This window comes from Hemiscyllium ocellatum, chromosome 6, assembly GCF_020745735.1.
Source record: "Hemiscyllium ocellatum isolate sHemOce1 chromosome 6, sHemOce1.pat.X.cur, whole genome shotgun sequence".
Classification (NCBI taxonomy): domain Eukaryota; kingdom Metazoa; phylum Chordata; class Chondrichthyes; order Orectolobiformes; family Hemiscylliidae; genus Hemiscyllium; species Hemiscyllium ocellatum.
Genome location: NC_083406.1, coordinates 1,511,482 through 1,655,660, shown reverse-complemented (window position 1 = coordinate 1,655,660; position 144,179 = coordinate 1,511,482). Strand labels below are relative to the sequence as shown.

At 42.1% G+C, this 144,179-nt stretch overlaps 1 protein-coding gene across 6 annotated transcripts; it reads left to right on the top strand.

Annotated features, from left to right (window-relative positions):
* The first annotated feature begins 26,521 nt into the window (after positions 1–26,521).
* On the top strand, positions 26,522–143,286 carry LOC132816625 (phospholipid scramblase 1-like). 6 transcript variants are annotated; one of them, XM_060826439.1, is made up of 11 exons: positions 26,542–26,599; positions 37,644–37,789; positions 76,925–76,978; positions 78,259–78,378; positions 106,590–106,747; positions 112,610–112,652; positions 115,626–115,846; positions 118,943–119,104; positions 123,739–123,900; positions 138,156–138,256; positions 142,064–143,286. In XM_060826439.1, exons 3-10 carry the CDS (start codon positions 76,966–76,968, stop codon positions 138,219–138,221), a joined length of 945 nt encoding a protein of 314 aa, XP_060682422.1. In that variant the 5' UTR covers positions 26,542–26,599; positions 37,644–37,789; positions 76,925–76,965; the 3' UTR covers positions 138,222–138,256; positions 142,064–143,286. The 6 variants fall into 6 exon arrangements, with proteins under 6 accessions (XP_060682421.1, XP_060682427.1, XP_060682422.1 ...); XM_060826443.1 differs by having other exon boundaries at positions 37,644–37,796; XM_060826440.1 differs by lacking the exon at positions 26,542–26,599 and adding an exon at positions 26,782–26,797.
* The last annotated feature ends 893 nt before the right edge of the window (positions 143,287–144,179 follow it).

The window sequence follows — 144,179 nt, the reverse complement described above, 5'->3', positions numbered from 1 at the left end:
TGCAGCAGAGGTGTGTTTGGGTTCCTGGCAGAATCTGCTTCCAGTACAGATTCATGGCAGTGGAGGCGGGTTTGGGCTCAGTATGAGACCTGACAGCATCACAGTGGCTGCATCGGTGAGGTGGGCCCAACGTAGACGCATAGCAGTAGCAGAGTCATGTTTGGGCCAGTTCAGTACCCAGCAGCAAGAATGGCATCTGCATTGGTGAGGTCCAGCAGGGACTCATAGTGCTAAGGTCATCGATGGAGACGAGATGGCGCTGAAGTGTGGCAACTTTTGTTCCAGTGGTGGCAGTGTGGCAAAGGGCACTCATGCCTGGTCACCAGGCCCATGACAGTGCATTTAATAAGAAGGACTGTAAAATTGAACATTTTCTTTATTTCTTTGATTTTCTGCTTTCATGTTCTATGGTTTTGTTTATTTTTCTGTATTTTAAGATGGCGCTGGACAGTGGTGACACTATACAACACCTTTCACTGTATTTTGTAGTAAGATACATGTGACAATTAATAAATCAAATAAACAAATGTAGAAAATAAATCATGGCTGAGCCAATGATGGCCTCATTCCATGAATGGTTAAAAAAATGATTTATCTGATTATTGCTATTTGTTATATGTTGCTGTTCATAAACTGATTGTTTCTTCTAAAACTGGCTGCAGAGCATTTTCGTAGATCCAAACAGCTGTCACAAGCTTGATCTTGGAAAACTGCAGTGATCTTCTGGAATATTATCCAGAATCACTGATTGCAGTGACAGACATCTGCCCAGCCAGTAAATCATAATCTGTGATTGAATGATGAAAGGTGTGACACCAATGTATGGACCAGTATATGTAATATCTGATGTTGGTTTGGGCATTTGACAATGTATCTTCATGATTTCTGTGGCACATCTCTTAATGAATGTGAATGAACAATGGGTTCACAAAATACGTTGTGCTTCCACTTTCTGAGAATTTAATTTAAAAATTAAAACAATGCCTGTTGTGCCAAAACTACAAAAGTTATGGGTTCTTGGACACTATTGTATTCCTTTGAAAATAAAGTAGTCTTGTACTTAAATTGAAACAGGCATACAATAACTTGGCAACAATGAATGAGAAAGCATGTTTGCATCGTGGCTTTTTACCAAGAAAATGTTTCTTTCTGCCCAAGGCAAAATTGTGAGCAATTTGTAACTTGAAATAGAAAAAAAATAATGCTTTGTTTAACATGCCATGTCAATAATTTATTAAATAATAAACAGACCTTAAACTGTAAAGATTGTTCACATTTGCTGCAGCCTTTTTAAATGTGTACTGCCCATTCATAACAAACAGGTGGAAAATCCAATGCTTATTAATGTATCCACAACCCTCTATAGAGAATGTAAGAGAGAATATGACAATTGCATAAAACGGAAAGGCAGTCAGTCATGTTAATGCCATGAATTTTACTATGATTCAATAATAATTATTTTGCCACCTTGAAGAAAAATCCAAATGAATTAAGAAGGAATTACAGGCATTTGTAGTCATACAAAAACTGTTTTAATTTTAACTAAATGCTTTTATTTAGGCATTAAACAGAAGTGTGCAACAAAGAGAAAGACTTGCACCTTTCACAACCTGATGCTGCACCAATATGCTTTACAAATAACAAATTTTTGCAGTGTTGTCAGGGATTGCGATGTAGAATAGAAGTTGTGCTCCATGCACAACTCCATGTGAATTAACAAATTCACACTAAATAGTTTCCAAGACATTTTAAATTGCCTTTAACTAATTTATTTTAACAAGAATAAGACCTACGTTTACGTAGGGCGAAGAAGACTGGTGTAAGCCATGATAAGTGTTGACAAGTCTGCAGTATTAACTGAAATTTCTATTCTTATGTTCCAAGCATTATCTTTTGAACATTAATGTGCATTCCTAAATTTACACTGAAACCTGTAGTATGCTCTTCAAAATGGTTTTATCCAGGCAACACAAAATATTGCCTTGTATCTAAATAAAAATGCTAACTAATTATTTTTGATCTCAATTTCCTTTTATCTTCAAAGTAAGTGGATAATTTATATTGCAACTGTTTCTCACATGATATCTAGAAACATCTTTCTGGGACTTTGGATTCATTCATACTGGAAGTGCTGCTGTTGTCTGCAAGATTAAATATCAGGTTGTCTTCTTCTTAATCCAAATCTTCTTTTGATCTATAACAACCAAATCATCAAGGTTTACTATTTGGCAAGACTGCAGAACTCATGGTATGACCCCCTTAATTTATCATAGTTTAAAATTATAGTCAGAAGCAACATAATAAATCAAATAAAGCAGGCTTTTCTGGTTGAAGCATGGACACAGAATGGAAGATGTTTGCATCCCCAAGAAAATGTTAAATGGGAAGGTAGCCCATGCCAAGAAATCAGCAGCATTCTCAAAGTTTCAATTCAAAGATACTGTCAAAAAAGACACCGCAGTCCTTGACTTCAAGCAGTCCAACTGTGCTTGATGCAAACTCTGCTGGGAATTTGTCATCAAGTTAACAAGTGGCTCCAAAGCTGACTCTAGCAACCAAGGTGTCAGGAAAGATCATCCCCCAGAATTGGCAAAGGATAATTTCTTGCACTGTTTAAAAGAAGTGTAGCAAATGATTTCATCTGACCTACAAAGTTGCATTCTGGCTACATTCCTATCATCTGTTGCAAATTGAAGACTTCCAATCATTCAGACATAAACAGTAACAACCTCGGTTATCTATTCACATGTAATGCTTATGTGCAGCTAATACCTTTACTTCATTCTTTTTCTGTGTTTCTGCATGGTATTCCCTTTTCACTGTAAAGTGGTGGGTGCCTGCTGCCTCCCATGGCCCAAGCAGATTGGTTGAATGTATTAGTTGGTTGAATGTCCTGACATGCTGAAGGGCTGTTACCCAAGTGCAGGAATCTCTTTTGTTGTTAAAGTAATTTCAGTATTAGTGTCACTGGTGTAGGGGTTGAGGAGCAGTTGCTGATAGTTGGAATATCCTGAGCAAAGTCTCTAGCTGCAGAAGACAGCTGCTCTTCCTCCTTCTTCTGACATTCTTGGACCGCCCTGCGAAGCTAGGACAGACAATGAGCAGAGGAAACTCCCGGTTCTTCATGACCTTTTACTGTGCTGTTGCCGGATAGAGTTGATGGTCAAGGTGATAGACATAGGCGTATATGTATCACTTGTATCCTCTGATGAACCTGTTGGATCCATCTTCATGAGGGTAATCAATCTCTTGATGAGGAAACTACATGTACAGGTGATAGGGAAATTTTAGCCTTTATGACCTGGATCTATTCCTCCACTGGTCATGTTCTGGCATCTCTGGAATCTTCTCATGGCTGGTCAGATGCATTGGTGCTCTCTCTGGGTTTTGAGCTTGAAAACACACTTATCAATGTGGAAGTTTATGTGATGGTGAGCAGTATGGGGGAATGAAGTAGTGCTGCTGAGATCTCTTCCTCTTCCTCCTCAGAGGTGGGTAAACATTCCCCAGCAAAGACAACTGTTTGTGTGGTTGACCTGTCAGAGAGAATAGAAAGATCATACAGTTTGGCCTTTTCAAACATGAATCTTCTGAATTCATTAGTGTTCATAATGGATGACACAGGAACACTATCTTAATGCTTGGCTAATGATCTCTGGTGTGTTGTCTTGAGGCTACTAATTCTCATTGTCTTATTGCTTCATGCCTCACTGTCCATGATGGAGCTGCTTCCATGCTGCCTGCCAGCTTAACAATCTCCTTATTCATCATATTTCGTTAAAAGTAGGATCGCTTTTCATTGCACTGTGGACTATCTTTTCCTGGGAAGAAAAGTGTTAGTCATAAGACACAATCCCTAAGCACTGGTACCCTAGCTGCTGACTTTATGGCCACTGTAAGGGTCAGCCTGAATTCTTTGGCAGATCCATTTGTTCTTCTCAATCCACTGCCAGTGACATGGTGAAGTCTCTCTACTCCCTCACATGCACTTAAATTTTGAGCCAGTGAGTTGAACTCACCATTGTAGAATGGAGAAGGTTGTTGCCGAGTTTTAGGCTTCTTGATGATTCTCTGACTGTTGACCAGCTGCTGTCCTGATTCATTTGGCTAGGTTGGGTGGTTTCTTATTTCTGACACTGAGGAAAATGGCATTCTGCCTTGTCCATGTAACCTGGAGGAGAATTTGCAGAAAGCTATCACTGAACAATGGGCCACATAAGAGGGTGGCCAGTGCCTCTATCCTCAGGCCTTACCAATGCACAGCTAACTCACCTTTTGGCTTTCACTCGATGCAGTTCTGCACTGCTGATTAGAGATCTTGGAGCAGAAGGTCTTTTGCTACTGAGGAGTTGGTCAGAAGTTGATGGGCAACAAAGCTTACAGCAGGCTTTGACCTTGGCTTGCTGAGGTAGATTTTAATGAGGAAAGGGATCAAAGTGGGAGTGCCAATGCCAGAGCCTGTGCCTGCACAGAATGCTTCTGGCCCTGCCTTTCCCAATTTCAACTTTTCATTGTAGAAAATTCCGACTGAAGAATTTCTACTTTTCTATCTCCAGTACATGGATCAGACTTTTACTTGAGTGCTTTACTTATTGTTGATTCTTGATCTTATAAAGAAAGCCTGAAATTATTGATTCACAATTGTCGGTGCAGCTTCCCTTCAATTTATTTTACCCCAGGGAAAGATCTCATAGCTGGTCAACTGTTTTACAACAACTCACAAAACAGAATCAGTTAAAAATAAATTAACAAATTATGAGACAGAAGAATGTAACAATGCATTCTCTTTGGGAAAGGAATTAACATTGAGTTGTGAAGACTGTACGTCTCCTCGCAGAGCGCTTTAGGGAACACCTCTGGGACAGCTGCACCAATCAACCCCACCGCATCGTGGCCGTACGTTTCAACTCTCTCTCCCACGCTGCCGAGGACATGCAGGTCCTGGGCCTCCTCCACCACCACTCCCTCACTGCCTGACACCTGGAGGAAGAATGCCTCATCTTCCGCCTCTGAACACTTCAACCCCAGGGCATCAATGTGGACTTCAGCAGTTTCCTCATTTCCCCTCCCCCCACCTTACCCAGTTCCAACCTCCAGCTCATCACCATCCTCATGACCTGCCCTACCTGTCAAACTTCCTTTCCACCTATCCGCTTCACCCTCCTCTCCGACCTATCGCCTCCATCCACCTATTGCACTCTTAGCTACCTTTTCCACAGCCTCACCCCCTTTCCATTTATCTCTCCACCCCGGAGGCTCCCAGCCTCATTCCTGATGAAGGGCTCCTGCCCGAAACATTAATATTTCTGCTCCTCGGATGCTGCCCGACCTGCTGTGCTTTTCCAGTACCATTCTAATCTTGTCTCTGAAATCCAGCATTAGCAGTCCCCACTTTTGCCTAATAACTAATAGCTGTACAATTGTAATTAATCTTCCAAAAGATAAATCAAGAATTCTCAAAAGGTTTTCACTTTCAAGATATTTTTAATTGACTTTGATAATTGGCCGTATTGTTCATTGTGCATGACAGAGTGCTATTGTGTCAGAACAAGGAATCATTTAATATGGTTATTTTAACAGTGGAAATGACTTATAACATGAGTAGGAGAGAGTGAAGACTGCAGATGCTGGAGATCCGAGTTGAGAGTGGCGTGCTGGAAAAGTACAGAGGTCAGGCAGCATCGAAGGAGCAGGAGAGTCGACGTTTCGGGGAATAGCCCTTCATTATGACTTCCGGATTCTCCTCAGATACTGCCTGACCTACTGTGCTTTTCCAGCACCCCACTCTTGACGTAGACCATAAGACCATAAGACATAGGAGTGGAAGTAAGGCCATTCGGCCCATCGAGTCCACTCCGCCATTCAATCATGGCTGATGAGCATTTCAACTCCACTTACCAGCATTCTCCCCATAGCCCTTAATTCCTTGTGACATCAAGAATTTATCAATCTCTGCCTTGAAGACATTTAGCGTCCTGGCCTCCACTGCGGCAATGAATTCCACAGGCCCACCACTCTCTGGCTGAAGAAATGTCTCCGCATTTCTGTTCTGAATTGACCCCCTCTAATTCTAAAGCTGTGTCCACAGGTCCTAATCTCCTCGCCTAACGGAAACAATTTCCTAGCGTCCACCCTTTCCAAACCATGTATTATCTTGTAAGTTTCTATTAGATCTCCCCTTAATCTTCTAAACTCCAATGAATACAATCCCAGGATCCTCAGCCGTTCCTCGTATGTTAGACCTACCATTCCAGGGATCATTCGTGTGAACCCCTGCTGGACACGCTGCAGTGCCAGTATGTCCTTCCTGAGGTGTGGGGACCAAAACTAGACACAGTACTCCAAATGGGCCCTAACCAGAGCTTCATAAAGTCTCAGTAGCACAACGGTGCTTTTATATTCCAACCCTCTTGAGATAAATGACAACATTACATTCGCTTTCTTAATCACGGACTCAACCTGCATGTTTACCTTGAGAGAATCCTCGACTAGCACTCCCAGATCCCTTTGTACTTTGGCTTTATGAATTTTCTCACCATTTAGAAAGTAGTCTATGCTTTTATTCTTTTTTCTAAAGTGCAAGACCTCGCATTTGCTCACGTTGAATTCCATCAGCCATTTCCTGGACCACTCTCTCAAACTGTCTCGATCCTTCTGCAGCCTCCCCACTTCCTCAGTACTACCTGCCTGTCCACCTAACTTCGTATCATCGGCAAACTTCTCTAGAATGCCCCCAGTCCCTTCATCCAGATCATTAATATATAATGTGAACAGCTGCAGCCCAACACTGAACCCTGCGGGACACCGCTTGTCACCGGTTGCCATTCCGAAAAAGAACATTTTATCGCAACTCTCTGCCTTCTGTCAGACAGCCAATCCTCAATCCATACCAGTAGCTCACCTCGAACACCATGGGCCCTCACCTTGCTCAGCAGCCTCCCGTGTGGCACTTTATCAAAGGCCTTTTGGAAGTCTAGATAGACCACATCCACTGGGTTTCCCAGGTCTAACCTACTTGTAACGTCTTCAAAGAATTCCAACAGGTTTGTCAGACATGACCTCCCCTTACTAGATCCATGTTGACTTGTTCTAATCAGACTCTGCTCTTCCAAGAATTTAGAAATCTCATCCTTAATGATGGATTCTAGAATTTTACCAACAATCGAGGTTAGGCTAATTGGCCTATACTTTTCCATCTTTTGTTTTGATCCTTTCTTGAACAAGGGGGTTACAACAGCGATCTTCCAATCATCCTGGACTTTCCCTGACTCCAGTGACTTTTGAAAGATCTCAACCAATGCCTCCGCTATTTCCTCAGCCACCTCTCTCAGAACTCTAGGATGTATCCCATCAGGGCCAGGAGATTTATCGATTTTAAGACCTTTTAGCTTTTCTAGCACTTTCTCTTTTGTAATGGCAACCATACTCAACTCAGCCCCCTGACTCCCTTTAATTGTTGGGATATTACTCCTGTCTTCCACTGTGAAGACTGACACAAAGTACTTGTTAAGTTCTCCTGCTATTTCCTTATCTCCCATTACTAGGCTTCCTGCATCAGTTTGAAGTGACCCAATGTCTACTTTTGCCTGTCGTTTGTTTCTTATGTATTGAAAGAAACTTTATAATACTATACTTCACTATACTTCTGTTGTTTCCAATGTTAAGACTATATTAAAATGAGGATTTTATAAAAACAAATACAAATTTGTCTAAGTGTATGTTATTTTTCTGCTTATATTACCACTATTACACTTCAAGCTTAGAGATTAAGATTTGTGTGTGCTCTGAAAGTAAATAATAATAAGACATTTTCTGTAATCAAGCTAAAAGGATATAGGAATGTAAGAGATAGGAACAGGAATAGAATATTCACCTCTTCAAGTTTATTCCACTAATCACTGCTTTCTTTACTGAGCTCTATACCTCAACTAATTTTCAACACATTTTTCTGCACAATTTCAATATATCTTTTTGTTTTGAGAACCCATTGCTCTCTGGGGCATACAATTCCAAAGATTCATAAACCTTGATGCAAGAAACTTCATCTCAGTTCAGTTCAGTCCTATATTATAGGTCCCTTAATTTGAGATTATACTTCGTAATACTAAATTCCACGGCCAGAACGACATCTTTCTGGGTTTAATATGTAAAACCCTGAAGGATTTTATAATTACAATGGTATTACCGCTCATTCCTTTATTTCTAGGGGATATAGTCTTACTCTATTCAAACTTATAGGACATTCACTTCATCCAAGGAACCAGTCCAGCATACCAGCCAGGGCAACTATATTCTTCAATCAGGTGTAGGATTCAGAAACATAGCTGGCTTTCCCCATGAACTGTACACATAGTACTGACAGGACCATATTGCAATGCTGCATAATTCAAAAACTTGAAAAGGTTCCATTTAATTAATGTTCAGGTGATCTATAATTACTGTTGTCACTTTCTGTTACCCTGGCAGCTACTATGACTCCTACATCTTGTAACTGGAGCACTCTCATGTACCTGGTGCATTTGAGGATTCAGGTATCTTACAAGGCCAGTGTGGGACAAGGGCTACCCACTGTGAGTGTGGCTCATGACACATTGCAGAGCCCCCTGTCAGGTGCAGAAAGTAGATACAATACTTCTCAAGCTTGGACCAGGGCTATGGTGAAGCAGAAAATAGGGCTGCTGAAACTGCGATTCTGCTGCTTGCACTGGTCAGGGGAGGCCCTCCATCATAGACTGAACAGAATGTGCCACATCATCCAGACATGCTAAGCTCTGCAGTTGGAACAGGCATGAGCCCTTCTTCCTGAAGAAGGGCTCATGCCCGAAACGTTGACTCTCCTGCTCCTTGGATGCTGCCTGACCTGCTGCGCTTTTCCAGCAACACATTTTCAGCTCTGATCTCCAGCATCTGCAGTCCTCACTTTCTCCTAGTTGGAACAGGCAACCATGCAATATGACAGAGGCGGACGAACTGGGGCATCAGGCAAAGGAGGAAAAGGATGAGAATATTGGGGAGGAAAAGCTCTCCTTGTCCATGATAGAGCTCAGCTGCATTGGATCCTACAGGCCAGACACGACCTAATTGACACTTAGTTCTAATAGATGAGAGATGGGAGCAGCAGACCATTATGAAATATAAAATAGTCATTTGTCATCATGTCAGCCTTTGGTCTGCATAGTGGCACTGATGTGGGCATTACTAACTGGCTCAGGAATTATCATCCATCTCTAATTGCCCATCTCTTATTGCCCTTGAGAAGGTAGTGGTGAGCTGCCTTCTTAAACCATCGCATTCCACGTACTGTAGATTGACCCACAATGCTGTTAGGGAGGGAGTTTCAGGACTGCAACCTCTTCTTGTTTGTTTAATGTGTTTTTTTTGTTGACTGTAAATGAAAGCTCATCTTTGGAGTTGTCCAATAGCTTGTTTGTAAGTGATGTTTCCTGACTGGACAATAACAAAATGCAGGTTTACAGTGAGCATTGTGGACAGACTAGTGGTAACCTAGAAACAGTGCAGAGATTGAATGTAGCGAGGACAGGGAAACTGTGGTCTGGTGGTTAAACAATACATTTGATGGGAAATGGGCAAGTATGTGCAAGGGAATGTCAGCAGTGTTGATTACCTTCATTTATTACTACCTCACCATCCTGCCCCTATCTTCAAAACTCTCCCCCCTCTTTATCGGCAGCTTGCTCTACTTCCACCTCCATTCCTGAAGAAGGGTTATACCAGAAACATTGACTTCTCCACTTCCTGATGCTGTCGGGCTTGCTGGGTTCTTCAAACCTCCTGCTTGTCTATTTTGGATTCCAGCATCTGAATTTTTTTTTGTTTCTGACCATGGGTTGTGAATAGTATATCTTTGTGATTGCTGTAGCATTACATTGCCAGTGAGGGGCAATGCTAGCTTGCTAATGCTTGTTTGTGCACACAGTAGCTTTTTAATGATAAAGTTAAAAATCACACAACACCAGATTATAGTCCAACAGGTTTAATTGGAAGCACACTAGCTTTCGGAGCGTCGCTCCTTCATCAGGTGATAGGGAAGGGCTCAATCCAAACACACAGAATGTATAGCAAAAATTTACAGTGTGCTGTAACTGAAATTATACATTGAAAAATTGATTATCTGTTAAGCCTTTCATCTGTTAGAATACTATGATAGTTTCACTTCTTTCATGTGTAAATCACAAAACCTTTTTTTAAAAAGTTGCATTCTCAGGTTAGCTGTTAACAATGGTGATAGCTAGATCCACTAATATCATTTATTGTATCCGTTGCTCCCGATGCGGTCTCCTCTACATTGGGGAGACTGGGCACCTCCTAGCAGAGTGCTTTACGGAACATCTCCAGGACACCCGCACCAATCAACCACACTGCCCCGTGGCCCAACGTTTCAACTCCCCCTCCCACTCTGCCGAGGACATGGAGGTCCTGGGCCTCCTTCACCGCCGCTCCCTCACCACCAGACGCCTGGAGGAAGACCGCCTCATCTTCCGCCTTGGAACACTTCAATCCCAGGGCATCAATGTGAACTTCAACAGTTTCCTCTTTCCTCTTCCCCCACCTCACCCTAGTTCCAAACTTCCAGCTCAGCACTGTCCCCATGACTTGTCCTACCTGCCTATCTCCTTTTCCACCTGTCCACTCCACCCTCTCCTGCCTGACCTATCACCTTCATCCCCTCCCTCACTCACCAATTGTACTCTATGCTACTTTCTCCCCACCCCATCCTCCTCGAGCTTATCTCTCCACACTTCAGGCTCACTGCCTTTATTCCTGATGAAGGGCTTTTGCCCGAAACGTCGATTTTGCCGCTCCTTGGATGCTGCCTGAACTGCTGTGCTCTTCCAGCGCCACTGATCCAGAATCTGGTTTCCAGCATCTGCAGTCATTGTTTTTACCAATATGTTGAAGGTGTTGACCCCCTTGTGTTCGCTGTCTATGCCATAATGTTTAGATTGATTCTAATCTAAAATGTCAGATAACGGAGTTTTACATGAATGCATGCAGTTTTTGAGCAAAATACAATGTAACCCTGCAATTCACTCCACAAAATATAGGGACGGCCTCAACCGGGACCTTGGGTTCATGTCACATTACAGGTGATCACCATTGCACTACACGGACACACAGATATTCATACACAGACACACTCCCACATATACACGGACACAGGTACACACAGACACGCACACAGACACCCACACACACCCTTATAAACACATACACTCTCACACTCACACATGCACCCCCTCACAGACTTAAGACACTCTGCATCCACTACACACGCGTGCACACACACACACACACTTTCTCACACACACAACCCCCACCCCAGACAGACACACTATATTTTGTGGGGTGAATTTGTACTTGAAGGGTTACATTGTACTTTGCTCAAAAACTGCATGCATTCATGTAAAACTCTGTTATCTCACTTTTTAGATTAGAATCAATCTAAACATCAGGTAATAGACAGAGAACACAGGGGTCTAACACCTTCAACATATTGTTTTTATTCCTGATGAAGGGCTTTTGCCCGAAACGTCGATCTCACTGCTCCTCAGATGCTGCCTGAACTGCTGTGCTCTTCCAGCACCACTAATCCAGAATCTGGTTTCCAGCATCTGCAGTCATTGTTTTTAACTAGCTATCGCCATTGTTAACAGCTAACCCGAGAATGCAACTTTAAAAAAAAGGATTTTGTGATTTATACATGAAAGAAGTGAAGCTATCACTGTATTCTAACAGATGAAAGGCTTAACAGACAATTAATTTTTCAATTTCAGTTACATCACACTGCAAATTTTTGCTATAAATTCTGTGTTACGATCGAGCCCTCCACAATCACCTGATGAAGGAGCGTCGCTCCGAAAGCTAGTGTGCTTCCAATTAAACCTGTTGGACTATAACCTGGTGTTGTGTGATTTTTAACTTTGTATGCCCCAGTCAAACACCGGCATCTCCAAATCACAAAATATATGTGTGTGTGTGTGTGTGTGTGTGTGTGTGTGTGTGTGTGTGTCTGTCTGTCTGGGTTGCGGGTTGTGCATGTGAGAAAGTGTATGTTTGTGTGTGTAGTGAGCGTAGAGTGTCTTAAGTCTGTGAGGGGGGTGCATGTGTGAGTATGGGAGTGTGTATGTCTGTGAGGGTGTGTGAGGGTGTCTGTGTGTGTGTCTGTCTATATGTATGTCCGTGTGTATGTGTGTATAGGAGTGCCTGTGTGTGTGTGTAGGAGTATCTGTGTGTGTGTGTGTATAGTGCAATGGTGGTCACCTGTAGTGTGACATGAATCCAAGGTCCAGGTTGAGGCCCTCCCTGTGAGTGCCGAACTTAGCTATTCACCCAATTTATTCAAAGAGCTGTTAAGACACAGACTATGAAGACAATGGGAACAGGTAGCTTTTGTGGTCAATGTAAACACCTCACACAATGGCCAAGCTGTGTTTACACAACTTCAAACAGCACTAAATCCTTATTACTGCAGGTCTTAGATTTTTCTCAGTTCACCAGCACAACCTTCACTCACCACCGAAAATGTTTGTGAACCACAATACATACACTTATTACTTTGCTTTACCCAGTATGAGGTGTGATAATTAGTACCTAGCAGTCAATTGATCTTTGACGTGAACATACACAATGACTAAGCTTCCACAGCCCATAGTGGTCGAGAATTCCAAAGATTCATAAGGCTGTAGATGAAGAAATTTCTCACTTTTTATGAATACTAACTTCTTTCAGTTCCTCATTTTCACTTGTTGTTTTCAGACATATTGCAATGCTAGCAGGTCCTCAGCAGAGGTGGATCTATAAGCCTCAAGCAGCCCTGGACACACATCCTTCCCATCTTCAGCACCATCAAGCACTCTTAGGCTGCTTGATTGGTGTGCCTCTGGGAATTTGAATACCCAGAGACCCATCATGAGAGTCTGACATTACACACTATGCCAAAGCATAGAAGTAATGTAAAGGTGCCAGTGTTGGACTGGGGTGGGCAAAGTTAGAAATCAAACAACACCAGGTTATAGTCCAACAGGTTTATTTGAAAGTACAAGCATTTGGAGCTATGTGACCATGGAGCAATGCCCTAAAAGCTTGTACTTCCAAATAAACCCATTGGACTAAAACCTGGTGTTGTGTGATTTTTAGCTTAAAGTGTAGAAGATCATTGGATTTTTTTCCCACCTTCACCTAGTTCCTCACGACTGCACTCCAGCTTCTGATTTTTTCAACCATCTCTACCAGATTTGCTTCATTAGGAATGGTGGCATTCTCTTGCTGTTTTTATTTCCACATTGCCCCATGAATGTTCCCAAGTCTGCAACTGTGAACCAAGGGGCATCTCACAGGAGGTTACAGACCTTTGCCTTAGCTATTCTGTGAATAGTTTAGAAATTAGATCAGTAAAATAACAATGTAATGTCTGTTTGAATTGGACCTGCACACTTTCAATTCCTATTCCATTTCTTTCTCCAGTTGCATTGGGTACTAATAGTCTTTTGGTGCCATATTTAAAGGCCAATTGGAGAATAATTAACTCACTGCAATCCAGGAGCATCAGTGAGACCTGTGTTGATCACCCCCACTAATCACTTGGAGAAGTGTCAAAGTAAGTTCAAGCTTCCCCCACAATTCAATGATGCTTCCTTCAAGGTTCTTTAGATGCTTCCTGGAAAGAATGGAGGTTCCCTTTCCAAAGGGTAGACTAGGAAGCCCTCTCTTCAAAAACATCCAACCTGGGCTATGGTCATTGCACAAGTCAATGGCATTGGATCTCATGAGCAAACCCGGACCCAGTGTAGGAAAAGAATAGAATGATCTCCTGTCCTTTGCAAGTGTAAGTGATGTATCCAATCTCTGATACCCCTTTGAGTATAAGCTAACAATCAGTCTAAGTGTACCACTGCACAGGCATCTTACACAGTGCAAGCTTCAGCATCATGTTTGTAATGTGCACTGAAAGGCTCACAGCGCCTTCAAAATCTCAATGTACTGACTTTTCCAGGCACTGTGACTTCCTACTCAAAAGGGGTGGGCTCACAATCTGGCAAAGCTATCCATGCTGATAAAATGTTCTTACCCACTGACATCACACTCACTCCTTCTCACGCTCACTAGTGACTGGTAATGGGCTGTGAAACTCTTCACTATCATTGTACAGCAGACAGTGGAGCTGACGAGGACGGACCTGAATTGTTTGTATGGTGACAGGGAAACAGGAATATCTCCAGAACCCAGTTAGTGACTTTGTAGAATAAAAATTAGTGGCGACACTCAGAGGTCTGGCAGCATCTGTGAAGGGAGAAATAGGGTGAATGTTTTACGTCCAATATAATTCTTATTCAAGGGTGGAATGGAGTGGAGGTGAGATAGGGGAGCTTGATTATCTGGCTGAGCCTGTGACTCACCATGTCATCTGTATTACCTTCTATACTCATGCAAACTAGAAATGCACACTAGAAATGGAAAAGAAATGTGACCACACTGGGAGTGGATGGAATAAATGTTTTAAATTTGTTTGATCATGTGAGCTCTAGTTATGAGTGATGTGAGACTTTTCAATGGGCAATTGTATTCATCAGGAAGTTTCACAGTACAGGTTGGAATAATCTGTGAGCATCGTCACTTGCGTATAAAATACAGTGTCCACCAAGGATGAATACAATTGAACCAAAATTAGCCAATACCATATTGATTTTCTTTCTCTGCAAAAGAGTAAACAATTCTAAAACAGTCTTTAGAAGCTTTGAGGTTATTTGGGTCAGCCTTCCAATTTGACTTGCTGGAAAAGCACAGCAGGTCAGGGAGCATCCAAAAAGCAGGAAAATTGACATTTTGAACAAAAGCCCTTCGTCAGCCAGTCCTTTTCCAGCACCACACTTTCGACTCTAATCTCCAGCATCCACAGTACTCACTTTCACCTATTCCAAGTTGGTGTTGTATATCCTGTTAAATATGTAACTATTAGGAAGAGCCTCAAAAATTCCTGGGATAATGTAAATTGACTCTAATCTGAGGGTTATCAAGGAAAGAGATTATTATTTTGTCATGTTGGCTACCTATCCTGTCCTAGGATTCAAATGAGCGATTGACAAGATAAACTGGTGAAAAGTGAGGACAAGGAGAACCCAATCATGATATGTGCAATTGGAAGGGGCAAGGGCAGAGGTGTGGCTGATAGGTCAGATGTGGTTGAGGGCCCTGTCAACCACGGTAGGCAGGAAATCACAGTTATGGAAGAAGCCAGCCATGCCAGCCGTGCTGTTTTGGAAGGAGGCATCATCCACATAGATAAGAAGTAGGCATAGGAACTGGGAGAATGGGTGGGGTCCTTGCAGGATATGGGGTATGATGAGGAGAATGAAGATAGCTATGGGAGTCAGTGGCTTGGTAGTGGACAGCAGTGACAGCCTATTCCCTGAAATGGAGACAGAGAGGTTAAGGAAAAGAAGGGAAGTATTGGAAATGGATGATGTGAGAGTTACAGAGGGTGGAAATTGGAGGTAAAATGAATGACGTTTTCAAAGGCATTTGATAAGGTTCCCCATGGTAGGCTCATTCAGAAGGTCAGGAGGAATGGGATACAGGGGAACTTAGCTGTCTGGATACAGAATTGGCTGGCCAACAGAAGACAGCGAGTGGTAGGAGAAGGAAAATGTTCTGCCTGGAAGTCTGTGGTGAGTGGTGTTCCACAGGGCTCTGTCCTTGGGCCTCTACTGTTTGCAATTTTTATTAATGACTTGGATGAGGGAATTGAAGGATGGGTCAGCAAGTTTGCAGACGACACAAAGGTTGGAGGTGTCGTTGACAGTATAGAGGGCTGTTGTAGGCTGCAGCGGGACATTGACAGGATGCAGAGATGGGCTGAGAGGTGGCAGATGGAGTTCAACCTGGATAAATGCGAGGTGATACATTTTGGAAGTTCGAATTTGAAAGCTGAGTACAGGATTAAGGATAGGATTCTTGGCAGTGTGGAGGAACAGAGGGATCTTGGTGTGCAGTACATAGATCCCTTAAAATGGCCACCCAAGTGGACAGGGTTATTAAGAAAGCATATGGTGTTTTGGCTTTCATTCACAGGGGGATTGAGTTTAAGAGTCATGAGATCTTGTTGCAGCTCTATAAAACTTTGGTTAGACCGTACTTGGAATACTGTGTCCAGTTCTGGTCGCCCTATTATAGGAAAGATGTGGATGCTTTGGAGAGGGTTCAGAGGAGGTTTATCAGGATGCTGCCTGGACTGTAGGGCTTATCTTATGAAGAGAGATTGACTGAGCTTGGACTTTTTTCATTGGAGAAAAGAAGGAGGAGAGGGGACCTAATTGAGGTATACAAGATAATGAGAGGCATAGATAGAGTCGATATCCAGAGACTATTTCCCAGGGCAGAAATGGCTAACACGAGGGGTCATAGTTTTAAGCTGGTTGGAGGAAAGTATAGAGGGGATGTCAGAGGCGGGTTCTTTACACAGAGAGTTGTGGGAGCATGAAATGCATTGCCAGCAGCAGTTGTGGAAGCAAGGTCATTGGGGACATTTAAGAGACTGCTGGACATGCATATGGTCACAGAAATTTGAGGGTGCATACATGAGGATCAATGGTCGGCACAACATCGTGGGCTGAATGGCCTGTTCTGTGCTGTGCTGTTCTATGTTCTGACAGGAGCATGAAGCGTTATCAAAGAAGTTGTTGATGTACCGAGAAAGGAGTTGTGGGAGGGGGCCAGTGTAAGACCGGAACAAGGATTGTTCCACATATCCCATAAAGAGGCAGGCATAACCATTCCTTTGACTTGGCAGAAGTGAGAGGAATTAAAGGAGAAATTGTTCAGTGAGAGAACAAGTTCAGCCGCGTGCAGGAGAGCGATGGTGGATGGGGCTTGTTCAAGCCTCCGGTCAAAGAAGACCACCCTGAGAAGTATGGAGGTATTATACATCCACAGTGAAAAGAAGGCAGTTAGCACCAGGGAACTGGAACTGGTCAACACGGTGGAGGGCATCAGACAAATTGCAGATGTAGATGGACAGATCTGGACAGAGGGAGAAAGAATGGAGTAAAAACAATGACTGCAGATGCTGGAAACCAGATTCTGGATTAATGGTGCTGGAATAGCACAGCAGTTCAGGCAGCTTCCAAAGTGCAGCGAAATCGACATTTCGGGCAAAAGCCCTTCATCAGGAATAAAGGCAGAGAGCCTGAAGTGTGCAGAGATAAGCTAGAGGAGGGTGGGGCTGGGGAGAAAGTAGCATAGAGTACAATGGGTGAGTGGGGGAGGGGATGAAAGGTGATAGGTCAGGGAGGAGAGGGTGGAGTGGATAGGTGGAAAAGGAGATAGGCAGGTAGGACAAGTCCGGACAAGTCATGGGGACAGCGCTGAGCTGGAAGTTTGGAACTAGGGTGAGGTGGGGCAAGGGGAAATGAGGAAACTGTTGAAGTCCACATTGATGCCCTGGGGCTGAAGTGTCCCGAGGCGGAAGATAAGGCGGTCTTCCTCCAGGCGTCTGGTGGTGAGGGAGCGGCGGTGAAGGAGGCCCAGGACCTCCATGTCCTCGGCAGAGTGGGAGGGGGAGTTGAAATGTTAGGCCACGGGGCAGTGTGGTTGATTGGTGCGGGTGTCCCGGAGATGTTCCCTAAAGCGCTCTGCTAGGAGGTGCCCAGTCTCCCCAGTGTAGAGGAGACCACATCGGGAGCAACGGATACAATAAATGATATTAGTGGATGTGCAGGTAAAACTTTGATGGATGTGGAAGGGTCCTATAGGGTCTTGGATAGAGGTGAGGGAGGAGGTGTGGGCACAGGTTTTACAGTTCCTGCGGTGGCAGGGGAAAATGCCAGGATGGGAGGGTGAGTTGTAGGGGGGCGTGGACCTGACCAGGTAGTCACGGAGGGAACGATCTTTCCGGAAGGCGGAAAGGGGTGGGGAGGGAAATATATCCCTGGTGGTGGGGTCTTTTTGGAGGTGGCAGAAATGTCGGCGGATGATTTGGTTTATGCGAAGGTTTGTAGGGTGGAAGGTGAGCACCAGGGGCGTTCTGTCCTTGTTACGGTTGGAGGGGGTGGGGTCTGAGGGTAGAGGTGCGGGATGTGGACGAGATGCGTTGGAGGGCATCTTTAACCATGTGGGAAGGGAAATTGCAGTCTCTAAAGAAGGAGGCCATCTGGTGTGTTCTATGGTGGAACTGGTCCTCCTGGGAGCAGATACAGCAGAGGCGGAGGAATTGGGAATACGGGATGGCATTTTTGCAAGAGGTAGGATGGCAAGAGGTGTAATCCAGGTAGCTGTGGGAGTCGGTAGGTTTGTAAAAAATGTCAGTGTCAAGTCGGTCGCCATTAATGGAGATGGAGAGGTCCAGGAAGGGGAGGGAGGTATCAGAGATGGTCCAGGTAAATTTAAGGTCAGGGTGGAATGTGGAATGGGAAGTTGATGAATTGCTCAACCTCTTTGCGGGAGCACGAGGTGACACCAATGCCGTCATCAATGTAGCGGAGGAAGAGGTGGGGAGTGGTGCCGGTGTAATTACGGAAGATCAACTGTTCTACGTAACCAACAAAGAGACAGGCATAGCTGCGGCCCATACGTGTGCCCATGGCTACCCCTTTGGTCTGGAGGAAGTGGGAGGATTCAAAGGAGAAATTGTTAAGGGTGAGGACCATTCGGCCAAACGAATGAGAGTGTCGGTGGAAGGGTACTGTTGGGGACGTCGGGAGAGGAAAAAAACAGAGGGCTTGGAGGCCCTGGTCATGGCGGATGGAGGTGTAGAGGGATTGGATATCCATGGTGAAGATGAGGCGTTGGAGGCTGGGGAAACAGACGTCTTGGAGGAGATGGAGGGCGTGGGTGGTGTCTCGAACGTATGTGGGGAGTTCCTGGACTAGGGGGGGATAGGACAGTGTCGAGGTAGGTAGAGGTGAGTTCAGTGGGGCAGGAGCATGCTGAGACAATGGGTCGGCCAGGGTGGTCAGGCTTGTGGATCTTTGGAAGGAGGTAGAACCAGGCAGTGCGGGGCTCCCGGACTACGAGGTTGGAAGCTGTGGGTGGGAGATCTCCTGAGGTGATGAGGTTCTGTATGGTCTGGGAGATGATGGTTTGGTGATGAGTAGGTTTTGTCCTACCTGCCTATCTCCTTTTCCACCTACCCACTCCATCCTCTCCTCCCTGACCGATCACTTTCATCCCATCCCCCACCCATTGCACTCTATGCTACTTTCTCCCGACCCCCACCCTCCTCTAGCTTATCTCTCCACGCTTCAGGCTCACTGCCTTTATTCCTGATGAAGGGCTTTTGTCCTTCGCTGCACTTTGGATGCTGCCTGAACTGCTGTGCTCTTCCAGCACCACTAATCCAGAGAGAGAGTGGAATCAAGGTTGGAGGGAATGACCTTGGGGTGGGGCAGGAACAATCTAATATGATGGATCTACTGGGCAGTCTGGACTTTGTGGATTTTGGGCTGTATTCAAAAGATCATCCTCCACTAATTCAGACAACTCCAGCAGAACGTCACCACCAAACACATCTTCCCCTCACTCCCACTGTCTGCATATGCAGCGATTGCAGCTAGTCCATTCCACAACTACCAACACTACCCCCTACCCACCCACCAAGGCATCTTCCCATACAACTGCAGAAGATGCAAAGCCTGACCCTTCGTTTCCTCCCTGGTCACCATCCAAGGCCCTAAACAGTCTTTTCAGGTGAAGCAGCATTTCACCTGTACCTCCTCCAATCTTGTGTGTTGTATTCACTGCACCCAATGTGGCCTACTCTACATTGGAAACATCAAACTCAGACTGTGTGATTGCTTTGCAGAACACCTCTGGTCTGTGTGCAAGCAGGACCTGACCTTCCTGTAGCCGGTCATTTTATCACAGTGTCCTGCTTGCACACCTGCATGTCTGTCCTGCAGTGTTCCAGTGAATCACGCAAACTGGAAGATCAATATCTCATTTTCAGTCTGGGCACTTTACAACCTTCTGGACTTAGTATTGTCTTCAACACTTTTAACTTGTGAACCATTTATTCACTTTATTTTAGATTGTCATCATGTCCTCCCCCCATCTGAGTTATTGTCCTTTCAAGTTTGGTAGAAGACACACCATTGGTTCTGCCATTCTCACATTCCAATCACTTTATCCCAAATATCAACATCCACCAGCACAGCCTACACCCTCTACCACCACATCTCCCCCACCACCAACTATAGCAAAATGCTGTCCCCTCCACACTTCACTTCAGCTCTGATGAAGAGTCAATCTTGACACAGATCGCTAGCTTGCTCTCTCTCTCCACGGATGTTGTCTGGCCCTCTGTGATCTCTGTGTTTTCAGTAAGCTACCAGAACTGCTAAAGAAATACCAAATTATCAGAAAACTACTGAAAATTTAGCGTATTAACAAATGCTCAGATTTGTTTTTGTCAGATGGCAGTGACTTCTTCAGATGGAATGGACCAGGATAGATGGAGGAGGCCCCAGGGAATAGTTCCCGAACACTTCAGCTAAGAGCAGAATGTGATCAATATACTTGTACTGAACCATCAGTTTGCCCACTGGTATCAGTGAACTCCTCTCAGCTGTCCTTGTCCTTTTCTTGCATTCCGTTTCTATCTAACTATTGTTTGCTTTCTAAACTGTTGCTTCTTAATAATCTTAAACAATTTGAAAACTACTTACACATAATCAACAGTCTTTCTTAGGTAACTGCGACCCTGAATCAAAAATCCTACAAGTGGAATAAAGGAGACTTTTGCTTTTTTAGTGCTGCAGGTGAGGCATTTTCTGCTGTCCAAGTGAAGAAAGCTGACAAATTGCTGAATCTGGATGATTCTCCGAATTGAAATCCTTCCCAAAGATTAGCTGCTTTTTGGCAGTCTGCCTTGCCTTTTCTATGTTCTTGGCATTAAAGCATGAAGGGCCACTGGATCCTGTGATCTGGACAAACTGCAAATCATGTTTTACATAAGTAGTAAATCCCATTTCATACTCACGTCTTTTTTAACCATTATTCAACGAGGCCTAGACTTTTCTCAGCATAAAGTCTTTTTTGCCTAAATTAAAACTGAGAAACTTGTTTGCACTTATGGAATGCTTATGAATTTCATTTTAAAAAATATATAGGTCTGAAAATGTCTTCTCTTTGTCTTCTCAGATGTAGTTCCAGTCAGTTCCACAGGAGAAGATCAGGTGACTCCCACACTCCATATTGATAACATCTTTAAACTCAGTCCAAGATTTAAAAAAATGTTTTTTTATTGAACAGTTTACTAAACATCTCTAATATTATGAATTCAGCGACATTATATTGGACTATTGAGAAGTATAAAGGAAGATCAGGATATAAAGGATGTACACACCGACAGAGCTATGAATGCAGTGGACTGTTAGATAAGATGGTCAAGATGGCAGAGAGGATGCATGTCTTTATTAGCCAAGGTATAGAATGCAGCAGTTGGAAGATATGCTCAAGCTATTTAGAAAGCAATACTAATTCGGCCACAATTGGAATACTGCAATTTAGGGCAGCATGATGGCTCAGTAGTTAGCGCTACTACCTCACAATGCCAGGAAGCTGGGTTTGATTCCAACTTCAGGCGACTGTCATGTGCAGTTTGCAATACTCCCATGTGGGTTTTCTCTGGGTGCTCCGGTTTCCTTCCACAGACCAAAAATGTGCAGGTTAGGTGAAATGGTCATGCTGATTTGCCCATCGTGTTCAGGGATATGTAGTTTAAGTGCATTAGTCAGGAGAAATACAGAGTGATAGGGGAATGGGTTTGGGTTGGTTTCTCTTTGGAGAGTTAGTGTGGACTTGTTGGGCTGAATGGTTTGTTTCCATAGTATAGGGATTCTAAAAATATATATAATTCTATGAGGAAAATGCAATTGCACAAGCATGTACAGAGATTTACGAAAGGGTTGCATGGACACGAGAATTTAGACATGAGATAAAACTGGATCCACTAGAGCTGTTTTGCTTGAGAAAGAGAAGCTTAGGGAGACCTACTAAATGCATAAATTTATTTGGGGTCATTGGATAAGAAGACCTTATTCTCCTTGGCTAAGGGGTCCATAATTAGTGAGCATAGAATTAGGGTAAGAGGTAGAGATTTAGGGGTGATTTGAGACAAACTAAAGGCTACAGGGGATCTGAAACTCATTGCCTGAAAGTATGATAGAGCCATGAACCCTTATAACATTAAAAAAGTTTTGGATATGTACTTGAAGTACTAAAAACTACAAAGCTGTGGACTAAAAGCTGTAAAGTGGGATTAGGCTGGAGGGAAACTCAATCAACCAACAAGAAAACAATGGATCACGTGACCTCCTTCTGCATCATAAATTTTCATAAGTTCAATGATTTTATAGAAGCCAAAAAGCAAAATGAGAAATTGCTGGTTGCAGGGAAGAGCAGGGAGGTTAAGTAAAGAACTCTTTCAGAGAACTGGCACAGGCACAATAGACTGAATGAGCTTCTTTGATTCCACTCTTCTCTTTGAAACATTACTATTAGTGCCTGATACACTACACCATAGTTTTGAAGCATGTTGGTTTATATTTGGACCATCATAAGCCTCTTGGAAATTGGGACAAAATGGGTGGGTTTTTTTTTAGTGAACTTTAACTGTGATCTTATGGCTGAATTTTATCCAAATTCTCCTTAGTGCTAATTTTGGCAAGTTTCATGGAAGGTTTGTGAGACCAGTGAGATTTTCACCTTTCCCAATCTTACTTCATTACCCATACAACATGTTTCAATGGCACCCTGCTTGTCATGTCATCCCTCTCACCTTTGCAGACTGGGACCTCTCAGGATTCCTGGTGCTGGCCCCATATTTATTTTAAAAACATATTTGTGCACCAAGTCAAGTGCTGGCAGTCTGGAATCCTGCACAGTTCATGCTGATTGGTTCAAACATGATGGACAAAGGGAAATTGGATCTGGTCGTTCATGTGAACATGGTGGTGCAGAGGAAAGTTAACAATGCTGCAAGATCAATGATCTTCTCCAAACATGCATTTAAGTGCCAAAGTCTTCTTTCTGCATCCTCATACTCACTGTGTGTGTATCAGTAAGGCGTTCGACAAAGTTCCCCATGGGAGACTAGTTCGCAAGGTTAGATCTCATGAAATACAGGGAGAACTAGCCATTTGGATACAGAACTGGCTCAAAGATAGAAGACAGAGAGTGATGGTGGAGGTTTGTTTTTCAGACTGGAGGCCTGTGACCAGTGGAGTGCCATAAGGATCAGTGCTGGGTTCACTACTTTTCGTCATTTATATTAATGATTTGGATGTGAGCATTAGAAGTATAGTCAGTAAGTTTGTAGATGACACCAAAATTGGAGTGTAATGGTCAGCAAAGAAGGTTACGTCAGATTACAACAGGATCTTGATCAGATGGGCCAATGGGCTGAGAAGTGGCAGATGGAGTTTAATTCAGATAAATGTGAGGTGCTGCATTTTGGGAAAGCAAATCTTAGTAAGACTTACACACTTAATGATATGGCCCTACGGAATGTTGCTGAACAGAGACCTTGGGAGTACAGGTTCATAGCTCCTCGAAAGAAGAGTCGCAGGTAGATAGTATAGCGAAGAAGGTATGCTTTCCTTTATTGGTCAGAGTAGAGGAGTTCTGAAGTCATGTTGCGGTTGTACAGGACATTGGTTAGGCCACTATTGGGATATTGCATGTAATTCTGGTCTCCTTCCTATCAGAAAGATGTTGCAAAATTTGAAAAGATTTCCAAGGATGTTACCAGGGTTGGAGGATTTGAGCTGTTGGGAGAGGCTGAACAGGCTGGGGCTGTTTTCCCTGGAGCGTCGGAGGCTGAGGGGTGACCTTGTAGAGGTTTACCAAAATCATGAGGGGCATGGATAGCATAAATAGACAAAGTCTTTTCCCTGGTGTGGGGATGGTTTAGGTTTAGGGTGAGAGGGGAAAGATATAAAAGAGACCTAAGGGGCAACTTTTTCACGCAAAGGGTGGTACATGTATGGAATGAGCTGCTAGAGGAAGTGGTGGAGGCTGGTACAATTGCAACATTTAAAAGTAATTTGAATAGGAAGGGTTTGGAGGGATATGGGCCGGGTGCTGGCAGCTGGAACTAGATTGGGTTGGGATATCTGGTCGGCATGGTTGGACCGAAGGGTCTGTGTCCGTGCTGTACATCTCTATGACTCTATCTCCCACTAATGCTCATGATCAATCACTCTCACTGATATGTGTTGTGCCTCACTGGAGTAGCATGCTGGAAATCAAGCCCTGCTATTCCTGAAGTTGTCACAGAAGTTACAAATTACATTATATTACTTATAGTGTGGAAACAGGCGCTTCGGCCCAACAAGTCCACACTAACCCACCACCCATCCAGACCCATTCCCCTACATTTATCCCTTCACCTAACACTACGGGCAATTTAACATGGCCAATTCACATAACCTGCACATTTTTGGACTGTGGGTGGAAACTGGAGCACCCGGAGGAAACCCATGCAGACACGAGTTATCAAAGTATACAAATTCTCCAAACAGACCCAGGCTAACAGAAAACAGGGACCAGGTTTTTGTACTGAACAAGAAATAAAAAAGAACCACTACTCATGAATAGATTCTAAGCATAGGTAAACAACTATGACTTAGCAATGTACCAGTGAACACTCTAAACCCTTCTAACCTTCAATCCCATCCTTCACTGAACACATAGACAGACAGAAAAAGTTGATGTTATGGATGGAGAGGAAAAAAAGGAAGCAGTTCAATGGCCCCAGTCCACAGGGTTCACTGCAATGAACCCTTTGCTTGCCAAGAATTTTGTGTTCTTCAAGGTTTGTGTAAAGATTTGTAGCTTACTTGCTGGTTACCGTGGTTGTGGGTATGTTTACCGAGCTGGGAAGTTGATTTGCAGACGTTTCCTCCCCTGTCTGGGTGACATCTTCAGTGCTCTGGGGCCTCCTGTAAAGACCTGCTGTACTGTGCCCTCTGGAATTTAGTTGGTTCCGTTCCTGCTGCTTCCAGTTGCCAGTTCCAGTTGTTTGTTGTAGTGGCCGGTATATTTAGTCCTAGAAGCATGACAGTCATCCACAGACAAGCACATTGACCTGGACCTAATATACCGGCCACTCCAACAAACACTGGAACCGGCAGCGGGAAGCAGCAGGAACGAAACCAAATAAATTCCAGAAGACACAGTACAGCAGCTCTTTACAGGAGGCCCCAAAGCACTGAAGATATCACCCAGACAGGGGAGGAAACGTCTGCAAATCAACTTCCCAGCTCGGTAAACATACCCACAACCACGATTTTATGTTCTTCAAAATCTCTTTTCTACAGGTTCTTTTCGCATCCTCACATTAGGTGCTGTTCAGGTTTATTTCACTGGACAGAAAGATGCACTATCAGCCCTTACAGCAATCTGAAGCCTTCTGCAAGTGTTTTCAATCCCACAAGCTGTTCACCTACCCAGGAGCAGGCTGATGGCTTTGGCATTTTCAACCTGTTGCTGGCCAATTCTCCATTTGTGCACACCCCAGGTGCTAGTCTATCAACAAGCACCCTTCCCTGCTGCTTGAACAAGCAGCAATGTAAACATGACTTAGTAACTTACTTTTTAAAAATGTACCAAATCTTTCTAAAATCCCTGGGTTTTAAATCAATCCTTTTCCACATTTCAGTCCACAGTCAAAAATATAGAAATTTTAAAAATTTACAGTTTTTACATGTACAACATCTCTCCTCACTTACTCTAACCCTGCCAAATTTCCAGCCTATTAACCTTGCATGGTTTCTGCACTACCTACTTACTTGGGGTATCTTTTCCCCACCTGTACCAGCACCAACGGTTGTTCTCTTTGTCCCATTCCATTGCAGGCGAATACAGCCTACAACAGGTCGGCGAGAGTCAGGGTGAGGTATCCCACATTTGTCTCCTCACCCCTTATGAGGAAAGGATTCTGTCTCCGGTTGGCAACGTCTTTCACTGCTCATGTGGAGATATCAGACACCTGCTGAATTTCTCCGGCAATTTCTGATTTTGTTGTGCATCTTTTGCGATTGGTTACTATTTTCTGCTTTGGTGTTGGTTAATTGGATGACAGTTCTGTCAATCCTGATTTCACAAGTCGAAAGCGATCAAGATTTGTATCTCCCTCTGGCATATTCATTTTTGTTTTATATTAATATTTGAAGAGTCTTTCTTCTTAATGTCACATTTTAAGAAAAACGGCTAATTGTTGCAAAGCCAGCGCATAGAAGAGGCATTTTTTCTTCTATGGGGTGGTTTCCACTGCAGCACGCAATTAATCTGTGGACACGATTTCATTGCAGTGCTTTTTATTTCAACCTTTTATTTCATCTTCTAACAATATGGCACAAATTACAATGCATATTCTGAACATAGTAGTAAAAATATAAATTATATGTTCATGTTTTGTGATTTGATAGTAAACGATAAACAAATTAAACCTCCTCCTTGTTAGGAGAAGCCAAAGATAGGAACAGTTGACGTCAGGCTGGGAGAAGCTGTGGTGTTACTGGGTGTTTGCCAGTCTTTGTACAGTGCTGCCAGGGTGAAACATATTCTGCGTTGTCTTTTCTGCGTGAGTGCTTTTTTTATATTTTATTGCTGTCCATGTAATATTCAGTTTGAAATGTTTTGTCACGTACCTTGGTAATGTTATGAATAAAGTAGAAGGGGAGGAATACTCTCATGCGGAAGTCTGATGTTTCATGTTCCTGCTTATGGCTGCCGCTGGATCTCCTTAGCTTCTCGCTACAGCAAAATCTTCACTCTTCTTGTAGGCACTTGCATTTTCAACACGTGACTTCTGTGTATAATGATGTTTTATTCCAATAATTCTACATTAGATGCTTTTGCTGAGCTAGTGTGTTTGCGTTGCTGTTCATTTCTCAGTAAGTAACGGTTTCCCTAATCATTGACGTTTTTCCTTAAAGAGGTAAAGGATTTCGGTGAAAAAAAGTCAAGTTGAACTTTAGAGGCACATCCTCAAAGTAAGAGCAATACAATCTTAAAAAAAAACGTTAATTTATTTGTTATGCCGCATGTGTTAGGAAATACTTAGATCTACGGCAACTGTACAGGCTCACCTGGTGACTGTAATGTTTATTGGGTTTTCCATCCTGTACAGGTGCACATGTTAACTCTCATGTTAGTGTTTTTTGATGCGCGTTTTCCCTCCCCTCCTGTTCTGGTTTTTTATGGTCAATACAATGTTTCTTGGTCAGTTTGTCCTCCTGTACTGGTGCTCACGGTGATTATAGTGTTTCCTGAAAACTGTTTGCCTTCCTCTGCCATCTCATATTGTCTGAAATTCAGTTTGAGGGTTGTAAAACTCACGATGGTGATTGATAGCTCTGCACATTGTAAATAGCTCAATGGTTGAGTGTTGCACTAATGGTAATAAGCACAAGTAGAGTCTCGGAGCATATAATGACAGTGTACCTGCCTCTATGCCAGATGGTTCAGGCTGAAGCCCCAGTTGACTGAGATGAGTTATGATTCATTGGAACAAGTTCATCCAAAATAATTAGAAATTAAATAGCCTAAACAATTATCAGAAGCTAACAACTGATACAGTACTAAAACAAAGAGGATTAACTATTTCTTTCATCAGTTTTCAAATTGGTGTACTTTGAGTACTCTTTAATATCTTCTACTTTCAGCTTACTCATTAGATATTTCCCTTGGGGCCAGAGCACACTGACAAAATGTAACATGGATGTTGTTACTTGTATGTAAGTGATGCAGTAAGTTGTGGTGAAAAAGAAATCTCCCTGAGTTGTGAATTTGGATGGTGTATGCTGGTCCTGTTACCTTGCAAAAGTGAGGGCTCATCAATCTCCCCTGAGAATGCCAAATGTTGTTATTGTTATTCCAACATTGTATTTACATTGTTAATGTGCATTATATTTGCTGCAAAATTAAAAGCTGATGCAACAAATAATCTTTTAAACAAGGAGATTCATGTTCCTGCAATCCCTCCTCTCCTGAAAGGGAAAAGCTATTTTACAAATAGCCAACCTTTCCTGTTTTCTCTCTCTCTCCCATTCCAATCCTTCTTACCCTTTTATCATTTCCTTTTTTTTGTAATCAACTTGACTGTAATTTATCCTAATTCTTTCTCTGTCCTTACTTAGTTTATTACTCTAGCCTTACATTTTATTGATGTATGAAATAGGTTATTCATTTTGACTTGTATTTATAGCAATTTGCAGCACAATCATTTCAGGTGGCGAGTAAAGAGAAAACGAAAATAGAAGGATAGCTGCTGAGAGATGTCCCACTGAATCAGCCCATGGGCAATTGTGGAGTCATAGAGTAAAGCAGTATGGAAAGAGGCCCTTTGGCCCAAACTGTCCATGCTGACCATGGTGCCTACTCAGCTTGTTTCAATTTCTTGCATTTTGTCCATATTCCTCTTCAACCTTTCCCATCCCTGTACCTATCCAAATGTTTTTTAAATGTTACAATTGCACCTGCCTCAACCTTCTCTGGCAGCTCACTCTATATACTTCTCTGTGTGAAGAAGTTGCCAGTCAGGTCCTTCTTAAATCTTTCCCTTTGCCTTTATACCTATGCCCTCTAGTTTTCACTTCCTCATCCCTGGGACAAAGTCTGTGTGCATGCATCCTATCCATAGCCCTCATGATTTTATACACCTCAAATAAGGTCACCCTCATTTTCCTACATTCCAAGGAATAAAGTTCTATCCTGGCCAACCTCTCCCTCTAGATTAGGCCTACTAATCTTGGCTACATCCTTGTAAATCTTCTTTGTACTCTTTCCAGTTTAAACATGTCTTTTCTACAACAGGGTGACCAAAACTGTATACAATTCTCCAAGTGTGGCCTCACCAATGACTTTTACAACTGAAACATAATGTCCCAACTTCTATACTCAGTAGTGTCATATATGTAGGGGACATTTCAGCCACTCTTCCATAGGCACATGGATGATAGTAAACTGAAGGGTATGTAGGTTAGTTTGATCTTAGAGTAGGATAAAAGATTGGCACAACATCAAGGGCTGAAGGGCTGTACTGTTCTATGTTCTATACTCAATGCCTTGACCGATGAAGGGCAGCATGCTTAATGCCTTCACCACCCTGCCTACTTGTGACGCTGCTTTCAAAGAACCATGTACTTGTATTCCTTCATCCCCCTGTTCCACAGCACTCCTCAGGACCATACCATTTACTGTATAAGTCCTACCTTGGTTTGACTTTCAAAGTGTGACCTTTCACACTTATTTGTATTGAATTGCATTTGCCAATCTTAAGGCCACTTCCCCATCTGATCAAAATCCCTCTGTAATTTTTGATAACCTTCATTGCTAGCAATAGCACACCTCCTGATTTTGTACCATCTGCAAACTTACTAATTCTGAACATTTACTGCAATATGTTATTATAGTGCTGTTAGCAGAAATAAAAACTTGCCAAGGCATTCAAAAAAGAATAACCATATATTAAAGCTGGATATCTGTCAAAGAAAAAGCTAGGAGGAGAGGAGCTTTTATCACAGTGATGGACTTGAAAAAGATCTTAACCAAGGAAAAGGAGTATGTGGTTTTGGGTGGGAATTTTAGGCATGGGCTAAAACAGCAAACACATGGTTGTGATCACAGGCTGAAGGGTGGGGTGCACGAGAGGCAAAGTCTGGTGAACTGAGGGGAGAGGAATGTAAAACTGGAAGAGTTTACAAAGATTGTGAAGGTATATGAAAACAAATTTTACTCTGGTTCCTGGTTCGCCAATTTAAGTCGGAAAGGACAAGGATGAATGAAACTTGGTGCAGCAGAATGACCGATATTTTAGAACATAGACGTTTGTAAGATAGCTGCAAAAATAATGAACTAGTAATATGAATATAGAATTGATTAAAACATGGGTGAGAGTTTCAACAACAGATTGCCTACCTCCCTAGCCTCAACCTGTGTTGTAGAGATGAATGTTGATGGTTTCGCTGTTGGATTTTGCCCATGAAGAAGCTGAGATTGTTGCATTGAACTAGACTATACGTCATGTCTGGGGTTTGCATGGAAAAATAGGCAAGGGTTTATGGCAGGGAGATGAACAATAACTTTGGTCTTCTCACTGTTGAATTGGAGTATATTGCATGCCATCCATAAATAACATGTAGATGAGGATTTAAGGGTTTCAAAGAAATGCCAATATATCAATAAGTATCAATTTTTAAACATTTTTGGCAGCATGTAGACATTCATGGCAAAGCCAATGTTTGTTGTCCACTCTCAATTGCCTTTACCAGTGAGTTGCTTGCTAGGTCATTTCAGAGCCGAAGTAAGAATCATTGTTGAGGGTCTGGCAGAATCCTTCACTGAACTAGATGGATTTTTACAGTGACATTAGACTCCTAGAGATATATAGCAAGGAAACAGACTCTTCAGTCCAACTTGTCCATGCCAACCAAACATCCTCAATAAATCTAGTCCCATTTACCAGCATTTGGCCCATAAACCTCCAAATCCTTCTTATTCATATACCCATCCAGATGCCTTTTAAATATTATAATATGTTGTAAACCAGCCTCCACCATTTTCTCTGGCAGCTCATTCCATATACACACCACCCTCTATGAGAAATTTACCCCTTAGGTACCTTTTAGATCTTTCCCCTCTCACCTTAAGCCTATGCCTCCCAGGGTAGGGAGTTTTGCACTCCCTACCCTGGGAAAATGACCTTGGCTATTCACCTTATCCATGCCCCTCATTATTTCATAAAAGGAAAATGGATCCTAAACCAGGACACTAGATTAGGAAACCTGATGAAAGGCTTTGTTGATATGATTGGTTTTAAGAAGGGTAAAGGAAAGGAAGTGGCTGGCAAGAACTTAGGGAGTTTAAATGAAGAAAATCTGGCCAAGTAGTTTGAGATTTTGTCTCCAGTTGTAGAATGAAGAGAGCAGGAAAGATACTCTAAAGGAATGATTTAGGAATAGTATTTGAAGAAATTTGCAGAAATAAGTTCTTGTGAGAACACAAAAGGGTTTGAAGAACAGATTGAAGGATTAAAATTTGTAATTAAAAGAACTGGGTGTGAATGTTCATCAGTATTCTCTTACTGGCAGATGTACCATGCACAGGGGAGTAATATTGTCAGTGATAGTATAGCTTTCTGTAGATGCCCTGATACTTGTCTTTGTAAATTAGAATCAGAAGTTTCAAGTTTGTGCCAAGATTTGTGAAGATCATCTATGTACAAAAATGATAGCCCACTAATGCAACATCCTTCTGAACTATGGGAATCCTACTTTGCTTTCTGAGTAACTTTACCTAATTCAATTTGTTATTCCAGTGCCTTTTTCTCTGCACGCATTACTAAGAAAGTGATTCATAGTATTCAGAATCCTTTAGCACCATGACTGAAATCTTCATGTGAGAATCCAGACAGTAATTGTTGATGTACCTTTCAATCAGAATACCATCAGAACTAAAATGAATCTTGTTCTCACCTTACATCCCAACTCTAATTGAACCTGAATTGAAACATTTGCTAATTATGGTGATTTCTGGCATATTGTAGCACCCTTTGTCTCACAACCCCTCCTCTCTTTCAAGGTGAACTGATGCTTTCTTAATGAAACGTGGCATTTTACTGTTCTGGTAAGTATACAGAGGTTCGAGTTGAGCAGAAGGCACTGTTTAAACCAAGCTGCATTCATGGATAATACTACTGCTGGGTGGGACAACGAGTCCACATGTGCAGAAATGGAGTGTTGCACGACTCCGTTTACATGCAGTGTATGTGGTTGGCGCTCTGAAACTTTTCATACTGTTTTAAGGATTCGTAGGAATATTAAAAATCCACAAACAACATTGAGAACTCTAAAGTCCACAATCTAATGCTGCAACAATTTCATGTTCACACCTGTGCTGGATTTACTCTGCGTATAAGCAGAGACATACTGGCACAATTGAGATTTCTGTCAATGTCGCAGGGATTTTTGCACATGGACATAAAACTGCATGTGTGTAGTTAGTTCTTGATGGCCACCATGAATAGCTGCCTGCTGTAGGAACACATAATCCAAATAAGTAGCTAAACTATTACCAGTGCCAGCAACTCCCTTCTAAAACAGTAATAATGTATATAATTGCTTAGTAGTATAGAACTTAAACATTACTAAAATGAGACATGAAATCAAAGCTTTGACTTCATTTATAAAAGAAGTGTTGATAATTCTCCTTGCTAGTCATGTCAAACAGTATTGTGTGTCAAATCACATTATTTGATGCCTGCTGTTTTGATAACTTTGTCTTCACTGTTGGCTGAAAATTGTATGAAATGCTAAAATTTATGTGCACATGATATTTATTTATAAACTAGAATCAGTTTCAAGATATTAACAACAATGTGAATAATGTGATATTGCTAACCGACTCTCATGATTTTTGTTTATTATCTCAACTTCTGGGTTGTGTTATTGCTTTATAATATAGTTTGAGACCATATTAAATATAATTACAAAATCATGTCATTTAGATTTAATGTAGTTCCTAAATTTAGCACATCACATGATCGTTTCTTCTTTTATGGAAAAGTCTATCTCCTCTGACTGTGCCCAGCTTGTTACCATTACTGAAGACACTGGAAACTGTAATTACTGGATGTCTGTAATTAACAGTAAAAAGAAACCAATTATATGGTACATTTTTATACAAATGTAACTCAGATTGGTATGGAGCAGTAATCTGATTCATAATTCATTCTGCTCTGTAATAATCATGTTTGATTATCAAGATATAAAAGATATCCTCCATAACATTTTTAAAATATAGAATTCCAACTAGAGAAATATAAACTGTTTGAACGAGGTTGAAATTTGTACAGTCAAATTGGGTACTCAAGTATGTCTCATCAAGAAGAAGACAACTTTCATGCAGATATATGAAATGGGATGGGAAAATGTTCCTACATAAAGAACAGCCTTCATAAGCTTTGTTTTCCAACTTTACACAATGAGCAGAATCATGGTGAAAATCACAGTTTATTTATCCTCCATGTTTTTGTTCTATTAAGCTTATCAAATGTTTGGGGGAAAATGTAAGGCACAACAGTACATGAAATAACAGAAAAGAAACCAATTCTTTCCCCAGCAACCCAAACCCTATCAAGTAAATGGATAATTGGATGTCAAAACAATTTGATATTTTGAGAAATTAGATACAAATTGCCTCATTAGTAGCCACTTTGAAAGATATTGGTGAAATGATGAATTGTGGTACAGGTAATGGATGGAAGTAAGGAACAGCCCAAGTGGGTGTTGTCTATAGGCCCCAAAAGGTTGCCTCCTGATAGGACAAAGTATAAATTGGGAAATAATGGAACCGCGTAAGAAGAGCACTATAATTGTTTTAGTTCATTTTAATCTGCATATTGACTGGACAAATTAGATGGCCAAGGATAACATAGAAGATGAACTTGGAGACAGGGATTGTTTCTTATGGCAGTAATTGCTGACTCTATCCAGGAACAGGCTACTTTAGATCTAGCAATGTATAATGAGGTCGAGATTAATTAGAAATCCTATAGTTATGATTGCTACCTTAGAGAATTATAACATGGTGGAATTTCAAATATAACTTGAGGAGAGCAATTTGGATCTCAAATCAATCTCTTCAGCTTAAGTAAAGGCAATGACAGACATAAAGAAAGAGTTGCCTAAAGCATGCTTGAAAAATAGACTAAGGGGAATGTCAGTGGGTGAACATCTGCAGACATTTAATCAGATTATTTCCTAATAGCACAAATTTATTTCAGGTAAAAATACACCATTGAGAAATAACAAACACTTATGGTTAACAAGAACGGTCAATAAGAGCAGCAAATCAGAATCTAAGGCATATATATTGGTGAAAATTACTGGCAGGCTAGAGGATTAGACATTTTTAAGAAACCAGTAGCAGATTGCTAAAATGCTAATAAAAAAAGAACAAAGTGATTATGAATGTAAACTGGCAAGAAATATAAAAATAAACAGCAAGAGCCATATTTTGAATATATAAAAAGAGAGTAGCTGTAGAAAGTTTACTATAGTTCCTTGAAAATACAACAAGCAGAGTAGATGAAGAGGTTTCCTTTTAGATATTGTGTACAGTGAATTTGGATTTCTAGAAGGAAGTTGATAAATTGCCGCGTAAAAGGCTTTTACTTGAATGTTGAAGGATCAGGACCGCTTAACAGAAGTTTATAAAACTGAGAGGTGTCGATGGAATGGATAGTCGGAGTCTTTCTTCCAGGATAGAAATGTCAATTACAAGGGGACACAGCTTTAAGGTAAAGAGTGGTTAGTTTAAAGGAGACATGAGAGGCACGTTTTCTCTATAGTGGATGATGCACATCTGGAATGTGCTGCCAAAGGAGATGCTGGAGGAGACAACTATAATAGCAATGTTTAAGAGGCATCTTGACAGATATATGAATAGGCACGGAATAGAGGGAAAGAGGTTGGGTAGAGGCAAAAGGTTTTTAGTTTATTATTTCTTGCAGTCTTAAGATCTTTTTTAAAAAATTAGTAATTTGTCTCTTAGTAAAATAAAACAAAAAACTGTATATTCTGGAAAATCTGCAACAAAAACAGAAATCTCTCCATCTCCCTCGCCCTCTTTTCTCTGTGTGTTTGCGTGTGCCTCCTCCTACCCTACCTGCGGCATGAAGGAGCAGCGCTCTGAAAGCTAATGCTTCCAAATAAACGTGTTCGACTATAACCTGGTGTTGTATGATTTTTAACTTTGTACACCCTAAACCAACACTGGCACCTCCAAATTATTACTTAAATGAGGTGGCTTTCAACTATCCTTCATTACTCCTATCCTCTTTGCGTCATTGCTTTTGTTGAATAAACCTGACAGCACTTGCATCCAATTTCAGAACCTTTTCTGGTTTTGACACTTCAGGTCTCTTTTATTGTCTTGCATTCCTTGCTATTCACATCCAAACAAGAAACAAAGGACTTCCCAACAGAATGTCAAATTGGTTTCTTCAATATTTAGACAATTGATCAGTTGCTATTATTTATACTCTGTCAATACAAATTGAATTTCAATTTAGCCTGATACCCTAGATGCTCTGTTATCATTTGACTGACTCTAGTTGTGAAGTTGAAGATAAAAGTGCTTTGTGAAAATTGTAGAGCCCCACCCATTGCCTTGACTACCGTATCCAGGTTCTAGATTTACTCTGGCTACACAGTTTTGCAGAACAAGTATGTTGTTTAATCAATTGTTATTCTTGACTATCATTGGTCTCCACCATATGTATACCAGAGCAGCAACTAGTTGCCTTCTGTCAAACACCATTGTCAGTGTGATATTGTCTGAGTGGTTCCCCATATGTTCACCCTTGTAACTTGTAACATCAAAATTGATTCTTGGTGTGACTTATGTCTTGAAGTTTCTCAACAACTTTATGATCCCAGCTAGTTTTACTACTGGACAAGTCAGATTCTAAAATCTGGTGTGATTGATCACATTAAATTAAGAGAATGAAAAATGCTGGCCTTTCATGGAAATATAAGCACACAGTGCTGCAGAATTGATTTTAGAAACAAAAGTTTTATTACACCAACAAAAGAAACCAAGCCAAGCGATCTAAATATGACAGTTTGAAAATTTTCAAAACATGCAGCAAAACAAAATCCCATTTATTACATCACATTTATAGCTTATCAGAATCTGAGAAAGATTCCTTTCATGTCCACTGTGGAAGGTTAACTGCTCTTTCTCAATTGTTGGCCTGTGAGCTATGAAGTTTTTCTTTTCCCTGGAATACTCTCACAGTTGAAAGCATGGACTTTCTCAACCTGTCATTACCTGCTGAGCTCTAACCAAGCACTCCTGGTCTGGAAATTTGACAAACTGCATTGTTTCACCGAGAGAGCTTGTTTCCTTAACTGCAGTATTCCTAACGGTCTCCTTTTTTAGGAGAGACCATATTTGCAACTGACTCCAACTCAAAAGCTTTTGAAATAAATTACAAGTGAACTTTGTGCATCATATGAGCAAGTTACTGCAGTTGCTGGAATCTGTCCAAAAACAACAAATGTTGGAGATCACAGCAGGCCAGGCAGTATCCATGCAGAGACAGCAAGCTAACACGTCAAGTCTAGATTGACTCTTCATCTGAAGAGAACTATGGAGTGGCAGCATTTACGCTATAGTTGTTGGGGGCAGGGGGTTAGGATACGGAGTCCTGGGAGAGAAAAGATGTTGATAGCTTAGGTTAAGTGATTGGAATGTGACAATTGGCAGAACAAAGGTGTGTCTAACTGCCAATCTCCACTGGGGTGTATCCTTCATCACCTGATGAAGGAGCGTCGCTCTGAAAGCTAGTGTGCTTCCAATTAAACCTGTTGGATTATAACCTGGTGTTGTGTGATTTTTAACTTTGTACACCCCAGTCCAACACCGGCGTCTCCAAATCATGACTAGGTTTTATCATAGCTGATGGCTAATGTTTTCTCTCCTTTGTTGTAAACCTCCACAATAGAAACAAACCTGCATTAAGATTTCAGGAAGCACTGCAGTCACCTGAACTCTGAAAATGATAGTTTAATTCATGATTCTGGAAAGACTGGCCTAACTTATTTTAAAACTACTTCAAATAAAATGTGCCACTAATTTAAAATCTAAACTCCTAAAAATGATTTTTTAAAGTATGTATGACATGCCTCTCATCATGGTAGCCCTAGCTATTTTCCATGTTATAGTATCCCCAACTTCAGATTGTCAGGATTCCATGTGTACTGAAGTTGTGGCTACATTACATGACTGTAACACAGTACATGGTTGAGTGATTGGCAAATTGCACTAACCCTGTTGCACTGTAATTACCAAAGGTGAGACAAGAACTGGATTCTCACATGTCATGATATCAAATAACTGCCTTTCTGGAACCCATACAATAATACAACAGGTGGTATATGCATTTACCCTGTCCAGTCTCATTTGGATGTTGCCAGGCCATTTTATTCATCTTTTTTGCTTTTGAGCCTTGAGGCAGTTTTTGCAAGGTTCATAAAAGTTAGATTTTCAATCATAAAAAACACCTTCAGCACTTGTCATCTAAGGCCTTCTTTTTCAGAAAAAAAAATGACATAAGAAAATTTGCCTCATGTACGATCAGTACTTTGATTTCCATGTATCACTTACCTTTACTGTTTTTTCTTTCTAAGACTTGAAAGGTCTTAGTTCCTATCCTCTCGGGCCTAGACAGAAAATTTTGGATATTTTGAATCTTTCTCCAGCAATCACAAAACTGTCAATATTACATTTTTTTTGCATGTAGTTTACTGTTGTTCAAGCACCTTTTCATTTATCTCTGCATGAAGGATTGTCAAGAACTATCTGTAATTGAGTACATAAATACAAAACACCACCACAAAACATTAATAAAAGTTAGCACACAAATTACTCTGACTACAAATTACCAGGTCTAAAAACTGATAAAACTAAGGGAAGGGTAAATAATTTGATGGATCTCAAATGTTAACATTCACTTTAAAATTTTTGAATCACTCTAAAAATATTTTTTTTATTGCTTGCAATTTTTGCATGTTTTTTCCTGGTTGTCATTATGTATTTTGGATATTGTATTTCCACAGGGCTGAATTAAAAACTTCAGGACTGATAATGCATTTCTCTTTCGCACATTATGAACAGGAGTTGAATTCTTTTAAATGTTCATAAGCCTCAGTAAAATTTCTAATCCTGGGACAGAACATGAGCTTTAGGTACTAGAGCTGGAAAGGTAAATGGTGCGTTTTGTTGACATTTCTAACATTTAAATGATTAATCTTCATGGAATAATTGTTTCTTTTGTCAGATTTTTTTTGATACGTTTGTCATGTAATGACTTGAGTGTAGCTGAATGCAGTTTAACAATTATTTGAACATTTTAATATATGGTAGTCATTGACTCAGATTTGTTAGATTAAATTTTAAAAGCTCAAAGCTCTTTGTGGGTACATGCTAACTTAGTTGGTAGCCAGTTTTGTCTATCAGTAAATCAAATTTTGTTTTAAACTAGTTTGCATTGTCAGTGGAATATTTTCATGAATTCAATTTGCATGGTTCAATTAATAATTAATAGGTCTTTTATGCAATCACCATTTTTTCTTTGTACATGAATGGACAAAGTTATGGATACTGTGAACATGCATTGGATGCAAGATTTAAATGCATAGAAATTAAATTGTGTTGTGCTTAAGTTGATGTGAGACGAATGAACTGCCAGAGAAAGTGCATCCAGGAGACAACAGCCCACTTGACTGGCACCACACCCACAAGCATCCACTCCCTCCACCTCCAATGCTCAGTAGCAGCAGTGTGTACTGTCTACAAGATGTACTTCAGAAATTCATTAAAGACCCTTAGACAGCATCTTCCAAACCCAGACCACCTCTGTCTAGAAAGATAAGGGCAGCAGGTATATGCGAACAGCATCACTGCAAGTTCCCCTCAAAGCAACTCCCCATCTGACTTGGAAATATACCATTGTTCCTTCAGTGTTAGTCTCCCAGAGGGAGCCAGTTCACTGTCGAACTGTGGCAGGAGGAAGTAGCAGACAATATGTATAATAGGTAAGAGTTTCTGCAATATGCATGTAAATATCAACATATGAATTAGGAGCTGGACTCAGGCATTTGGCCCTAATTCTACTACTTTATATAAGTTCATGGCTAATTGTAATGTGGTCAATACTTTCCTTTCTGCCCCATACCATTTAACTCCCTCATCAATCAAGAACTTAGTTAGATCAGATTTAAAAATATGCAGTGACCACTGCTTTCATGGGAAGAGAATTAATTGGAGTAAAGACCCTCTGAGAGAAACGTTTCTCCTCATTTCAATGATAAATGGTGGAACCCTGTTTTTGAAACTGTTTTCTAATTCTAGTCTCTCCTTTTAAGTGGAAATGTTCTTTCAGTATCCACTCTGTCAAATTCTGTCAATATTGCAAATGTTTATGTGATATAACCAGTTACCCATCTGCTCCCAACAGGGAGGGGAGGGAGGTTGTTTGCTACAAAGTGGAATTAAGTGTTGATGGTGAGGGTGAAGATTTTTCCTCAGGAGGAGTAAGATAGGCGTTCTTATTTTGTTCTGAGTTCTTCTTTAAACAACAGCAGAGTGATTATGCTACTATTAATGTAGGATGATCAGATTTTTAAAAGTTCAGTCCTTGAGAAGGTGGACTGTGACGATGCACGTGGCAGGAGATCATTGATGACATCTCCCAGAATACATTCAGCTAGAGATGGCAGAGCTACAGACCAGGACAAACATTAATTGGATGGAAATTTCCCCTCTCTGTGAAGTGAACAATGACAAGGAAGAGAGGGAAAATATGGGGAAAAAACAGCTTCTCAAGGTTGAGAGAATTTTTTCTAATCAATCTTAAATGGCAATTTCAGAATCTCGCTTTTGAATGGTGGCTACCTTATTTCCTTACATTTTACATCACTTTATAGCCCCAACTCACTTTTTAATGTGGCATTTTCAACTCTCCGTTCCTCCCTTAAGAAACAGCTGCGTAGCATAGTGCAGCACAGCAGAGTGAACTAGGAAATAAACAGTGGCTGGAGCTACTGCATAAATATCTGAAGAATGGGGTCAGTCAGGGTAGGACTGAGGATGATCACGGCAGTGGGAGTGGAGCTGAATCTAGAGGCAGAGCTCTAGAGGTGATGTCATGACTGAAAAAGTGACCTAGATATACTGCTTTGGATACTGTTAGGGGATGGCCTCTCAGGGGAAAGCAGCAGTAGCCAGATCAGTGGCACCACAATTGGCATGGTTGTACACCAGGAAGGGTCAAAGTGTAGGTAAGCAGTGGTGACAGGGGACTCAATAGCCAGGGGCACAAATAGGCTTTTTTGTGGCTGTGAACAATAGGCCAGTTGGTATGTTGCCTCCCTGGTGCCAGGGTCAAGAATGTCTCTGAGTGTACAGTGGTCTTGATCCACATTAGTACTAACAACATAGGCAGAAAGACAGATGCTGCAGAGGGAGTTTGGGGAGTTAGTTAGGAAGTCCAAAAGTAGGACCTCTAGGATTGTAATCTCAGGATTACTTCCTGTCCCAGGTGCTGCTGAGGCCATAACTATGAAGATAATACATTTGAACGTGGGCTAGAGAGCTGGTGTAGGAAAGAGGGATTCAGATATCTGGATCATTAGGATCTTCTCCAGGGCAGATAGGATCTGTACAAGAAGGACAGTTGCACCTAAACTGGAGAGGCTCCAATATCCTGGAATGGAGGTTTGCTAGTGCCGCTTGGTTTAAACTAGTGTGGCATGGGGGTGTGGGATCATATCTTTTAAAAGCCAGTTGACCAGAATTCAGGACCAGCAAGTTCCTATGAGGAAGAAAGATGATGGCAAGATTCAGGAATCTTGGATGATGAGAGATATTGAAAGTTTAGTTAAAAAGAAGGAAGTGTATTTATTATTTAAGAAACAAAGTCAAACAAGGCCCTTGAGGTGTATGAAGGAAACAGAAAATAACTTTAAAAAATGGCTAAAAGGGGACATGAAATATCTTTGGCAAGTAGGATTAATGAGAGTAGCAAGATTTTTTACATGTACATTAGGAGCAAGAGGGTAACTAGAGAAAGGGTAGGTCCACTCAAGGTCAAAAGAGGCAATTTATGTGTGGAACACCAGAGGAAGTTGGATGAGGTCCTTTTTTACATCGCATCGATATTCACCAAAGAGAAAGACATGGATGATGGTATGTTTAGGGAAGGGTATATCGATATTGTAGGGCATGTTGATATTAAGAAGGTCTTTTTAGAAATATCAATGCAGATAAGTCGAGAGGGCCTGCTATTTTGGGACATGATGAGACTAAGGAGGAGATTGCTGAGGCTTTAACAGAGATCTTTGTATATTCCTCAGCTATTGCCGAGGCCATGGCAGACTAGAGAATAGCCAATGTTGATCCTTTTTCAGGTAGACCGGGAGATTAAGAAGGCATTTAGTACATTGCCTTCATTGCTCAGACTTTTTGCCTATATGAATTGAGACTTCATGTTGAGGTTGTACAGTACGTTGGTGAGGCCTTGATCAGATGGGTCAATAGGCTGAGGAGTAGCAGATAGTTCAACTTAGATAAATGAGAGGTGCTGCATTTTGGAAAGACCAATCAGGACAAGAGTTCTATGCTTAATGGTCAGGTCCTGGAGAGTGTTGCTGAACAGTGAGACTTTGGAGTGCAAGTTCATAGTTCCCTGAAAGTGGAGTCGCAGGTAGATAAGATAGTCAAGAGGTATGCTTGCCGATATTGGTCACAGCATTGAGTATAAGAGTTGGGAGGTCATGATATGGCTGTACAGCTCATTGGCTAGGCCACTATTGGAATACTGTGTGCAGTTCTGCTGATGGAAGGATGATATTAAACTTGACAGGATTCAAATAAGATTATAAGGATGCTGCCAAGGATATTGGAGGGTTTGAGCTATAGGGGCAGGCTGAATGGACTGAGGCTATTTTTCCTGCAGCATTGGAGGCTGAGGGGTGACCTTATGGAGATTTTAAAAATCAAGAGGGACATGATCAGGGTAAATAGGCAAGATGTTTTCCCCAGGGTGGGGGGAGTCCAAAACTAGAGGGTATAAGTTTTTAAGGTGAGAGGGGAAAAGACTTAAAAGGGACCAAGGGGCAACTTTTTCTTGCAGAGGATGGTGCATGTATGGAATGAGCTGCCAAAGAAATTGTGAAGGCTGGTGCAATTACAGCATTTAAAAGGTGTCTGGATGGGTATATGAATAGAAAGGGTTTGGAGGGATATGGGGCAAATGTTGGCAAATGGGCTAGATTTATTTAGGATATTTGGTCTGCGTGGATGATTTGGACCAAAGTGAAGGCTCTGTTTTCCTGCTGTATATCTCTATGACTCTGTTAAACCAGAGAGGGTTCAGAAAAGATTTATCAGCTTATAGCTGGGAATGGAGGGTTTTAGATATAAAAATAGATGGGAGAGACTGGAAACTTCTTTCACTGTAGGGTAGGGGGGTTGAGGTGTGACCTTTTATTGAGGTTTATGAAATCATGAGAGGCACAGATAAGGTGAATGACAAGGGTCTCTTCCCAAAGGTGGGGGAATATAAAACTCGGGGGCATATTTTTAAGGTGAGAGGAGAAAGATTTAAAAAGGACATGAGGGACAACTGTTTTACACAAAGTGATTCATATGTGGAATGAACTGCCAGAGAAGGTAGTTGCAACTTTTTAAAAGACATTTGATAAGTTTATGAATTGGAAGGTTTTGGAGGGATATAGACTAAGGACAGGCAGGTGGGACTAATTTGGTTCGGGAATATAGTCAGCATGGACAAGTTGGACTGAAGAGACTGTTTTCATACTGTATAACTCTATAACTCTAAAGCATCCAGGTGAATCTTATATCAGTGGTAGGGAAATTATTGGAGAAGATTCTTAGCGACAGGATTTCACTTGCATTTAGAGAAGAATGGACTGATTAGGGATAGTCAGTGAAGTTTTATGCAGGATGTCTTGTGTCACAAACTTGATTGATATTTTGAAGAAGTGACGAAGGTGATTGAAAAGGGTAAGTTGTTTACATGAACTTTACTAAAGCATTTGACAGGGTCCCTCATGGTAGGCTGGTTCAGAAGATCAAGTTGCATGAAATCCATGGTGAGTTGGCCAGTTGGATACAAAATTGGCTTGACCATAAAATGACTATCTGGACTACACCTCCTCCCACCCAGTATCCTGCAATAACTCCATCCCGTTCTCCCAATTCCTCCACATCCGCTGCATCTGCTTGATCGAGGAGACATCCCCCCCCCTCCCCCCTATCATTAAGACAGCCCTCCACTTGTTTGGAGGGTGAAGAGTCCAGGGATTGGGCCCTTTGCCAGTCCTGCAGGTCATGTTATTGAGACATTAGTCCCATGGGTGAACCAGTTTATCCTGCAGGGTGATAAAGGGAGGGACTGAATATGATGAATGGAAGAATGGTTAATTAAGACCATAAGACATAGGAGTAGAAATTAGGCCACTCAGCCCATCGATTCTGCTCTGCTATTCAACCATGGCCAATAAGTTTCTCAACTCCATTCTCTGACTTTCTCCCCATAACCCTCCATCCCCTTGATACTCAAAAACCTGTCAATCTCAGTCTTAAATGTACTCAATGACCTGGCCTCCACAGCCTTCTGTGACAATGAATTCCATCGCCTCATTAGTCTCTGGCTGAAGAAGTTTCTCTTTATATCTGTTCCAAAAGGTCTTCCCTTTACTCTTAAGGCTGTGCCCTTGGGTCCTAGTCTCTTCTACCAATGGAAACAACTTCCCTACATCCACTCTGTCCAGGCCATTCAGTATTCTCTATGTTATAATTAGATCCACCCCATATCCATCTAAACTCCTAATGGGTAGATTAGGTCAATTCAATTAGATCGCCCCATATCTTTCTGGCCTCCTAATAGGCACATTAACAACATGTGAGCGGCACAGTGGTTAGCACTGCTGCATCACTGTGCCAGAGACCAGGGTTCAATTCCTGCCTCAGGCAACTATCTGTGTGGAGTTTGCACATTCTCCCTGTGTCTGCATGGGTTTCCTCTGGGTGCTCCGGTTTCCTCCCACAGTCCAATAATGTGCAGGTTAGGTGAATTGGCCATGCTAAATTACCTGTAGTGTTAGTTGAAGGGGTAAATGTAGGGGAATGGGTGTAGGTGGGTTGCTGTTCGGAGGGTTGGTGTGGACTTGTTGGGCCGAAGGGCCTGTTTCCACACCATAAGAAATCTAATCTAATCATTTAAAAGGCATTTGGACAAATGCATGGATTGGAAATGAGAAACATATGGGCCAAGGTAATGGTGTTAGTGTGGATGGACATGTCGGTCAGGGTGGTTTAGTTTGGACCAAAGGGCCTGTCTCTGTGCTATAGGACTCTATGACTGTGACTCCATTGAGTCCTCATGTGTTCAACTTTTCTTTCCTGGGACCATTCTCGTGAACCTCCGCTGAACACACTCCAGGGCTAGTACATCCTTCCTGAGATATAGAGCCCAAAACTGCACACGATATTTTAAATGTGGTCTGACCAGAACCTTTTACAGCCTCAGAAGTACATCTCTGCTTTTATATTCAAGTCCTCTCAAAATAAATGCCATCATTGCACTTACCTTGAGAGAATCCTGGGCTAGAACTCTCCAGTCTCTTTACATATCAGATTTCTGAGCTTTTCTCCCCATTTAGACAATAGTCCATGCCTCTATTCTTCCAACCAAAGTGTGCTGTATCACATTTTCCCACATTGTACCCCATCTGCCACTTCTTTGCCCATTCTCCTAAGCTGTCCAAATCCTTCTGCCTTCCTCCCTTTGTTAAACAGGGAGTTTCATGTTAGTGACTTTCCAGTCCTCTAGGACACTCCCTGATGCTAGCAATTCCTGAAAGATCACCACTAACGCCTCTGCAATCTCTTCAGCTATCTCCCATAGAACTCTGGGATATAGTCCATCTGTTTCAAGTGATTTATCCATCTTCAGGCCATTCAAGTTTACTAACACCTTCTCCTTGGTGATGGCCACCATATTCAGCTCTGCCCCCTCATGCTCTTGAACTTTTGGGATATTACTCATGTCTACCACCATGAAGTCTGATGTGAAATAATTGTTCAGTTCTTTAGCCATTTCCTTGGTCCCCACTGCTATCTCTCCAGTGTCATTTCCCAGTGGCCCAATGTCAATTTTTGCCTGACTTTTGCCCTTTATATATCTAAAGAAACTCTTACAGTTTTCCTTTATATTACTGGCTAGCTTATCCTCATATTTTTAATCTTCTCCCTCCTTATTTCTTCTTTTTTGTTGCCCTCTGTTGATCTTAGTAAGCTTCCCAATCCTCTGGTTTCCCACTGCCCTGTCCTACGTAATATGCTTTCTGTTTTGCTTTTATGCTGTCCCTGATTTCCCGAGTCAGCCATGGTTGCCTCACCCTACCTGTACCAGGCTTCCTTTTCATCAGTATGAATCTCTGCTGTGTCTCCTGAATTACTCCCAGAAACTCCTGCCATTGCTGTTCCACTGTTTTTTTTCTGCTGCACTCCTCTTCCAGTCAATTCTACTCAGCTCCTCCATCATGCCACTGTAATTGCCTTTATTCAGCTGTAATACCATTACCTCTGATTTTATTTTACAATTTGAGAATCAATCATATTATGATCACTGCCTCCTAAGGGTTCCTTCACCTTAAGCTCCCTGATCAAGTCTGCCCATTGCACAACACTAAATCCAGTATTACCAGTCCCCTAGTGGGCTCTACCACAAGTTGCTATTTGATCGACATTCCACAAATTTCTTTTCTTGCAATCCACTATCAACCTGATTTTCCTAGTCCACCTACACCTTGAAATCCCCCATAATCATTGTAACCTTACCTTTCCTACATATAGAGTCATAGAGATGTAAAGCATGGAAACAGACCCTTCGGTCCAACCAGTCCATGCCGACCAGATATCCCAACCCAATCTAGTCCCACCTGCTAGCACCTGGCCTATAGCCCTCCAATCCCTTCCTATTTATATACCCATCCAACTGCCTCTTAAATGCTGCAATTGTACCAGCCTCCACCACTTCCTCTGGCCGCTTGTTTCATACACGTGTGTGAAAAAGTTGCCCCTTAGGTCTCTTTTATATCTTTCCCCTTTCACCCTAAACCTGTGCCCTCTAGTTCTGACTCCCCGACCCCAGGGAAAAGACTTTGCCTATATACCCGATCCATGCCCCTCATAATTTTGTAAACCTCTATAAGGTCACCCCTCCGCCTCCGATGCTCCAGGGAAAACTGCCCAGCCTGTCAGCCTTTCCCTATAGCTCAAATCCTCCAACCCTGACAACATCCTTGTAAATCTTTTCTGAGCCCTTTCAAGTTTCACAACATCTTTCCGATAGGAAGGAGACCAGAATTACACGCATTATTCCAACAGTGGACTAACCAATGTCTTGTACAGCTGCAACATGACTTCCCAACTCCTGTACTCAATATTCTGACCAATAAAGGAAAGCATACCAAACGCCTTCTTCACTATCCTATTTATCTGCGACTCCATTTTCAAGGAGCTATGAACCTGCACTCCAAGGTCTCTTTGTTCAGCAACACTCCCTAGGACCTTACCATTAAGTGAATAAATCCTACTAAGATTTGCTTTCCCAAAATGCAGCACCTCACATTTATCTGAATTAAACTCCATCTGCCACTTCTCAGTCCATTGGCCCATCTGGTCAAGATCCTGTTGTAATCTGAGGTAACCCTCTTCGCTGTCCACTCCACCTCCAATTTTGGTGTTCTCTGCAAACTTACTAACTGTACCTCTTATGCTCGCATCCGAATCATTTATTTAAATGACGAAAAGTAGTGGACCCAGCACCGATCCTTGTGGCATTCCACTGGTCACAGGCCTCCAGTCTGAAAAACAACCCTCCAACACCACCCTCTGTCTTCTACCTTTGAGCCAGTTCTGTATCCAAATGGCTAGTTCTCCCTGTATTCCATGAGATCTAACCTTGCTAATCAGGCTCCCATGGGGAACCTTGTCGAACACCTTACTGAAGTCCATATGGATCACATCTACCGCTCTGCCCTCATCAATCCTTTTTGTTACTACCTCAAAAAACTCAATCAAGTTTGTGAGACATGATTTTCCACACACAAAGCCTTGTTGATTATCCCTAATCAGTCCTTGCCTTTCCAAATACATGCACATCCTGTCCCTCTAGATTCCCTCCAACAACTTGCCCATCACCGACGTCAGGCTCACTGGTATATAGTTCCCTGGTTTGTCCTTACCACCCTTCTTAAACAGTGGCACCACGTTTGCCAACCTCCAGTCTTCCGGCATCTCACCTGTGACAATCAATGATACAGATATCTCAGCAAGAGGCCCAGCAATCACTTCACTAGCTTCCCACAGAGTTCTCGGGTACACCTGATCAGGTCCTGGGGATTTATCCATCTTTATGTGTTCCAAGACATCCAGCACTTCCTCCTCTGTAATCTGGACATTTTGCAAGATGTCACCATTTCCCTACAGTCTATATCTTCCATATCCTTTTCCACAGTAAATAGTGATGCAAAGTACTCATTTAGTTTCTTCCCCCATTTTCTGCGTCTCCGCACAATGGCCACCTTACTGATCTTTGAGGGGCCCTATTCTCTCCCTAGTTACCCTTTTGTCCTTAATATATTTGTAAAAACCTTTTGGATTCTCCTTAATTCTTTTTGACAAAGCTATCTCATGTCCCCTTTTTGCCCTCCTGATTTCCCTCTTAAATATACTCCTATTGCCTTTATACTCTTCTAAGGATTCACACAATCTATCCTGTCTATACCTTACATATGCTTCCATCTTTTTTTGTAACCAAACCCTCACTTTCTTTAGTCCTCCAGCACTCCCTATACCTACCAGCTTTTCCTTTCACCCTAACAGAAATATACTTTCTCTGGATTCTCGTTATCTTATTTCTGAAGGCTTCCCATTTTCCAGCTGTCCCTTTACCTGCGAACATCTGCCTCCAATCAGATTTCAAAAGATCTTGCCTAATACTGTCAAAATTGGCCTTTCTCCAATTTAGAACTTCAACTCTTTTATATCTCTTTTGTGCCCCAACTCCTGACTACTGTTTGGAGGTTTGCACGTAACTATGAATTTTTCTTAACTTTTGTGGATTCTCAATTCTACCCATACGGATTCTGTGCATTAGAGTCTACACAGACTTGCTAACATTAAAAGCATTGAAATGGTCATTGGATGAACATGTGGATGATAATAGGATAGTGTAGGTTAGGTGGGCTCTAGATTGGTTTCACAGGTTGGTGCAACATCAAGGGCAGAAGGGCCTGTAGAGCGCTGTAATATTCTATGTGCTATATCATCTGACCCTACATCGTTTCTTACTATTGATTTAATTTCACTTCTTACTTACAAGGCCATACCAAACCCTCTGCCCACCTGCCTATCTTTTCAACATGATGTATATGCTTAAATATTCTGCTCCCAGTTCTGATCATGTTGCAGCCTTGTCTCCATGACGCCCACAACATCATACCTGCCAATTTCGATCTGTGCCACAAGCTCATTTACCTTATTCATTATACTACAAAGATTCAGATAGAAAACCTTCAGTCCTGTTTTAACTGTCCCTCTTCTCACTGTCATTTGTCCAGTGTACTTGAAGTTTTATTGCTAACCCTTTCCATGCACTTTTCCTATTTGTGTCTGTGCTGGAGACTAAGAACTTTGTTTTTCTGCACGATTACCTTCTCATTTAATTCAAGTTTTCTAACTTCCCCTACAACTGAACCCTCCCCCTCACCCAAAAAGTTTAAAGTTCTGTCTCCAGCCCTAGTTATGCAATTTGTTAAGACTCTGGTCCTAGTGCAGTTCAGCTGAAAGCCGTCTAATCGAAACTGGCACCAGTACTGGGGAAGAAGGGACCTATGTTCCAATTGTTGCATTAGTAGGAGAGATGGTGAGGTGTTCCCAGTAACTGAGAAGGAAGCGCAAAGGTCAGAAGGAATTGATAATTTGTAAAGATTAGGTAGGTAAGCATTGTTCACTGATGATGCATGTAATCTTGAACATAGTAGTCCATGAGCCTTGGTGAGAGGTGTGTGTAGTGGTTGTGATAGAGTTCAATTGAGTTGTGGAGCTGTGAGTGTGAGGTCCCAGAGAGAAGATGGTAACACCTACCTTTGATCTTCTTTCTGCACTGCTGGATCCCCCATTAACTCAGGGAATAGTACTGACCCAGGATTCAGCTTGAATCCAGAGCTGGCTGTGTTTGGTGCCATGGCCTCCTGTGTAAGTTGGTGAGAAAAAGGGTGACATTCCTCTCCTATATCCCATCCCCCAACACCTTCAAGTCCCTGCCCACAAAGTCGGGAGGAAGCTTTCCTCTTGGCCATGTCTTGACTGTTGATGCTTGTGCATCAGACGGTGAGAGGTCATTCCTGGCTTGCAGCATCTGAAGTGGTGTGCACCTGGGCAATGAAGAAGATGTGCCAAGGCATGAACACAGGAATATCCCAGCTTCCAGCTCTTCAACATCCACAAGAATTAGATTCAATTCCCTACAGTATGGAAACAGGCCCTTCAGTCCAACAAGTCCGCACCGACCCTCCGGAGGAACCCACCCAGACCCATTCCCCTACCCTGTATTTAACCCTGCCTAATGCACTGAACAGTTGGCAATTTAGCATGGCCATTCACCTAACCTGCACATCTTTGGACTGTGGGAAGAAACCAGAGCACCTGAAGGAAACTCCCGCAGACATGGGGAGAATGTGCAAACTCCACACAGACAGTCACCTGAAGCAGGAATCGAACCTGGGTCCCTGGCGCTGTGAGGCAGCAGTGCTAACCACTGAGCCAACTTGCCTCCAAGAATCTGATTACACAATTAATAAGATGAAGTGCAGAAAATTGAGTGAGAAAAATTGCTCTGAAGCGCAGGTGACTGGCTGCCATGAATCTCATTGACCAAACATTTCAAATGAAAATAGAAAAATATCTGGTCGGCATGGACAGGTTGGACCGAAGGGTCTGTTTCCATGCTGTACATCTCTTTGACTCTATAAAACTCTGACCTAACGTATTCAAACTAACTATAGCAGGAGTCTATATTCGAGCGGTGATTACTGGTGGAAACATGTATCCTTTTTTGCCTTTACCATTTGAAAGTATGATGAGTTGTTCCTTTTAATATATGTGTCAAAATTCTAACCATTTCAAGATTTCACTCTTAAACAATACTATATCTGAACAGATGTTCTTATACTTTTTTGATTTCCTCAGTTGTCTTAATGTTTGGACTTTAGCAGCTGGTCGTTCATGGTTCTGGGCAAATGCTGAATGGTCTTCTCCTTAGGCTCCTATATGGAACTTATGGAAATTAGATATGATTGATGTAATGTGTATTTGAACCCAAAATATATCAAATAACAAGTTCTCCAAAATAATTACTTCATCCTATGCAAAATGCAGCCTATCTTTTGCTTTCCAATAAATATATATTTTGAAAAGATTTGAGAACTTGTTGGCTAGACATTGGACTTTACAGTTTCATCTCCATTTAAAAGGAGTTCATTTTACCCCAATTATCAACATTTCTATGGGAACACAGTCATGTTTTCAATAACAAGGTTGTTCAGGCAGCAGTTTAGGTTATTTTGGTACCTAACAATAATGAAAACACATACAGAATGCTCATCTATGCGATAAAACAAAAGGGGATTATTTTTAAAACTTGTACAGATTTCATGGGTAAATGGCAAAGTTACACTATTCTCCATTTACCTTGAAGAAAGTGCTCACAAAGATCTAGGGATCTTTATAACATTGAATTCTCCTTAACGTCTGTTTGAATCTAAAACCAAGCCATGTGGTGGCATGGTGGTTCAGTGGCTAGCGCTGCTGCCTCACAGCACCAGGGTCCCAGGTTCAGTTCCAGCCTTGGGCGACTGCTTGTGTGGAGATTGAACATTCTCCCCGTGCTCCGGTTTCCTCCCACAGTCCAAAGATATGCAGGGCAGGTGAATTGCCCATGCTAAATTGCCCAGTGTTAGTTGCATTAGTCAGAGGGAAATGGGGTCTGGGTGGGTTGCTCTTTGGAGGGTCGGTGTGGACTTGTTGCCCCAGAGGGCCTGTTTCCACACTGTACGGAATCTAATCTAAAGTGGGCGGCACGGTGGCACAGTGGTTAGCACTGCTGCCTCACAGCACCAGAGACCTGGGTTCAATTCCTGTCTCAGACAATTGTGTGTGTGGAGTTTGCACATTCTCCCTGTGTCTGGGCACTCCGGTTTCCTCCCACAGTGCAAACATGTGCAGATTAGGTGAATTGGCCATGCTGAATTGCCCCATAGTGTTAGGTGAAGGGGTAACACTATGGGGCAATTCAGCATGGCCAATTCACCTAACCCTCTTCGGAGGGTTGGTGTGGACTTGTTGGGCCGAAGGGCCTGTTTCCACAGTGTAAGTAATCTAAAACTAACCAAATGGTTGTCCAGGCGTCCAGCAGCTTAATCATGTTGTTCCCCCTGCCCCCAGTTTCTGAAATTACACATTAACAAACTGTCTTAACTTACAGGACATAAATTATATATTTTGCTTTAAGTAAAAAGCTCTTTCAAATTAATTTTGTCACTACCTAGTTGCAATAAAAAGGCAAGTTTATACGCGAGAATGTGAGAGATTCAGTAAAATGTTTCGATGAGGTTTGCTCATTTGGGTACTAACTTAGTTGATGCACCACAGCCTTTACTCATCAGAATGTCACAAAATGAGAGGCAATCTTGGAAGCCTTGACCGGATGGATGCATAAAGATTGTTTCCCTTGTGGGAGAATCTAAGACAAGAGGACAAAATCTCAGAATAAGGGATCACAAATTTAAGACAGAAGTGAGGAGTAACCTCTTCTCTGAGGGTAATGAATATGGAATTCCTTACAACATAGGGCTGTTGATGCTGAGTCACTGAGTACATTCAAGGTCGTGTGAGAGATTTTCAATCAATAAGGGAACTGAGAGTTATAGGAAAAAGGTAGGAAAGCGGAGTTTAGGATTATTAGGTTATTCATAATCTCATTGATTGATTAGCAGAGCAGACTTGATAGCTTGAATGATCTGCTTCTGATCCTACATCTTGTGTTCTTCTGATTTGTATTAATCTGCGTCCTCCAGACTCCGCATCCCAGATCCTTCCCTCATCATGAAAAATCTAAAGGTAACATAGGTCTCTGACCTATCACCACCACCACCCCACATCTTAATCTACCTATCACATTCCCAGCTACTCCCCCCCCCCCCCCCCCCCCGCCCCTCCCAGTCCCACCCCTTCCCATTTATCTCTCAGCCCCCTTACACACACAAACACACACACACATACTCCCTCTTCCCCCCCTCTTTCCTGATGAAGAGCTTATATTCAAAGCATCGACTTTCCTGTTCCTCAGCTACTGCCTGACTGGCTGTGCTTTTGCAGTACCACACGTTTTGACACTGATATCTAAGAATAAGTTAGTTACAACTCTGGGAACTTTCTCTGTACCTGCCTCAGGTAACGAAGTCAAAATCCAGGAGGTCATAATAACCATTAATCTTTCTGTTTGAAACACCCACAATTTACTTTAACTGATCCCTTTTGTTTCACTGCATGAGAAACCTTCCTTTTAGATTCAATATATCCTGTCACTGTCACGTCTGCAACTGACCCCCTCTCAGACATGTGACTCTGATTCCCACTCCCTGCCAAATTAGTTTAAACCCTTCTGAATCACACGAGCAAATCTCCCTCCCAGGACATTTGTTCCCCTCCAGTTCAGGTGCAACCCGTCCTTCATGTACAGGTCCCAGCTTCCCCAGAAGGTATCCCAATGGTCTAGGTATCTGAAGCCCTCTGTCCTGCATCAGCCTCGCAGACATGTTTTAAGCTGCATTTGCTGACTGTTCATCACCTCACTATCTCGTGGCACCAGTAATAAACCTGAAATCACTACTCTATTGGTCCTGCTCTTCAGCTTCCAACCTAACTCTCTGCAGTCACTTTTCAGATCCTCAGTCCCTTTCCTGGCTGCTCACCCTCCCCCTCAGAATCTTGTAAACCCAATCGGCAACATCCCAGACCCTGGCACCAGGGAGGCAACATACCTTCCGGGTGTCCCGTTCCTGACTACAAAATCTCCTGTCAATCTGTCTAACTATTGAGTCCCCTACCATTAGCATTTCTCTATTCCTCCCCCCACCTCCTTCCCTTCTGAGCCCCAGTGCCAGGCTCAGTGCCAGAGACCTGACAACTATGTCTTTCCCCTGGGAGGCTGTCCCCACCAGCAGTATCCAAACCGGGATCCCTGCTCTGGCCATTGGTTCCTTTTCTTCCCCCTGACAGTAACTCAGTTGTCCTTATCCTGTGTCTGGGGAGTGACCACCTTTCTGTATATCCTCTCAATTTCCCCCTCAGACTCCTGGATGATCCGTATGTCTCACCCACTTAAAAACCTTCCCAGAAGTCCTTTGCTGCTCCCTCGCACCACTCGGCAAATCCTCACTGCACATGGATAGCAGTGAGTTGAGGGGTGCGTAGGTTGTTACTATATTTTACATTAGGCTTAAATCTTGGCACAACATTGTGGGCCAAAGGGCCTGTTCTGTGCTGTACGTTTCTATGTTCTATTACCTTCTATAAAGGGCAACATTCTTCAAGATTTTGGCTCTTAGAAGTTAGTTGAGCACATTCTTTGACCTTTCATTGTAAATGTATTTAAATCACAAATATAGAAGTTACCCAAAAGATGTACTCCATTCTTGTGTTAATTAAAGTTCCCAGTTGAAGCTTGTCTTTTTTTTATTCACCCACAGCTTGCACCAGATTTGACAAAGTTTTTCTCTGTTCGATTTTTAAACTTTTTTTCTCTCTTCTCCTTTCTGTCTGTTCCAGGAACAAGGAAATTATACTGCAACTTTATAAGGTTCTGTTTAGGTCTCAACTAGTGGATTATGTTCAGTTCTGGCCACTACACAACAGTAAGGATGTGAATGTCCTTGAGCTGGTGCAGAGGAGATTTACCAGATGATTGTGAACTTGAATTCTTCTGCATTTTAAAGATCTCAACAGATCTGCTTAGAACATGTTTTTAAAGTGAAAAAAACAGCTCTCTACATCAATACAAAAGCTGCAGGTTCAGAGGAATGAGGAATAGAGTGAGGGAGGAGTAAAGAAATTCATGTGGCTAATGTGATGCTGAAGCTGGCAGTTTCTAATAAAAGGTCAAGAAAGGTCAAAACTGAATAAGAATTCTGGAAATAGGAGAAATCGTTTTTCCAGCAGACCCTTCTTGTCCTAAGAATTTGGCCTGAAGATGATAGAGAGGAAGTTTAGCATCATATTGTGCTCTTACTATGAGAATTTCAAGTTTAAGGTAATGTAACTGAGGCCTTTATGAAGGACTGATGGTTAAGCCTTGGAGAGGGTGAGTTATGTAGATAATAAAGGCAGGTCAGAGCGAGATTCGTGGACTTGGAGACTCATGTAGATGTTTACAGCACAGAAAGAGGTCATTTAGCCCAATGTGTCTGTGCCAGTCAACAAAGATCTGATTCCACCAAATAAATATCTAAACACTGTTTAAATGTTATGAGAGTTTCTGACACAACCATCTTTTCAGGCAATGGATTCTAGACTCTCAGCATGCTCGGAATGAAAAAGAATTCTCTATGCGTTCTATCTCTCACCATAAGTCAATGCTCCCTTGGTATTGACCCCTCTACTTATGGAAAAAGTGCTTTAATTACCACCCTATCTATGCTACTTGTACTCTCATACCTCTCTCAGGTCCCTTCTCAAATGTTGCTGCTTCAAAGAAAACAACCCAACCATATCCGATCTTTCTTTCTAACTCAGACCCTTCATCCCAGACCACCCCTGGAAACTTTCTGTGCACCTCCTCTAGTGCATCTTTCTTAGAATGTGAATTCCAGAACTGCACAAAATATTCCAGTTGTAGCCCAACCAGCATTTCCAAGCTCCAGCATAACCTCTTTGCAGTTCTATGACCTAACTAATAAAGGTAAGTCCCCATGTGCCTTTTTTAACCACCTTATCTGTTACCTTCAGGGTACTGTGAATATGCACACCATGGTCTCCCTGATCTTCAGTACTTTGTAAGAGCCTTTTATTCATTGTGTACTCCCTTAATTTACTTTACCTGTGAGACCCGTGACCTAGCATGGAGCTGGGAAAAGGATGGTTTTGATACAGAAGGTGGGATGGGGTAAGTGGGGAGAGTAAGTGATAGGGAGGGAAAGAACCAGAGAAAGAGAGAAAACATAATTGGACAGGCAAAGAAATGGATAAAGGTCAGCCTGGGGAATGAATAGCTGCTAATGGGGACTTACAGTATCCAGCAATGGGTAGGGTATGGTAGCAGCTCATGTAATGGCAAAGCCTAGTGTGTGGGGCTGTTGGAAAGCATGAGGAAATGTGCTTAAGCTCTAAAATTGTTGAATTCAATATTAAGTCCAAAGGCTGCTGGGTTCTCAAGCAGAAAATGAGGTGCTGTTCTTCCAGCTTTTGCTGAATTTCACTGGAGCACTGTCATAAGGCTAAGTCAGAGGTGTTGGCCAAAGAACATGGTGACGTGTCGAAATGGCAGGCAACTGGAAGCCTAGGGTCTTTTTTGCAGATGGAACAGAAGTTTGGCAAAGCAGTTATCCAGTCTGCACTTTGCTTTCCCAATGTAGAGGAGACCATATTGTGAGCAGCGAATGCAATAGACTAGATTATGAGATGTCAGGTGAAGTGCTGCTGCACCTGGAAGGTGTGCTTGAGACTGTGGATATTGAGGAAGGAGGAAATAACCAGGTAGGAGTAACATCTGTGATTGCAGTGGAAGGTATCGTGAGGCTGTGGGGATGTGTTGAGAATGAAGGAAGAGTGGACCAGTGTGACCCGGACGGAATGGTCCCTGCAGAAAGTTGACAAGAGAAGGGAGGGGAATGTGTGTCTGGTGATGGTATCCTACTAGAACTGGAGAAAATGGCACCTGGTGTTCCTCTGGATGTGGTTGCTCATAGAATGATGGGTGAGGACAAAGGGGATTCTATTGCTGTTGGGAGGGAATAGTGGGGGTGAAGGCTGAAGTGTGGGAGATGGGTTGTACCTGGCTGAGGGGCCTGTCAAACACTGATGCTGGGAAATACTTAGTTGAAGAAGATGGACATTTCTGAAGCCCCTTATTGAAGTTGCATCATCAGAACAGATACAATGGAGATGGAGGAACTGGGAGAATGGAAGCAGGGTGTGAGGATGTAGAATTGAGGTAACTTTGGGAGTAGGTGACTATGTAATGGATATTGGTGTCCAGCCTAACCTTAGAAACGGAAAAAGTGATGTCAAGGAAGGGTTGGGATGAGTTAGCGGTAGATCAGTTGAAGTTGGAAATTGGAAGTGAAATCAGTAAACTTTTCCAATTCCAGACTAAAGAGGGAAGCAGCACCGATGACATCATTGATATATCAGAGAAAGCATTGTGGGTGGGGGAAGGAGTAGGACTGGAACAAGGAATGTTCAACAGACCCCACAGAGAGACAGGGCCAATTTAGTATCCATGGCCACCCCTCTGACCTTAAAGGAAAAGTTTTTCAGGCTGAGGATAAGCTTAGTCAGGCGGAGAAGGGTAGTGTTTGATGGGGACAGTTCAGGCCTCTTATCCAGGTAGAAGTGGAGAGCCCTGAAACTGTTCTGATGGGGGATGGATGTGTAAAGGGATTGCATGGCCATGGTAAAGAGGAGGCAGCTGGAGCCCACGAACTGGAGTTTCTGAAACTGACGGTGTCCAGAAGAACAACAGATACAAGTTGGAAAGGACTGGACAAGGGTAGATAAATCGAGTAGGTGTTGAGGAGGTGTTTAAAGTTTTTGTGAAGATCTGTACGTTGGGAGTTGGTTGGATTCGTTGCTGGTCTGTTTGCTGAGCTGGTTGACTAGATGTTAATAGAAGAACAAGATAAATTATATCAGAAAGCAAAATCCTGAAAGCATTAACCAGACTGGCAGTTGGGAAGGAGGGTGGGTAGGAAATCTAATTGACGGAGAGAATTCATATCTGAAGTTGCTGAGTCCAGAAGGCTGTAAAGTGTCTACTTGGAAGATACTGTTTCTCCAAATTGTGTTGGCATTCATTGGAACACTGCAGCAGGCCAAGACCAGAAATTTGAACATTAGACCAAGGTAGTGAACTAAAATAGCAAGCAAATGGAAGGTCAGTGTCATGCTTATGGATTATGTGGAGTTGTTCTACAAAGCAGCCTGCACTTTATTTCTCCAGTGCTGAAGAAACGATGTTGAGAGTAATGAATGCAGTCAATGAGATCGACAGTAGTAGAATCAAAAAGCCACTTCACCTGGTAGTTGTGTAAGGAAGCTTTAGACAGTGAGGAGAGAGGAGGTAAAGGGATCGGTGTTGCATGAGAAGGTGCAGTTGGAAATAGATGAGATAATGGTGTTGTTTGAGCAGTGGACCAGGATATCACAGAGGGACCAGTCCCTTTGGATTCTAGGAAAGAAAAGAAAGAAGTATTTGGTGGTGGCATCACACTGGAGGTGATGGAAATGGAGGAAGATTATCCTTTGAATATGAGGGTTGGTGAAGTGGAAAGTGAGGACAAGGGAAAACTGTATTGTGGATCTGTGAAGGAGCAAGGGAAAATGTGCAAGAAATGGGCTGGACACAGTTAAAAGCCAGGGTAACCACATCTGGAGGAATCTTCATTTGAGCAAAAAGGAGATCATGTCATAAGTGCATTTGTGGAAGGTAACAGATGCTGAGAACTAGGGAATGGAATAGAGTCCTTACAGGAATAGGATGTGAGGAGTGCAAATGAGGTATCAGTGGGAGTCAGTGTGTTTGAAATGGGTATAAGTAGACAATCTAGTCCCAGAAATGGAGATTGAGGAAAGGAAGTGAAATGTCAGAAGGGTAGAAATTGGAAGGAAAAAAAAAGATCAATTTTTCCAGTTCAGAATGAGAGCGTGAAAAACACTGACACAGTTATTGACTTAACTGAAAAAGAGTTGATGGAGGAGGTCTGAGTATGACTAGAACAAGCAACATTCCACACTCCCCACAAAAAGACAAGGATAACTAAGGCAATGTGGGTACACTTATCCTTTTACTTGGAAGAAGTGGGACAAAGTAAAGGAAACATTGTGTTCTCTCAATTAATATTTAGCCAGGTGGAGGAGGGTGATAGTGAAAGGAAATTGTTCAACTTCTGTTTGAGTGGTGAGTCCTTGACCCCTTGAGTGGTCCTGCAGGGGATGGAACTGCAGTGGGATTGGATGTCAATGGAAAGGAGGAAGATAGGTCAGGGAACTTGAAATGTTTGAAAATATATTGACTAGAAGAGTGTGGACAAAAGGAGAAAATATAAAGTCAAGGTATGAACTGAGTTCCGATGGGCTAGAAGAAGTTGTCATTTCTAAGAATTTCTAAAAGCCGCCTGGAATTGATTGGAGTGTGTTTTCATTTATTGCTTTCTCATGTGATTGCTGAGAGAAGAGATTGTATTAGACTTTGCTGTTTTGAATAGTTTGACCCATTCGAAGCAGGCTTAAGAAAATGTGTATGTCTGGCATTTAGCATGAGTCCAGTGGGAGATTCTGTCTGCAGGATAAAATCAGCAATGAAAAGTGGAAAGGAAGGACAACAATAAAAAGGGTTTTTAACTGAAGTAGAGACTGAGGTAAGTATAAATCTGAATTGCATTAACCTTCATTATTTCTCCACCACATTCCATCTAACTGAAATGTAAACTGGAGGACTATAATTTTCTGGAAAATTGTTTAATTAAAGAAAGAAAATTTCCTGAATGCAATATATCAGACAGTTCTTTTTCCTGTCAGTGCCAAACTCTTTAATTTTATTTAAAATAACAATGCAGTCCAGTGAACATATATTTTTAACCTAAATAATTTACTCTTTTGCAGTTTTATTGAAATGTTGTGTTGTATGAAAGTACTATGTTAAAGAGCAAATTATACATCTTGATAATAAGTGTGTAGGAGTAGACAATAACTGCAGGGTATCCTTGGTATGAATTCTTGCCTTGTGTCTCAATATGCCATTGAAATGTTACACAGAACTAGCAGACTGTGCAGTGTGTTTCAAAAGTAACCCAAACATTAGAAGCGGTGAAGATCTGTACTTAGGAGACATATATGCACATCATCTTTCACATTAGAGACCTCCACCCAATTAAAGCTGCAGAGTTGATATGGCAAGTTTTCCTTTAACTTGTGATAAGTTAAACTCAACGTTGCAGCAGTCATTCTCTTGGATATGCTGTAGCTCTAGGTAATTAATTTCGTTGTAATGGAAGGTGTAGGGTTTGGGATAGACAGCAATCTTCATCTTTTGTTGCCTGTATTTTTCTGGTCATATGCAATGAAATACAAATATCCATCTTGTTTGCTGGACCCATATATAAGTAAGCTTCTACGAGAGAAGTTCAATTGTGAAGAACATCAGTTTTGATTCAAGTATTTCATCACTGTATCACATATGAGATTTTTTAAAAAGTCATAGGATGTGGTCATTACTGGTGTTGATGTTGGTTTGTGATCACTGCTAATATAGGCAGTCAACAAATTTTTAGCAATTTTCTGATAGCTTGAGTTTATTAAGAAGCAGCAGTTAATTAGACAAAAAGCACACAACTGTGACAATTGGGGATGGCTCATTGACATTAGAGGACAAACAAACTGTAGGTGCAGAATGTTTTGATCTCATTTGAAGTTGTGAAGGTAGCATCATGCTCTCTATCTGAGGTGTTGGGGAACTCTTTCCTAGGTCTTCCTCCTGTTCCCTTAGTCCTTCAAGAAAAGATTGCTGTCCAACAGGGACTGTTGCTTACAAGGGTGCCTGACTAGGACTGTCCTCTGCTCATGTGTACTTGTTGACTAGTAGATTACATGGTGTCAGTCATTTGCTTAAATCTTTTTGGTCAATACCAATAGGGTAGCTACTCATGATATTGGGTGACTATTATCCCCCTGATCACTTCCATATGAATGTTAGTTTTCATTCCTTCCAAGAACAAAAACTGTTTGTTTTCAAAAACACTACACTTGTAATCGAGTGATGTGGCACCCAGTAGATCTTCACTTTATGCTTGTAGAACACGAGTTACTGTTGTAACACAATTAACGTGAGGTCTCATGCTACACAGAATATAATAAATATGGAGAACACATTTAAAACATTAAGAAGATTAGCATAGCTGCCCTTGAGGAGCTGCTGGTGTGCCACATGCGTGATAATCTATTGACTGTTTGCTTGACCATTCGAGAGAGCAGTTAGGTGTCAATCACATTGCTGCACACCTGGCTGAACATACAGATCAGCTCATGAAAAAAAAAGTGGATTTCATTCTTAGACGTCACTTCTTCTTTCTGATTGATCACAATGTAACTATTGGACTTTGTTCATATCCGCTTCATTCCAGGTTAATGTTAATTAGAATTAAATTTACCTACTGATGTGGTGGATTTAAACAGTGGGTGATTCTAGCCCAGTAACATAATCAGCCTGTTCTGATGTTATTCACTGTGGTGTTGTATTTTAACAATAACAAGCGTATCAGTGTCTGGGTTACCTTTTCAGATTTTGTTTCAACTTTGTTTCCATAATCTAAAGTTTATAAAATAGATGTATTAAATTTTGATGCTCTGCCAGTGCCTTCTTTATAGGCCAGTGAGTCTGACTATAGGCCAGTGAGTCTGACTATAGGCCAGTGAGTCTGACTTCAGTGGTGGGCAAAGTCTTAGAGAGAATGGTAAGGGATAAGATTTATGAACATCTGGGTAGGAATAACGTGATCAGGGATAGCCAGCATGGTTTTGTGAAGGGCAGGTCGTGCCTCACAAACCTTATTGAGTTCTTTGAGAAGGTGACTAAGGAAGTGGATGAGGGTAAAGCAGTAGATGTTGTGTATATGGATTTTAGTAAGGCGTTCGATAAGGTTCCCCATGGTAGGCTAATGTTAAAACTACGGAGGTATGGCATTGAGGATACATTAGAGGTTTGGATTAGGAATTGGCTGGCTGGAAGGAGACAGAGGGTAGTAGTTGATGGATTATGTTCATCTTGGAGCGCAGTTACTAGCGGTGTACCACAAGGATCTGTTTTGGGACCATTGCTTTTTGTTATCTTTATAAATGATCTAGAGGAAGGACTTGAAAGCTGGGTAAGCAAGTTTGCGGATGACACAAAAGTCGGTGGAGTTGTGGATAGTGAGGAAGGAAGTGGTAGGTTACAGCGGGATATAGATAAGTTGCAGAGCTGGGCGGAAATGTGGCAAATGGAATTCAATGTAGCTAAGTGCGAAGTCGTTCACTTTGGTAGGAATAACAAGATGATGGATTACTGGGCTAATGGTAGGCTACTTGGTAGTGTGGATGAGCAGAGGGATCTTGGTGTCCATGTACACAGATCTCTGAAAGTTGCCACCCAGGTAAATAGTGCTGTGAGGAAGGCATATGGTGTACTGGGCTTTATTGGCAGAGGAATTGAGTTCCGGAGTCCTGAGGTCATGTTGCAGTTGTATAAGACTCTGGTGAGGCCTCATCTGGAGTATTGTGTGCAGTTTTGGTCGCCATACTATAGGAAGGATGTGGAAGCTTTAGAACGAGTGCAGAGGAGGTTTACCAGGATGTTGCCTGGAATGGTAGGAAAATCTTATGAGGAAAGGCTGAGGCACTTGGGGCTGTTCTCATTGGAGAAGAGAAGGTTTAGGGGAGATCTGATAGAAGTGTATAAGATGATTAGGGGTTTAGATAGGGTAGATACTAAGAACCTTTTACCGCTAATGGAGTCAGGTGTTACTAGGGGACATAGCTTTAAATTAAGGGGTGGTAGGTATAGGACAGATGTTAGGGGTAGATTCTTCACACAGCGGGTTGTGAGTTCATGGAATGCCCTGCCCGTATCAGTGGTGAACTCTCCTTCTTTATGGTCATTTAAGCGGGCATTGGATAGGCATTTGGAAGTTATTGGGCTAGTATAGGTTAGGTAGGATTCGGTCGGTGCAACATCGAGGGCCGAAGGGCCTGTACTGCGCTGTATCCTTCTATGTTCTATGTTCTATGTTCTACAGCACTAGTCCTAAACTCAACTTCTTGGTGCCCATTTTAAGGCCTTTTTGATAACTTTTCAAAATAAACAAGAAAGAATTATCTTAATGAAAAGTTTTGTCACTTTAGGAAAATGGTTAAGTTCCATTATAATATGTCAACAGTCCTATCTGTCTATATCCAGACTCTCTTGAATATAGGACTGAGGTAGCGTGGTACTAGAAATGTTCTCTCCAACCTATCTCAGTATGTGGTGGATGTAACTAATTAAGGGCTCCTGTTCACCAGCGTGAAGGCAGACCTGTCAATCTGTCTCTGTACAATTCCCATGTAACCTCAACGTTGTTACTTACTGCATTCCAAAAAGTTATGACATCCATGTAAGTCAAATATTAAATGTTAGTGCACAGGGATAAGTATATTCAAAAAGGCTAATAGCATGTTCAATTCTGTCTCTGGTTTGGGTAACAAAATTGAGGAAAGAACGTTTAATTTATACAGAGTATTGTTCAGACTTCGTCCATATTTCATTTTGTACAATATCTCAGACTGCATTTGGAGGAAGTCGTTTGGAAAAGATTCATATGAATGTTATTGGAACTTGATGGGTTAAGTGAGGGTAGTTTACATTCCCTTAAATTTTGAAGCTTGAGGAGGTCTAATCAATGCCTTCACATAGTTTATTTTTAAAAGTGTAAGAAATAAACAGAACCAGTAAATGGTTACATATTCCGACTTCTGTATTCATTTAAGAATGCACTCAGTCATACACAATGAGATGAAAGATTTGTTCATGAACTGAAAAATAGTTCAATTTGTAACATAATTGTTTAAGAATGGTGGATGTTTTCTCTCATGAGCAGGATACTCTGTGATGTTAGGTGTGGTCCCATTAAGCACATGTTTTGTGTTTGAGATATTAATGTTGGAATTTAATTCAATGCTTACGAATGGCCGTGTCACTGCTGTGAAGAATGACACATTTGTTTACGGAGTTAAAACACAGAAATAACTTTTATTTGGGAAATCATTTCTCATATCTAGTATTGCGTGGGAAGTAAAATTACCTCTAATCTCACCCTGCCTGAAGCTCATTAATTTTGTAAACACACTGTGCACTAGAAGTTTAAACTAAGTAACCTGTTTTCAATTATATTGTGCTCTCAACACTGCAATGACCTGCAATCACATTTCTATTCTTCTTCCTTGAAAATAACATTACAAATAAATGGCTATTATGCATTACTTTGTAATGTGGGTGGAGAGGTAGGAGGGAACTGCAAGTTTGTACGAGAAGTTTTTTTTTAATAGATCTTTTTATTGAAATGTTAACATTTTTACAAGTTTACAAATAAAAAAAACAAGTATAAACATTGATATACAATTAAATCTTAAATAAATAATAACCAAAATTTTATCAAACAAAAAAAAGTGAAAAAAAAAACAAAACTCAACTAACTACTAATCTAACCTACAACTAACCAGAGTGTATAACAAAATCTCTTACATTATTCAAAGAAGAGAGAAAAAAAACGACGGATAACACAGAAATTGGGTAGTGAGATACATGCTTGGAATGTATTAACATCAAATCGTAACAAAACCCGTATTCATGTGGGATTCCTCTCCCAAGGGGCCCCAGACCAACCAGGTCTGCCATCTCAATTAAATAGAAGCCCTTGTTAGGATGGCCGAAATATCTATATGTATGTAATTCAAGAAGGGCTGCTATATTTTATGGAATAATTCGGTCTTTTGGTGCACCATATTTGTAAGGAAGTCAATGGGAATATATTCCATGATTAATCTGTGCCAATTTGAAAGTCCAGGGGGGGCCCTCAGCCACCCAGTTTACCAAAATATTTTTCCTTGCACAGAGAGAGAGAATAGAAAATAATCTCTTCCCGTGCATATCCAAGGAGGGTAAGTTCGAAAAGCCCAAAAGGAGAGATACAGGGTCCACTCTAATTTCCGTTCCTAAGATTTCTGTCAGAGCACTTGCTACTTTAGTCCAATATCTATGGATCTTATGACAGGTCCATAGGCAATGTACAAGAGTGCCCACCTCTATTTTACATTTTGGGGCATACTGGAGATGCTCCTGCCTTAAATTTTGCCAATTGATCCGGTGCTATATGGGCCCTGTGAAGTATCTTCAACTGAATGGCCTGAGTTCTGTTGCAGATGGTGATTCTTCTGGCGTTTTCCCAAATGTTATTCCACATTTCTATCGAGATTTCCAGTCCCAAATCCTAATCCCATGTTTTAAGCAGATTGTCCATATCTCCCAATACTTCATCATGTAATAAATGATATATGGTGCTGACGGAAGATACCCCCATTGGCCGTAGCACTCTACGTTCTCTTTCTGATTTATAAAGGCTATCTAATAACGTAGTCTTCTTCTGTATGTAATCTCGAATTTGGAAGTATCAAAAGAGGTCTCCATTAGGTAATCCAAATTTCTGACGCAGCAGTTCAAAAGACATCAGGACCCCTTCTTTAAATAGGTCCCCTAAACATGAGATACCCCTGGATCTCCACAGTTTGAAAGTGACATCTGTAAGCCCTAGTTGAAATCCCCATGCTCCCACTATCGGAGCATAGGGGGATGTTTTATGTGAATTGCCCTCATTTTGCTGCATTCTATTCCAAGCTTTAATTGTGTTTAGTATTATAGGGTTTTTACAGTGATCGGTGATGATTTTCCTCTTGTCTGAAAATAAGAAGTTAATAAGTGGGCATTTTACTTGAGAAGCCTCGATGTCCAGCCAGATTGATTGCGGGTCAGACAAGACCCAATCGGCTATGTACTTTAATAGGGAACTTAACTGATATTTCCTAAAATCTGGGAAATCCAATCCTCCCCTTGCCTGTGGAAACTGTAGCTACCTCGGCTTAATGAGGGGCTGTCTATGATTCCAGATGAAGGAACCCAGCTAGCCATATAATTTACATAGTGCCAGTCTCGGCAGCATCACTGGAAGCATTCTCATCGGGTATAGGAGACGGGACGGAACATTCATTTTAATTAGTGCTATTCCACCTAACCAGGAAATTGGAAGGTCTCCCCATTCTCTCCAGTAAATGCACAAAGTTAGCCTTGTATAGTTGGCCAAATACTGGGGTGATAAAAATGCCTAAATATAAGAGTCTCCAGGGACCACCAAAAGGAAAAGTGGGATCCGTCTAATAGGTGGGATATACTAGCAAGGCCGCCCATTGGCATAGCCTCCGATTTTGAGAAATTAATTTTATAGCCTGAAAATACACTAAATATATTAATAACTTGGATTAAGCGAGGCACGGACATCAGGGGATTACTGAGGAATAGGAGAAGATCATCTGCATAAAGGGTAATTTTATGTTTACCTGTACCAATCCTCGGGGTCGTTATATTAGGGTCAGCCTGTATAGCTTCTGCTAGTGGCTCGATTATTAGCGTAAGTAGCAATGGTGAGAGAGGGCATTCCTGACGGCAGCCCCTACCCACACTGAAGCTATCCGAGTCTAATCTATCGGTAATCACAACTGCTTTTGGATCATTATACAGTGTTGAGACCCATTTGGTTAACACCTTTCCAACGCCAAACCTTTCCAGTGTGTAAAACAAATATGACCATTCAACCTTGTCGAATGCCTTTTCCGCGTCTAATGAGATTAATACTCGTGGTATCCTTCCCTGATGGCTGGCTTGAATCACATTCAAAACCCTTCTGTCATTATTGGATGATCTACTGCCCTTAATAATGCCCGTCAGATCCTCCTTTATGATATGTGGCAATACCCTTTCTAGCCTCAATGCTAACATTTTAGAGAGGATTTTAAAATCTACATTTAGCAAGGATATTGGTCTGTATGGCACGCAATCTTCTGGGTCCTTTCCTTTTTTGAGGATAAGAGAGATATTCGCCTCTTTCAGCGAAGGCGGGAGACAGCCCTGACTGTCTGAGTTGTTATACATGTCCATAAGTGGGCCAGGCAGTATTCCTGTAAATTCTTTGTAGAATTCAGCTTGAAAGCCATCTGGGCCAGGTGCCTTACCGCTCTGAAGTTGCCTGATTGTGTCAAGTAATTCTTGGATTGTTTGGGGAACATTCAAGACCGATACCTGTTCCGGAGTTAGGTCCGGAAAGGTCAGGTTATTAAAAAATGACTGCATCCTCCTAGTCCTGTCTTTGCAATCATGCGATTTATAGAAATCAGAATAAAATTTTCTAAAGATTGCGTTAATCCTTTTATGATCATGAGTCAGAGTACCCGTACTTTCCTTGCTCGACATGATAGTTTGAGGGGCCTTCTTTTTCTTTGCGAGAAATGCTAAGTATCTACCCGGTTTATCACCAAATTCATATCACCTTTGTTTTGCAAATAATATTTCCCTCTCAGCCATTTGGGTAAGCGTGGTGTTTAGAGCTGTCCTAAGGGCCGTAATCCTTTGTAATTTGATAATAGAAGGTCTGTCAGTGTATGCTCTTTCAGCCGCTTTTAAGCCAGCTTCGAGCAGACGCTGTTGTTCTCCTTTTAATTTCTTCTAGGTCGCTGAATAGGAGATTATCAAACCTTGTGTGTAAACTTTGACGGTCTCCCACATCATTGGGTTGCTAGCCGTACCTGAATTAATTTCTAAAAAAATTTTAAATTCTTGAGAGAAGTACTTTACAAATTTACTATCTTTCATCAGGAAGGGGTCCATACACCAATACCAGGGGGATGTCTCATTGTTCCTCGCCTTGATTTCCATATGTACAGCAGCATGATCGGAAATTGCTATGCTGCCTATTTTACAGGATGATATGGAATTTAAAAAAATTGAGGGGGCAAAAAACATATCAATTCTGGTATGACATTTATGGATTGGAGTAAAAAGAAAAATCTCTGTCCTATGGATGAAGGCATCTCCATACATCTACTAATCCTAATTCTTTGTTCAAATCCACCAATTGTCTAGATCTGGGAGATACTCCTGCAGTACTCTTGGGAATCCTATCTATTTCTGGATCCATAGTACAATTAAAGTCTGCCCCTATAATTATATGACGAGCACTGAGAACCATCAATTTTGAGAAGGCTTTGTTATAAATTTAAAAGGATGTGCCGGGGGGGCAACACAAATTTAAGATCCCATATTCCTCTCCATTTATAAGGGCTTTAATCAGAATATATTATCTAGATTCGTCATTTATCTGATTTAGGATTTCGAAAGGGAAATTCTTCCGAATAAGAATAACAACTCTCCTGCTTTTTGAGCTGAAAGAAGGAAAAAAGGCCTGATCAAATCCACCCTGCCGTAAGTTCAAGTGTTCTTTATGCAATAAGTGTGTCTCCTGTAGGAGAACTATATCAGCCCTTTCTTTCTTGAGGTTTGATAATATTTTCTTCCTTTTGACTGGCAAATTACTCCCCTTGACATTCCAGGTGCAACATTTAACCGACTGATCAACCATAATCGTCCAAGCAAGACCGAGACCCCTCGGGAGGGGAAACCCTATCCAGAACATCCCGAGCATAGAGCATTTAAATTCACAAAAATAAAGGCTCTTTAATACACTCACATCAATATAATAAAAAAATTTCTAAATAAAAGAAAGAAACGTATTTAAACGGAGATTTTCCCCCTTGTTCCCAGGGGGTATCACTTCCTTTCCAACAGTCCATCATATCCTCTCCCAACCAGTGCTCCACCTTTGACCCAGGCGCCCCTTGATAGGATGAAGAAAATTCAAATTCAAATATACTACAGAGCTAGAGTTAACAGCGAGCACCACCCCCCCCCCCCACACACACACACACACACTCACACACACACACTCACACTCACTAACACCTGGATATATTTGGTAATGTTAATACCTGTATAAACATATATAACTATAAAATTACAGCCTCAACAAGTAATAATTAAATATCGTAATACAAAATAACAGGGGAAAACAACCCCGCTCCTAAAGACAGAAATAAAATAGGGTAAGGTAACCACCTCCCCCACCAACATTAACTAGACCCCCCCCGGCCTATATATATATATATATATATTAAAAAAAAGGGGTGGAGGGGAGAAAATCACTAAGTAGAGAACAAATAAATAAATTCCTGTCCCCCTCCCCCCCCGAAGATAATATTAAACAGTAAGGTTAAAAAAAGGATTAATTTTTAAAAAAGGGATGTAAACCGGAGTGGGGGGAGAGCAAAACATCATCAATTAACTCTTACAATTTATCTAAGAGAGTCCAAAAATTCCTTGGCCTTTTCCGGTGATCCGAAGTTGTAGACGGACCCTTCATGGTTAAAGCGCAGCGTTGCTGGGGTAGCGCAAGGAGTCCTGAATATTTTAAGTCCCTTAAACACTTCTTCACTTCATCAAACGCCTTCCCCTTTTGGACCAGAGCTGGGGAAAAGTCCTGGAATAACATAATCTTGGATCCTTTTATAAATCATGGTTTGGGATCTTTCCCAAGATTTCTGGAAGCTTCTAAGAGCATCTGCCTCTCCTTTTATAGCTCTGCAGCCGGAACAGGACCAGGTGGGGGCGCTGGTTCGAGCCAGGTCCGCGTATTGCGACCCGGTAGGCCCATTCCACCCTTACCTGGCCCTGACCCAGCCTCCAGATTTAAAAGCTGTGGAAGCCACTGCTCAAGAAATGCTGTAAGCTGGCCTTCCTCTTCCCGTTCGGGAAGGCCCAGCAAACGAATATTTTTTTCAACGACCTCGAATCTCGAGGTAGTCAATGTGATTCTCTAAGGTGCGGACTCGCTATTCGAGAGTCCAGACCTGATCCACAGCTGATTCTGCTGTAGTCTCGACGGTCGTGGCCTTTCGCTCCACCCCTCCGACTCGGCGCTCAATATCGTTGATGTCTCGTCATGCTTTTGTAGTGTGGCCGAGAGTGAGTCCCATCGACTCCGGGACTCTTCGATGAATAAAGGCTCTTTATAAACACAGAGGAGAAATATTCATTGAGGACTTTGCCTATCTCCTATGGTGCTACAGATTCATGTTTACTTGGTCCTCGAGGAGTCCTATTCTGTCTCTATTTATTGTTTTTCTTTAATAAAATTAGAGATTGTCTTTGGATTCACCTTAATCTTCTCAGCCAAGGCTATCTCGTGCTCCCTTTTTACCCTCCCGATTTCCTTCTTCAGTAAACTCCTGTATGTTTTATATACCTCTAGGGATTCCCTTGATCCCAGCTGCCTGCACCTGAGCCATATCTCCTTTTTATTTTCTGTGAAAGCCTCAATATCTCTTGACCTCTAGGGTTCCCTATTCGTGTCAACCTTGACTTGCACTCTCACAAGAACATATTGACCTTGAGCACTAGCCACCTCACTTTTAAAGACCTCCCACTTGCCAGAGGTCCCTTTGCCTGCAAAGAATCTACTCCAATCAACCCCTGCAAGCTTTTCTCTAATTCCATCAAAAGGTGCCTTGCCCCAATTTAGAACTTGAACCTATGGACCAGTTTTGTCCACCTCCATAACTAGTTTCAAATTAATAGAACTATGGTCACTAGTCCCAAAGTGCTCCCCCACTGACACCTGTCCTGTCCTATTTACCAAGAGTCTGTTGAGTTTTGTCCCTTCCTGAGTAGAACCCTCTATATACTGCTTGAGGAAGCTTTCCTGAACTCACTTCACAAATTCCACCTCATCTAAGCCCTTATTGCTATGGCAGTCCCAGTTTGTGTTAGGAAAATTAAAATCCCCTACTACAACCAGCCTATTTCTCCTGCAAGTCTCCCCAGTCTTTATGCATGTTTGTTCCTCTAATTCCCATTGACTATTTTGGGACCTATTATACAACCCCAATAACATCACAATTCCCTTCTTATTTCTTACCTCCACCCACAAGGACTGACTGAATAATCTTTCAGTTATTTCATTTCTGACTACTGTTGTGATACTTGCCTTAATCAAAAATGCAACTTGCCCTCTCCTCTTTCCACGACCTTTGTCTGCCTCAAACACCTGTACCCTGTCACATTAAGCTACCAGTCCTGTCCCTCCCTAGCCATGTTTCTGCAATGACTATAATATCCCAGTCCCATATACCTATCCAATGGCCATGGGTTCATTGGCCTTATATGTCAGCCCTCTTGCAGTGAAGTAGGTGCAATTTATTCCAACAGCATTCTTTGCTTCCTATTGTGTTCCAGCCTGACCTGTTTCTTCACTTTACTATTTCTGATTACTGTATATCATTCCACTTGGCTCCCTGCTGTTGAGGATCCCAGCCCCTGCCAATCTAGTTTAAACCCTTCCTTGTAGCACTAGCAAGCCTGGCTGCCAAAATATTAGTCCCCCTGCAGTTCAGATGCAACGTGTTCCTCTTGAACAGGTCACCTCTGCCCCAGAAAAGATCTCAATGATCTAAACATCTGATTCTCTGCCCCCTGCACATTCTTTAGCCAGACATTCATCTGCCATATCCTCCTGATTTTACCCTCGCTAGCACGTGGCAGTGAAGGTAATCTGGAGATAACCACCGAGGTCCTGGCTTTTAACTGCAGATAATTAATGAACAGATAAGAGTATATTGTTTTTATATTTACAGCTTCCTTTTTTGGGAATTTGAAACAATGAAAACTTCTACATTTTGGTTTCACCTTTTTAATGGGATGGTCAGATTCCATGTTTTTCCAAATTCTATTAGTAACACTTTTGCAGTCAGTCAGTGTCAGCAATTATATCATGTTTTGCATGTTACTATTTTTAAACTGGAGCTCAAACTTCAAATTAATTATGATATGGATTATGATGGTTTTACCTTGTATTGCTGTTTGATAGAAACAGATGTTGTCTGATAGTTATCACAGAATATTGAGATTTCAGCTTTTTCTATTTTCTGTTTAAAAGGATAATCTTTATTTTCTCCTGTAAGCTCTTGTGGTTTGCCAAGTATAAGTCACAATTAGAATTTTACCAAGAAGAAAATCCTTTACCAACAAAAATATCCACTGTAACAATGGGATACCTTTGCCTCTGCTGATGCAAATGAAAAATCCCTGCTTTATACTCACGTAAATTGTTTCTCTCATATTTGCAAATGGAGAAAAACGAACTCTGCTAAGAAGATGGAATTTGTAAAAGGTAACTTTAAGTTGCTAAAGTAGGAAAACACAGAAATGGTGCAGAGGGTGTTGTTTCAGAAAATTAAATGGGCAACACAGATACAATTACAGAGAAGCAGTTTGTGTAATTCAGGTTTGTATTCTTATTATAAATATACAAACAGAATTCTGAAGTTGAATTACTGCCTTTAATCTGCTGCAGATGTTCATGGATGAAAGATCAATGATGATTTAAATGTAGAATCCAACTTCAAAATTGATGTAGGTTTAAGAAAAGATTGTAATTTAAAAACAGGCTACTCAACTCAGCTTAAATGTTGGTCTATAATTAAATCTAGTGTTTCACTGAAACTGAATAAGCCCAATTCTGATCTTACTTCACTAACTTCTAATGTTTTCTCTGCAACTCAGAATCCCTTTTTGGTTAAGAAAATACTAAAAATTTAAGGTTTTGTTTAAAATCTTGTGACCAGTCAGATATAAATACTGTTTTCAAAATGTTGAAATATACAGAATTGAAAAATTAGTTCTTGCAATGCAATTAAATTGAGTTGAAGGTTTAACATTCTGCATGGGAAACATTAATCATTGTATTTGTGGAAAAAAGGCTTAGTACAAGAATTTCTTCAAGAAGAGGTATGAACTCTAAAATTGCTAGATTTATTTGTATTGATTTATTAGGCTCCCACAACATGCCCACCAGGACATTTTAAAGCATGACAATTTTTGTTCTGTTCTCCACTGTACTGTGACCTGCCCATGAAAGTCAAAAGTTATTTATCTTGGAAATAATAAAAGAGGACTTGAGTATTGGCAGATATTGCTCCCTGATGACTGAAATCTACCTGGACTCAGAGTTGGTATGGAGGATGGAGTCTCAGATACTGAAGCAGTTCATGTTCAACTGCATCAAGATCTGGACAATATCCAGGCTTGGAGTGACCAGTTTCAAATAACATTCAGGCCACAAAAGTGCCAGACAATGATAATCTCCAATAAGAACATACATAGAACATAAGAATGAGGAGCTGGAGTAGGCCATCTGGCCCTTCGAGCCTGATCCGTCATTCAATAAGATCATGGCTGATCTTTTTGTGGACTCAACTCCACTTACCACCCACTCATTGTATCCCTTAATTCCTTTGTTGTTTTAAAAAAAACTACCTTAGCTTTAAAAACGTTTACTGAAGTAACATCAGCTACTTCACTGGGTAAGGAATTCCATAGATTCACAACCCTCGGTTCCTTCTCAATTCAGTCCTAAATCTGCTCCCTCTCATCTTGAGGCTATGCCCTCTTGTCCTAGTTTCATCTGACAGTGGAACCATCCTTTCTACTTCTATCTTATCTATTCCCTTCATAATTCTATATGTTTCTATAAAATCCCCCCCTCATTCTTCTGAATTCCAGTGAATATAATCCCAGTCTACTCAGTCTCTCCTCATAAGCCAATCCCCTCAACTCCAGAATCAACCTAGTGAACCTCTTCTGCACCCCCTCTAGTGCCAGTGCCTCCTTTCTCAAGTAAGAAAACTATAAATGCACGCAGTACTCCAGGTGTGGCCTCACCAATACCCTGTACAGTTGCAACATAAACTCAACCCCTTTAGCAATGAAGGACAAAATTCCTTTTGCCTTCCTAATCACTTGTTGTGCCTGTAGACCAACCCTTGGTGATTCATGCACAAGGACACCCAGGTCCCTCTGCACAGCAGTGTACTGCAACTTTTTACCATTCAAGTAATAACACTGTTTACTGTTACTCCTATCAAAATGGATGTCTTCACGTTTAAAAACATTGTATTCCATCTACCAGACTTTTGCCCACTCTCTTAATGTGTTGATGTCCTTCTGCAAAGTTTCATAGTCCTCCACACACTTTGCTCTGTCACTCATCTTAGAATCATCTGCAACTTTGATATGTGGTCCACAACTCAAAATTGTCCATGTAGATTATGAATAATTGTGGTCCCAACACTGATTCCTGAGGCACACCACTAGTTACTGATTGCCAACCAGAATAGCACTCATTTATTCCCACTCTTTGCTTCCTGTTAGTCAACCCAATTTTCTATCCATGCTAACATTTTTCCCTTAACACCATGCATCTGTATCTTATGCAGCAGCCTCTTGCACGGCACCTTATCGAAGGCCTTTCGGAAATCTGGTACATCACATCTATTGGGTGCCCATTGTCCACCTTGCTCGTAATGTCTTTGTAGAATTCGAAAAGATTTGATAAGCATGACCTGCCTTCATGAACCCATGCTGCATCTGCCCAAAGGGACAATTTATATCGAGATGCCTTGCTATTCCATCCTTGATAATAAACTCAAGCATCTCCCCACTACAGAGGCCATGCTAACCAGTCTATACTTTTGTTTGCCTCCCTTTTTAAACAGTGGCGTCACATTTGCTGTTTTCCCATCTGCTGGAACTGCCCCAGAGTCCAGCGAAGTTTGGAAAATTATCATAAGTGCACTTGCTATTTCTCCTGCCATCTCTTTTAGTACCCTAGGATGCATTCCATCAGGGCCATGAGACTTGCCTATATATGGCTCCATTAGCTTGCCCAACACTATCTCTTCCGTAATAATGATTGTTTCCAGGTCCTCACCTACCTTTGTTCCTTTGACAATTACTGGCATGTTATTAATGTCCTTCACTGAGAAGACTGACACAAAATGCCTGTTCAAAGTCTTTGCCATTTCATTAAATCCAATAACTAAATGCCTCTTCTCATCCTCTAAAGGACCAACATTTACTTTATCTACTCTTTTTTTGTTTTATTTATAGAAGCTTTTGCTATCTGTCTTTATATTCTGTGTGAGCTTTTTCACATGTTCTATCTTAATTTTTTATAGGTCTTTTTGTGGCCTTTCTGTTGACCTTTAAAGTTTTCCCAATATTTAGTTTCATGCTGTTTTTGGCCACTTTGTATGCCTTCTCTTTCAATTTGATAACCTCCCTTATTTTCTTTGTCACCCATTTCTTACAATCGTTCCTTTTCACTGGAGACAATTTAATCACTGCCCCTTGAGATTTAATGGTGTTACCATCACTGAATCTGCCATTATCAACATCCTTGGGGTTACCATTGACCAGAATTGAATTTGCCACATAAACTAGAGTAGGTTGGAGGCTAGGAATACATTGATGAATAATTCACCTCCTGTCTCCCCAAAGCCTGTCCATTGGCTATAAGGCATAAATCAGGAGTGTGATGGAATGCACCCCATTTGGGCTGGGTGCAGCTCCAACAACAGTCAAGAAGCTTGTCACCATCCAGGACAAAGCAGCCTTGATTGGCATCACATCCCCGAGTATCTAATCACTCCACCATTGATGGTCATTGCAGCCATGTGTATTATCTACTAAAGACACAGCAGAAATCCACCAAAGATCCTTAGACAGCACTTCCAAACCCATAACCACTTCCATTTAGAAGGACAAAGGCAGCAGTTACCTGGGAACACCATCAACTGCAAGTTCCCCTCCAAGCCATTCACCAACCTGACTTAGAAATATATCACTGTTCCTTCACTGTCCCTGGGTCAAAATCCTGGAATTCCTTTCCTAAGGGCAGAGTGAGTTAACCTACAACATGATGACTGCTGCAGTTCAAGAAAGCATCACTTCACCATCACCTTCTCAAGGGCAACTAGAGATGGACAATAAAAATGCTGGCTAGCCAGCAATGTCCATGTCCCACACGTGAATAAACAAAAAGAAATCCCACGCCTAGTTGCCTAAGTGCAGAAAATAATTTCAAAATATCTTCAAACAACTATTGTTGTTTACTAATTGCCATAAAGTGGATACTAATTGTCAAAACACTGACTATTGGGAAATCAAAGATCTGAAAAGGACTGGTCTTTTGATATTTTGAACTGTTGTTCTCTGAGATGTGCTGCTACAAGTGATGTGTTCCATGTCTGCTACAGACTGCACAGAAAAAGGCATATGCAGCAGAGGTAGAGGTCACATGATCATTGCAAGTAAGCTAGCACACTAAGTCTAGGATTTTTCATTTAAAGTAATACAAAAAAATGCTTTGCACAATTATATGTATGGAGATTGCCAACTATGAAAATTTGGTAGAGTAAATTATCATTCATTACACATTTTGTTAAGCTCCAGGTGGTTTTACTTTCATCACAACACAATCTTTAAAATTGCTGAAAAACTGGGGACATATGTCAAATGTTTCCATCTTGAAATCATCATTTAATGGTGCATTCTCAATGGAAATGTCTCTATCAATCCAATTGCCAACCAATCTACACTCTCCTCAACCAGAAAAACTATTGGTCTTTCCCTAAAATTGGTGGTTTTGTGAACTGCCCTGATGTATACAAGGTAAAACATTTCACCAAAATGAGTCAATTTTTCAGTAATACTCAAGTTGTCTGCACCAAATAACTACCAATTTTTAAATAGTGTTTGTCTCCTAATGGTATGCATGTACATTATTGTTGGCTGTTCCTCTGGTATCTGCTTACCCGTTTTATGGCTGCTCAAGCATTCTTCACATCCATAATGAGATCACTTTGTTCTAAATCACACAGCTTCTGTCGTTGTTTGTATATATCTGGTCATTCACTGCATACAATTGAGGTGATAACTGCTCAAAATTGGTCTGAAACGGCCATGTGGGCTGATTCTCACTGAGAGCATTGACCATTTGCCCACTGACTGACTGGTTCTCCAGTGCTCAGCTTTAGCAACTTTGGGGTCCTTTTACCTTGATTTTGTCAGTCATCTTTTACTGATTCTGGCTTCAGGAGAAGAGCAGTTTCGGCTTGGGGTGAGAATAATCTTTGGTCTGAACTATTTTCAAAGGCTGTAAAAAGACTGTATCTCCAGTTTGGAATTGCTTTGTACAAATCTTGCAGGATATTTTTATTAACCCTTTTGCAATTTTCACTCTTACCTCAGAATTGCCATTTAATGGGGATAGAGTGCAGGTGATGTATGGCGTTGAATTTCCAAATCTTTTATGAAGTAGCTGGCATCAGGGTCTGGAGCATGGCAGCACCTGGGGGATTTTGGCTGTTGGCTATAAGGCGGCTGGTGAACCAGGTTGAACTCTAGCGGTTGGTGGCTCTGTGGCATCACTGAGATCTGGTGCAGTTAGCAGTGAGATGGCTGGTGAGCCTGGATTGAGCCCTCATGAGGAAAGTCCAGCGCAGAGCACCTGCTTGCCCATTGCAAACTTTTTAACTTTATTTCTTTACTTTTCTACTTTGTGCCTAAGATGACACTGTGAATGGCGATGATGTGAACGTTTCACTGGGCTCATGTAACTTTGTACTTGAGCACACATGACAATAAAACCTAATTCTAATCCTTAATTTATGAGTTGAGAACAGTTGTCACTTGAAGCGATTAAAATGTTCTTTCAAGCATTCTATCATTTCATTGGTAGCTGTCGACATATACTGGTCTCTTCCTGGTTCAAGGTAGTAATGATGGCAAGATAATCAGTTATCTCAAGAAGTAGAAGATCTATTCCAACTTCAACCATGATCTGTCTGGGATAGCATGATGTGAAGGTGCCAGTGTTTGACTGGGGTGGTCAAAATCAGAAGTCATATGACACCAGATTATAGTCCAACAGATTAATTTAAAATCATAAGATTTCAGAGTGCTTCTCCTTCATTGGGTGAAGTGGAGAATGTTGCATATGCATACCATGTATAGATGGAGAGATAATGGCAAAATAATTTTGGGCAATTAAGAATGTACAAATAGTGTGAATACAGCCTTGACAGGCTGAATGACAAGTCTTTGCAGGTAATCAAGAGATTTCATGTGTCATAAACAGCTTCTTTAGTCGCTCAGTTTGGTATTTATCACAAAAACACTGCATTGGCCGATGTGTTCCTTAAAATCTTAGACATCCTCAGACTAGATTCAGTCCCAAGATTGCTTGCATGGATGCATTCATCGTCTCTTTTCTTATCTCCTTAGGGATAATGACTACACTTGCTTTGTACAGAAGGTAACTTAGCGAACCATTCCATTATTGTCTGCTCAATACCTTCTTTCCTTTCATCGCTCTCCCAACGGCACTTGGAAATTCATAATGATTAGTTTTGTTCATCAAATTATAACTTGCCAGTCTAATCTGTATTCTTTCCTTCTCCTTAGATACCTTTCATACATACTAAGCAGCAGAAGGGGCTTGAGTAATGGCTGCTCAAGGTCAGTTCAACTTGTATATTCATAAGCAGAGCTAAAGGAGAGGAGCTGAAATATGTTCCGGGGGGGTGGGGGAAGGTAGGAGAGAAAAGTCATTAGTTAAAAAACACAAAGGACTGGATGTTATATGCCTCCACAAGTATGTTTTCGGTAAAATGCAAATAACTCATTATACGTCAGTAAAGTTCGTTAAAAGTTCAATCAACTCTAGTGCCACCCTGCCTGGAGGGTTCTTGTGGTACAGTGCTAGTGTCCCTACCTGTGAGCTAGGAGATGTAGGTTTAATCCCACCTGCTCTGGGAGTGGTATGTAAAAGAATGGGCAAGTAGTTAGAATCGGCAAGTGGATGGGAGTGGGCACGCAATGTTTTAAAAAATATTTTGGAAGTGCAGGAAGCAAGTGGGTTCTGACTTGTGGGGCGCCCTTTTTGCATTGGGACATCTCACAGAAAATAGTAACATTCTTCATTCCGCCCTGTATGGACATTAAAACCCACCTCTTCACCCCCTCACCCCTCCAAGATCGACAAATGTCCCCTGCACAAAAGAGAAAATGCTGGAAAATCTCAACAGGTCTGGCCGCATCTGTAAGGAGAGAAAAGAGCTGACGTTTCGAGTCTAACTGACGCTTTGTCAAAGCTACCAGACCTGCTGAGATTTTCCAACATTTTCTCTTTTGGTTTCAGATTCCAGCATCTGCAGTAATTTGCTTTTGTTCCCTGCACAATGCCTCTTACTCACCTGGTCCGGAGATCCATTGGGCCTGCATTCTTGGGTTGGGTTTGTTAATATTATAATCTTTTTGTTCATAAGGTACATCATAATTTGAGTAGTGTGATAGTGATGTAATAGTACAGTCAGTAACAGTGATTCAGGTTAAAAATGGAATTGAAAATAATGGTAGCTATAACTAGACATCTAAGCCCATTAGCTGGGCAAGGAAGCTGCTTTAAGCTTTCTAATATGCGAAGATGATGGGAAGAAGATCAATTCCTTTCAGAGATCTGTCCAGGTTAGCTTCCAAAATAATTTCTTTGTGTAACCAGGAGGTATACGTTTCTCTTCCAACTAAGATAAAGAAAGATTGACCCTTTCCTGCTCATGCAAGCTAGAAGTATTCTGTCATATTTGAAATGATACATTTACTATCTGTGTGGTAATAAGTTATTTTACACTTTTAATTTTGAAGCATCATAGTATACTCTTTTATGAGAAAAGATCTAAAATTGCATTCATATTCAGTAACTTTAATTTTGAAATTTCTTGCTCTTTTCCCCCCTCCAGGTCCTTATTCTTACCCTGCATATGGACCCACAGCACCTCCATATCTTCCAGTCCATCGTCCACATGACCCATACCCACCACCTCTGAATCAGTATGGTGTTCCTCCAGCTGGCTCTGTTGGTAACAACTTTTCCAGAACTTGTCTTACTGAAATTAAGTAATTTTCAAGCTAGCCATTATTCATTTGATTATACAGTCTAATTTTGATAAATGTTTTAATAATCTCAAAATAACTAAGCTGTTACAATCCTTGTAGAGATTGATAACCGTTAGAAATATATTCAAATTCCCATCGACCAAGCTCAAGGAATTCAAGGGATGATTTCAAATTTTACAACTTTTGCTGTAATAACACCATTTCCCCCCCCCCCCCCCCCCCCCCCCCACATTACATAATTTGGTTTGATTTCATTATTGTCACCTACCGAAATACAGTGAAAATTATTGTTTTGCCTGCTATCCAGACAAATCATATCTACATAAACACATTAGGCTAATAGAAGAGAATGTAGAATATAGCCTTACTTCAATTGTTGGTAAAGTATTGGAAAAGGTTATAAGAGATAGGATTTATAATCATCTAGAAAAGAATAATTTGATTAGAGATAGTCAGCACGGTTTGTAAAGGGTAGGTTGTGCCTCACAAACCTTATTGAGTTATTTGAGAAGGTGACCAAACAGGTAGATGAGAGTAAACCAGTTGATGTAGTGTATATGGATTTCAGCAAGGTGTTCGATAAGGTTCCCCACAGTAGGCTAGTGTACAAAATGCGGAAGAATGGGATTGTGGGAGATATAGCAGTTTGGATCAGTAATTGGTTTGCTGAAAGAAGACAGAGGGTGGTGGTTGATGGGAAATATTCATCCTGGAGTCCAGTTACCATTGGTGTACTGCAAGGGGCGGTGTTGGGTCCACTGCTGTTCGTTATCTTTATAAATGACCTGGATGAGGGCGTAGAAGGGTAGGGTAGTAAATTTGCAGACGACACTAAGGTTGGTGGAGTTGTGGATAGTGATGAAGGATGTTGTAGGTTACAGTGAGACATAGATAAGCTGCAGAGCTGGGCTGAGAGGTGGCAAATGCAGTTTAATGCGGGCAAGTGTGAGGTGATTCACTTTGGTCAGAGTAACCAGAATGCAAAGTACTGGGCTAGTGGTAATATTCTTGGTACTGTAGATGAGCAGAGAGATCTTGGTGTCCAGGTACACAGATTCTTGAAAGTTGCCATCCAGGTTGACAGGGTTGATAAGAAGGCATACAATGTTTTTAGCTTTTATTAATAGAGGGATCGAGTTCCGGAACCATGAGGTTATGCTACAGCTGTACAAACCTCTGGTGCGGCTGCGCTTGGAATATTGTGTACAGTTCTGGTCACCGCATTATAAGAAGGATGTGGAAGCTTTGGAAAGGGTGCAGAGGAGATTTACTAGGATGTTGCCTGGTATGGAGGGAAGATCTTATAAGGAAAGGCTGAGGGACTTGAGGCTGTTTTCATTAGAGAGAAGAAGTTTGAGAGGTGACTTAATAGAGACATATAAGATAATCAGAGGATTAGATAGGGTGGACAGGGAGAGCCTTTTTCCAAGAATGGTGATGGCGAGCACAAGAGGGCATAGCTTTAAATTGAGGGGTGATAGATAAAGGACTGATGTCAGAGGTAGTTTCTTTACTCAGAGAGTAGTAAGGGTATAGAATGCTTTGCCTGCAATGGTAGTAGATTCACCAACTTTAAGTACATTTAAGTCATCATTGGACAAGCATATGGACGTAAATGGAATAGTGTAGGTTAGATGGGTTACAGATTGGTATGACAGGTCGGCGCAACATCGAGGGCCGAAGGGCCTGTACTGCGTTGTAATATCCTATGTTCTATATAGCATTACAATTACAGAGAAGGTGCAGGGAAAGATCGAATGTAATGTATGGGAGGTTCATTCAAAAGTCTAATAACGGGGAAGAATCTGTTCTTAAATCTGTTGGTACGTGTTTCCAAACCTTTGTATTTTCGGCCCGGTGGAAGAGAGTGTAATCAAGGTAGGAAGGGTCTTTGATTACGACGACTGCTTTCCCAAGGCAGCAGGAAGTATTGCCTGAGTCAATGGAAGGAAGGCAGACTTTCATAATGGACTGGGCTGCGTTCGCAACTCTGTAATTCCTTGCGGTCTTGGGCAGTACAGTTACCATATCAAGCTGTCATTCATTCAGATAGGATGCTTTTGTTGATGCATCTGTAAAAAAATAGTAAAAGTTATTGTGGACATGTTGAATTTCCTTAGCCTTCTGAGAAAGTAGAGTCTTTCTTGACTGTAGCATCAATGTAAATGTTGGTGATATTAGAGAACACAGCATAGAACTTGAAGCTCTCGATCACCTCCACACTAGCAGCATTGATAAAGCCAGGAGTATGTCCTCCACTCTGTTTCCTGAACTGGATGACCAGCTTCTTTGTTGTGCTGACATTGAGGGAGAGCTTGTTGTCTTTACACCATGCCACTATGTCTATCTCCTTCCTGTACTCGGTCTCTTCATTGTTTGAGATCCGACCCACTGCAGTGGTGTCATTAGCAAATTTGGAAATGAATATAACTAATACTCTAACTACAGAAAAGATAACCCTTATTATGGCTTAAGTGACTAATACCTCACACTGCATGCAGACAATGCTGAAGAGTTTTTTTAAATCTTTACTGGAAATAATCCAAATCCATTATCAGTTACCAGTGGTTTAATTGCTCCCTATTTTGGTGAGTTGTATGTCCAGTGACTGTCAAAATTAATTGCCCTTTAATGACTTGAGAATTCACAAACCAATTTACAACAGTATTGTTCTGAAGAAGGGTCACTGAACCAGAAATGTAAAGTCTGATTTCTCTCCACAGATACTGTCAGACCTGCTGAGATTATCCAGTAATTTCTGTTTTTGCTGCAACAGCACAACTCACTGTTGTGATTCCGCCTGCAGTTTTGCTATAGTGGATCTTCCAGAGACTTTCAATCCCTGTACATTCCTTCTCTTCATCCAAAGGAATAGCATTTCACTAACATTTCACTAATCCAGTGACTTGCAAAAGATATATTTTGTCCTCCTGCTACATGCAAGAGCTTCTGCTCCCTGTCTATTCCAAGTCTCTCATATAATACATCACAATGACAAAACATCTGCCTCTTTCTTTCTGTTTAAATGTTACACAGCCTGTGCATTTCAATACACTTAATCTGGGTATCAATCTACATGGTAAACAAGCCACATAGTTATTTCATTGGGAAAAAATTGGAACAGATCGAATGATATCTTCACTGTCTCATAATTCAAGGTGAAGCGAGGTAGCTTACAGCATAACTCTCTTTTAACAATTTGCATTTGTGAAACCTTACTCTGAAATGAGAAAAAAGACTTGCTGTTGTAATAGTCCTACAAAAGTATTGAAATATAATGTTATGCATACCTTATCAACACAAGGTACATGGAATGTTTCCTTCTGTCTCATATTTTGCCTTCTTCTGACAGCTTTATAAGGCTCAACTGTTATCCCCAAACTCATGGGTCTGTTAGGGTTACAAGGTTAGTTTATATCAGTTTGTGTGTCCCAATTATCAACCCAAAAATTCATTTTATTCCTGCTGGTTTTACTTCCCATCCTTCTTCATAGCAAATCTCATCCATTCTAGCATTCTAATTCAAATAGATTTTTAAGCTTTTCATGTTGTTAAGAACAACATTGCAGAATAATGTATTGTAGAACTTTTAAATTGGGAGAGGACTAAGTTCATTGTTATGAGAAGGGACCTATGTGGGGTAAAGCAGAACTGAAGACTGATGGCAACCAGGGCATCTTTATGGAAGAGATGTTTCAAAGAGAGGCTGGCTATATTCCCAAAGGATGAAAATGCAAGGAAGCTATAACTTTAGTGACATGGGAGCTAGAGATGAAGCAAAAGAGTTGGATGAATGATGCAAATCAGATGAATTATTGAATTGGCAACTAGGTTAAATGCAATAGGTTGAGAGGGGAATTAAAGCAGAAAATAAGATTGGAAACTTGAGAGTTGAAAATAGAATAGCATTTAAATTAAGATAACCAAAAGTCTTCTATTACCATGAAAATTGTAAGCTAGTAGTAAGAAATGAGGTGAGTCCTATCAGGAACTATGAGTGCAATATAGACTTGGAGGTGTAGGATAAGACTTGAATAATGAGTTCATTAAAGGCAAATAAATCTGACATGTGGAGACAGTGGAGGTCATGAATTGTGCAGAAAATGAAAACCAGGAAGTACCTAAAAGGCTGGCTATGCTTAGATTGGATAAACCACCCATCCAAATGTATTTCACACCAGATTGCTAAAGAAAATGAGAATGGAAAAAGTGAAGGGCTTGTTGTAATCTTACAAACTTCCCTGAGAAAGGCAAAGTGTCAAAGGATTAGTGAAAAGCAAATGTGACATCCTTATTTAGGGAAGTTTTGAAGGTCATGCATGCAACTGCAGGCCAGTGACACCAGCTAAATGCAAAGTGCTGTGGTTGCTGGGGAACTGAAATAATAGTAGAAAATGTTAGAGAAACCCAGCAATTGTGGAAGCATTTGTAGAGAATGAAACAGAGTTAACACTTCGAGCTGTTCTGAAGAAAATTCAGTTCAGGCTGATAAGTTAACTGCAGATTTCAAGCGGAAGGGAAGGTGGTGGTGTAGTAAAACTGTCACTGGATTATTAATCCAGAGATCCAGCAAATACTTTAAGGGCATAACTGTGGATCCTGCAATGGAGGGTGGTGAAACCTGTGTACATTTAGTGAAAAGAAATTTGGAATTAAAGTGTACTCCCATGGAAACGATTGTTGGTTGATGTAAAAAAAAAATCTGGTTCCTTGGTGTCCTTCAGAGATAGGAAAAAGTTGCTATCCTGCTCTGGCCGACATGTGACTCCAGATCCATAGCAATGATTTTTAAATGCCCTCTGAAGTTCCTTAGAAGCCACTCAGTTGTTTCTAACCAAGACAAAGCCTGATAAGCCTGACAGACTACCAACGTCAACCAAGGCACCAGGAATGACTATGGCACAGAGCCTAGTGATATTATCGCTGGAATATTAATCCAGAGACTTAGCTAATGCTCTGGAGAGTTGAATTCAAATCATGGCAGATGCTGGAATTTGAATTCAATAAAGAATCTTGAATTATAGGTCTAATGATAATCATTAACTATTGTTATTTGTTAGAAAACCTATCTGGTTTACAAATGTCTTTATGGAAGGAAATTGTCATCCTTACCTGGTCCAACCAACATGTGTGATACCAGCCCCACAGCAATGTGGTTGGCTTTATCTGTCTTCTTGGCGATTAGCGATGGGCAATAAATACTGGCTTAACCAGTCACACCTTTTAGATACTTCTTTGTAGAAGATGGTTGTTGCCCTGCACTCAGGTGGTGTGAATGTTACTTGCCACTTATCACCCCAAGATTGAATATTGTTCAGTGGTGTTACCCAAAGATCAGTGTAAGGACCATTTCCTTTTGTTTGCTCTACTTAAATGACTTGGATTATGGAATGTGGGGTAAAATTTCAAAACTTGCTAATGATGGCAGAAATGATGGAGTGGTAAACAGAGAGAATGATGCGAATTACCTGCAAAAAACATAGAAAGGCTGGCAGAATGAGCAAATATATGATTAGAATTGAGTACAGAGAAGTGTGAAGAAATGCAGTTATGTACAAAGTATAGAGACAGGCTATATAAAATAATAGCATGACTGTAAAATGTTCAGGAACAAAGGGACTGGGAATTACATCTGCATCCATCTTTGAAGATGGCAGGACCTCTTGAGAAAGTGGTTAGTAAACCACATGAGACCTTAACTTTTATCCATAGAGTTATTGAGTACAAAAGCAGGGAAGTTATGAAATTCTGGCTCGGGCCCAACTAGAGTTTTATACCCAATTCTGGTCACCGCACTTCACGGAAGGTGTGATGTTCCATAAGAGGATGTTAAAAAAGATTTACCAGAGTGGTTCTACAGATTGAGTTTGCACAAGGGGAGGTTGAAAAGGCCAGGGCTGTCCTCTGAGCAAAACAGATTGAAGAGAGATTCAGTTGTTATGGAAGCAGATTGTGACATCCTTGAGAATGGTAGAAAAGGAAAAAAAAACTCTTCCCAGCTCTAGTGGAAAAAGGTTTGATATTTTAGGCAAGAGTTATTAGGGGAATGAATGAGGAACATTAATTGTTTAATACTGTGAGAGGGAAATACCTGGAGCTCACTGCACATGAGGTGGTGGAAGTGGAAACAATGAATTATTTCAAAAGAAAATAGTTTGGAGACTTGGTGAAAATAAACTTTCGGATTGCAAGGATTCAATGAGGGAGTGAAGCTGATTAGATTGGGCCACAGGACACTGACATGAACTTGTGTGCTGTAAATAACTGGGCATTTATGTGGCCAGTAGGAATCCCATCATTTATGTGGAGGAAGTCTGATAAGTAAACTTTACCACACCTTTCCTGTGGCTGTGGACCATTGTAGCACTGCACCAACCAGAGGCCCAGAAACATGTAGGAGAGAGCAACATAGAGGTATTAGGCAATGGCACGGGGGTGGCTTTCAGTTCTTTTCCCAATGTCTGCCTCCTAATCAGTTGCTTGATAATGAGAGATCACTCCCAGCTAACTGCTACTTAAGGGAGGATATTCAGTCCCTTGCATGGGGTGACCTAGAGTGGGGGGATGTGGAGTCAGTGTGGATGGAGCTGCGAAATACTAAGGGTAAAAAGACCCTCTTGGGAGTCATCTAGAGGCCCCCAAACAATAGTCTGGATGTCGGATGTAAGATGAATCAGGAGCTGAAATTGGCCTGTCGCAAAGATGCTACTACAGTTGTTATGGGGGATTTTAACATGCAGGCAGACTGGGAGAATCAGGATGGTATTGGACCTCAAGAAAGAGACTTTGTGGAGTGCCTCCGAGATGGATTCTTAGAGCAGCTGGTGCTGGAGCCTACCAGGGAGAAGGCAATTCTGGATCTGGTATTGTGCAACGAACCAGAATTGGTCAGAGACCTCGAAGTGAAGGAGCCATTGGGAAGCAGTGACCATAATACAATAAGCTTCAATCTGCAATTTGAGAGGGAGAGGGTACAGTCGGAAGTGACAGTACTTCTGTTGAATAAAGGGAACTATGGAGCTATGAGGGAGGAGCTGGCCAAAGTTCAATGGTGCAATACCTTAGCAGGGATGACCGTGGAGGAACAATGGCGGATATTTCTGTGTATAATGCAGAAGTTGCAGGATCAGTTCATTCCTAAAAGGAAGAAAAATCCCAGGAGGAGGCATGGGCGGCCGTGGCTGATGAGGGAAGTTAAGAAACATATAAAGTTAAAAGAGAAAAAGTATAACATATCAAAGATAAGTGGGAAAACTGAGAACTGGGAAGCTTTTAAAGAGCAACAGAGGATTACTAAAAAGGAAATACGCAGAGGAAAAATGAGGTACGAAGGTAAACTGGCCAATAATATAAAGGATTCTGGATCAGTGGTGCTGGAAGAGCACAGCAGTTCAGGCAGCATCCAACGAGCAGCGAAATCGACGTTTCGGGCAAAAGCCCTTCATCAGGAATAAAGGCAGTGAGCTGGAAGCATGGAGAGATAAGCTAGGGGAGGGTGGGGGTGGGGAGAGAGTAGCATAGAGTACAATGGGTGAGTGGGGGAGGAGATGAAGGTGATAGGTCAGGGAGGAGAGGGTGGAGTGGATAGGTGGAAAAGGAGTTAGGCAGGTCGGACAAGTCCGGACAAGTCATGGGGACAGTGCTGAGCTGGAAGTTTAAAACTAGGATGAGGTGGGGGAAGGGGAAATGAGGAAGCTGTTGAAGTCCACATTGATGCCCTGGGGTTGAAGTGTTCCAAGGTGGAAGATGAGGAATTCTTCCTCCAGGCGTCTGGTGGTGAGGGAGCGGCGGTGAAGGAGGCCCAGGACCTCCATGTCCTTGGCAGAGTGGGAGGGGGATTTGAACTGTTGGGCCACAGGGCAGTGTGGTTGAATGGTGCAGGTATCTCGGAGATGTTCCCTAAAGCACTCTGCTAGGAGGCATCCAGTCTCCCCAATGTAGAGGAGACCGCATCGGGAGCAATGGATACAATAAATGATATTAGTGGATGTGCAGGTAAAACTTTGATGGATGTGGAAGGCTCCTTTAGGGCCTTGGACAGAGGTGAGGGAGGAGGTGTGGGCGCAGGTTTTACAGTTCCTGCGGTGGCAGGGAAAAATGCCAGGATGGGAAGGTGGGTCATAGGGGGGGCGTGGCCCTGACCAGGTAGTCACGGTGGGAACGGTCTTTGCGGAAGGCGGAAATGGGTGGGGAGGGAAATATATCCCTGGTGGTGGGGTTTTTTTGGAGGTGGTGGAAATGTCGGCGGATGATTTGGTTTATGCAAAGGTTTGTAGGGTGGAAGGTGAGCACCAGGGGCGTTCTGTCCTTGTTACTGTTGGAGGGGTGGGGTCTGAGGGCAGAGGTGCGGGATATGGACGAGATGCATTGGAGGGCATCTTTAACCACATGGGAAGGGAAATTGTGGTCCCTAAAGAAGGAGGCCATCTGGTGTGTTCTATGGTGGAACTGGTCCTCCTGGGAGCAGATGAGGTGGAGGAATTGGGAATACAGGATGGCATTTTTGCAAGAGATAGGGTGGGAAGAGGTGTAATCCAGGTAGCTGTGGGAGTCGGTGGGTTTGTAAAAAATGTCAGTGTCAAGTCGGTCATCATTAATGGAGATGGAGAGGTCCAGGAAAGGGAGGGAGGTGTCAGAGATGGTCCAGATAAATTTAAGGTCAGGGTGGAATGTGTTGGTGAAGTTGATGAATTGCTCAACCTCCTCATGGGAACACAAGGTGGCGCCAATGCAGTCATCAATGTAGCAGAGGAAGAGGTGGGGAGTGGTGCCTCTAGATGACTCCCAAGAGGGTCTTTTTACCCTTAGTATTTCGCAGCTCCATCCACACTGACTCCACATCCCCCCACTCTAGGTCACCCCATGCAAGGGACTGAATATCCTCCCTTAAGTAGCAGTTAGCTGGGAGTGATCTCTCATTATCAAGCAACTGATTAGGAGGCAGACATTGGGAAAAGAACTGAAAGCCACCCCCGTGCCATTGCCTAATACCTCTATGTAATTACGGAAGATCAACTGTTCTATGTAACCAACAAAGAGACAGGCATAGCTGGGGCCCATACGTGTGCCCATGGCTACCCCTTTGGTTTTTTCCCTAATAATATAAAGGAGGATAGGAAAAGATTTTTTAAGTATGTGTAAGGAAAAAAAATGGTTAGGACTAAAATTGTGCCCTTGAAGACAGAAACAGGGAAATATATTACAGGGAACAAAGAAATGGCAGAAGAATTGAATTGATACTTCAGATCTGTGTTCACTGGGGAAGACACAAGCAATCTCCCCGAGGTAACAGTGGCTGAAGGACCTGAACTTAAGGGAATTTATATTTGCCAGGATTTGGTGTTGGAGAGACTTAGGTCTGAAGGTTGGTAAGTCTCCGGGGCCTGATGGTCTACATCCCAGGGGACTGAAGGAGGTGGCTCGGGAAATCGTGGATGCGTTGGTGATTATTTTCCAGAGTTTGATAGATTTGGGGCCTGTTCCTGAGGATTGGAGGGTGGCTAATATTATACCACTTTTTAAGAAAGGTGGGAGAGAGAAAGCAGGAAATTATAGACCAGTTAGTCTGACCTCAGTGGTGGGAAAGATGCTGGAGTCTATTATAAAGGATGAAATTACAACTCATCTGGATAGCAGTAACAGGATAGGTTAGAGTCAGCATTGATTTATGAAGGTGAAATCATGCTTGACTAATCTTCTGGAATCTTTTGAGGATGTAACTCTGAAGATGGATGAGGGAGATCCAGTAGATATAGTGTACCTGGACTTTCAGAAAGCTTTTGATAAAGTCCCACACAGGAGGTTAGTGAGTAAACTTAGGGCACATGGTATTGGGGGCAAAGTACTAGATTGGATTGAAAATTGGTTGGCTGATAGGAAACAAAGGGTAGTGATAAACGACTCCATTTCGGAATGACAGGCAGTGATCAGTGGGGTACCGCAGGGATCCGTGCTGGGACTGCAGCTTTTTACAATGTATGTTAATGATATAGAAGATGGTATCAGCAATAACGTTAGCAAATTTGCTGATGATACAAAGCTGGGTGGCAGGGTGAAATGTGATGAGGATGTTAGGAGATTACAGGGTGACCTGGACAAGTTAGGTGAGTGGGTAGATGCATGGCAGATGCAGTTTAATGTGGATAAATGTATGGTTATCCACTTTGGTGGCAAGAACAGGAAGGCAGATTACTACCTCAATGGAATCAATTTAGGTAAAGGGGCAGTACAGAGAGATCTGGGTGTTCTTGTACACCAGTCAATGAAGGTAAGCATGCAGGTACAGCAGGTAGTGAAGAAAGCTAATAGCATGCTGGCCTTCATAACAAGAGGAATTGAATATAGAAGCAAAGAGGTGCTTCTGCAGCTGTACAGGGCCCTGGTGAGACCACACCTGGAGTACTGTGTACAGTTCTGGTCTCCAAATTTGAGCAAAGACATTCTGGCTATTGAGGGAGTGCAGCGTAGGTTCACAAGATCAATTCCTGGAATGGCGGGATTACCTTACGCTGAAAGACTGAAGCGACTGGGCTTGTATACCCTTGAGTTTAGAAGACTGAGAGGGGATCTAATTGAGACATATAAGATTATGAAAGGATTGGATACTCTGGCAGCAGGAAACATGTTTCCGCTGATGGGTGAGTGCCGAACCAGAGGTCACAGCTTAAAAATACGGGGTAGACCATTTAGGACAGAGATGAGGAGAAACCTCTTCACCCAGAGAGTGGTGGCTGTGTGGAATGCTCTGCCCCAGAGGGCAGTGGAGGCCCAGTCTCTGGATTCATTTAAGAAAGAGTTGGATAGAGCTCTCAAAGATAGTGGAATCAAGGGTTATGGGGATAAGGCAGGAAGAGGATACTGATTAGGAATGATCAGCCATGATCATATTGAATGGCGGTGCAGGCTCGAAGGGCTGAATGGCCTACTCCTGCACTTATTGTCTATTGTCTACTTGCTTGGTGGTCTTCAAAGGTACGAATGAGCCCTGATCTCGATTTAATTTTTTGTCTTTTTTTTGTCTCTTTTTAATTTTGTATTATCCCCACACTATTGCCTAACTGCGGTAGTGCTTATTTTTTTCCCCAGCATCCATGTTGTGTGTGTGCAGGTGTGAGACACAGTGAGAGACACAAGGTGCACGAATCTTTATTCAGTTTCCACCACCAGAAAGAAAAGAAACACCCGAGTGGCCAGTGACAAGCAGTGCCCTTCACATCAAAGGACAATGCTATGTGATCAAACAGTGATGGGAAGGCAGGGACTAAATCAAAGTGATCTCCATTTATCTTTTTTCTATCAAAGGCAGAGTGTGGAATTCACTTGGATAAAAGTTTCACAGAGCCCGCAAAGAAATGATCGACCAAATGCCCCTTCTGTTTTTTAAACTCTGAACTCTTAAATCTAAACTCATAAAAAAAGAACTAACCACTTTTGTATCAAATCAAATTGTAGTCCTCAACAGAGGATTACTAAGAAGGAAATACGCAGAGAAAAAAATGAGGTACGATGGTAAACTGGCCAAAAATATAAAGGAGGATAGTAAAAGCTTTTTTAGGTATGTGAAAGGGAAAAAAATGGTTAAGACTAAAATTGGGCCCTTGAAGACAGAAACAGGGGAATATATTACGGGTAACAAAGAAATGGCAGAAGAATTGAATTGGTACTTCAGATCTGTGTTCACTGGGGAAGACACAAGCAATCTCCCTGAGGTAACAGTGGCTGAAGGACCTGAACTTAAGGGAATCTGTATTTGCCAGGATTTGGTGTTGGAGAGATTGTTAGGTCTGAAGGCTGATAAGTCCCCGGGGCCTGATGGTCTACATCCCAGGGGACTGAAGGAGGTGGCTCGGGAAATGCGTTGGTGATTATTTTCCAGAGTTCGATAGATTCGGGGTCTGTTGCTGAGGATTGGAGGGTGGCTAATGTTGTACCACTTTTTAAGAAAGGTGGGAGAGAGAAAGCAGGAAATTATAGACCAGTTAGTCTGACCTCAGTGGTGGGAAAGATGCTGGAGTCTATTATAAAGGATGAAATTACGACACATCTGGATAGTAGTAACAGGATAGGTTAGAGTCAGCATGGATTTATGAAGAGGAAATCATGCTTGACTAATCTTCTGGAATTTTTTGAGGATGTAACTCTGAAGATGGATGAGGGAGATCCAGTAGATGTAGTGTACCTGGACTTTCAGAAAGCCTTTGATAAAGTCCCACATAGGAGGTTAGTGAGCAAAATTAGGGCGTATGGTATTGGGGGCAAAGTACTGACTTGGATTGAAAGTTGGTTGGCTGACAGGAAACAAAGAGCGGTGATAAACAGCTCTATTTCAGAATGGCAGGCAGTAACCAGTGGGGTACCGCAGGGATCAGTGCTGGGACCTCAGCTTTTTACAATATATATTAATGATATAGAAGATGGTATTAATAGTAACGTTAGCAAATTTGCTGATGATACAAAGCTGGACGGCAGGGTGAAATGTGATGAGGATATTAGGAGATTACAGAGTGACATGGACAGATGCATGGCAGATGCAGTTTAATGTGGATAAATGTATGGTTATCCACTTTGATGACAAGAACAGGAAGGCAGATTGCTACCTAAATGGAGTCAAGTTAGGTAAAGGGGCAGTACAAAGAGATCTAGGTGTGCTTGTACACCAGTCAATGAAGGCAAGCATGCAGGTACAGCAGGTAGTGAAGAAAGCTAATAGCATACTGGCCTTCATAACAAGAGGGATTGAGTATAGAAGCAAAGAGGTTCTTCTGCAGGAGTACAGGGCCCTGGTGAGACCACACCTGGGGTATTGTGTGCAGTTCTGGTCTCCAAATTTGAGCAAAGACATTCTGGCTATTGAGGAAATGCAGCATAGGTTCACGAGGTCAATTCCTGGAATGGCGGGACTATCTTATGTTGAAAGATTGGAGCGACTGGGCTTGTATACCAGATTCTGGATCAGTGGTGCTGGAAGAGCACAGCAGTTCAGGCAGCATCCAAGGAGCAGTGAAATCGACGTTTCGGGCAAAAGCCCTTCATCAGGAATAGAGGCAGTGAGTCTGAAGCATGGAGAGATACGCTGGAGGCGGGTGGGGGTGGGGAGAAAGTAGCATAGAGTACAATGGGTGAGTGGGGGAGGGGATGATGGTGATAGGTCAGGGAGGAGAGGCTGGAGTGGATAGGTGGAAAAGGAGATAGGCAGGTAGGACAAGTCATGGGGACAGTGCTGAACTGGAAGTTTGGAACTAGGGTGAGGTGGGGGAAGGGGAAATGAGGAAGCTGTTCAAGTCCACATTGATGCCCTGGGTTGAAGTGTTCCAAGGCGGAAGATGAGGCTTTCTTCGTCCAGGTGTCAGGTGGTGAGGGAGTGGCGGTGAAGGAGGCCCAGGACCTCCATGTCCTCGGCAGAGTGGGAGGGGGAGTTGAAATGTTGGGCCACGGGACGGTGTGGTTGATTGGTGCGGGTGTCTCGGAGATGTTCCCTAAAGCGCTCTGCTAGGAGGCGCTCAGTGTCCCCGATGTAGAGGAGACCACATCAGGAGCAACGGATACAATAAATGATATTGGTGGATGTGCAGGTAAAACTTTGATGGATGTGGAAGGCTCCTTTAGGGCCTTGGACAGAGATGAGGGAGGAGGTGTGGGCAAAGATTTTACAGTTCCTGCAGTGGCAGGGGAAAGTGCCAGGATGGGAGGGTGGGTCGTAGGGGGCATGGACCTGACCAGGTAGTCACGGTGGGAACGGTCTTTGCGGAAGGCGGAAATGGGTGGGGAGGGAAATATATCCCTGATGGTGGGGTCTTTTTGGAGGTGGTGGAAATGTCGGCGGATGATTTGGTTAATGCGAAGGTTTGTAGGGTGGAAGGTGAGCACCAGGGGCGTTCTGTCCTTGTTACGGTTGGAGGGGTGGGGTCTGAGGGCGGAGGTGGGTGGTAAATACCCTTGAGTTTAGAAGACTGAGAGGGGATCTGATTGAGATGGATAAGATTATTAAAGGATTGGACATTCTGGAGGCAGGAAACATGTTTCCACTGATGGGTGAGTTCCAAACCAGAGGACACAGCTTAAAACTAAGGGATAGGCCATTTAGGACAGAGATGAGGAGAAACTTCTTCACCCAGAGAGTGGTGGCTGTGTGGAGGGCAGTGGAGGCCCAGTCTCTGGATTCGTTTAAGAAAGAGTTGGATAGAGATCTCGAGGATAGTGGAATCAAGGGTTATGGAGATAAGGCAGGAACAGGATACTGATTAAGGATGATCAGCCATGACCATAATGAATGGTGGTGCAGGCTCGAAGGGCAGAATGCCCACTCCTGCACCTATTGTCTATTGTAATAATTTTTTTTGTGAAACAGACTAGTGCTTTGTATCTTATGTACAATGAAAACATTCTTACAAAGTCAAAAATTTTGTTGCACATGCAGGGCCGTGTGCTCTTTATTCTTTAAGATATCTTCAAGATTTAGTTTATTTTGGTGTTTGTTTCTGAAATAACTCATAGAGGCTGGTATTCCGTCATCAAGTTACCCTTTATTCAAACGTGAAAAGACCCTGATGCTGATCCAACTCCCTCAGAGCCAGCTCTCAGAGTGAACAGGATATCTGACACTCCTTTTTTAAATTATTTTAAACTTTTTTTGTTTTTTTTAAAAACCCCCACGCTACCGCCTAACTGCGGTAGTGCTTATTTTTTTTCCCCAGCACCCCATGGTGTGTGTGTGTGCAGGTGTGAGACACAGTGAGAGACACAAGGTGCACAAATCTTTATTCAATTCCCACCACCAGGAAGAAAGGAAACACCCGAGTGGCCAGTGACAAGCAGTGCCCTTCACATCAAAGGGCAATGCTGTGTGATCAAAACAGTGAAGGGGAGGGCAGGGACTCAATCAAACTGATCTCCATTTATTTTTTTTTCTCTTTTTTATTTATCTCAAGACAGGAAAACACCCAAGTGATCCAGTGACAAGCAGTGCCTTTCACATCAAAACACTCCTGGTGTTTTTTTTCTTTCTTTGTTTTCTTTTTTTCTTCTTTTTTGTTTACTTTTTCTTTTTTACACTACTGCCTAACTGCGGTAGTGCTTATTTTACCCCAGCACCCCATGATGTGTGTGTGTGCAGGTGTGAGACACAGTGAGAGACACAAGGTGCACGAATCTTTTATTCAATTTCCACCGCCAGGAAAATAGGAAAACACCCGGGTGGCCAATGACAAGCAGTGCCCTTCACATCAAAGGGCAATGCTGTGTGATCAAATAGTGATGGGGAGGGCAGGGATGAAATCAAACTGATCTCCATTTTTAAAAAAAATTTTTAAAATTTTTTTTGCGTGAGACTCCGTGAGAGACACAAAGTGCACAAATCTTTATTCAATTTCCACCACCAGGAAGATAGGAAAGCACCCAGGTGGCCAGTAACAAGCAGTGCCCTTCACAAAAGGGCAATGCTGTGTGATCAAACAGCGAAAGGGGAGGGCAGGGATTAAATCAAACTGATCTCCATTTTTAAAAAAATTTTTTTTTTCTTTTTCTTTCTTCCCGAGTGGCCACTGACAAGCAGTGCCCTACACATCAAAGGGCAAGAGACACCTGTTTATTTTTTTTTCTTGTGTGTGCAGGTGTGAGACGCAGTGAGAGAAACAAAGTGCACAAATCTTTATTTAATTTCCACCATCAGGAAAATAGGAAAACACCCAAGTGGCAGGTGACAAGCAGTGCCCTTCACATCAAAGGGCAATGCTGTGTGATCAAAACAGTGAAGGGGAGGGCAGGGACTAAATCAAACTGATCTCCATTTTTTTCTTTGTTTTCTTTTTTCTTTTTTTTTCTTTATTTTGTTTTTTTTTTCTTATTACCCCCACACTACCGCCTAACTGCGGTAGTGCTTATTTTTCCCCAGCACCCATGGTGTGTGTGTGTGCAGGTGTGAGACTCAGTGAGAGACACAAAGTGTACAAATCTTTATTTAATTTCCACTACCAGGAAGAAAGGAAATACCCGAGTGGCCAGCGACAAGCAGTGCCCTTCACATCAAAGGGCAATGCTGTGTGATCAAACAGCGAAAGGGGAGGGCAGGGATTAAATCAAACTGATCTCCATATTTTTTAATTTTTTTTTCTTTTTTTTTCTCTTTTAGGAAGATAGGAAAACACCCTGGCGGCCTGTGACAGGCAGTGCCCTTCACATCAAAGGGCAATGCACTGAGCTGTGTTTTTTTTCTACTTTTTTTTCTTTTTTCTTTTTCCTTTTTTTTTCTTTATTTCCCCCACACTACCGCCTAACTGCGGTAGTGCTTATTATTTTTATCCCCAGCACCCATGGTGTGTGTGTGCAGGTGTGAGACACAGTGAGAGACACAAGGTGTACAAATCTTTATTCAATTTCCACCACCAGGAAAAGTAGGAAAACACCCGAGTGGCCTGTGACAAGCAGTGCCCTTCACATCAAAGGGCAATGCTGTGTGATCAAACAGCGAAGGGGGAGGGCAAGGATTAAATCAAACTGATCTCCATTTAATCCCTGAGCCACTAAATTGTGGTAAGCTGAGGGATGATGAGTATCAATTGGCCCAGTGAGGAGCCTAATTGACACGCAGTGGCGGGGAATCCCACATCAGCACCTTTTGTCCTTTGGACTTAATTGGGGAGAGGAGGGTGGGGGAAAGCTCTCTCACTACCAAATAAACAGATGCAGGGCCTCTCCTACAATTCTGTGTGTCAGATGCCCAGGATTCCTGCTGCGATATGAATTGCATGACATAATTAGGGTTCTCATGATATTCCAGAAACCTGGGTGGTGAGAGATTGAAATGAAGCCAACTGTGAGACATTTTAAAGAGATCTATTTATACATTTACATGTGATAAACATGAACTTTGAACTTCTTTTAAAAAAAGCAGTTTGTTCCTAGTATAGGGGGAATAAGCAAATTCCCAGTTAAAGACAACCATCTGGATACAATTAAACAAAATGAATATGCTCATGACATTCTATTCCCTGGAATTTAAAATTCCAAGGAGTAATATCTGTGTTCATATGTTGTTAAACTTCTCAAGATGCGACAAACAGAATTCATAATTATTGTGAACATTTACAGTGGATTGCCGGAAGAATGGTTGGAAAAAATTTCCACTTGCTGAATGTACAGGTCATGTGTTCAGGTTCAAAAAACTATTTATCTCAATGTCAGGAGTTTCTGTTGTTGGTTTTATCATCAGCAATCTTACCCTTCTTGATTCTTTACATAAGATTCTGAACAAACTGGATGCTGTACTGGTGACAAACTGCAACTCTTAACATGAAAAACATCTGAAGAACACTCCTGCAGGCAGTTCTTGGTACATTCATGATCACTTTTTTTTTGCTTTATGGTGGTGTTAAATCACCCACTTATTAATTGTTAACTACCGTACAATTCCTAGCTAGATTATCATAGAATCAGACAGTACAGGAGAGGCCCTTCAGCCCATCGAGCCTGCACCAACAAAAACTTTGCTCAATGTAGTTCCACTTCCAGAATTTGGTCCATAAATATTATGACCCTTCAAGTGGTTTTGAGATTTCCCAGGCAGTACATTCCAGATTCCCATCACCCTTTTGGTGTTTTTTTTTCTCCCTCAAATCTCTTCTAAACCTTTGTCTTTCACTTTAAAATGAATGGCAGAACACTAGGAATTTTTGCCCTTTGTTGTTTACCCTTCAATGAAGCGGAATAGCTGCTTTCTATTCACCCTTGTCCATGCCCCTCATAATCAGGTCTCCCCCTCAACCTTCTCTGCTCCAAAGAACACAGCCCAAGCTCCTGCAGCTTCCCTTCATCGTTGAAATGTTCCATCCCATGCAGCATCCTGGTGAATCTCCTCTGCACTCCGACCGGTGCAGTCACATCCTTCCTATCGTGTGGGGACCAGACCTACACACAGTATTCCAGCTGTGGCCTAATCAAAGTTTTGTACAGCTCCTCCCTGTTTTTATAATCTCTGCATGATTGATAAAGACATGTGTCCTGTGAGCCTTCCTAATTCCGCTATTAACTTCCCCCCCCATCACCTTTAGGGATCTGTGGAAAAACTTCCCCAGATCCCTGTGTTCCTTTGATCTTCCTAGTGTTCTGCCATTCATTGTTTACTCCCTCGTCTTGTTACTTCTTCCAAAGTGCTTCACCTGACATTCTTTGGGGTTAAATTCCATCTGCCACTGATATGCTCACTTGACCAATCCATTTCTATTCTCCTGTAATGTAAGATTTTTTTCCTCACTGCCAATCACCCGGCCAATTTTTGTGTCATCGATCCCATCAGGATGCCTAATGAAACATGAATAATGGAATGGTTTATATGCTGTGTGCCAATAGTCTCCAAATTGGTTCAATCAGCTAATTGGTTGCACTAATAAACCTGGATCATACATATTACTTCCTGGAGTTTGCTTGTCACTTGCCAAAGAACATACAAATGTACATTCAGTTGAAGAGGGGGGAACAGAAATAAAAAAAATTCAGATGTTTTCACTGTAAAAAAGTAAGTTGCCCGGTTATAGGAAGGATATTATCAAGGCAGAGAGGGTTCAGCTGAGATTTAGCAGGATATTGCTGAGTATGGAAGATTTGAGTTATAAAGAAAGGCTGGGAATTTTTCCACTGGAGTGTAAGCGTTTGTAAGATGAACTGAGAGAAGTTTATAAAATAATGAGCAGTATAGATAGAATTAATGGTAGTTGTCTTTTCCCTAAAGTGGGGGATTTCAAGACCAGGGATATATTTTTAAGGTGAGAGGAGAGATATTTAAAAATGACCGAGAGGCAAACTTTTGACACTGAGGGTTATTCATGTATGGATTAAACTTCTGGAGGAAGCGGGTACAATTCCAACATTTGGATAAGTATGTGAATAGGGAAGGTTTGGAGGGATATGGGCAAGTTGGACTAGATTAGTTTGGGATGATGTTTGGCATGGGCTGGTTAGACCGAAGGGTCTGTTTCTATGTATGACTGTATGACACATGAAGTTGCAATGTTGGTGGTAGAAGAAAACTCTGGGAAAATGGATGTGGGAAAACAAGATAAGAGCTTATGAAAGTGGTAAAGGAGATCAGCGGGGAAGCTAAAGAGCTGCAAAAGAATGTACAGCCTAGTCAGGGGTTGGTTAATAAGACAGTACTAGATCCCTTTCAATAATTTATGTGTGGGTAAGGTTTACTCATATGTACCAGGGGTTCGTAGAGTCCTACAGCACAAAGACAGGCCATTTGGCCCAAACTAGTCCATACTGACCAAAATGTCCATCCACACTCACCCCACTTCCTGTACTTCACCCATATCCTTCTATCCAGGGAAGGTAAAATTTTTAATTTCTTTAAGAGATAGAGGAGCAAGTCAATCTTTGGTGAGAAATGAGGAGGTATGTACTGTGGAATGAATATTGCCAGAAAGGATAGTAATATGTGGCATTCATAGTGAGAAGAGCAGCATTCTATCACATAAGGTGAGGTCAGAGAGTTAGTGAAAAGTGGTGTTAGGAATAATGGAGAAATTCTCCATTCCAGGAATACAGTTTATCTTCAGGAATGATGTAACTGGATTGCAGGTTGGAGTGATTTCTAGTGTGGATGAAAAGCCAGTGGAAAATTAGACGACTGAGAAGTTACAGGAAGTATATCATGGGATTTTTCCCGACTCTAAGATAGCAGGTCACAAAACCACAGGTTGAAGCAGGAAGAGAATAAAGATAAGGAAGTTGAAGTTCAATGATCAGAAACTATGTTTGACCAAATGATTGGAAAAGGAAAACAAGAACAGGTGGAGGACAATGTGGATATTTTTAGTTCAGAGAGGCTAGTTGAATTACAACAAAAAGATGAAAAAATAATCCAGTTGTATCAAAAGTCATACACAGAAGAAGATTCATTTCAGAATGTTACTACCTTAAAAATGTCTTGATGAACAAATGGAGACTATTTCATATTCAGACAATGACAAATGGGCAGAAGTTCATCAAGTTATATTATCAGTGAGTTATAGAAAGGAGCTGTTGCAGGTGGTATCTGAGTTAGTAGGAGGTCATTTGGGAGTGAGGAAAACTCGAGCCAAAATGCAAAAACATTTTTATTTGCCTGGAAAGCATAGAGATGTGTTTGAATTTTGCTGGATTTGCCAGGTAATAGGAAAAACACAGGCAGTGATAAAACTAGAACTGTTAATACCCATTCCAGCATTTGAGGAATCTTTTACATGAGTTAATGACAACCTCCTATAACAGACAGAGGGAATCAATATTTGTGGATCATAATGAGTTTTCTGGTGGCAATTCCATTATGCAATATAATGTCTAAAAGGACTATCGAAGAGTTACTCAAATTGTCCACTAGTTATGGATTCTCACAGAGATACAATTCAAGCAAGGGTCAAATTTTATGCCAAACTTATTCAAGGAGGTTATGGATAGCTTGGGAATAAAACAATTTAAATCAACCGTGTCCCATTCAGAATCGCAAGGAGCATTAGAATGGTGGCGTCAAATGTTAAAAACCAAGTTTAGGCCTTACTGTCATGACCATCTGGAAGATTGGGATAAAGGAATACTATTTGTACTGCTTGCACTTAGGGATGTTTCTAATGAATCAACTAAATTCAGTCCATTTCAATTAGTTTTTGGACATAAAGTGAGAGGCCCACTGAAATTAAAGAGAAATTGGTAAGTAAGAGTACAGAGACTTGATATTTGGATAATGTGTCAAATATTAAGGAAAGATTAAATAGAGTGGGCGAGTTAGTTAGACAGCATTTGAAAAGAGCACGCATGTGATAGAACAGGAAACACATAAGAAATCAAAAATTCATAGTCTTGTTAGAGGAGATGAAGTGTTTGTATTACTACCTGTGGTAGGTCACCCTTTAAAAGCAAGGTTTAGTGGGCATTATGAAATCGAGGTGAATTATTTGCTAAGCTTACTAGACAGAAGGAAAATTCACAAAGTGTGTGATGTGAATATGCTCATAAGGTATTTTGATAGGGAAGGAAAGTAGAAGGAGAAAGTGGAACTGGTTATGATTTGGAGTGATGAACCAAATGCAGATAAATTTGAATTTGATATTCCTCAACTTAATTTGAATAAGAGGAAGTTCTCAAAAATCCATAGAAAAATTGAAATGATCTAGAAGAGTTATTACAATCACATTGAGAGATAGAACATAGAACATAGGACAATACAGCACAGAACAGGCCCTTCGGCCCACGATGTTGTGCCGAACATCTATCCTAGATTAAGCACCCATCCATGTACCTATCCAATTGCCCCTTAAAGGTCGTCAATGATTCTGACTCTACCACTCCCACGGGCAGCGCATTCCATGCCCCCACCACTCTCTGGGTAAAGAACCCACCCCTGACATCTCCCCTATACCTTCCACCCTTCACCTTAAATTTATGTCCCCTTGTAATACTCTGTACCCGGGGAAAAAGTTTCTGACTGTCTACTCTATCTATTCCTCTGATCATCTTATAAACCTCTATCAAGTCACCCCTCATCCTTCGCCGTTCCAACGAGAAAAGGCCGAGAACTCTCAACCTATCCTCGTACGACCTATTCTCCATTCCAGGCAACATCCTGGTAAATCTTCTCTGCACCCTCTCCAAAGCTTCCACATCTTTCCTAAAGTGAGGCGACCAGAACTGCACACAGTACTCCAAATGTGGCCTAACCAAAGTCCTGTACAGCTGCAACATCACTTCACGACTCTTGAATTCAATCCGTCTGCTAATGAACGCTAATACACCATAGGCCTTCTTACAAGCTCTATCCACCTGAGTGGCAACTTTCAAAGATCTATGTACATAGACCCCAAGATCCCTCTGTTCCTCCACCTGACTGAGAACTTTACCGTTAACCCTGTATTCTGCATTCTTATTTGTTCTTCCAAAATGGACAACCTCACACTTGGCAGGGTTGAACTCCATCTGCCACTCCTCAGCCCAGCTCTGCATCATATCTAAGTCCCTTTGCAGCCGACAACAGCCCTCCTCACTGTCCACAACTCCACCAATCTTCGTATCATCTGCAAATTTACTGACCCACCCTTCGACTCCCTCATCCAAGTCATTAATAAAAATTACAAACAGCAGAGGACCCAGAACTGATCCCTGCGGAACTCCACTTGTAACTGGGTTCCAGGCTGAATATTTACCATCTACCACCACTCTCTGACTTCGACCGGTTAGCCAGTTTTCAATCCAATTGGCCAAGTTTCCCTCTATCCCATGCCTCCTGACTTTCCGCATAAGCCTACCATGGGGAACCTTATCAAATGCCTTACTAAAATCCATGTACACTACATCCACTGCTCTACCCTCATCCACATGCTTGGTCACCTCCTCAAAGAATTCAATAAGACTTGTAAGGCAAGACCTACCCTTCACAAATCCGTGCTGGCTGTCCCTAATCAAGCAGTGTCTTTCCAGATACTCATAAATCCCTCAGTACCCTTTCCATTACTTTGCCTACCACAGAAGTAAGACTAACTGGCCTGTAATTCCCAGGGTTATCCCTATTCCCTTTTTTGAACAGGGGCACAACATTCGCTACTCTCCAGTCCCCTGGTACCACCCCCGTTGACAGTGAAGACGAAAAGATCATTGCCAATGGTACTGCAATTTCCTCTCTTGCTTCCCACATAATCCTAGGATATATCCTGTCAGGCCCGGGGGACTTGTCTATCCTCAAGTTGTTCAAAATGTCCAACACATCTTCCTTCCTAACAAGTATCTCTTCTAGCTTACCAGTCCGTTTCACACTCTCCTCTTCAACAATACGGTCCCTCTCGTTCGTAAATACTGAAGAAAAGTACTCATTCAAGACCTCTCCTATCTCTTCCGACTCAATACACAATCTCCCACTACTGTCCTTGATCGGACCTACCCTCGTTCTCGTCATTCTCATGTTTCTCACATACGCATAAAATGCCTTGGGATTATCCTTGATCCTATCCGCCAAGGAATTTTCATGCCCTCTCTTAGCTCTCCTAATCCCTTTCTTCAGGTCCCTTCTGGCTATCCTGTATCCCTCCACTGCCCTGTCTGAACCCTGTTTCCTCAACCTTATGTAAGCCTCCTTCTTCCTCTTTACTAGACATTCAACCTCCCTCGTCAACCAAGGCTCCCTCACATGACCATTTCTTTCCTGCCTGACAGGTACATACACATCACGGACGCGTCGTATCTGCTCCTTGAAAAAGTTCCACATTTCCACCACATCCTTCCCTGACAGCCTATGCTTCCAACTTATGCTCCTCAAATCCTGTCTTACAGCATCGTAATTTCCCTTCCCCCAGTTGTAAAATCTACCCTGTTGTGCGCACCTATCTCTCTCCATAACCAAGGTGGAAGTCACAGAATTATGGTCACCATCACCAAAATGTTCACCCACTAACAAGCCCATCACTTGTCCTGGCTCATTACCGAGTACCAAATCCAATAGTATCCCCTCTGGTTGGACAATCTACATACTGAGTTAGAAAAGCTTCCTGGACACACAGCACAAACACCGCCCCATCCAATCTACTTGTGTGGGAGTAAGCTGGGAAGTACTAACATGATTACGCATGATGTAGATTTAGGAAATGTTGTTTTAATTAAGCAGCATCCTTATAGATTTAACCCTCTAAAATTGGCACAGGTTCAAAAAGAGTTTTGAAAGCATGATCAAAGATGATATAATCGAAATGAGTTGCAACGGATGGAGCTCACCCATTGTGATGGTGTCAAAACCAGATGGAACCCAACGTTTACAAATTGATTACCACAGAGTTGATGCAGTTACAAAATCTGATTCATGTGCTGGGAAGATGATATTGAGAAGGTAGGACAAGCAACTTGCATTTTGAAGCTGGACTTTACTCAAAGGATACTGGCAGGTACCTTTATCCCAATGAAGGAAATTCTGGATTTCATGACACCAGTTGACTTTACCAATTAAAGGTTATGTCATTTGGTATGAAAAATGCACCAGCCACATTTCAAAGAGTAACTGAAAGTCATGTTAGGATTGCTCATTTGTATGGTGTACATAGACACTTTGGTGATTTTTAGTCACGTGTGCCAGGGACATTTGGAGCATTTATCAGAATTGTTTGATTGACTTCAGAAGGTGAACTTAATGACCTGGCTAAGAATGAGTTCACAAAAGCTCAAGTCACGTTCCTAGGCCATATCATTGGACTTGGCCCCACAGAATGTGAAAACAAAGATTATTGGGGAGTTTCCCATGCCATCAATGAAGAGAGAAGTACGACAAATCCTGGAATTGTGTGGTTTTTATTGAAAATTCATACCAAGTTTTAGCAGTGTTGTTGTTCCGCTGACTGACTTGTTGAAGTAGTACAGAAATTTTCAGTGGACGGCCAACAAGACATTTGACAGCTTGAAAGCTTTGTTACCCAATGCTCCAGTATTAGCTACACTGAATTACACAAAGCCATTCAAGGTGGTTATCGATGCAAGTGAAGTGCATGTCAGTACTGTACTGTTACAAGATGACAACAAGAAGATAGAAAGGTCTGTTGGGTACTTTTCCAGAAAGTTGAATATTCATCAACAGAAATATTCCACTGCAAAATGTTCATATTATAGAGGAGGAAGTACTGGATGTCTTGAAATGCATAAAAGTGGATAAATCCCCAGGACCTGATCAGGTGTATCCTAGAACTCTGTGGGAAGCTAGAGAAGTGATTGCTGGGCCTCTTGCTGAGATATTTGTATCATTGATTGTCACAGATGAGGTGCTGGAAGACTGAAGGTTGGCAAACGTGGTGCCACTGTTTCAGAAAGCTGGTAAGGACAAGCCAGGGAACTATAGTCCGATGAGCCTGACCTCAGTGGTGGACAAATTGTTGGAGGAAATCCTGAGGGGCAGAATATACATGCATTTGGAAAGGCAAGGACTGATTAGGGATAGTCAACATGGCTTTGTGCATGGGATATCATGTCTCACAAACTTGATTGAGGTTTTTTGAAGAAGTAACAAAGAGAATTGATGAGGCCAGAGCAGTAGATGTGATCTATATGGACTTCAGTAAGGTGTTCGACAAGGTTCCCCATGGGAGACTGGTTAGCAAGGTTAGATCTCACGGAATACAGGGAGAAGTAGCCATTTGGATACAGAACAGGCTCAAAGGTAGAAGAAAGGGGGTGGTGGTAGAGGGTTGTTTTTCAGACTGGAGGCCTGTGACCAGTGGAGTGCCATAAGGATCGGTGCTGGGTCCTATACATTTTGTCATTTGAATACGAGCATAAGAGGTACAGTTAGTAAGTTTGCAGATGACTCCAAAATTAAAGGTGTAGTGGACAGCGAAGAAGGTTACCTCAGATTACAACAGGATCTTGATCAGATGGGCCAATGGGCTGAGAAGTGGCAGATGGAGTTTAATTCAGATAAATGCGAGGTGCTGCATTTTGGGAAAGCAAATCTTAGCAGGACTTATCCACTTAATGGTAAAGTCCTAGGGAGTGTTGCTGAACAAAGAGACCTTGGAGTGCAGGTTCATAGCTTCTTGAAAGTAGAGTCACAGGTAAATAGGATAGTGAAGAAGGCATTTGGTATGCTTTCCTTTTATTGGTCAGAGTATTGAATACAGGAGTTGGGAGGTACAGTTGTGGCTGTACAGGACATTGGTTAGGCCACTGTTGGAATATTGCATGCAATTCTGGTCTCCTTCCTATCGGAAAGATGTTGTGAAACTTGAAAGGGCTCAGAAAAGATTTACAAGGATGTTGCCAGGGTTGGAGGATTTGAGCTGTAGGGAGAGGCTGAACAGGCTGGGTCTGTTTTCCCTGGAGCTTCGGAGGCTGAGGGGTGACCTTATACAGGTTTACAAAATTATGAGGGGCATGGATCGGGTAAATAGGCAAAGTCTTTGGTTGGGGAGTCCAGAACTAGAGGGCATAGGTTTAGGGTGAGAGGGGAAAGATATAAAAGAGACCTATGGGACAACATTTTCACGCAGAAGGTGGTACGTGTATGGAATGAGCTGCCAGAGGATGTGGTGGAGGCTGGTACAATTGCAACATTTAAAAGGCATCTGGATGGGTATATGAATAGGAAGGGCTTGGAGGGATATGGGCCGGGTGCTGGCAGGTGGGACTAGATTGGGTTGGGATATTTGGTCGGCATGGACGGGTTGGACGAAGGGTCTGTTTCCATACTACGACATTTGTATGCACTGATCATAACCTGTTAACATTTTGGAAAAATTTAAAGATAAAAATACCAGACTGTTTAAATGGAGTTTGTCGCAGTTATTTAATTTGAAAATTATGCATGTGGCAGGATGGGGAACACAATTGCCAATCTCACACATTGTCACGACTTTGAAGGCATGAAGGTGTTCGGTGGTGGAAGAAACAGACTGAAATGGACTTTTGTATTGAATGTTTCAAAGTAATGTATGTGTATTGTAGTATGCTAATAGCACAGGACAAAAGGGATTTTTAAAAAATCCATTTTTGCATTTGATGAATCATTTTTTTAGGGCAGAGTGGGTATGACGATATTATGGCTTTCAAGGTGTACATTTTCGCTGAAAATGTGTTGCTGGTTAAAGCACAGCAGGTCAGGCAGCATCCAAGGAACAGGAAATTCGACGATTCGGGCATAAGCCCTTCATCAGGAATGCATTCCTGATGAAGGGGTTTTGCCCGAAACGTCGAATTTCCTGTTTCTTGGATGCTGCCTGACCTGCTGTGCTTTAACCAGCAACACAATTTCAGCTCTGATCTCCAGCATCTGCAGACCTCACTTTCTCCTCGACGGTGTACATTTTGCCATTTTTTTAATAGGTTGAGATGGAGATGAAAACCTGTCTGTTCTAAACCAATAAAATTAACAGTTTGTGAGGCCTTTTGGGTTTTTTTTTCAAAGTTGAAACAATCGAAGCAGCCTGAATTGGTGAAGTCAGGGTCTTACAGAGCTAGGGTTTCAGTTTAATTTCCATAAATTGTTGGATTTTGAAGCTGCCATACATCTCTCCCTTCTGCAACAAAATGCCTGAGTTTACTGTCTGCTGGAATTTTCTCTGGATATTCTTTCCTCTGCTACGTCCGGTAAGATGGTGGTGGACTAGAGCTTCTCAACCTGGGGCTCATCTGCTTTTCTTTTGTTCTGTTCTTTTTTCCCCCTCTCTCTTATCTAATTTTTTTCTCTCTTATTTTATTTTACTTGCATTTTGATGACAGCATTGGCAGCAGTGAGTAGGTCCAACAGTGTGGACTTGTAACAGCCCCATCTCCGATGCAGCTGTTGGATTCCCAGCAGCTTCTGCATCATCGAGGTGATCCAACGCCGACTCACGGTTGCTTCTATAGTGGCTGCGTCCAGCTAAGATTCAAGGCTGTTTCAGCGAGTTTGGGCTGCTGCAATACCCAGCTGCATTGGTGGTGCCTGCATTGGCAAGGTCCATCAAGGACTCCTAGTGGTGAGGGTCTTGGTGAAAGTGAGATGGCGTTGAAGCGTGGTGATGTTTGTTCCAGTGGCGGTGGTACAGCAAAGGAGACCTGTGCCTGGCCATCAGTCCCATCGTCCATGATGAGCACTTAACAAGAAGGCCTGTAAATTGCACATTCTTTCCTGATTTCATTTTTCTGTCTTTCGTATTCTATGTTTTGGTTTATTTTTCTGTGTTTTAAGATGGCGCAGGAGAGTGGCAACACTATACAACAGTTTTCACTGTACTTTGTAACAAAATACAAGTGACAATAAATAAGTCAAATCAAATTCAAATCATGCACTGGAAGTACATTGCACATGAGGCAATCTATTTTACTGATCTTGCCTTTGCCAAGGGTGTGTTTGTGGGATATTACTGTATTGAAACAGTTGCTGTTTAGTAGTTACATAATCTATTATTCTGTTAACTTTTCCAATTGTTAAAGTCAGACCAATTCTTTTTTTCTTTTGTTTGCATTTTAACTGTTGTGTAAGAATAAAGTGTGTTTTGCCAGAAGCCAAGTAGAGCAATCAGTCTAGAATTCAACAGCTAATGCTTATCTTTAAATAAGAAAGAGTTAAGGTCTAGGCTATCTCCTTGAGAAATTTGGAGGAGGTTTGGTCTGGTGCATAACAGCACACAAACTGCAGCAGAAAATTGCAAATTGCCCTGATTGTTTCTTTGTTTCTCTGTTTGTGTGTGTGTGAGAGCAGGCCCTTTTGTACCTCAGCCAGGTTATGCTGTCTATCCTCCATCCAGTGCACCTATGCTAACTCATCAAGCAGGTGGACCATCTCAGCCTCAAGTGCAGTGGATGCAAACCCCAGCTCCTATTCCTAATTGTCCACCTGGATTAGAGTACCTTACAACGGTAAGCAAGTGATATTTATGGTATCAATTCGTGCGCAGGCCTGGCTATTATATTACATTACAGCCATCAGGTTGGGTTTCTGAAAAAGCTAAAACCTAAAAAATCTGAGATCTAAACAAAAAACTGAAGGTCTTTTCAAAAGTGAACCCGTAGACATGCTGAGCTCAAGTCTTCTAGAGAAACAAAACTTGCTTTAAGGTCTGTGCACGTTACGCAAAGTGTTTTTTTTTCTCCTAACCGGCCTGAGCAGATTCAAATGGATCAGTAGTGTATCCTGGTAAATACAAGTCTGTTGGTGATTGTTTCCTGTCTGATTCTTTTCCTCTGCAAATCATTATTTTTCCATATCCATGTACACAATGTGATTGTTAATAATTGGATGAGCCATCACAGGTGGTAATTATCATTCTAAATATTTAATTGATTTTCATTAAGCAAGGTGACAAAGATTTCTCATAAGAACGGAAGAACTAGGAGCATGAGTAGGTCATCTGGCCCTTCAAGCCTGTTCCGCCATTCAATAAGAACATGGCTGATGTTTTCGTGGCCTCAGCTCCACCTATGCGCCCTCTCACATAACCCTTAATTCATTTACTGTTCAAAAAAATTATTTACCTTAACTTTTAAAAACATTTACTGAGGAAGTCTCAACCACTTCATTGTGCAGGAAATTCCATAGATTGACAGCCCTCTGGGTGAAGACGTTTCTTTTCAATTCAATCCTAAATCTGCTCCCCATAACTTTGAGGCTTTGCCCTCTTGTCCTAGTTTCATCTGTCAGTGGAAATACCCTCTCTACTTCTGTCTTATCTATTCCCTTCATAATTTTATTTGTTTCTGTAAGATCCCCCTTCATTTTTTCTAACTTCCAATGAATATAATCCCAGTCTCTCCTCATAAGCAAATCCCCTCAACTCCGGAATCAACCGAGTGAGCCTTCAGTGCACCCCTTCCAGTGCCAGTACATTCTTTCTCAAGTAAGGAACCAAAACTGCACACAGTACTCCAGGTGTGCCCTCACCAGCACCTTGTACAGCTACAACATAAACTCTCTGATTTTAAACTCAATCTCTTTCACAATGAAGGACAAAATTCCTTTTACCTTTTTAATTCCCTGTGCCACCTGCAGACCAACCCTCTTTGATTCATGCACAAGGACACCCAGGTCCCTCCGCACAGCAGTATGCTACAACATTTTACCATTCAAGTAATAGTCCTTTTTACTATTATTAACATTGTACTCCATCTGCCAGACTTTGCCCACTCACTTAAACTATTTATGTCCGTTTGCAAAGTTTCGCAGTCCTCTGCACACTTTGTTCTACCACTCTTCTTCATGTCTTCCGCAAACTTTGACACACTACACGTGGACCCAACCCCAAATCATCGATTTAAATTGTGAATAATTGTGGTCCCAATACTGATCCAAAGAACAAAGAAAATTTACAGCCCAGGAACAGGCTCTTTGGCCCTCCAAGCCTGAGCTTTTCTAAATGTGCTGTCTAAACCTGTCGGTCAATTTCTAAGCATCTGTATCCCTCTGCTCCCCACCTGCTCATGCATCTGTCCAGACATATCTTTAATGAATTTACCGTGCCTGCCTCTACCACCTGTGCTGGCAAAGCGTTCCAGATGCCCACCACCCTCTGGGTGAAGTACTTACCATGTGTATCCGCCTTAAACTTTCCACCTCTCACCTTGAAAGCGTGACCTCTCGTTATTGAATCCTTCACCCTGGGAAAAAGCTTGTCTCTATCCATCCTGTCTATACCCTTCATGATTTTGTAAACCTCAATCAGGTCCCCCCTCAATCTCCTTTTTTCTAATGAAAATAAACCTAACCTACTCAACCTTTCTCCATAGCTCGCACCCTCCATACCAGGCAACCTCCTCGTAAACCCTCACTGCACCCTCTCCAAAGTGTCCACATCCTTTTGGTAATGTGGCGACCAGAACTGTATACAGTATTCCAAATGCGGCCGAACCAGTGTCTTGGACAATTTTAACATGACTTGCCAGCTCTTATACTCAATACCCCGTCCAATGAAGGCACGCGTATTATATGCCTTCTTGACCACTCTATCCACCTGTGCAGCAACCTTCAGGGTACATTGAACTTGCACTCCCAGATCTCTCTGCTCATCAACTTTTCCCAAGGCTCTTCCGTTCATTGTATAATTTGCTCTAGAATTAGACTTGCCTAAATGCATCACCTCACATTTGTCTGGATTGAACTCCATCTGCCACTTCTCCGCCCCACTCTCCAGTCTATCTATATCCTACTGTATCCTCTGACAGGCCCTTATGATTTCTGCTACTCCACCAGTTTTCGTGTCATCTGCAAACTTCCTGATCATACCAACAGTGTCCTCTTCCAGATCATTTATGTATATTACAAACAACAGTGACCCTAACAGTGACCCCTGTGGAACACCACCTTTCTCCATTTTGAGAAACTCCTTTCAATTACTACTCTCTGTCTCCTGTTGCTCAATTAATTCTTTATCCACTGAGCTAGAATATCCTGCACACCATGTGACTTCACTTTCTCCAATAGTTTACCATGGGGAACCCTATCAAATGCCTTACTAAAGTCCATGTATATGATATCAACAGCCCTTCCTTCATCTCTCAACTTGGTCACTTCCTCAAAGAACTCTATTAAGTTGATCTCCCCCACACAAAGCCATGTTGCCTATCACTGATGAGCCATTCTTTTCTAAATATAAATAGATCCTATTTCTCAGTATCTTCTACAGCAACTTTCCCAGGCTCAATGGTCTGTAGTTACCTGGAATATCCCTACTACCCTTCTTGTACAGGGAGACGACATGAGCAACTCTCCAGTCCTCTGGCACCTCACCTGTGTTTAAGGATGCCACAAAGATATCTGTCAGGACCCCTGCTATTTCCTCTCTCACCTCCCTCAGTCACCTGGGATAGATCCCATCCGGTCCGGGATTTGTTCACCTTAATAACCTTTAGCCTATCCAACACATCTTCCCTACTTATGTCAATGTGATCCAAACTAATCAAATTTCTATCTCTAATCTCAGCATTCATCATGTCCCTCTCCTCAGTGAACACTGATGCAAAGTAATCATTCAGAATCTCACCCATTCTCTCAGGTTCGGCACACAGCCTTCCTTCATTATCCTTTAGTGGACCAATCCTTTCTCTAGTTACCCGCTTAATTATATAAGAATAAAATGCTTTGTGATTCTCCTTAATTCTGCTTGCTAAAGCTATTTCACAACCTCGTTTAAGACGTCCTACTCTCCTGGTATTCTTCCAGAGCCTGTTCTGTTCTTAGCTACCTGGACCTTATGTATGCTTCCCTTTTCCTCTTGGCAAGTCGTACAATTTCTCCTGTCATCCACGGTTCACGAATCTTGCCCTTCCTGTCCTTTGCCTTCAACAGGACATGCTTATCCTGCACTATCTTTAACCTCTCTTTGAAAGCCTCCAATATCTCAAATGTGGACTTCCCTTCAAATATCTGTGTCCACTCCACATTTCCCAGCTCCTGCCTAATTTTGATATAATTGGCCTTGGCCCAGTTTAGTACTCATCCCTTAGAACTGCTCTCTTCTTTGTCTACAAGTATCTAAAACTTACAGAATTGTGGTCATGTTCCCAAAGAAATCCCCCACCTCAACTTCTACCACCTGGCCTGGCTCGTTCCCCAGTACCAGGTCCAATATGGCCCCTTCCCTCGGACTATTGACACTCTGTTCTAGAAAACTCTCCTGGACGCTTCTTACAAATTCTACTCCATCCAGACCTCTGGCGTTAAGTGTATCCCAGTCAATGTTGGGAAAATTAAAATCTCCCATCACCACCACCCTGTTGCCTCTACATCTTTCCATAATCTGTTTCCCTATTTGTTTTCTACCTCACGCTCACTGTTGGGAGGCCTGTAATACAGCCCCAACAATGTAACTGCACCCTTCTTATTTCTCAGCTCCACCCATAATGCCTCACTACTGAAGCCCTCCATAGTGTGCTCCTTTAGCAGAGCCATGATATCGTCCTTGACCAGCAATGCAACTCCACACCCCTCCCCTCCCCGCCCCCCCACCTTTTATTTCCCTCCCTGTCCTGTCTGAAGTGTTTATATCCTGGAACACTTAATTGCCAATCATCATGCCCTTCTTTCAACCAAGTCTTTGTGATTGCAATAACATCATACTCCCAGGCACCAATCCAAGCCCTAAGTGTATCTGCCTTTCCCCCTATACTCCTTGCATTAAAGTAGATGCATTTCAGGCCACAAGATTTTTTGCTCTCTGCCTACTCTTTCCTTTATTAATGGTATCTTCATGATTCTTACAGTCTCCAGTCTCCACCTCGCTGTCTACTTGTTTTCTCTTCTGGTTCCCAGTCCCCTACCACATTAGTTTACAACCTCCCCAACAGCAGTTGCAAAAATTCCTCCAAGGACGTTGATTTCAGTCTGGTTCAGATATAGACCGTCCATTTTGTAATAGTCCCACCTTCCCCAGAACTGGTCCCAATGTCCAACAAATCTGAACCCCTCCCTCCTACACCATCTCCCAAGCCACGTGTTCATCCTGTCTATTTTTTCATTTCTACGCTGGCTAGCACGTGGCACTGGTAGTAATCCCGAGATCACAACCTTTGAGGTCCTCCTCTTTAACTTCTCTCCTAGCTCCCTGAATTCTTCTTTCAGGATCTCATCTTATTTCCTACTTGTATCGTTGGTGCCTATATGCACCAAGACAACTGGCTGATCACCCTCCCCTTTTAGAATGCTCTGCAGCCGATTGGTGACATTCCTAACCGAGCAACTGGGAGGCAACATACCATCCGGGAGTCTCGTTTTCAGCCACAGAACCGCCTATCTACTCCCCTCACAATAGATTCACCAAGGCTATGGCACAGAGTCTTTTTCCCACCGTTCTGAACAGCAGTGCCTGCAGACTCCAATAGTTCCCTGACTATTGGAAACAAGCTGTCAGCATCTACTCTATCAGGTCCTTTCAGCATCTTATATATTTCAATTAGATCTGCTCTCATCCTTTAAAATACCAAATAGATCCAATTTGCTCAGCATCTCATCACAGGAAATTACCTTCATCCCAAGGACTAATTTAGTGTAACTTTGATGTACTGCCTCTGTCTTTTCTTAAATGTGGAAACCAAATCTGCACAGATTTTGGTCTCACTAAGATCCTGTACAATTATGACAAATTTTCTTTATTCCTATACTCCAATCCCCTTGTAATAAAAGACCAACATTCCTTCCTAATTACTTGTTGTACCTGCACACAAGCTGTGCGTGTCTTGCACCCAGGTTTCGTTAATTGCTGGTTTTCTCAGCAATTTCTGGTTTTGTTTCTGATTTCCAGCATCTGCAGTTCTTTGCTTTTTGTTTAATAATTTCCTGAACCAAATCCCTCAGCCAGTTTCCTTTGACAAAGGCCTCAGAAATGGCAATCCATGCAGAGTGTTCCAAGTACAGTATGCTTTTGCTGGAGGCAAAATAATGCATTTCTCGAGTAGATTCTAACAAAACAGTAGTTACTCTTTTACATTAATTATTTAGAGCACTTAATAATAGTTAAATTATTTAAATGCATTTAATAATTGAAATTTTGTTCCTGGATGTGCTATGTGATTGCCAAAAGATCAAGAAATTATGTAAACTCATGGTTGCATTATGTTATGCCAAAATTATCAGGTTCCTTTGCATGACAATAGACATTAAAAATTAAGTTGAAACTTTACTGAAAGGAGATAGTATCTGTATGTGGGCAATTGATTGTTTCAATTAATGTGTGCACAGAGAAATAAAGTCAAGGGTCTATTGCTGAATTGCAATCATTCTTTCCTACACAGATTGACCAAATACTTGTTCATCAAGTTGTCGAACTTGTTGAAGGTGAGTGTAATTTTGATAGCAGGTAACTTAAAACAAAGGCTCCATTTTATGAGCCCCCTACCTTTCCATCCCCAGGAAATAAAGGATATTTGCAAACGGACTGCCCTTAACACAGAAGTTGCCACAATGTGATAATGTTTTGTGGAAAGCTTATCATGCTGAATGTGGGACTTCCATCCTTCAGGGAAAGGAGGTATTACCCTTGAGTGCTGCTAGCCAAACTGAATGGCAAGGAACATCAAAACAGATAGCAAGTCTTCTTTAAATATTTTAAAATAAAGAGAGAGAGCGACACCACTGTGAACATGGGCCCCTTAGAGAATGAGTCTGCGGAAATAATAATGGGGAACCAGGAATAGGCATCAGTCTTCATGTTAGGAAACGCTCATAGAATTCTAAAGTTACAAAATAATCAAAGGGAAAAAGGAGGAGAAATTACAATCACTATCACCGGAGATAAAGTACCAGAGAAACTCATGTTCCTAAAGACTAATAAGTCCCTGAATTTTATTGGTTGCATCCTAGGAAGTCAAAGGAAGTAGCTACAGAGATAAGAGATGCACTGGTAATAATACTCTAAAAATCCTTAAATTCTAGAAGAGTCTTGGATGTTTTGATTTGGTGGGAGAGGAAGAAGGAGTGCTTGCAATTTTAAGTCAGTCGAGGTTCCTGACAGCAGCATTCGGGAACCCTTTATGAGGAGGTGATGGCTTAATGGCTTTATTGCCAAATACAGTCACAGAGCTGTGCAGCACGGAAACAGATCCCTCAGTCCAACTCATCCATGCCGACCAGATATCCTAAATGAATCTAGTCCCATTTGCCAGCATTTGACCCATGTCCTTTTAAACCCTTCCTATTCATATACCTATTCAGATGCCTTTTAATGTTGCAATTGTACCAGCATCCACAACTTCCTCTGGCAGCTCATTCCATACATGTACCATCCTCTGCATGAAACAGTTGCCCCTTAAGGTCCCTTTTTAATCATTTCCCTCTCACCTTAAACCTATGCCCTTGAGTTTTGGACTCCCCCACTACACGGAAAAGACATTGTCTATTTACCCTATCCATGCCCATCTGATTTGATAAACATCCATAAGGTAACCTTCAGCCTATGATGCTCCAGGAAAAATATCCCCAGCCTGTTCAATGTTTTTCTTAAAGCTCAAACTCTCCAACTCTGGCAACATTCTTGTAAATCTTTTCTGAACCCTTTTCAAGTTTTACAACATCTTTTCTATAGGAGGGAGACCAGAATTCAACACGCTATTCCAAAAGTGACATAACCAATATCCTGTACAGCCACAACATGACTCCCACCCCACCCCGCCACAACTCCTGTATTCAATGCACTCACCAATAAAGCCAAGCGTACCAAATTGTTTCTTCATTAACCTGTCTACCTATGACTCCACTTTCAAGAACTGCACTCCAAGGTCCCTAGTTTCCCACAGAATTCCAGGGTACACCTGATCTGGTCCTGGAGATTTATCCATCTTTGTGTTTTGAGATGTCCAGCAAAACTATTAATCTGGATACCCAGGCAATGTTCTGATGATCTGGGTTCAAATCACATCAAGGCAGATAGTGGGTACTGAATCTGTAATTAAGAAACTGTTGTTAATTATCAAAAAATTACTTGTTTTCACTTTGAGGAAGGAAACTGCCATCCTTTTCTCATCAGGCCTACATGTGACTCCAGACCTACAGCAATGTGATTAGATTAGATTAGATTTGATTACTTACAGTGTGGAAACAGGCCCTTCGGCCCAACAAGTCCACACCGACCCGCCGAAGCGCAACCCACCCATACCCCTACATTTACCCCTTACCTAACACTATGGGCAATTTAGCATGGCCAATTCACCTGACCAGCACATCTTTGGACTGTGGGAGGAAACCGGAGCACCTGGAGGAAACCCACGCAGACACGGGGAGAACGTGCAAACTCCACACAGTCAGTCGCCTGAGTCGGGAATTGAACCCGGGTCTCAGGCGCTGAGGCAGCAGTGCGAACCACTGTGCCACCGTGCCGCCCAGTGGTTGACTCTTAACTGCCCTCTGGGATATTAGAGATGGCCAATAAATACTGGCCTAGCCAACGGCATCCTCATGCTGTGAATGAATAAAAAAAGTGCATTTCAATGTTATGCACATACGTTAAGTATTGACAACTTCAGCTCTACCAATGGCTAGCACTGTCTTCTCCATGGGAGTTAAAACATGCATGTGTACCACTTACTGTGATGTTAGTCCTACAAGTCTGAATGTGGACTGTCTTCTTGAAAAATAATATTTCTTCCATAATCGACAACCACTGCATAACCTAGCACCAAGCCAGGGTTGCGATTCCTGCAGATAGTAGCTAAAAATGTACCTTGTTTTGAAGCATCATTTAGTAAAATCTATCTTTTTTAGTACCTGAATTCACTCTGTTGAGATGTTGGAGTCAGTTGGGTGTACTGAATGTATAAAAACATTAATTTTAGTACAGATAAATACACATGTATTTACACACTACACCTGCAAATTTAATCCCGTTTTATCTGAGCACTGGGTAGAATTTCTTCAGGGATTCCTCCAACCTCTGACAACAAGCCAAAGAAATGGTGACGGTTTTCCACTTTGCAGTGACCGTCTTTTGTTACAAGTGGGTGATTGGAAGAACCACCAGGGGTATTTGAGATGTGTATATTCAACGCCATTCGAAGGCTGGCAAGTTTTAAAACCAAGATTGGAAGTTTGTCTAAACTTAACAGTGTGTCAGATTTCAGAGGTCTGAGTTTCTTTTTCAGTCCTGAACTACATGAACTGTTTACCAATTCATTTACAGATATGTATTAGAAATGTTTCATGATATCTAACTTCAGGCCTGGTATGTTGGTTTATTCCTAATTTCGGTAAATGGCAGTAAGTACTTCTGTTTTCAGAATGCTGGATATTAATGTAGGGTAGTGTTTTATTTTTCAGCTTTAACAGGATTTGAGACCAAAAACAAGTATGAGCTAAAGAATAGTTTGGGCCAGAGAATTTACTATGCAGTTGAAGACAGTGAATTCTGTAACCGAATATGTTGTGGGTCTAATCGAGCATTTATCATAAAGATTTTGGATAATGTTGGGCACACCGTCATGCACCTTGTTCGTCCTTTGGGATGTGGATCATGTTGCTGTCCTTGTTGTCTCCACCAGGTGAGTGAATACCAGTTGGACTGGTTTTTGTGTCTGAATCTGTTTCTGTTCATACACCCTTAACATTACAGCCTTTTTGAAAGCTATTTGCAGTTTTTGTGATCGACCACATTTACATGAAAATTATCAAGTGTTAAGCATAGCTGTTTACTAGATTTTGAGAATTTGTATCAAATTTGGGTTTCAAACCCCATAGTCCCAAAAAATGTACATATGTTGTAGCGTGCAGTTTTAATAATACCCAGAGCATTATGTGATAATATGCCATCATGTAGAACACCTTTGCCTTGTCACTTCTCCCAAATGGTATTATTGTTGCCTGAAACAGCTTTAATATTGATGCAATTTATTAATTGGACCTATGGAACCTATAAAGAAAGTGCTTCTTCTACATTGTATGAATGGGAAACTGACGCTAAATAGTTTAACTTGTTTAACATTGTCTCTGGAATTGTGACAAATTAGCCAAGCTAGTGTAAATGGTTATAACATTTATAAATAAGACATTTTCCAAGCTATTGGTGTAAATAGCTTCCACCTAAACCATTGGAACATTGTCCATGTATTTCCTTTCCAGGAAAAGCAGAACAGATCCAGTCTTGCCAATTATTGTCCCCTCAGTCCACTCTCAATTATGAACCAAGTGATGGAAGGTGTCACTGACAGTGCTATTAAGCAGCACTTGCTTAGCAATAACTTTCTTACTGATGCTAAGTTTGGATTCCACCAGGATCACTTGACTTCTGACCTCATTACAGCCATAGTACAAACATGAATAAAGCAGCAGAATTCAAGAGATGATGTAAGAAAGGTAACCCACAATATTGCAGTAGCATTTACTGAGTGTCGCATCAAGGAGCTCTAACAAAATTTAAGTCAATGGAATCAAGGGAACATTATCTATTTGTTGAAGTAAACAGAGCTGACATATTAGTTACACAGCAGAGGACTTCAATGAATACTGTGCCACAGAAAAACATTATTACAAAGGCATAGTACTAAAGGTGAATCCCTCCTTTGAACTGCCGCAATCCATATGATGTAGGTACACGCCTAGTAATGTCAAGGAAGAAATTCCAGGACTGCAACTCATTTATCATTGAAGGAACAGTGATATAGTTCCAAGTCAGGATGGGTTTTGGCTTGGAGGGAAGCATCCATGTGTAGATTTTGTATCTTGTTACCTTTGTACCTAAAATGGTGCATAGGTGGTGACTTGTAAACTTTTTCACTGTAAGCATGTGAGTACATGCAACAATAAATCCAATTCAATTCAATTCAATATGGTGGTATTCCTATGCAGTTCTGCTTATGGCCTTCTAGATGATAAAGATCATTAGATCATAAAATCTTAATAAAAGGAGCAGCTGTAAAACATTTAGCATGATAAACATGCTCCATCATTCAATATTTCAGCCTAACTGCCCTGCCCCTCATAACTGATAACTTCCTTTGAATATATACAAGGCCAGTTAGACAATGACCCTTCAATAAGCCAACCTCAACTACCCTCTGCAGAAGAGAATTCCATAAACCCATGTCTATATGAGAGATGATGTTTTTTCTGTCTTTGTCTTCTATGGAAGAATTCTTATTTTAAAAATGTCTTCTAGTTCTAGTTTCCTTAGAGGGAAAACAGCTTCTCAGGATGTACCCACTCAAACCCAATCAGAATCCTATAAGATACCTCTAATCTTCTGAGCCCCAATGTGAGTTTGGAAGGTGCTGTTGAAAGAGGCTATGCAAGTTCCTCTGGGAATGTAAGCATCTCGTATATATCACATTCTGTGATCATTGTGCAACAGTGGTGGAAGAAGTGAATGGTTGAAATGGTGGGTGCAGTGCTTATCAAGCAGCTTGCTTTCTCCTAGAAGTAACTAAACTTTTGGTGTTGATGAGCTGAAGTCATTCAGGCAAGTGCAGAGCATTCCAGAAAATTCTACTTGTGCCTTTATGCAATTATTTTGAGATTAACTGCAAACATTCTAAAAATATTAAGGAAATTAACATGATGAAGCGCATTGTGTACTTACCATACTTATTCAGAAGGATGTATTCAACTTTGTGTTCAGCACAAGATTTTGCCACAGCTTTCAATACAGGAACTTGCTGTAGTTTTAATAAAATGCCTTTGCACATTACTGTACATGGAAATAATTGCACTTATTTCAATTTTTTTTCATAAAGTTGTATTGAACAATGTTCCTTCCAGAGGTTTCAAAATTTGTCCTTGGTGAATGCTCAAAATCTGGATTTTCTAAAAAGATTAATTGCTGTCCTGAGGAACTCTTGATAACATTAATCAGATCTTCATTCTTGAAATACTGAATTAAAAATGTTTTTCAAACAACACTTAAGATTAGTGAAGTTGTAACCCTGTTTGTTCTAAATGTATAGAGCATTGATCAGTACAGAATTTACTCAAATGTTGAATGTAAAAATGCAAATCTGTGCACTTTTGCTGGTTTTCAATTGATATTTAACTTATCACCCACTTCTTACAAAATGCATAAAATTCTGTTTCTGAATTCTGAATTCTTTAGAAAATCCAGAGTGAAGGGATAACATCTCCAGCACAGGATGCTATGTAAGATAGCCAAATATGTACAAAAATAGAATAATTCAAGAATATATTGGCTGTATATTGCTACAGACAGAATGCACTGAGGGGAAGTTAAGGATTCCTTTAGTTTGTGGTCCCTGGCAAAGAATGAGCTAAAATAAGAGATTATGATGTCTCGCATCAATAGCATTACCCTGGAAGAAGATAGCACATTTGAAGCATAGAAATAAACAGAGGGAGAAGTTCAATAATAAATTATGATATCAATTGAATTAATTTTATGAATCAGATTGTAATTGGAGCAAAGTACAAATAGAAGCCAGAGGTGTGCAAAAGGAACCTTGTTTAGTTGATGTTTCATTGATGGGAACATAAATACAGCTAAAGATGGGTCCTGAGCACTTTTTTTTTGCAGTTTTGTTTTCTAACTCATTTTATAATTTTGAAATATTATCCCTGTTTATTCTTTCAATTTATTTTAACATTCAGGAATGTGTCAGCAGTTTAGTATATTTGTTTCATTTGCTTTGCAGATGGAAGTTCAGGCACCACCTGGAAAGGCTATTGGTTACGTTGTACAGGAATGGCATCCCTTTATACCTAAATTCAGCATCCAGAATGAAAAACATGACACAGTATTGAAAGTGAAAGGTCCCTGTTTGGCATTCAGTTGTCTGGGAGATGTAAACTTTGATGTAAGTACAACAGGATAACTCCGATCTTTCCATGACCTTCAATAACAACTTGCACAAAAGCAGATGAACTACAGCCACAGCTTCATTCTGACATTCACTTCTTTGTTTCTCTAATGAGGTTCGACTGCTATAACTGAAGATTTGGAGTGGGGGGGAATTTTAACCCTTCACAATGGGCAGGAGAGGTTGAGGCAGGGGTGAGGGAGCAGGGTTAGCTTTGTTTTTAAAAATGTGCAATCTGCACAAATTTGTTACTGATACACCAGTGTAACGATGGTGGGTTTGGTATGTCTGAATAGGCCCATGATACCTATCCTTTGGGACTTATTTCCTCCGATTTTGGGAGTCATTTAAATGTAAAGACTGCACCAAGTTAGCCGAGGCAAGAGAAACTCAGCAGCTAAAGGCAGGAGCTGCCATAGCCAGCAGTAAATGATTTTGCAGCACTGTTTGAGGATTAGGAGCAGCAGGTGGGCTCTTCTCACTTCAGTCTCTCAAGCAAACCCTGTGACAGGATCTCTTATTGCCTCCCTTCTTCTTGTTGTTGCTTCCCTCCAAACATTTCTAGTTCCACTAGCTCCAAACTTTCTTGATTATTGTGGAGTTCATTGTTGAAAATTACTAGCCCTACTTTCCATCCCTGGAATCCCTGCGCGGCAGTTGGCCAGCAACTTGATTTATGGTAAAAAGCTTTCATGACATTTTTGATTTTATGACTGTAAACATGCATTACCCTCCAGGAGGAAGTGAGGACTGCAGATGCTGGAGAGCAGAGTCAAAAAGTGTGGTGCTGGAAAAGCACAGCCGGTCAGGCAGCATCCAAGGAGCAGGAGAATTAGCATTGCAAGCATAAGCTCTTCATCAGGAATGTGAAGACGTCTTCCTGATGAAGACCTTATGTTTGAAACATCGACTCTCCTGCTCCTCGGATGCTGCCTGACCTAATGTGCTTTTCCAGCACCACACTTCTATGCACTACCCTCCACCTTTCTCCCACCCCTAGACTTCTTTCTGACTTTGTGCTGTATAATTATGGGAGGTATCATTTAGTAAATTGAATTATCTGTAAAGTTTTCATTAATCTTGTTACTATTAATAGGTTGTTCTTCATATGATTGGGTAAATTATTACACACTTAAATGTCAGCTAATACCACCTTCAGGTGACTGTCGGAGATTTGTAGATGTATATCTTAAAGCTAACTGAATAAGTAACTGATGAAAATTTGTCATTAAGTCATACAGCATGGAAAAAGACCCTTCGGTCTAACCTGTCAAACATATTCCCAGACTAAACTAGTTCCACCTGCCTGCTCCTGGCCCATTTCTGTCCAAATATTTCCCCCATGTGTGTTTTTTTAAATCTCTCTCCTCTTACCTTAAAAATATGCCCCGCAGTTTTGAAAATCCATCCTAGGAAAACAACGACTACCATTAACTCACTCCTATACTCAAAGCAAATGAAGACAAGTGTGCCAAATGCTTTTTGAACCTCTCTGTCTGTATGTGATGCAAACTTCAAAGAATTATGTACCTGCACGTGTAGGTCCCTCTGTTCTACAACACAACTCAAGGCCCTACCGTTAACTGTATAAGCCCTACCCTTTATAAAATCCCTACAGTGTGGAAACAGGCCATTTGGCCCAACAAGTCCACAACGACTCTCCGAAGAGTAACCCATCCCCCTACTACTCTATATTTATCCCTGACTAATGATCCTAACCTACACATCCATTAATACTGTGGGTGATTTAGCATGGCCAATTCACCTAAACCGCACATCTTTGGTCTATTGGCGGAAACCAGAGCATCTGGAGGAAACCCACGCAAACACTGGGAAAATGTGCAAACTCCACACAGAGAGTCGCCTGAGGCAGGAATTGAACCCTAGTCCCTCATGTTGTGAAACAGCAGTGCTAACCACTGAGCCACTTCCCTATTTGTTGTACCAAAATGCAGTACAGTCATTGAGATTTACAGCATGGAAACAGACCTTTCAGTCCATCTCGTCATGCCCAACAGATATTCTAACCTAGTCTAGTCCCATTTGCTAACACTTGGCTCATATCCCTCCAAATGCTTCCTATTCATAGATGCCTTTTAAATGCTGTAATTGTACCAGCCTTCACCACTTCCTCTGGCAGCTCATTCCATGCATGCACTACCTTCTGTGAAAAAGTTGCCCCTTAGGTCCCTTTTATATCTTTCCCCTCTCACCCTAAACCTATGCCCTCTAGTTCTGGACTCCTCCCACCCCAGGAAAAAGACCTTGTTGATTCATGTGATTCATGCCCCTCATGATTGTATAAAGCTTTCTAAGATTACCCCTCAGCCTCTGACGCTTCAGGGCAAAAAGTCCCAGCCTATTAGTCTCTCCCTGTAGCTCAAATCCTCCAACCCTGTCAACATCCTTGTAAATCTTTTCTGAACCCTTTCAAGTTTCACAACATCCTTCCATTAGGAAAGAGACCAGAATTGCACGCAATATTCCAAAAGTGGTCTCACCAATGACCTGTACAGTCGCAATATGAGCTCCAATATCTGGGATATGTATTTAGATATTTTAAATGAGTTAAGTAGAAACAGAGAACATACATTTGTGCAGTTTCTATCTTAAACTCTGTATGTGCTACAGCATTGCATAGCTAATTAAGAGCTTTTGAAGTGTAATTGCTGATGCAAAGTAGGGAAACAGAATTTGTGTAGTACTTTTAATCTGTGCCAATATTCCAAACCACTTCATCATTGTGGAATCACAAATCAGCATTGAACTGTTAAGAAGGTATTACTGGTTGACGAAAGATTGATCGAAGAGGGGGATTTAAAATCACAGTTAAGAGTTCTTGTAAATTCCTGGCCCTAAGAAGTGAGAGCAGGCTTGCACCAGGTGAGCTGCTGACCCTGCTTTGCCTTTCATGGTCATTGTGGCAGATCTTGGGAATCCAATCCAATTTCCCACACACTTCCCATATCCACTGCAATTCAAAAACAAAATACTCCTAATTCCCCACGATAATTCCTCCTGTTTCTGCTTTCAAGGCACACATATTTAGTACGGCTCCTCTTTCTCATACCTGTAAAAACTTTGAGAGTCTGCTTTATATATCTGGCTACTTTACCTTCATATTCCACTTTTTACAGTATTTTTGGTGATTCCTCGCTGCTGCCTAAAACCCCCTCAATTCTCGGAGTTGCTATTTTTCTTTTGGCTTTGTAAGCTTTTTTGGTTATACTTCACTTTCTGAGTGGAGAAAGGATGCATCAGTTTTGTTGAGATTTTAGTTTTCAAGAGAACATAATATTATTCAGCACTTTCAATAGTTTATTTAAATGTCTCCTATTTATTTACTGCCAAACATTTTAGTCTGTCTATTCAATTAACTGCAGCCTGGCTGCCACACTTCTATGAAATAGACTTTGTTTGAGTGTTTGAACTTTGTCTCTAAAGTCTGTATAATTTTATTTTTCTGTATTTTTGTTTGTACCACGTTGTTCTGCACTTATATTGCCAGCTGCTTTGGGTCTTACTATTTTAAAGTTTCTGAGCTTGTATCTGTGTCTGGGCTAGAAACAAAGCAGGCTTAATGATTATAATAATTCAGTTTTGGTTTCTGGAGTTCTGCTGAATAATGGAGATAGGAGGTTATTACCCATGACACCATTATAGTTGCAGCTTTTGCCTGCCTGAAAAGCCCCTCAATAACTTCAGGTGCCCCATATCGGGCAATCATTAACCAAATGTGGTTGGAAACATAGAAAGTGTTCAACCAGTGCATATCAACGAGTGGAAACTGCAACACTTCACGTGTCATGTCAAAATGTCATCATTCAAAATTTTGTGAATCTTTGGAAGTGTCTACCCAGGTGTTATGGATGCACTATCATTAAATTTAAACACTCAGATTGACAGATTGGTGGTGTTTCTCACAATCAAGTGATATTAGGAGTTTGTGTTAAAATGGACATTAAACATAGGTTCAGCCATGCAGGGGACCAAGTGATCTTCTCCTCCAATTTCATCAGTCCTTCAAAGGAGCTCCCTCCTTCACCTCCTTTTAATATAGCCAGTAAGGACCTGTCTATGTTTGTGTGTCAGGTTGGTGGGGTTGATTGCGTGTTGGGGGGGGGGTGAGGTTGATTGTGTGTCACGGGGGGTGGGGTTGATTGCGTGTCGGGAGGGTGGGGTTGGTTGCATGTCAGGGGGTGGGGTTGGTTGCGTGTCGGGAGGGTGGGGTTGGTTGCGTGTCAGGGGGTGGGGTTGATTGCGTGTCGGGAGGGTGGGGTTGGTTGCGTGTCGGGAGGGTGGGGTTGATTGCGTGTCGGGGGGGTGAGGTTGATTGCGTTTCGGCGGGGTGGGGTTGATTGCGTTTCGGCGGGGTGGGGTTGATTGCATTTCGGCGGGGTGGGGTTGATGGCGTGTCGGGGGTGGGGTTGATTCCGTGTCGGGGGGGGTGAGGTTGATGGCGTGTCGGGGAGGTGGGGTTGATGGCGTGTCAGGGGGGGCGGGGCGGAGAACTGAGATTGAAACAAAAATTGAAAGTTGAAAACTAGCCATGAGATTTCTATAATATGAGTATTTTTAAAAAAATTTTGGATCAAAATAAGATATTTTCTGTTTTGAATTTTTTTAAATAGGTTGTAAGTCTGGATGAAACCAGTGTTGTTGGAAGGATATCAAAGCAGTGGTCAGGTCTTATTCGAGAATACCTCACTGATACTGATAACTTTGGAATTCAGTTTCCGATGGATTTAGATGTTAAGATTAAAGCTGTCCTTCTTGGAGCATGCTTACTGGTGGTAAGTAATGAAGTGACATTCCAGTTGGCATTGTTGGGAAGGAAAAATAGTAATCAACACATTCCACACAGATGCTTAATTTAAAACTCCAATGTTCAGAAGTTAAGATTTGCAAATTCTTGGGATGGGACATGGCTGAAATTAATGTGTCCACAGGAGTTTGGTCAGGCATGAAATCCAGTTGGTGAACCAAACCTAAAGGTGTTACATTATATATTGGAGTAAGTTTCAAGATGGGCGACGAATGGTCAGCCTTTGGTCACTGACCTATATAGTTCACCGTTTTAGTATGCAATTATATCACCAGGATTAAATTTATGATGTTATGTCTGAAATGAGAATAGTGCAATGTGTTTTTCTATAGGTCATGATGTAAATTGTATTATTTCATCCAATTCTTGATATGACCAATTTTATGCTTTCTCTGAATTCAACTCATAAACCAAAAAAAACCCATCAACCAGATTTATTTAAAAAACATAAAGGTATTGATTTATTATAAGGCAAAACTTATTCCATGAAGATATTAAATTAGTTAACACACACAGTTTGTTATATAAAAATATAAATGATTATCTCTTTAAATGATCAAATATGCACAAATACCAGGTAAAGGGGAAATTAAAAGATTTCTTTCTGCATAGACTCACTTTGAAGGAGGAAGTGCTTTTGGCCAAAAACGTTTAGTTATGAAAGAAAAGAAAGTGGAGAAAGAGCTGTCAATCTTGCACTTTAGCACATGTACACAGGTCACTAGACTTATTTCTGGGGTCTTGGCAGATGCAACTTGCTCAGGAAGCACAACATTGAGAAGTCCTCTTGTCACTTTTGAAAACAATAGTTCAATTTCAAATTGGATTCACAACAAAGATACTTCAGAAGCAGGAGAGACAAGCTAAGCAGTATGTTCATGTGCAGTTCCCCCTCAGTTTAAAAAAAAAGCCTCTAATAGTCTGTAAATAACCATCCAGCTAAGTCAGGCAAGTCTAGCAAACAAATATAAAAATTAGCTGCAACCATGTTGATTCCAAGAAATGCCTTGTTTAATAAAATGCCACAAAATGTCCTTTCATTGACCTTTAAGAAATTTGAAATAGATCAATTCCTTCACAGGTTAAGATTTGGAGATGCTGGTGTTGGACTGGGGTGTACAAAGTTAAAAATCACACAATACCAGGTTATAGTCCAACAGGTTTAATTGGAAGCACACTAGCTTTTGGAGCGACGCTCCTTCATCAGGTGGTAGTGGAGGGCTTGATCGTAACACAGAATTTATAGCAAAAATTTACAGTGCGATGTAACTGAAATTATACATTGACAGATTGATTGTCTGTTAAGCCTTTCATCTGTTAGAATACAGTGATAGTTTCACTTCTTTCATGTGTAAATCACAAAACTTTTTAAAAAAAAGTTGCATTCTCGGATTAGCTGTTAACAGTGGTGATGGCTAGACAATATGTTGAAGGTGTTAGCCCCCTGTGTTCTCTGTCTATGCCATGATGTTTAGATTGATTCTAATCTAAAAAGTGAGATAATGGAGTTTACATAAATTCATGCAGTTTTTGAGCTCATGTGTATGTGTGTATAGGAGTGTCTGAGTGTGTGTGTACAGTGCAATGGTGGTCACCTGTAATGTGACATCAACCTAAGATCCCGGTTGAGGCCCTCCCTATGGGTATCGAACTTAGCTATCAGCCTCTGCTCGGCCACTTTTCTCTACTGCCTGTCCCGAAGTCCACCTTGGAGGATGGTCACCTGAAGGTCCGAGACTGAATGTCCTGGATCACTGAAGTGTTCCCCAACTGGGAGGGAACCCTCCTGTCTGTTGATTGTTGTGTGGTGCCCATTCATCCATTGTCGTAGCCTTTGCTCGGTTTCCCCAATGTATCATGCCTCCGGGCATCCTTGCCTACAACGTATAAGATAGACAACGTTGGCTGAGTCACATGAGTACCTGCCATGTACAAGATGGGAGGTGTCCCCACACGTAATAGTGGTATCTATGTCCACACTTTCTGACACGTCTTGCAGCATCTACCGTGACAGGGTTGTATGGAGTTGTCCTGAGAGCCAGGCAGCTTGCTACGAACAACGATCTGTTTGAGGTTTGGCGGTTGTTTAAACGCAAGTAGTGGAGGTATGGGGAAGGTCTTGGTGAGGTGCGCATCCCCATTGATAATGTGTTGCAGGTCATGAAGAACATGGCGTAATTTTTCAGCTCCTGGGAAATACTGAACAACGAAGGGTACCCTGTCGGTTGCAGCAGGTGTCTGTCTCCTGAGGAGGTCATTACGGTTCCTTGCTGTGGCATGTTGGAACTGGCAGTCGATGAGTTGGGCATCATACCCCGATCTTGTGAGGGCATCCCTGAGTATTTCCAGGTGTCTGTCACGTTCCTCCTCATCTGAGCAGATCCGGTGTATGCGTAGGGCTTGTCCATAGGGAATGGCTGTTTTAATATGTTTTGGGTGAAAGCTGGAGAAGTGTAGCATTGTGAGGTTGTCTGTGGGTTTGCGGTAGAGTGTGTTGCTGAGGTGTCCATCCTTGATGGAGCAGCATATGTCCAAGAATGTGACAGACAGTCAAGAGTAGTCCATGGTGAGTTTGATGGTGGGATGAAACTTGTTGATGTCACTGTGTAGTTTTATCAGTGACTCCTCGCCATGGGTCCAGAGGAGGAAAATGTCACCAATGTACCTGGTGTACAATGTTGGTTGGAGATTCTGCATAGAGAAGAAGACTTGTTCGAACCTGTGCATAAAAACGTTGGCATATTGGGGTGCAAATTTGGTTCCCGTGGCTGTTCCGTGTGTCTGGATGAAGAAGTGGTTGTCAAAGGTGAAGACATTGTGATCAAGAATAAAGTGGATGAGTTGTAGGATGGTGTTTGGAGATTGGCAGTTGTTGGTGTTGAGTACTGAGGCTGTTGCCACGATGCCATCATTGCGGGGGATGCTGATGTAGAGTGCGGAAACGTCCATCGTGACAAGGAATGTTCCCAGTTCGACTGGTCCGCGGGCGCTGAGTTTCTGTAAGAAATCCATAGTGTCATGACAGAAGCTGGGGATCCCCTGTACAGTAAGTTTCAAGATGCCTTTCACATAGCCGGAGAGATTCTCACATGGGGTCACATTGCCTGACACGATGGGACGTCCCGGTGTGTTGGCTTGTGTACCTTTGGAAGGCAGTAAAAGTCGCCTACACGAGAAGTACTTGGGATGAGGGCGCGTAGGGAACTCTGAAGGACTGGATCCAAAGTTCTGATCAGTGTGTTTAATTCTCGGTGTGTTCTTTGATTGGATCAGCTGGTAGTTGCCTGTAATGTTCCTGGTTGTGTTGAACTGGAACAGTCATCACAGGGATCTCTAGAGGAGCAATCAAAGAACGTGTCAACTTGGAGCCCACCGGAGGGCCACTGCCCTGGGCTTGACATGTATGCTCAAACCATCAGGAAATATATAAATACCAGATTCATCAGCAGTACCCACAAGGTAGAGCAAAGAGGTAAAAACAATGACTGCAGATGCTGGAAAACAGATTCTGGATTAGTGGTGCTGGAAGAGCACAGCAGTTCACGCAGCATCCGAGGAGCAGCGAATCATCACCCGTTCACAGCGCAATGCCATCCAGTCTCTCAAAACCAATCACAACATTGTCAACAAACCAGCAGATAAAAGAGGAGCCATTGTCATTCAGAATAGAACAGATTACTGCAAGGAAGTGTACCGACAACTGAACAACCAGGAACACTACAGGCAACTACCAGCTGATCCAACCAAAGAACCCACCCGTGAATTAAACACACTGATCAGAACTTTGGATCCAGTCCTTCAGATTTCCCTATGCGCCCTCATCTCAAGTACTTCTCGTGTAGGCGAGTTCTACTGCCTTCCAAAGATACACAAAGCCAACACACCGGGACGTCCCATCATGTCGGGCAATGTGACCCCCAGTGAGAATCTCTCTGGCTATGTGGAAGGCATCTTGAAACCTACTGTACAGGGGATCCCCAGCTTCTGTCGTGACACTGTGGATTTCTTACAGAAACTCAGCACCCACAGGCCAGTCGAACCGGGAACATTCCTCGTCACAATGGATGTTTCCGCACTCTACACCAGCATCCCCCGCAATGATGGCATCGCGGCAACAGCCTCCGTACTCAACACCAACAACTGCCAATCTCCAAACACCATCCTACAACTCATCCACTTTATTCTTGATCACAATGTCTTCACCTTTGACAACCAGTTCTTCATCCAGACACACGGAACAGCCACGGGAACCAAATTTGCACCCCAATATGCCAACGTTTTTATGCACAGGTTCGAACAAGTCTTCTTCTCTATGCAGAATCTCCAACCAACATTGTACACCAGGTACATTGGTGACATTTTCTTCCTCTTGACCCATGGCGAGGAGTCACTGATAAAACTACACAGTGACATCAACAAGTTTCATCCCACCATCAAACTCACCATGGACTACTCTTGACTGTCTGTCTCATTCTTGGACACATGCGTCTCCATCAAGGATGGACGCCTCAGCACCACACTCTACCGCAAACCCACAGACAACCTCACAATGCTACACTACTCCAGCTTCCACCCAAAACATATTAAAACAGCCATTCCCTATGGACAAGCCCTACGCATACACCGGATCTGCTCAGATGAGGAGGAACGTGACAGACACCTGGAAATACTCAGGGATGCCCTCACAAGATCGGGGTATGATGCCCAACTCATCGACTGCCAGTTCCAACATGCCACAGCAAGGAACCGTAATGACCTCCTCAGGAGACAGACACCTGCTGCAACCGACAGGGTACCCTTCATTGTTCAGTATTTCCCAGGAGCTGAAAAATTATGCCATGTTCTTCGTGACCTGCAACACATTATCAATGAGGATGAGCATCTCACCAAGACCTTCCCCATACCTCCACTACTTGCGTTTAAACAACCGCCAAACCTCAAACAGATCGTTGTTCGTAGCAAGCTGCCTGGCTCTCAGGACAACTCCATACAACCCTGTCACGGTAGATGCTGCAAGACGTGTCAGAGTGTGGACATAGATACCACCATTACGTGTGGGGACACCTCCCATCTTGTACATGGCAGGTACTCATGTGACTCAGCCAACGTTGTCTATCTTTTACGTTGCAGGCAAGGATGCCCAGAGGCATGATACATTGGGGAAACCGAGCAAAGGCTGTGACAATGGATGAATGGGCACCGCACAACAATCAACAGACAGGAGGATTCCCTCCCAGTTGGGGAACACTTCAGTGGTCCAGGACATTCAGCCTCAGACCTTCGGGTGACTATCCTCCAAGTGGACTTCGGGACAGGCAGCAGAGGAAAGTGGCTGAGCAGAGGCTGATAGCTAATTTCGGTACCCATAGGGAGGGCCTCAACTGGGACCTTGGGTTCATGTCACATTACAGGTGACCACCATTGCACTATACATACACACACAGATACTCCTACACACACACGCACACACACACAGGCTCTTCTATACATGTACATAGACACGGATAGACACACACACAGACGTGCATGCAGACACCCACACACACCCTTACAGACACACGCACTCCCACACTCACACTTTCACCACCTCACAGACTTAAGACACTCTGCACTTACTACACACACACATACACTTTCTCACACTCACAACCCCCAACCCAGACAGACACACACACACAGACAGACAAAGACCCACATGCACACATATATTGTGTGGGGTGAATTTGTACTTGCAGGGTTACATTGTACTTTGCTTAAAAACTGCATGCATTCATGTAAAACGGCGTTATCTCACTTTTTAGATTAGAATCAATCTAAACATCATGGCATAGACAGAGAACACAGGGGGCTAACACCTCCAAAATATTGTCGAGCTATCACCATTGTTAACAGCTAACCTGAGAATGCAACTTTTTTAAAAAAAAGGTTTTGTGATTTACACATGAAAGAAGTGAAACCATCATAGTATTCTAACAGATAAAAGGCTTAACAGACAATCAATTTGTAATTTCAATTACATCACACTGTAAATTTTTGCTATAAATTCAGTGTGTCAGGATTGAGCCCTCCACAATCACCTGATGAAGGAGCATCGCTCCGAAAGCTAGTGTGCTTTCAATTAAGCCTGTTGGACTATAACCTGGTGTTGTGTGATTTTTAACAACACAGGTTAAGCATGTGTCCTTTGGTGTTTAAAAGTTGAGAGGTGATTTTATTGAAACATATAAGATCCTGAGTGAACTTAGTAGCTTGAAAACAGAAGGTAATTGTGGGGAGCCTAGAATGAAGCGACTTAGTTTAAAAATAAGAGGTCTCCCTTATAAGACAGAGATGAGGAGATAATTTCTGTGTGCACAATCACTAAGAATGTTGAGCCCACAAAAGGGTTCACAGAGTCAGCAGGTAACTGTGTCCAGGGTTTACTCAGCCATTCCCACGAGCATGAGGGAGTTGCTGGTGGTAATCTTTGTGTTTGTACGCACTCTGGACACTACCTCATCAATGTGACTATGTTTGCATCCAGTCCTGGATACCAGATTAACTTCTTGCCAATGTCTTCATTTTGGAAACCCCTAGGTAAAAACAAGGGCTGCTGATGCTGGAAACCAGATTCTAGATTTGAGTGGTGCTGGAAAAGCACAGCAGTTCAGGCAGCATCCAAGGAACAGGAAAATTGACATTATGGGCAAAAGCCCTTTATCAGGAATAGAGGCAGAGTGCCTGCAGGGTGGAGAGATAAATGAGAGGAGGGTGGGGAGAAAGTAGAGTATAATAGGTGAGTGGGGGTGGGGATGAAGGTGATAGGTCAGAGAGGAGGGTGGAGCGGATAGGTGGGAAGGAAGATAGGCAGGTAGGACAGGTCATGGGGACAGTGCTGTGCCATAAGTTTAGAGTTGGGGTGAGGTGGGGGAAGGGGAAATGAGGAAACTGGTGAAATCCACAGTAATGCCCTGGGGTTGAAGTGTTCCGAGGTGGAAGATGAGGCGTTCTTCCTCCAGGTGTCTGGTGGTGAGGGAGCGGAGGCCCAGGACCTCCATGTCCTGGGCAGAGTGGGAGGGGGAGTTGAAATGTTGGGCTACAGGTCGGTAGGGTTGATTGGTGCGGGTGTCCCAGAAATGTTCCCTAAAGCGCTCTGCTAGGAGGCATCCAGTCTCCCCAATGTAGAGGAGACCACATTGGGAGCAACGGATACAATAAATGATATTGGTGGATGTGCAGGTAAAACTTTGGATGTGGAAGGCGCCTTTAGGGCCTTGGATAGAGGTGAGACAGGAGGTGTGGGCGGGCGCAGGTTTTATAGTTCCTGCGGTGGCAGGGGAAGGTGCCAGGATGGGAGGGTGGGTTGTAGGGGATGTGGATCTGACCTGACCATGGTGGAGTTCAGCCAGTACCTGGTGGCAACCTTTGCTCGAGAAAATTACTCTTACTACCCAAAATAAAATGCCGTCCTCTTCAGTTATCTGGTTTCACTGGGTCCAGAAAAATATCAATTCTGGTTGTGATGGCCCTTTTGTTTCCCTCATCACCACCAGATGTTTCCGTTTTTCCTGGATAGAATCTGTTTTTGTCCACAATCCAATATTGTCAGCACTGAGTAGAAGAGTATCCTGAAAGTTTAAAAGCAGAATGAGCAGTTCTCATGGCGGCACCACTGGTGGGAGGTGGCTCAAGGCATCCATATTTGCTACTTGGCATCCCAGATGGTGTTCCAAATTGTAATTGTACTTAGAATGAGAACACACTGCTAATTTCAACCTGAAGCTATGGGTGGTGCAGCCTTGTCCTCTTTGAGTATCCCTAGCAGGGTTTATATTCTGTTGCTATTACACATTTATGTCTGTCAAAGTATTGATGGAACTTTCTCACATCAAACTTTCTTTCTTTATCTGGGTGTATTTGTGCTCTGCATCAGCTAAAATCTGGGAAGCATACACTATCGAGTGTTCCTCTCCAAAGGGATCAACCTGTGACCCTACAGTACACCGATACCATACAGGGAGGCATCACACATCAGCACCAGTGATCTAGCTTGGGATCATAGTGGGCCAACACTTCTTCACTTCCCTAAAAGCTCTGCCTTTGCTATGAGACCCTTCCAAGGCTGACCCTTTTCCAATAGCAGATGGAGGCCAGGTTACATACGAACTTTCCGTAATAATCAATCAATCTAAGGAAAAAGCTAAGCTCCGCTATAGATGAGGGAGCCATGGCATCTTTGATTCCCTCATTTTATCTTCCAACGGGTGTAATTTGGTCATGTTGACTCTGTAGCCCAAGTAGATTAGATTACTTACAGTGTGGAAACAGGTCCTTCGGCCCAACAAGTCCACACCGACTTGCCAAAGCGCAACCCACCCATACCCCTACCCCTTTACCTAACACTACAGCCAATTTAGTATGGCCAATTCACCTGACCTGCACATCTTTGGATTGTGGGAGGAAACCGGAGCACCCGGAGGAAACCCACGCAGACACAGGGAGAATGTGCAAACTCCGCACAGTCAGTCGCCTGAGTTGGGAATTGAACCCGGGTCTCTGGTGCTGTGAGGCAGCAGTGCTAACCACTGTGCCACCGTGCCGCCCTCAGGTCATATAGGGTGCCTGGAATTCATATTTTTCCCATCTAAGGCAGATGCTCACTTTGGAGAAATGTTTAAGCAACATGTCCAAATGCTTTTAATTAATCTTCACAATTAATACAACATCATCCAGATAAGTAATGACCTGGGGTAGACCTCATAAAATGGTCTCCATTGTCCGCTGGGAAATGACACAAGCTGATGGTACCCAAATGACAGTTTCATATATCGGTACAAACCTTTTATGGGTATTGGTTATAGCATACTTCTGGGAATCTTTGTCTAACTGCAATTGTAGATAAGCTCCATGAAGGACAGACCCCCCAGCCTGCTTTGCATGTCAATCCTCTATTCAAGGAATTGTGTATTTATCCAGCTGCAAGAAGCAGTTTGCCATTTGTTTAAAATTCTCACAAAGGCAGACCAACCTGGGGAGTTTCACAATCGGTATGACCAGTACTGCCCATTCTACAAACTGTATAGGTTTGATGAATCCTTTGCTTTCCAGCCTCCTGGTTTCTGCCTCTGCTCTTGTATACGAGGCAAATGGCACTGGGCAAGCTTTGCAGAATCATGGAATTGCTTCCTGGGCAATATGCGTGATGGCCTTGGTCTTTACATAGTCCTTAGGTCTTCCTGAAAGACTTCTGGGTATTTAATTGGGACTTCACTCAGGTAGCTATTTACTAATCAAAAAATGTTGATCTAATCAAGGTAAATCTTTCTCTACCAATTTCACCCCTTGAAGGGCAGCACAGTGACTCAGTGGTTAGCACTGTTGCCTCACAGCACCAGGGTTCCAGCTTCGATTCCAGCCTTGGGCCAACTGACTGTGTGGAGTTTGCACATTCTCCCCGTGTCTCCGTGGGTTTCCTCCGGGTGCTCCGGTTTCCTCCCACAGTCCAAAGATGTGCACATCAGGTGAATTGGCCATGCTAAATTGCCCATAGTGTTAGGTGCCTCCTCCAAACTAAAGGTCTTTTCAATCCTCCCACTTCCTCCAAACTAAAGAGCCCTCCGCTTCTTCCTTTCCCGCCGCACCAACCAGTACCCTTCCACTGACACCCTCCTTCGACTGACTGAACTGGTCCTCACCCTGAATAACTTCTCTTTTCAATCCTCCCACTTCCTCCAAACTAAAGGAGTTGCCATGGGCACCCACATGGGCCCCAGCTATGCCTGTCTCTTCGTAGGATATGTGGAACAGTCCATCTTCCGCAACTACACTGGCACCACCCCCCACCTTTTCCTCCGCTACATCGATGACTGTATCGGCGCTGCCTCGTGCTCCCACGAGGAGGTTGAACAGTTCATCAACTTTACTAACACCTTCCATCCCGACCTGAAATTCACCTGGACTGTCTCAGACTCCTCCCTCCCCTTCCTAGACCTTTCCATTTCTATCTCAGGCGACCGACTCAACACAGACATCTACTATAAACCGACTGACTCCCACAGCTATCTGGACTACACCTCCTCCCACCCTGCCCCCTGTAAAAACTCCATCCCATATTCCCAATACGTTTGTCTCCGCCGCATCTGCTCCCAGGAGGACCAGTTCCAACACCGCACAGCCCAGATGGCCTCCTTCTTCAAGGACCGCAGATTCCCCCCAAACGTGATCGACGATGCCCTCCACCACATCTCCTCCACTTCCCGCTCCTCCGCCCTTGAGCCCCGCTCCTCCAACCGCCACCAAGACAGAACCCCACTGGTTCTCACCTACCACCCCACCAACCTCTGTATACAACGTATCATCCGCCGTCATTTCCGCCACCTCCAAACGGACCCCACCACCAGGGATATATTTCCCTCCCCTCCCCTATCAGCGTTCTGCAAAGACCACTCCCTTTGTGACTCACTCATCAGGTCCACACCCCCCACCAACCCAACTCCACTCCCGGCACCTTCCCCTGCAACCGCAGGAAATGTAAAACTTGCGCCCACACCTCCTCCCTCACTTCCCTCCAAGGCCCCAAGGGATCCTTCCATATCCGCCACAAGTTCACCTGTACCTCCACACACATCATCTATTGCATCCGCTGCACCCGATGTGGCCTCCTCTACATTGGGGAGACGGGCTGTTTACTTGCGGAACGCTTCAGAGAACACCTGAGGGACGCCCGGACCAACCAACCCAACCACTCCGTGGCAACGCTTTAACTCTCCCTCCCACTCCACCGAGGACATGCAGGTCCTTGGACTCCTCCACCGGCAAAACATAACAACACAACGGTTGGAGGAAGAGCGCCTCATCTTCCGCCTGGGAACCCTCCAACCACAAGGGATGAACTCCGATTTCTCCAGTTTCCTCATTTCCCCTCCCCCACCTTGTCTCAGTCGATTCCCTCAACTCAGCACCACCTTCCTAACCTGCAATCTTCTTCCTAACCTCTCCGCCCCCACCCCACTCCGGCCTATCACCCTCACCTTGACCTCCTTCCACCTATCACATCTCCATCGCCCCTCCCCCAAGTCCCCCCTCCCTACCTTTTATCTTAGCCTGCCTGGCACCCTCTCCTCATTCCTGATGAAGGGCTTATGCCCGAAACGTCGAATTTCCTATTCCTTGGATGCTGCCTGACCTGCTGTGCTTTAACCAGCAACACATTTTCAACATAGTGTTAGGTGCATCAATCAAAGGGAAATGGGTCTGGGTGGGCTACTCTTCAGAGGGTCGGTATGGGCTGGTTGGGCCGAAAGGCCTGTTTCCACACTGTAGGGAATCTAATCTAATCAAACTTGGGTGTGGGCCTTTTACTACAATCAACGGTAACCAAACCTGCTGCTTTTCACATGAGACTGGAACCGAGGTTGTACCCTTAGTCTGTAAAAGTTCCCTGTTACAGGTTCTGTCTAACTGAGATCTTAGGTAAACTCAAAAGGATGGAGTTCAGAGTGAATTTTGTTAAAGACTGGTTCTGTGATCACTGATACAGCCACGCTAGTGTTAACCTCCATTAGAGGTGACCATTTAACTAGATATTTATTTTGATTATTTTACAACGTCCAAATCAAAACCAATCTAACTGTTCCAAACCAGATTTAGGTGGAATTTTCAGCGTGTGCATCTCCTGAATACTGGCCTACGAGTTCTCTAACTCGGTTTAGGACTCATAGGATTCCTTTAGTAACTGGAGTCTGTAGATCGGCAGCAACTACAATGATTTGCTGGCCTGGATCCTAAAGAAAATGTTAACTGTTTGGCCGAGACTTGACTTTATTTTGGGGTTTTGCTGGTGGCTGACCTAGAGTCCCTCTGTTCAGGATATGCCCTAACTGAGGCTATGCAATTATCTTCACTCGAGGTGTTCTTCAAGCTCAGTTGGATTGCCAACGGTGTCCACTTCCATACTCTATAACTCATCTGCTCCACTTGCTTCATTTTCTAATGACAAAGCCAATTGTAGTGCCTGTTTGAAATCCAGTTGGGGCTTCAGCTGGTAGGTGCTTTTGCATAGTTACATCATTAATCCTACATACCAACAGTCTCTTGGCATCTCATTATGGGTTAAAGCAAAGTCACATGCCTCTGTTGCCTTAAAAAATCCTGACATAGTTCCTCTGGTTCTCAAACTGCCGAATAAATGCAATAGCATCTCAGAATTAGAGGAGGCTTGCAATTGTAATGTTTCTGAACTAAATCCATTAACTCTTGAAAGGTTTTAGTATCTGGTGCCTCAGGAAACTTTTCAGGGTCCTAATTACCAAAAAAAGCTGTAGGTCCACGGGCTATCAGGAGAATTACTCATTGCTTTTCATGTGCCCCAATGTCATTTGCCAGAAAAAAAAAATGCATAGTTTCCACATTCTGAGCCCAGTCCTCAACAGCAGGTCAGCTGAGTCAAGCTTCCCAACTAATGGCATGATGCCAGAAATACTTAGCCCAGTTCCAAAATGACTGTCACAAGCACATTTCTTCAGGAGTGTATTTTCTTTCTCTCATCATCACTGAAATAACTCCACGGAGGCTGGTATCCCATCACCATGCCATTCATATTTCCAAATGGAGATTCCTTGACACTGGTCTGGGTTCCTCAGAACCAGCTCTGAGTGAAGAGAACCCATGTCACTCCTGTTTATATCTGTCAGCCACAATTGGGGAACTCTTATTCTAAGAGGTTTTCCTGGCTGGCCTTGTTGCAATCACTCCAGTTACAGCCTCAAAAATGGATAATAACAAGTCCTGAGAAGTAACTAGAATGTTGAAATGACACCTGGACTAGGCCTCTTGAAATAATTACAATCAGTTTCTCCTGAGAATTTGTTCTACGCATGGTGGGTAAGTAAAGTGGCTGACCAGGTAAAAACAATGACTGCAGATGCTGGAAACCAGATTCTGGATTAGTGGTGCTGGAAGAGCACAGCAGTTCAGGCAGCATCCGAGGATGTGCTGTGCTCTTCCAGCACCACTAATCCAGAAAGTGGCTGACCAGTCAAACGCTGGTAGATAACAACATTGGAAGCACTTTTGCAGACATGGAGTCATGAATTTAAACAACAAATACAATTTGCAATGCAGGATTTTGATGCCAGTGGGGTTGTCTACAGTGCTATGGCAGATGGCTCCATTTTAGTTTGTAATGCCAGTACACTTAATGCCTGCTGGACTAAAATCTCCAAATGTTGAACATTATTTATGTGATAATTGTCAGTTTGTCTTGATTGAATTGACATGCTCTCAGTCGTTGATAGCAGTGGATTCCACTGCTGACCCACCTTCTGCCAATTTCAGCAGGAGCTGCAGAAAGCAATGTAGCATCAAAGAATTAAACAACACAACATGGAGGCCATTTGGCCCGTCATGTCAGTGGTCGGTCCTTGAAAGTGTTATCTGTTTAGTCCTGCTCCCTTGCTTTCTTCCGTAGCCCTATAGCCTTTTCTCCTTCAAATATTCTGCCTGCCTTTTGAAAGTTATGTTTGAATCTGCATTTCCCATCCACTCAGGCAGTGTTCTGGAGATCTTCATAATACCTTTATTTCAGTTGTTTTTTTCTCTTGCCGCCTGTGGGAAAAGAGCAAATTACCACAGCCGTCTGGTTACCCACTATTCTGCCAGTGTAAATATTGTGAGGAAGTGGGTGAAACTATCACAACCATTTATGATTTGAAAGGTCTTTCCCTAAAGTTTATTTTGCTCTAAAGAGAACAATTCCAGATTCTTTGTTCTTTCCACAAGAAAGTTCTGTGCCCTTGGTTCTTTTCTGGTTAATATTCTGTCTATGCTATCCACAGGATTGTCACATTTCAAATGTATGACACTCCGAAATGGCCACAATAATCCAACAAGAACCTAACATAAATTATTTCATAAAGATGAAGTTCACCTTCCTTGCACATGTGCTGAAAAATGTGTTGCTGGAAAAGCGCAGCAGGTCAGGCAGCATCCAAGGAACAGGAGAATCGACGTTTCGGGCATAAGCCCTTCTTCAGCCCTTTTTGTACATGTGTCCATTTCCTTTGTTTTTAAACCTAACATTCCAATTTGCCTTTCAAAATTATGTTGTGTATACTCCAGTCCAGATCTTCCGAATTCATCTAAATCTTTCCTTTCAAGTCATCTGGGAGATTTAATTTTGATGTTAGTGACTGAGATCTTTATAATATGTTGCAAACATTTTTGTCTGATATTTCTTTACCACAGGATTTCATGTACTTTGAGCAAAATTCTGGAGGTGTGCAACATGGTGGGGCTTGGCGGATGCTTTAGTGACAAAATTGCACAACTTTGTCAGAAGCATGATGGTAAGATGTCAGGCTCTCTGTTTTGACTTTTTTTTACAGTTTATTAAATATAAAATAATTACTAACATTACAGATGCCTTTTCAAACTAATCTGGTAGTTTCTAAGTTTAGAAGAAGTTGGAAAAACCAGTTGGGCTATTTGAGGATCTTAAGGAGATCCTTATTTAAGAATAAAGAGGTTTTATGGAGACAGAGATCATGGTTGAGGGACATAAACAGTACTTTGCATCTGTCATTACTAAAGTAAAGGATTCTGCCATTTTACAGTTAAGGAGGAATTAGTAGTGAAACAGAGTCTGGTAAAAATAGATAAAGAGGAAGGACTATGCTGTTTGGCAATGTTCACACTAGAAAACTATCAAGTCTAGATTGTTGAAGGGAGAAAGGTGCAAATAATGTATGTTCTAACCAGAATCTTCCAAATCTCCTTTTGGTATGAAGTGGTTTGGAAGACTAGAGGATTCCAAATATTGCACCGTTGTTCAAAAAAAAATGATATAAATCCAGTGACTATGGCTGGTCAGCGTGATAGCACAGATAGGAAAATCTTGAGAAAATAATCCCAGTCCAAAATTAATTATCACTTCGAAGAATATTGCAGCTGACATGAGTTGGTGAAGCCATCATGATTTGATTTATTTTCCATTTTGTAGAGAAAAATGAATAATTAAAACTCTTATTGTTTGCAATTATTGACAACAGGCAGCTCAGCCTAGATTAGAGCTCCACCTTTACTGGTCCATTAAATATGTTGTCACAATGTGAAGTCAGGACCTGGTCCATATGCTCTTCTGTCGGCAGGTTTGAGGGCAGAGCAGGCATATAAAATCACCAGGTAGCTTCTCTGTTGCATACCTGCCCACCCCTGACATTTCTGAAATTCTACGAGGTGGGGCAGGAATGGTATGGTTGGTACTCCCTTGGACTCTTACCTTGAGGGCCTTATCCTCCTTACTCATGGTGAGGGTAGGCCCACACCATGTGGGAAGCTGATCTTCCATCATCTACCCTAGTTTTTTTGTTGTATGGCTGTTAAATACAAGTACCAGTGCCAATACCAGAAATGCTGGGGACACAGGTTTGAGAGAAAGAAAGGAACTGAAAGACATCAGTTTTTATAGAAAATGGAGTTACAGAAATTGATGGGATTAAAGGCCATAAATCTTCAGGGCCTGATAATCTATATCCCAGAGTACCTAAAACATTGGCCCTAGTAATAGTGATGGTCACTTCCAAGCTTCTATAGGCTCTGGAATGTTTCCTACAGATTGTAATCCAGCCCTCCCTTTTATAAAAGGAGTTGGAGAGAATACCAGAAAGTATATACCAATCATTCTAATGTCAGTAATGGGGAAAATACTTGAGCCCATTATGAAAGATAATAAGGCAGAAATAGCAAGACCATGATCAGACAGAGGCAGCATGGATAATGAAAGGGAAATCTACTGGAAGTCTGTGAGGCTGGAATTAGTCAAGTTGATGAAGGGGAGCCAGTGGATGTGGTTTAGCTGAATTTTCAGAAGGCTTTCATAAAGGCTCCACATAAAAGATTAATGCGTAAGATTAAAGTGCATCCATATTGAGATGGATGGAAAATTGGTTAGTGACCAGAAAACAGTAGGAATAAATCAAAGATGCTGGAAATCTGAAAACAAATCATAAGCACAGCAGGTCTGGCAGCATCTGTGCAGAGAAAGCAGAGTTAAAGTTTTGGGTCCAGTGACCTTTCTTCAGAACACAGGTCAGAAGCTAAGAATAGCGCTGAAAATGTGTTGCCGGAAAAGCGCAGCAGGTCAGGCAGCAACCAAAGAGCAGGAGAATCTAGGGGTGGTAGGTATAGGACAGATGTTAGGGGTAGATTCTTTACTCAGTGAGTCGTGAGTTCATGGAATGCCCTGCCAGTAGCAGTGGTGGACTCTCCCTCTTTATGGGCATTTAAACGGGCATTGGATGGACATATGGAGGATAGTGGGCTAGTGTAGGTTAGGTGGGCTTGGATCAGTGCAACATCAAGGGCTAAAGGGCCTGTACTGCGCTGTATTTTTCTATGTTCTATGTTTCGGGCATGAGCCCTTCTTCAGGAATGAGGAAAGTGTGTCCAGCAGGCTAAGATAAAAGGTAGGGAGGAGGGAATTTGGGGGAGGGGCATTGGAAATGCGATAGGTGGAAGGAGGTCAAGGTGAGGGTGATAGGTCGGAGTGGGGGTGCGGGCGGAGAGGTCAGGAAGAAGATTGCAGGTTAGGAAGGCGGTGCTGAGTTTGAGGGATTTGACTGAGACAAGGTGGGGGGAGGGGGGAAAATGAGGAAACTGGAGAAATCTGAGTTCATCCCTTGTGGTTGGAGGGTTCCTGGGCAGAAGATGAGGCGGTCCTCCTCCAGCCGTCGTGTTGCTATGGTCTGGCGATGGAGGAGTCCAAGGACCTGCATGTCCTTGGTGGAGTGGGAGGGGGAGTTGAAGTGTTGAGCCACGGGGTGGTTGGGTTAGTTTGTCTAGGTGTTCTCTGAAATGTTCCACAAGTAGGCGGCCTGTCTCCCCAATATAAAGGAGGCCACATCGGGTGCAGCGGATGCAGTAAATGATGTGTGTGGAGGTGCAGGTGAATTTGTGGCGGATATGGAAGGATCCCTTGGGGCCTTGGAGAGAAGTAAGGGAGGAGGTGTGGGCACAAGTTTCGCATTTCTTGCGGTTGCAGGGGAAGGTGCCGGGAGTGGAGGTTGAGTTGGTGGGGGGTGTGGTCCTGACGAGGGAGTCACGGAGGGAGTGGTCTTTTCAGAACGCTGATAGGGGAGGGGGGGGAAATACATCCCTGAACACTACGGGCAGTTTAGCACAGCCAATTCACCTAACCTGCACATCTTTCGATTGTGGGAGGAAACCAGAGCACCCGGAGGATATCCACACAGACACGGGGAGAATGTGCATCTTCACACAGAAAGTCACCCGAGGCTGGAATCGAATTGGGGTCCATCGCGCTGTGAGACAGCAGTGCTAACCACTGAGCCACCGTACTGCCCTCATGACAAACACCTCTGGATGTTTAAAGGTGGTTTTGCTTTGTAAAGGAAGCCAGAATTGGGGGATACAGTTTAAAACAAGGAGTTTCCTATTTCGGATGGAAACAAGAAGAATTTTTATCTCTTAGAAAGCTAGGAGTCTCTGTCTTTGCAGGGAGTGGTGGAGGCAATCACTGAATATTCCTCTAAGGCAGAAGTAGAGAGATTCATAACTAACAGGAGAGTTGATAATTATTTGAGATAGGTAGGAATTTGGGGTTGATGCCACGATCAAATCAGCCATGATCTCATTAATTGGTGGAACAAGCTCAGTGCTTGTAAGGCCTAATTCTGCTCCTAATCTGTATGTTTGTATGTCCTGTATGTTGACAATACACCCATTTTATGTTAGTTTAGAACTTCCCAAACAAAGTAGAGAACCTTGCTATGAGATCCCCATCCTACTGAGGTGCCAACTGTTCATTTTGAAAGATGCATTTTATCCTAAGTTTGCTTCTAATGCCCATGTATCGGAAATCTTCCCACCTACACCATAACTCAAGTCATTCAACTATACCCCTTATTTCTCTTAACGATTGAGTTCAGTTGAGGAAACCTAGTTCAGCACATGTTTTATGCAATTGAATTTGTTATTGTACTGAAGATATACCATTTGAATTTCTTCATATTTAATAACATTTAGGATTTAAATGCAAACAAAGTTTAGTATGTGTCATTGACATTTATTCGATCTGAATTATTTGTCTTTTTAAAAGGTAAAGTCTTTAAAGTTATTTTTCTTTTTTCTTTCAGATGTTTCATGAAGTGCAAAGACATAAACTGGACAACATGACAGATATCCAATAATGTGCCTAACATAATTTCAACTTGGAATTAATAGAATCAGAAGTAATTCATCAGAATTCTTTGAGCTGTTTATTTACACTGTCATAATGGTTTCATTTATTATTTTGAAAATCCAAAAAACTTCATTTATTTTTAACATTTATTTAATATCACTAAAGTTGTTGGTTTACCAGTATATCTGGTATTGTCTGTTGAAGTATCGAATATCGATATTGTTATCATATTAAACTGGAATAATAAGTTGGGAATTTCCTTGGAACTGTGCTGATGCTGCCACTGTAACTTCACCAGAAGTGCTAAGGAGAATCCATGTACACGTCAGTGGGATTTCTGACAGACAAGGCAGGGCTAACGAGGAAGAATGTTTTTTGAGAGTGCTGATGACTTGGAACTCCTACTACCAGGGTGGTGGAGGGAGAGGTCTTAACAAAAAATACAAGAAAAGTGGGTATGTGTTTGAATGAAATAAATTTTCAGTATTACAGTGATAGAGTGGGGAGTGGCACTAGCTGATGTGCTTTTGGAAAGTTTGGATGGACTTGATGGGGTAGATGGCCTGCATGTGTGCCACATTGATTTTATGACTTTCAAGTCACGGCAATGGAATAGGACTGTTTCAAAGGTAATTGCCATTTGTTCTGCCCAACACTGATACTGCATTGTAGCCCTCAGTGTGTAATCAATGTTAGAAAATAGTGTCTATGTTTTTCAGATGTTACTATCGTTGTTACAAATTTTTAGCAAAGATTTAAATTTTAATAATACACTATATAAGAAACATTTTTGTTTTTGAAACACATAATCCCATGTAATAAAAAATGATTGCAAGAAATGCCATACATTTGAACTGTATACTTACATTTTGAGAAATCTATTTGGTAACAATGAAATTTCTAATTGTTACAATTTCGGTTATTGTTTAGGAGATGAGTTATAATTTTTGAGGAAGGAAGATGATTTAATTGTCCAATATTTATCCACGTGGCCGACACAGGGACAAATGTCATGGCATGAGGAAAATGCTTTATATTTAACCATTTTTAATACAATCAGGAAAAGAGAAGTAGGGAAAATGTAAAAAGGTTTCAGAGTGATTGTGAAATGGATATAATTTAAAGTTAGTGAGTTACAATTGTCATTCACAGGCTGTAGTACTAAAACTACAATCATTAAAGCTTCTTCCCTCCAGTAAAGTGTGAGTGTGATGTTCTGTCTGAAGGTTTTCAATCTCTGCACTGATGGAAGATTTGCACACATCTATCTACAAGACTTCTATCAGAATTTATTGGTGTCTTGTGCATTAAACTAACAGAAGATATGAAGTTTTTTGACAAATGGTTATCTAATTCCTTTTTGAATGATTTTCTTACATTCACAGGATGTGGGTGTCACTAGCTAGGCCAGCATTTATTACCCATCTCTAATTTGACCAGAGAGGCTGATAGTAACTTGTATTCTTAAACTGCTGCAGTCCTTGGGTTGTTAAAAAAAATCCACAAAGCTGTTAGGGAGGGAATTCCAAGTTTTGACCCAGGGACCGTGCAGGAGCAGTGCCCTGAAAGCTAGTGCTTCCAATTAAACCTATCGCACTGTAACCTGGTGTTGTGTGATTTTTAACTTCATCCAGGGTGATTAACTCCACATGATGTCAAGAAGCAGCTGAATGCACTGGAAACTAGAAAGGTTAAAGTGCCTGAGGACGACTGACCACTATAGACACCCAAGTTAATGCTTTAGAAATGGATTCTAATCCTACCAAGGCAAATTGTGAAATTTGAATTTAGTAAAATCTGGAGTTTAAAAAGCTGGCCTATTGTCACTGTTGTTAAAAAAAAAACTCAGCTGGCTCCCTAATGGCCTTCAGGGTAGGGTATCTGCCATCCTCACCTGGTCTGGCCTATGTTTGACTCCCGACCCACGCTTCACTCTGAACGGTCTCTCGACAACTAAAGCTGGCCAAGCTGTTCTAGTTCAGCTACGAGTCTGGAATCTGCCTGACAATGTGGAAAACTGCCCAGATATGTCCTGTGATCACCCCTGACATCAATGGTGTGTTTGACTG

Excerpts from the sequence above, each read along its gene's own strand:
- LOC132816625 (XM_060826438.1), top strand. Across the intron at positions 106,748-112,609 it reads GATTAGAGTACCTTACAACG|ATTGACCAAATACTTGTTCA; the intron begins GTAAGCAAGTGA and ends TTTCCTACACAG. Across the intron at positions 115,847-118,942 it reads GTCCTTGTTGTCTCCACCAG|ATGGAAGTTCAGGCACCACC; the intron begins GTGAGTGAATAC and ends TTTGCTTTGCAG.